Below are 144,179 nucleotides of genomic sequence, written 5' to 3' on the forward strand. Positions count from 1 at the left end.
CAGAGAACGATGGGGACGGCCATCACTGATCCTCCATCATCAGAGAACGATGGGGGCGGCCATCACTGATCCTCCTTCATCAGAGAACGATGGGGGCGGCCATCACTGATCCTCCTTCATCAGAGAACGATGGGGGCGGCCATCACTGATCCTTCATCAGAGAACGATGGGGGCGGCCATCATTGATCCTCCTTCATCAGAGAACGATGGGGGCGTCCATCACTGATCCTCCTTCATCAGAGAACGATGGGGGCGGCCATCACTGATCCTCCTTCACCAGAGAACGATGGGGGCGGCCATCACTGACCCTCCTTCATCAGAGAACGATGGGGGCGTCCATCACTGATCCTCCTCCATCAGAGAACGATGGGGGCGGCCATCACTGATCCTCCCTCATCAGAGAACGATGGGGGCGTCCATCACTGATCCTCCTTCATCAGAGAACGATGGGGGCGGCCATCACTGATCCTCCTTCATCAGAGAACGATGGGGGCGGCCATCACTGATCCTCCTTCATCAGAGAACGATGGGGGCGGCCATCACTGATCCTCCTTCATCAGAGAACGATGGGGGCGGCCATCACTGATCCTCCTTCATCAGAGAACGATGGGGGCGGCCATCACTGATCCTCCTTCATCTGAGAACGATGGGGGCGTCCATCACTGATCCTCCTTCATCAGAGAACGATGGGGGCGGCCATCACTGATCCTCCTTCACCAGAGAACGATGGGGGCGGCCATCACTGACCCTCCTTCATCAGAGAACGATGGGGGCGTCCATCACTGATCCTCCTTCATCAGAGAACGATGGGGGCGGCCATCACTGATCCTCCTCCATCAGAGAACGATGGGGGCGGCCATCACTGATCCTCCTCCATCAGAGAACGATGGGGGCGGCCATCACTGATCCTCCATCATCAGAGAACGATGGGGGCGGCCATCACTGATCCTCCTTCATCAGAGAACGATGGGGGCGGCCATCACTGATCCTCCTCCATCAGAGAACGATGGGGGCGGCCATCACTGATCCTCCTTCATCAGAGAACGATGGGGGCGGCCATCACTGATCCTCCATCATCAGAGAACGATGGGGGCGGCCATCACTGATCCTCCTTCATCAGAGAACGATGGGGGCGGCCATCACTGATCCTCCTCCATCAGAGAACGATGGGGGCGGCCATCACTGATCCTCCTTCATCAGAGAACGATGGGGGCGGCCATCACTGATCCTCCTCCATCAGAGAACGATGGAGGCGGCCATCACTGATCCTCCTTCATCAGAGAACGATGGGGGCGGCCATCACTGGTCCTCCTTCATCAGAGAACGATGGGGGCGGCCATCACTGGTCCTCCTTCATCAGAGAACGATGGGGGCGGCCATCACTGATCCTCCTTCATCAGAGAACGATGGGGGCGGCCATCACTGATCCTCCATCATCAGAGAACGATGGGGGCGGCCATCACTGATCCTCCTTCATCAGAGAACGATGGGGGCGGCCATCACTGGTCCTCCTTCATCAGAGAACGATGGGGGCGGCCATCACTGGTCCTCCTTCATCAGAGAACGATGGGGGCGGCCATCACTGGTCCTCCTTCATCAGAGAACGATGGGGGCGGCCATCACTGATCCTCCTTCATCAGAGAACGATGGGGGCGGCCATCACTGATCCTCCTTCATTAGAGAACGATGGGGGCGTCCATCACTGATCCTCCATCAGAGAACGATGGGGGCGGCCATCACTGATCCTCCATCAGAGAACGATGGGGGCGGCCATCACTGATCCTCCTCCATCAGAGAACGATGGGGGCGGCCATCACTGATCCTCCATCATCAGAGAACGATGGGGGCGGCCATCACTGATCCTCCTTCATCAGAGAACGATGGGGGCGGCCATCACTGATCCTCCTTCATCAGAGAACGATGGGGGCGGCCATCACTGATCCTCCTTCATCAGAGAACGATGGGGGCGGCCATCACTGATCCTCCATCAGAGAACGATGGGGGCGGCCATCACTGATCCTCCTTCATCAGAGAACGATGGGGGCGGCCATCACTGATCCTCCCTCAGAGAATGATGGGGGCGGCCATCACTGATCCTCCTTCATCAGAGAACGATGGGGGCGGCCATCACTGATCCTCCATCAGAGAACGATGGGGGCGGCCATCACTGATCCTCCCTCATCAGAGAACGATGGGGGCGGCCATCACTGATCCTCCCTCATCAGAGAACGATGGGGGCGGCCATCACTGATCCTCCTTCATCAGAGAACGATGGGGGCGGCCATCACTGATCCTCCCTCATCAGAGAACGATGGGGGCGGCCATCACTGATCCTCCTTCATCAGAGAACGATGGGGGCGGCCATCACTGATCCTCCCTCAGAGAACGATGGGGGCGGCCATCACTGATCCTCCTTCATCAGAGAACGATGGGGGCGGCCATCACTGATCCTCCTTCATCAGAGAACGATGGGGGCGGCCATCACTGATCCTTCATCAGAGAACGATGGGGGCGGCCATCATTGATCCTCCTTCATCAGAGAACGATGGGGGCGGCCATCACTGATCCTCCTTCATCAGAGAACGATGGGGACGGCCATCACTGATCCTCCATCATCAGAGAACGATGGGGGCGTCCATCATTGATCCTCCTTCATCAGAGAATGATGGGGGCGGCCATCACTGATCCTCCTTCATCAGAGAACGATGGGGGCGGCCATCACTGATCCTCCTTCATCAGAGAACGATGGGGGCGGCCATCACTGATCCTCCTTCATCAGAGAACGATGGGGGCGGCCATCACTGATCCTCCTTCATCAGAGAACGATGGGGGCGGCCATCACTGATCCTCCTTCATCTGAGAACGATGGGGGCGTCCATCACTGATCCTCCTTCATCAGAGAACGATGGGGGCGGCCATCACTGATCCTCCTTCACCAGAGAACGATGGGGGCGGCCATCACTGACCCTCCTTCATCAGAGAACGATGGGGGCGTCCATCACTGATCCTCCTCCATCAGAGAACGATGGGGGCGGCCATCACTGATCCTCCCTCATCAGAGAACGATGGGGGCGTCCATCACTGATCCTCCTTCATCAGAGAACGATGGGGGCGGCCATCACTGATCCTCCTTCATCAGAGAACGATGGGGGCGGCCATCACTGATCCTCCTTCATCAGAGAACGATGGGGGCGGCCATCACTGATCCTCCTTCATCAGAGAACGATGGGGGCGGCCATCACTGATCCTCCTTCATCAGAGAACGATGGGGGCGGCCATCACTGATCCTCCTTCATCTGAGAACGATGGGGGCGTCCATCACTGATCCTCCTTCATCAGAGAACGATGGGGGCGGCCATCACTGATCCTCCTTCACCAGAGAACGATGGGGGCGGCCATCACTGACCCTCCTTCATCAGAGAACGATGGGGGCGTCCATCACTGATCCTCCTTCATCAGAGAACGATGGGGGCGGCCATCACTGATCCTCCTCCATCAGAGAACGATGGGGGCGGCCATCACTGATCCTCCTCCATCAGAGAACGATGGGGGCGGCCATCACTGATCCTCCATCATCAGAGAACGATGGGGGCGGCCATCACTGATCCTCCTTCATCAGAGAACGATGGGGGCGGCCATCACTGATCCTCCTCCATCAGAGAACGATGGGGGCGGCCATCACTGATCCTCCTTCATCAGAGAACGATGGGGGCGGCCATCACTGATCCTCCATCATCAGAGAACGATGGGGGCGGCCATCACTGATCCTCCTTCATCAGAGAACGATGGGGGCGGCCATCACTGACCCTCCTTCATCAGAGAACGATGGGGGCGGCCATCACTGATCCTCCATCAGAGAACGATGGGGGCGGCCATCACTGATCCTCCTCCATCAGAGAACGATGGGGGCGGCCATCACTGATCCTCCATCATCAGAGAACGATGGGGGCGGCCATCACTGATCCTCCTTCATCAGAGAACGATGGGGGCGGCCATCACTGACCCTCCTTCATCAGAGAACGATGGGGGCGGCCATCACTGATCCTCCATCAGAGAACGATGGGGGCGGCCATCACTGATCCTCCCTCATCAGAGAATGATGGGGGCGGCCATCACTGATCCTCCTTCATCAGAGAACGATGGGGGCGGCCATCACTGATCCTCCCTCATCAGAGAACGATGGGGGCGGCCATCACTGATCCTCCTTCATCAGAGAACGATGGGGGCGGCCATCACTGATCCTCCCTCAGAGAATGATGGGGGCGGCCATCACTGATCCTCCTTCATCAGAGAACGATGGGGGCGGCCATCACTGATCCTCCATCAGAGAACGATGGGGGCGGCCATCACTGATCCTCCCTCATCAGAGAACGATGGGGGCGGCCATCACTGATCCTCCCTCATCAGAGAACGATGGGGGCGGCCATCACTGATCCTCCTTCATCAGAGAACGATGGGGGCGGCCATCACTGATCCTCCCTCATCAGAGAACGATGGGGGCGGCCATCACTGATCCTCCTTCATCAGAGAACGATGGGGGCGGCCATCACTGATCCTCCCTCAGAGAACGATGGGGGCGGCCATCACTGATCCTCCTTCATCAGAGAACGATGGGGGCGGCCATCACTGATCCTCCTTCATCAGAGAACGATGGGGGCGGCCATCACTGATCCTCCTTCATCAGAGAACGATGGGGGCGGCCATCACTGATCCTCCTTCATCAGAGAACGATGGGGGCGGCCATCACTGATCCTTCATCAGAGAACGATGGGGGCGGCCATCATTGATCCTCCTTCATCAGAGAACGATGGGGGCGGCCATCACTGATCCTCCTTCATCAGAGAACGATGGGGACGGCCATCACTGATCCTCCATCATCAGAGAACGATGGGGGCGTCCATCACTGATCCTCCTTCATCAGAGAATGATGGGGGCGGCCATCACTGATCCTCCTTCATCAGAGAACGATGGGGGCGGCCATCACTGATCCTCCTTCATCAGAGAACGATGGGGGCGGCCATCACTGATCCTCCTTCATCAGAGAACGATGGGGGCGGCCATCACTGATCCTCCTTCATCAGAGAACGATGGGGGCGGCCATCACTGATCCTCCTTCATCTGAGAACGATGGGGGCGTCCATCACTGATCCTCCTTCATCAGAGAACGATGGGGGCGGCCATCACTGATCCTCCTTCACCAGGGAACGATGGGGGCGGCCATCACTGACCCTCCTTCATCAGAGAACGATGGGGGCGTCCATCACTGATCCTCCTCCATCAGAGAACGATGGGGGCGGCCATCACTGATCCTCCCTCATCAGAGAACGATGGGGGCGTCCATCACTGATCCTCCTTCATCAGAGAACGATGGGGGCGGCCATCACTGATCCTCCTCCATCAGAGAACGATGGGGGCGGCCATCACTGATCCTCCATCATCAGAGAATGATGGGGGCGGCCATCACTGATCCTCCTTCATCAGAGAACGATGGGGGCGGCCATCACTGATCCTCCTTCATCAGAGAACGATGGGGGCGGCCATCACTGATCCTCCATCATCAGAGAACGATGGGGGCGGCCATCACTGATCCTCCTCCATCAGAGAACGATGGGGGCGGCCATCACTGATCCTCCTTCATCAGAGAACGATGGGGGCGGCCATCACTGATCCTCCTTCATCAGAGAACGATGGGGGCGTCCATCACTGATCCTCCTTCATCAGAGAACGATGGGGGCGGCCATCACTGATCCTTCATCAGAGAACGATGGGGGCGGCCATCACTGATCCTCCTTCATCAGAGAACGATGGGGGCGGCCATCACTGATCCTCCTTCATCAGAGAACGATGGGGACGGCCATCACTGATCCTCCATCATCAGAGAACGATGGGGGCGTCCATCACTGATCCTCCTTCATCAGAGAACGATGGGGGCGGCCATCACTGATCCTCCTTCATCAGAGAACGATGGGGGCGGCCATCACTGATCCTCCTTCATCAGAGAACGATGGGGGCGGCCATCACTGACCCTCCTTCATCAGAGAACGATGGGGGCGGCCATCACTGATCCTCCATCAGAGAACGATGGGGGCGGCCATCACTGATCCTCCCTCATCAGAGAATGATGGGGGCGGCCATCACTGATCCTCCTTCATCAGAGAACGATGGGGGCGGCCATCACTGGTCCTCCCTCATCAGAGAACGATGGGGGCGGCCATCACTGATCCTCCTTCATCAGAGAACGATGGGGGCGGCCATCACTGATCCTCCCTCAGAGAACGATGGGGGCGGCCATCACTGATCCTCCTTCATCAGAGAACGATGGGGGCGGCCATCACTGATCCTCCATCAGAGAACGATGGGGGCGGCCATCACTGATCCTCCCTCATCAGAGAACGATGGGGGCGGCCATCACTGATCCTCCCTCATCAGAGAACGATGGGGGCGGCCATCACTGATCCTCCCTCATCAGAGAACGATGGGGGCGGCCATCACTGATCCTCCTTCATCAGAGAACGATGGGGGCGGCCATCACTGATCCTCCTTCATCAGAGAACGATGGGGGCGGCCATCACTGATCCTCCCTCATCAGAGAACGATGGGGGCGGCCATCACTGATCCTCCTTCATCAGAGAACGATGGGGGCGGCCATCACTGATCCTCCCTCAGAGAACGATGGGGGCGGCCATCACTGATCCTCCTTCATCAGAGAACGATGGGGGCGGCCATCACTGATCCTCCTTCATCAGAGAACGATGGGGGCGGCCATCACTGATCCTCCTTCATCAGAGAACGATGGGGGCGTCCATCACTGATCCTCCTTCATCAGAGAACGATGGGGCGGCCATCACTGATCCTCCTTCATCAGAGAACGATGGGGGCGGCCATCACTGATCCTTCATCAGAGAACGATGGGGGCGGCCATCACTGATCCTCCTTCATCAGAGAACGATGGGGGCGGCCATCACTGATCCTCCTTCATCAGAGAACGATGGGGACGGCCATCACTGATCCTCCATCATCAGAGAACGATGGGGGCGTCCATCACTGATCCTCCTTCATCAGAGAACGATGGGGGCGGCCATCACTGATCCTCCTTCATCAGAGAACGATGGGGGCGGCCATCACTGATCCTCCTTCATCAGAGAACGATGGGGGCGGCCATCACTGATCCTCCTTCATCAGAGAACGATGGGGGCGGCCATCACTGATCCTCCTTCATCAGAGAACGATGGGGGCGGCCATCACTGATCCTCCTTCATCTGAGAACGATGGGGGCGTCCATCACTGATCCTCCTTCATCAGAGAACGATGGGGGCGGCCATCACTGATCCTCCTTCATCAGAGAACGATGGGGGCGGCCATCACTGACCCTCCTTCATCAGAGAACGATGGGGGCGTCCATCACTGATCCTCCTCCATTAGAGAACGATGGGGGCGGCCATCACTGATCCTCCCTCATCAGAGAACGATGGGGGCGTCCATCACTGATCCTCCTTCATCAGAGAACGATGGGGGCGGCCATCACTGATCCTCCTTCATCAGAGAACGATGGGGGCGGCCATCACTGATCCTCCTTCATCTGAGAACGATGGGGGCGTCCATCACTGATCCTCCTTCATCAGAGAACGATGGGGGCGGCCATCACTGATCCTCCTTCATCAGAGAACGATGGGGGCGGCCATCACTGACCCTCCTTCATCAGAGAACGATGGGGGCGTCCATCACTGATCCTCCTCCATCAGAGAACGATGGGGGCGGCCATCACTGATCCTCCCTCATCAGAGAACGATGGGGGCGTCCATCACTGATCCTCCTTCATCAGAGAACGATGGGGGCGGCCATCACTGATCCTCCTCCATCAGAGAACGATGGGGGCGGCCATCACTGATCCTCCATCATCAGAGAACGATGGGGGCGGCCATCACTGATCCTCCTTCATCAGAGAACGATGGGGGCGGCCATCACTGATCCTCCTTCATCAGAGAACGATGGGGGCGGCCATCACTGATCCTCCATCATCAGAGAACGATGGGGGCGGCCATCACTGATCCTCCTCCATCAGAGAACGATGGGGGCGGCCATCACTGATCCTCCTTCATCAGAGAACGATGGGGGCGGCCATCACTGATCCTCCTTCATCAGAGAACGATGGGGGCGTCCATCACTGATCCTCCTTCATCAGAGAACGATGGGGGCGGCCATCACTGATCCTCCTTCATCAGAGAACGATGGGGGCGGCCATCACTGATCCTTCATCAGAGAACGATGGGGGCGGCCATCACTGATCCTCCTTCATCAGAGAACGATGGGGGCGGCCATCACTGATCCTCCTTCATCAGAGAACGATGGGGACGGCCATCACTGATCCTCCATCATCAGAGAACGATGGGGGCGTCCATCACTGATCCTCCTTCATCAGAGAACGATGGGGGCGTCCATCACTGATCCTCCTTCATCAGAGAATGATGGGGGCGGCCATCACTGATCCTCCTTCATCAGAGAACGATGGGGGCGGCCATCACTGATCCTCCTTCATCAGAGAACGATGGGGGCGGCCATCACTGATCCTCCTTCATCAGAGAACGATGGGGGCGTCCATCACTGATCCTCCTTCATCAGAGAACGATGGGGGCGTCCATCACTGATCCTCCTTCATCAGAGAACGATGGGGGCGGCCATCACTGATCCTCCTTCATCAGAGAACGATGGGGGCGGCCATCACTGACCCTCCTTCATCAGAGAACGATGGGGGCGTCCATCACTGATCCTCCTCCATCAGAGAACGATGGGGGCGGCCATCACTGATCCTCCCTCATCAGAGAACGATGGGGGCGTCCATCACTGATCCTCCTTCATCAGAGAACGATGGGGGCGGCCATCACTGATCCTCCTTCATCAGAGAATGATGGGGGCGGCCATCACTGAATCCTCCTTCATCAGAGAACGATGGGGGCGGCCATCACTGATCCTCCTTCATCAGAGAACGATGGGGGCGTCCATCACTGATCCTCCTTCATCAGAGAACGATGGGGGCAGCCATCACTGATCCTCCTTCATCAGAGAACGATGGGGGCGGCCATCACTGATCCTCCTTCATCAGAGAACGATGGGGGTGGCCATCACTGAATCCTCCTTCATCAGAGAACGATGGGGGCGGCCATCACTGACCCTCCTTCATCAGAGAACGATGGGGGCGGCCATCACTGAATCCTCCTTCATCAGAGAACGATGGGGGCGGCCATCACTGACCCTCCTTCATCAGAGAACTATGGGGGCGGCCATCACTGATCCTCCTTCATCAGAGAACGATGGGGGCGGCCATCACTGATCCTCCTTCATCAGAGAACGATGGGGGGCGGCCATCACTGATCCTCCTTCATCAGAGAACGATGGGGGGCGGCCATCACTGATCCTCCTTCATCAGAGAACGATGGGGGCAGCCATCACTGACCCTCCTTCATCAGAGAACGATGGGGGCGGCCATCACTGATCCTCCTTCATCAGAGAACGATGGGGGCAGCCATCACTGACCCTCCTTCATCAGAGAACGATGGGGGCGGCCATCACTGACCCTCCTTCATCAGAGAACGATGGGGGCGGCCATCACTGAATCCTCCTTCATCAGAGAACGATGGGGGCGGCCATCACTGATCCTCCTTCATCAGAGAACGATGGGGGCGGCCATCACTGATCCCCCTTCATCAGAGAACGATGGGGGCGGCCATCACTGAATCCTCCTTCATCAGAGAACGATGGGGGCGGCCATCACTGATCCTCCTTCATCAGAGAACGATGGGGGCGGCCATCACTGATCCCCCTTCATCAGAGAACGATGGGGGCGGCCATCACTGAATCCTCCTTCATCAGAGAACGATGGGGGCGGCCATCACTGATCCTCCTTCATCAGAGAACGATGGGGGCGGCCATCACTGGTCCTCCTTCATCAGAGAACGATGGGGGCGGCCATCACTGATCCTCCTTCATCAGAGAACGATGGGGGCGGCCATCACTGATCCTCCTTCATCAGAGAACGATGGGGGCGGCCATCACTGGTCCTCCTTCATCAGAGAACGATGGGGGCGGCCATCACTGAATCCTCCTTCATCAGAGAACGATGGGGGCGGCCATCACTGACCCTCCTTCATCAGAGAACGATGGGGGCGGCCATCACTGAATCCTCCTTCATCAGAGAACGATGGGGGCGGCCATCACTGACCCTCCTTCATCAGAGAACGATGGGGGCGGCCATCACTGACCCTCCTTCATCAGAGAACGATGGGGGCGGCCATCACTGATCCTCCTTCATCAGAGAACGATGGGGGCGGCCATCACTGATCCTCCTTCATCAGAGAACGATGGGGGCGGCCATCACTGATCCTCCCTCATCAGAGAACGATGGGGGCGGCCATCACTGATCCTCCTTCATCAGAGAACGATGGGGGCGGCCATCACTGATCCTCCTTCATCAGAGAACGATGGGGGCGGCCATCACTGATCCCCCTTCATCAGAGAACGATGGGGGCGGCCATCACTGAATCCTCCTTCATCAGAGAACGATGGGGGCGGCCATCACTGATCCTCCTTCATCAGAGAACGATGGGGGCGTCCATCACTGATCCTCCTTCATCAGAGAACGATGGGGGCGGCCATCACTGATCCTCCTTCATCAGAGAACGATGGGGGCGGCCATCACTGATCCTCCTTCATCAGAGAACGATGGGGGCGGCCATCACTGGTCCTCCTTCATCAGAGAACGATGGGGGCGGCCATCACTGAATCCTCCTTCATCAGAGAACGATGGGGGCGGCCATCACTGACCCTCCTTCATCAGAGAACGATGGGGGCGGCCATCACTGAATCCTCCTTCATCAGAGAACGATGGGGGCGGCCATCACTGACCCTCCTTCATCAGAGAACTATGGGGGCGGCCATCACTGATCCTCCTTCATCAGAGAACGATGGGGGCGGCCATCACTGATCCTCCTTCATCAGAGAACGATGGGGGGCGGCCATCACTGATCCTCCTTCATCAGAGAACGATGGGGGCAGCCATCACTGACCCTCCTTCATCAGAGAACGATGGGGGCGGCCATCACTGATCCTCCTTCATCAGAGAACGATGGGGGCAGCCATCACTGACCCTCCTTCATCAGAGAACGATGGGGGCGGCCATCACTGACCCTCCTTCATCAGAGAACGATGGGGGCGGCCATCACTGAATCCTCCTTCATCAGAGAACGATGGGGGCGGCCATCACTGATCCTCCTTCATCAGAGAACGATGGGGGCGGCCATCACTGATCCTCCTTCATCAGAGAACGATGGGGGCGGCCATCACTGATCCTCCATCATCAGAGAACGATGGGGGCGGCCATCACTGATCCTCCTTCATCAGAGAACGATGGGGGCGGCCATCACTGACCCTCCTTCATCAGAGAACGATGGGGGCGGCCATCACTGAATCCTCCTTCATCAGAGAACGATGGGGGCGGCCATCACTGACCCTCCTTCATCAGAGAACGATGGGGGCGGCCATCACTGATCCTCCTTCATCAGAGAACGATGGGGGCGGCCATCACTGATCCTCCTTCATCAGAGAACGATGGGGGCGGCCATCACTGATCCTCCATCATCAGAGAACGATGGGGGCGGCCATCACTGACCCTCCTTCATCAGAGAACGATGGGGGCGGCCATCACTGATCCTCCCTCAGAGAACGATGGGGGCGGCCATCACTGATCCTCCTTCATCAGAGAACGATGGGGGCGGCCATCACTGATCCTCCATCAGAGAACGATGGGGGCGGCCATCACTGATCCTCCTTCATCAGAGAACGATGGGGGCGGCCATCACTGATCCTCCTTCATCAGAGAACGATGGGGGCGGCCATCACTGATCCTCCCTCAGAGAACGATGGGGGCGGCCATCACTGATCCTCCTTCATCAGAGAACGATGGGGGCGGCCATCACTGATCCTCCTTCATCAGAGAACGATGGGGGCGGCCATCACTGATCCTCCTTCATCAGAGAACGATGGGGGCGGCCATCACTGATCCTCCATCAGAGAACGATGGGGGCGGCCATCACTGATCCTCCTTCATCAGAGAACGATGGGGGCGGCCATCACTGATCCTCCTTCATCAGAGAACGATGGGGGCGGCCATCACTGATCCTCCTTCATCAGAGAACGATGGGGGCGGCCATCACTGATCCTCCTTCATCAGAGAACGATGGGGGCGGCCATCACTGATCCTCCTTCATCAGAGAACGATGGGGGCGGCCATCACTGATCCTCCCTCATCAGAGAACGATGGGGGCGGCCATCACTGATCCTCCTTCATCAGAGAACGATGGGGGCGGCCATCACTGATCCTCCTTCATCAGAGAACGATGGGGGCGGCCATCACTGATCCTCCCTCATCAGAGAACGATGGGGGCGGCCATCACTGATCCTCCTTCATCAGAGAACGATGGGGGCGGCCATCACTGATCCTCCTTCATCAGAGAACGATTGGGGCGGCCATAACTGATCCTCCTTCATCAGAGAACGATGGGGGCGGCCATCACTGATCCTCCTTCATCAGAGAACGATGGGGGCGGCCATCACTGATCCTCCTTCATCAGAGAACGATGGGGGCGGCCATCACTGATCCTCCTTCATCAGAGAACGATGGGGGCGGCCATCACTGATCCTCCTTCATCAGAGAACGATGGGGGCGGCCATCACTGGTCCTCCTTCATCAGAGAACGATGGGGGCGGCCATCACTGATCCTCCTTCATCAGAGAACGATGGGGGCGTCCATCACTGATCCTCCTTCATCAGAGAACGATGGGGGCGGCCATCACTGGTCCTCCTTCATCAGAGAACGATGGGGGCGGCCATCACTGATCCCCCTTCATCAGAGAACGATGGGGGCGGCCATCACTGAATCCTCCTTCATCAGAGAACGATGGGGGCGGCCATCACTGGTCCTCCTTCATCAGAGAACGATGGGGGCGGCCATCACTGAATCCTCCTTCATCAGAGAACGATGGGGGCGGCCATCACTGACCCTCCATCAGAGAACGATGGGGGCGGCCATTACTGAATCCTCCTTCATCAGAGAACGATGGGGGCGGCCATCACTGACCCTCCTTCATCAGAGAACGATGGGGGCAGCCATCACTGACCCTCCTTCATCAGAGAACGATGGGGGCGGCCATCACTGATCCTCCTTCATCAGAGAACGATGGGGGCGGCCATCACTGATCCTCCTTCATCAGAGAACGATGGGGGCGGCCATCACTGATCCTCCCTCATCAGAGAACGATGGGGGCGGCCATCACTGATCCTCCTTCATCAGAGAACGATGGGGGCGGCCATCACTGATCCTCCTTCATCAGAGAACGATGGGGGCGGCCATCACTGATCCCCCTTCATCAGAGAACGATGGGGGCGGCCATCACTGAATCCTCCTTCATCAGAGAACGATGGGGGCGGCCATCACTGATCCTCCTTCATCAGAGAACGATGGGGGCGTCCATCACTGATCCTCCTTCATCAGAGAACGATGGGGGCGGCCATCACTGATCCTCCTTCATCAGAGAACGATGGGGGCGGCCATCACTGGTCCTCCTTCATCAGAGAACGATGGGGGCGGCCATCACTGAATCCTCCTTCATCAGAGAACGATGGGGGCGGCCATCACTGACCCTCCTTCATCAGAGAACGATGGGGGCGGCCATCACTGAATCCTCCTTCATCAGAGAACGATGGGGGCGGCCATCACTGACCCTCCTTCATCAGAGAACTATGGGGGCGGCCATCACTGATCCTCCTTCATCAGAGAACGATGGGGGCGGCCATCACTGATCCTCCTTCATCAGAGAACGATGGGGGGCGGCCATCACTGATCCTCCTTCATCAGAGAACGATGGGGGCAGCCATCACTGACCCTCCTTCATCAGAGAACGATGGGGGCGGCCATCACTGATCCTCCTTCATCAGAGAACGATGGGGGCAGCCATCACTGACCCTCCTTCATCAGAGAACGATGGGGGCGGCCATCACTGACCCTCCTTCATCAGAGAACGATGGGGGCGGCCATCACTGAATCCTCCTTCATCAGAGAACGATGGGGGCGGCCATCACTGATCCTCCTTCATCAGAGAACGATGGGGGCGGCCATCACTGATCCTCCTTCATCAGAGAACGATGGGGGCGGCCATCACTGATCCTCCATCATCAGAGAACGATGGGGGCGGCCATCACTGATCCTCCTTCATCAGAGAACGATGGGGGCGGCCATCACTGACCCTCCTTCATCAGAGAACGATGGGGGCGGCCATCACTGAATCCTCCTTCATCAGAGAACGATGGGGGCGGCCATCACTGACCCTCCTTCATCAGAGAACGATGGGGGCGGCCATCACTGATGCCATCACTGATCCTCCTTCATCAGAGAACGATGGGGGCGGCCATCACTGATCCTCCTTCATCAGAGAACGATGGGGGCGGCCATCACTGATCCTCCATCATCAGAGAACGATGGGGGCGGCCATCACTGACCCTCCTTCATCAGAGAACGATGGGGGCGGCCATCACTGATCCTCCCTCAGAGAACGATGGGGGCGGCCATCACTGATCCTCCTTCATCAGAGAACGATGGGGGCGGCCATCACTGATCCTCCATCAGAGAACGATGGGGGCGGCCATCACTGATCCTCCTTCATCAGAGAACGATGGGGGCGGCCATCACTGATCCTCCTTCATCAGAGAACGATGGGGGCGGCCATCACTGATCCTCCCTCAGAGAACGATGGGGGCGGCCATCACTGATCCTCCTTCATCAGAGAACGATGGGGGCGGCCATCACTGATCCTCCTTCATCAGAGAACGATGGGGGCGGCCATCACTGATCCTCCTTCATCAGAGAACGATGGGGGCGGCCATCACTGATCCTCCATCAGAGAACGATGGGGGCGGCCATCACTGATCCTCCTTCATCAGAGAACGATGGGGGCGGCCATCACTGATCCTCCTTCATCAGAGAACGATGGGGGCGGCCATCACTGATCCTCCTTCATCAGAGAACGATGGGGGCGGCCATCACTGACCCTCCTTCATCAGAGAACGATGGGGGCGGCCATCACTGAATCCTCCTTCATCAGAGAACGATGGGGGCGGCCATCACTGGTCCTCCTTCATCAGAGAACGATGGGGGCGGCCATCACTGAATCCTCCTTCATCAGAGAACGATGGGGGTGGCCATCACTGACCCTCCTTCATCAGAGAACGATGGGGGCGGCCATCACTGAATCCTCCTTCATCAGAGAACGATGGGGGCGGCCATCACTGACCCTCCTTCATCAGAGAACGATGGGGGCGGCCATCACTGACCCTCCTTCATCAGAGAACGATGGGGGCGGCCATCACTGACCCTCCTTTATCAGAGAACGATGGGGGCGGCCATCACTGAATCCTCCTTCATCAGAGAACGATGGGGGCGGCCATCACTGAATCCTCCTTCATCAGAGAACGATGGGGGCGGCCATCACTGATCCTCCTTCATCAGAGAACGATGGGGGCGGCCATCACTGATCCTCCTTCATCAGAGAACGATGGGGGCGGCCATCACTGATCCTCCATCATCAGAGAACGATGGGGGCGGCCATCACTGATCCTCCTTCATCAGAGAACGATGGGGGCGGCCATCACTGACCCTCCTTCATCAGAGAACGATGGGGGCGGCCATCACTGAATCCTCCTTCATCAGAGAACAATGGGGGCGGCCATCACTGATCCTCCTTCATCAGAGAACGATGGGGGCGGCCATCACTGATCCTCCATCATCAGAGAACGATGGGGGCGGCCATCACTGATCCTCCTTCATCAGAGAACGATGGGGGCGGCCATCACTGATCCTCCTTCATCAGAGAATGATGGGGGCGGCCATCACTGATCCTCCTTCATCAGAGAACGATGGGGGGCGGCCATCGCTGATCCTCCTTCATCAGAGAACGATGGGGGCGGCCATCACTGATCCTCCTTCATCAGAGAACGATGGGGGGCGGCCATCACTGGTCCTCCTTCATCAGAGAACGATGGGGGCGGCCATCACTGATCCTTCATCAGAGAACGATGGGGGCGGCCATCACTGATCCTCCTTCATCAGAGAACGATGGGGGCGTCCATCACTGATCCCCCTTCATCAGAGAACGATGGGGGCGGCCATCACTGATCCTCCTCCATCAGAGAACGATGGGGGCGGCCATCACTGAATCCTCCTTCATCAGAGAACGATGGGGGCGGCCATCACTGATCCTCCTCCATCAGAGAACGATGGGGGCGGCCATCACTGATCCTCCTCCATCAGAGAACGATGGGGGCGGCCATCACTGACCCTCCTTCATCAGAGAACGATGGGGGCGGCCATCACTGACCCTCCTTCATCAGAGAACGATGGGGGCGGCCATCACTGATCCTCCTTCATCAGAGAACGATGGGGGCGGCCATCACTGACCCTCCTTCATCAGAGAACGATGGGGGCGGCCATCACTGATCCTCCTTCATCAGAGAACGATGGGGGCGGCCACCACTGATCCTCCTTCATCAGAGAACGATGGGGGCGGCCATCACTGATCCTCCTTCATCAGAGAACGATGGGGGCGGCCATCACTGATCCTCCTTCATCAGAGAACGATGGGGGCGGCCATCACTGATCCTCCTTCATCAGAGAACGATGGGGGCGGCCATCACTGATCCTCCCTCATCAGAGAACGATGGGGGCGGCCATCACTGACCCTCCTTCATCAGAGAACGATGGGGGTGGCCATCACTGATCCCCGTCATCAGAGAACGATGGGGGCGGCCATCACTGACCCTCCTTCATCAGAGAACGATGGGGGTGGCCATCACTGATCCTCCTTCATCAGAGAACGATGGGGGCGGCCATCACTGATCCTCCTTCATCAGAGAACGATGGGGGCGGCCATCACTGATCCCCGTCATCAGAGAACGATGGGGGCGGCCATCACTGACCCTCCTTCATCAGAGAACGATGGGGGCGGCCATCACTGATCCTCCCTCATCAGAGAACGATGGGGGCGGCCATCACTGATCCTCCTTCATCAGAGAACGATGGGGGCCGCCATCACTGATCCTCCTTCATCAGAGAACGATGGGGGCGGCCATCACTGATCCTCCCTCATCAGAGAACGATGGGGGCGGCCATCACTGATCCTCCTTCATCAGAGAACGATGGGGGCGGCCATCACTGATCCTCCATCAGAGAACGATGGGGGCGGCCATCACTGATCCTCCCTCATCAGAGAACGATGGGGGCGGCCATCACTGATCCTCCTTCATCAGAGAACGATGGGGGCGGCCATCACTGATCCTCCTTCATCAGAGAACGATGGGGGCGGCCATCACTGATCCTCCTTCATCAGAGAACGATGGGGGCGGCCATCACTGATCCTCCTTCATCAGAGAACGATGGGGGCGGCCATCACTGATCCTCCTTCATCAGAGAACGATGGGGGCGGCCATCACTGAATCCTCCTTCATCAGAGAACGATGGGGGCGTCCATCACTGATCCTCCTTCATCAGAGAACGATGGGGGCGTCCATCACTGATCCTCCTTCATCAGAGAACGATGGGGGCGTCCATCACTGATCCTCCTTCATCAGAGAACGATGGGGGCGTCCATCACTGACCCTCCTTCATCAGAGAACGATGGGGGCGTCCATCACTGATCCTCCTTCATCAGAGAACGATGGGGGCGTCCATCACTGATCCTCCTTCATCAGAGAACGATGGGGGCGGCCATCACTGATCCTCCATCAGAGAACGATGGGGGCGGCCATCACTGATCCTCCTTCATCAGAGAACGATGGGGGCGGCCATCACTGATCCTCCTTCATCAGAGAACGATGGGGGCGGCCATCACTGACCCTCCTTCATCAGAGAACGATGGGGGCGGCCATCACTGGTCCTCCTTCATCAGAGAACGATGGGGGCGGCCATCACTGATCCTCCTCCATCAGAGAACGATGGGGGCGGCCATCACTGATCCTCCTTCATCAGAGAACGATGGGGGCGGCCATCACTGATCCTCCTTCATCAGAGAACGATGGGGGCGGCCATCACTGATCCTCCTTCATCAGAGAACGATGGGGGCGGCCATCACTGATCCTCCTTCATCAGAGAACGATGGGGGCGGCCATCACTGAATCCTCCTTCATCAGAGAACGATGGGGGCGTCCATCACTGATCCTCCTTCATCAGAGAACGATGGGGGCGTCCATCACTGATCCTCCTTCATCAGAGAACGATGGGGGCGGCCATCACTGATCCTCCTTCATCAGAGAACGATGGGGGCGGCCATCACTGATCCTCCTTCATCAGAGAACGATGGGGGCGGCCATCACTGAATCCTCCTTCATCAGAGAACGATGGGGGCGTCCATCACTGATCCTCCTTCATCAGAGAACGATGGGGGCGGCCATCACTGATCCTCCTTCATCAGAGAACGATGGGGGCGGTCATCACTGACCCTCCTTCATCAGAGAACGATGGGGGCGTCCATCACTGATCCTCCTTCATCAGAGAACGATGGGGGCGGCCATCACTGATCCTCCTTCATCAGAGAACGATGGGGGCGGCCATCACTGATCCTCCTTCATCAGAGAACGATGGGGGCGGCCATCACTGAATCCTCCTTCATCAGAGAACGATGGGGGCGTCCATCACTGATCCTCCTTCATCAGAGAACGATGGGGGCGGCCATCATTGATCCTCCTTCATCAGAGAACGATGGGGGCGGCCATCACTGATCCTCCTTCATCAGAGAACGATGGGGGCGGCCATCACTGATCCTCCTCCATCAGAGAACGATGGGGGCGGCCATCACTGATCCTCCTTCATCAGAGAACGATGGGGGCGGCCATCACTGATCCTCCATCATCAGAGAACGATGGGGGCGGCCATCACTGATCCTCCTTCATCAGAGAACGATGGGGGCGGCCATCACTGAATCCTCCTTCATCAGAGAACGATGGGGGCGTCCATCACTGATCCTCCTTCATCAGAGAACGATGGGGGCGTCCATCACTGATCCTCCTTCATCAGAGAACGATGGGGGCGGCCATCACTGATCCTCCTTCATCAGAGAACGATGGGGGCGGCCATCACTGATCCTCCTTCATCAGAGAACGATGGGGGCGGCCATCACTGAATCCTCCTTCATCAGAGAACGATGGGGGCGTCCATCACTGATCCTCCTTCATCAGAGAACGATGGGGGCGGCCATCACTGATCCTCCTTCATCAGAGAACGATGGGGGCGGTCATCACTGACCCTCCTTCATCAGAGAACGATGGGGGCGTCCATCACTGATCCTCCTTCATCAGAGAACGATGGGGGCGGCCATCACTGATCCTCCTTCATCAGAGAACGATGGGGGCGGCCATCACTGATCCTCCTTCATCAGAGAACGATGGGGGCGGCCATCACTGAATCCTCCTTCATCAGAGAACGATGGGGGCGTCCATCACTGATCCTCCTTCATCAGAGAACGATGGGGGCGGCCATCACTGATCCTCCTTCATCAGAGAACGATGGGGGCGGCCATCACTGATCCTCCTTCATCAGAGAACGATGGGGGCGGCCATCACTGATCCTCCTCCATCAGAGAACGATGGGGGCGGCCATCACTGATCCTCCTTCATCAGAGAACGATGGGGGCGGCCATCACTGATCCTCCTTCATCAGAGAACGATGGGGGCGGCCATCACTGATCCTCCTTCATCAGAGAACGATGGGGGCGGCCATCACTGATCCTCCTTCATCAGATGTCCATCCCCTCCTCCCTCCATGGGAAGGAGAAACTTTCATATTGTGGTTTCACCATACAAGTTCCACTTTATTAAAGCCCCCCAATTCATGGTCCACCCTATTATTCACCCCCAGCTCTGCCCTCCCCAATATAAGATCCCCCCTCCCCCCATGCCCTGTGATATTTTGCACACTTCTAGCTATGATGGTAGCATTGCGCTCAGCAACTCCCGCAGCTGAGAGTTTCACACACAAGGATATATATATATCAGATCACTTCCAGCCATTGTCCCGCACTACGGGGGGCTTCCCTGTACCCTCCCCCCCATCCCCTCTGTAATCTTCCACCATCTTCTCCCTGTGCAGAGTCACCACATCGCTGCAGAGGAAAGAAGACTGAGCGAGGACTCCCGACTCTGCCTCCTGCACCTCTCAGCCAGGTGAGTGTAATGGGGAATTAGCAGACTCCGCCTCCTGCACCTCTCAGCCAGGTGAGTGTAATGGGGAATCTGCAGACTCCGCCTCCTGCACCTCTCAGCCAGGTGAGTGTAATGGGGAATTAGCAGACTCCGCCTCCTTCACCTCTCAGCCAGGTGAGTGTAATGGGGAATCTGCAGACTCCGCCTCCTGCACCTCTCAGCCAGGTGAGTGTAATGGGGAATTAGCAGACTCCGCCTCCTGCACCTCTCAGCCAGGTGAGTGTAATGGGGAATCTGCAGACTCCGCCTCCTGCACCTCTCAGCCAGGTGAGTGTAATGGGGAATTAGCAGACTCCGCCTCCCGCACCTCTCATCCAGGTGGGTGTAATGGGGAATTAGCAGACTCCGCCTCCTGCACCTCTCAGCCAGGTGAGTGTAATGGGGAATCTGCAGACTCCGCCTCCTGCACCTCTCATCCAGGTGGGTGTAATGGGGAATCTGCAGACTCCGCCTCCTGCACCTCTCATCCAGGTGGGTGTAATGGGGAATCTGCAGACTCCGCCTCCTGCACCTCAGCTATGTAAATGTAATGGGGTAATTGGCAGACTCCGCCTCCTGCACCCTCTCAGCCAGGTAAGTTTGATGAGGAATTTGCAGACTCCGCCTCCTGCACCTGTCAGCCTGTTAAATGTGATGAGTAATTGGCAGTGATTAGTAAAGCCAGGGGATCAGAATGACAGCCAGGCAATTAGTATGTTCAGGAGGAGGTCAGAATTCTCTGATTCTCTTGTAGTGGGTGGGGCTTAGTTTATAGAGGTCCTTGCTTGGACCCCCCTTCCCCCGAGGCAGCACAGACAAGGAATGCGCAGCATGCACATATCTGGCAGGAGATACGGCTGACCTTGTCCTTCATCCCCCCCCCCCCCCCCCATTGTCTGATATCAGCACGGGAGAGGGACGGAGGACAGTGAGGTGGGAGCCCCCCCAGCAGGGTGTGAAGACTTTGCACCTATCAGGGCGCCTCCTGCTGTCTCGTAATTTGTTTATTGTCTCATTAAACTCGCTGGCGGCTCGGCAGTAAATTCCGGAGAATTTGTTTATCTGTCAGGTAACTCTTCTAGGATACAGGTGAGCTCCCCGACATACCTGGACCCCCACTTTCCCCTCCACCCCATTATACCTGGATCCCCCTCCCCCCACCCCATTATACCTGGACCCCCCTTTCCCCTCCACCCCATTATACCTGGATCCCCCTCCCCCACCCCATTATACCTGGATCCCCCACCCCATTATACCTGGACCCCCCTTTCCCCTCCACCCCATTATACCTGGATCCCCCTCCCCCCACCCCATTATACCTGGATCCCCCTTCCCCACCCCATTATACCTGGATCCCCCTCCCCCACCCCATTATACCTGGATCCCCCACCCCATTATACCTGGACCCCCCCACTTTCCCCTCCACCCCATTATACCTGGATCCCCTCCCCACCCCATTATACCTGGATCTCCCCCCCCACCCTATTATACCTGGATCCCTCCCCCTTTCCCCTCCACCCCATTATACCTGGATCCCCCTCCCCCCACCCCATTACACCTGGATTCCTTCCCCACCCCATAATAACGGGATCCCCCACCCCATTACACCTGGATCCCCCCCCCCCCACCCCATTATACCTGTATCCCCCCCACCCCATTACACCGGGATCCCCCACCCCATTATACCTGGACCCCCCTTTCCCCTCCACCCCATTACACCTGGATCCCCCACCCCATTATACCTGGATCCCCCCCCCGACACCCCATTACACCTGGACCCCCCACCCCATTATACCTGAATCCCCCTCCCCACCCCATTATACCTGGACCCCTGTACACTGCCCGGAGGACAGAGACATGTAATTGTGGTGAGACGGGGGGGGGGGGTGATTGGGGTTGTCACTATTGGTGGAGTCTATAGCTGAGGGCTGGGGGTAAAGCTGTGACTGCGCATTGAGGATGCTGGGGGTTGTAATGACAGTGAGGATGCTAGGGGTTGCAGTCACAGTGAGGATGCTGGGGTTTGTATTGACAGTGAGAATGCTGGGGGTTGTAGTGATAGTGAGGATGCTGGAGGTTGTAGTCGCAGCAAGGATGCTGGGGGTTGTAATCATAGTGATGGGGGTTGTAGTCGCAGTGAGGATGCGGGGGGTTGTATTGACAGTAAGGATGCTGGGGGTTGTAGTCACATGAGGATGCTGGGGGTTGTTTTCGCAGTGAGGATGCTGGGGGTTGTTGTCGCAGTGAGGATGCTGGGGGTTGTTGTCGCAGTGAGGATGCTGGGGGTTGTTGTCGCAGTGAGGATGCTGGGGGTTGTAGTCACATGAGGATGCTGGGGGTTGTTGTCGCAGTGAGGATGTTGGGGGTTGTAGTTTGGTATCAGGGCTGTGTGGAAGGCGTGGAGTTAATGAGAGTGATTTGTGTAATTATGTTATCAGCTCTTTATTCTCGGTGTGAACTTTGTGTTCCTGCAGATCGCACAGCGAAGGGATGAGCGTCACCCCACCACACTGCGCCACCTGACCCAAACACCACAGGTAAGACACCCTGACCCCCCCACTTCCCATCTCTATCCATATCTGTGTCACCCTACAAATTGAGGAGCAGACCCCCCCTCTGCCCCTGTGCTTAAAGGAGCAGACCCGCCCTTTGCCCCTGTGCTGGAAGGAGCAGCTCCCCCCCCCCCCCCGTTCCTGTACTGGAGGGATCAGATCCCTCCCTCCCTCTGTTCCTGTGCTGGAAGGAGCAGACACCCCCCCTTCTCTCCCTGTGCTGGAAGGAGCAGGTCCCCCTCTATCCCTGTGCTGGAAGTAGCAGACTTCTCCCCCCCCCCCCCTCCTCTTTGTCCCTGTGCTGGAAGTAGCAGACTTCTCCCCCCCTCCTCTTTGTCCCTATGCTGGAAGGAGCAGACCCCCTCTGTCCCTGTGCTGGAGAAACAGACCCCCCCTCCCTCTGTCCCTGTGCTGGATGGAGCAGACCCTCCCTCTGTTCCTGTGCTGGAAGAAGCAGACCCCCCCCCCCTCTGTCCCTGTGCTGCAAGGAGCAGTACCCCCCTCTGTCCCTGTGCTGGATGGAGCAGACCCTCCCTCTGTTCCTGTGCTGGAAGAAGCAGACCCCCCCCTCTCTCTGTCCCTGTGCTGCAAGGAGCAGACCCTCCCTCTGTCCCTGTGCTGGAAGAAGCAGACCCCCCCCCCCCCTCTGTCCCTGTGCTGCAAGGAGCAGTACCCCCCTCTGTCCCTGTGCTGGATGGAGCAGACCCTCCCTCTGTTCCTGTGCTGGAAGAAGCAGACCCCCCCCCCTCTCTCTGTCCCTTTGCTGGATGGAGCAGACCTCCCCTCTGTCCCTGTGCTGGAAGTAGCAGACTTCTCCCCCCCTCCTCTTTGTCCCTATGCTGGAAGGAGCAGACCCCCTCTGTCCCTGTGCTGGAGAAACAGACCCCCCCTCCCTCTGTCCCTGTGCTGGATGGAGCAGACCCTCCCTCTGTTCCTGTGCTGGAAGAAGCAGACCCCCCCCCCCCTCTGTCCCTGTGCTGCAAGGAGCAGTACCCCCCTCTGTCCCTGTGCTGGATGGAGCAGACCCTCCCTCTGTTCCTGTGCTGGAAGAAGCAGACCCCCCCCCTCTCTCTGTCCCTGTGCTGGATGGAGCAGACCCTCCCTCTGTTCCTGTGCTGGAAGAAGCAGACCCCCCCCCCTCTCTCTGTCCCTGTGCTGCAAGGAGCAGACCCTCCCTCTGTCCCTGTGCTGGAAGAAGCAGACCCCCCCCCCCCTCTGTCCCTGTGCTGCAAGGAGCAGTACCCCCCTCTGTCCCTGTGCTGGATGGAGCAGACCCTCCCTCTGTTCCTGTGCTGGAAGAAGCAGACCCCCCCCCCTCTCTCTGTCCCTTTGCTGGATGGAGCAGACCTCCCCTCTGTCCCTGTGCTGGAAGAAGCAGACCCCACACACAGCCCTCTGGGGTGACCCCCTCCTCTGTCCTATCTAGGGAGGACTGTACCCTGTCCTTGTTTGAGAAGTTGATACAGAAGGAGTCTCAGTCTAGAGACATCACTCCTAAACCCAAGGACACCAGATCAGTCCATGATGACGCAGTCTGCACATGCCGAGACTTGGAGATATCACCATCAGCTGTGCCAAAGATTACCAGCTTGGGCCCATCCTCCTCCGCCCCCCCTTCCCTATAGAAAGCCCCCGGCCTGGTAAGACTGTTGTAGTTCATGGCTATGAACAGCCTGCGTTGTATAGTGACTGGCCTAAGTTGGGTAAAGTCTTTGCAATTCCCAAATGTCTTGCTCAGCAATATCCTATTGAAGAGTGGAACATTCCTGTCCTGGACCCGGCTATTTCCTGGCTATCCAGTCTCTGACTGTCCCTGTAGAGGACATCTTGGTTTTTAGGCAACCCTTGTTATCCCTTGCAGGTCCTGCATCTTGTCAATGCAGCCGTGGTAATCTACCTGACCTGTCTGTCTGGCCCAGGGATATGTCTCAAAACTTGGATCCATCTTTCCGGATCCTTCTGTCCTCCACCAACGGGAACTCTGCGGCCCTACTTTGCAGATATTATAGGCCAAATATCCAGAATCAGGTTCCTTACCGTTCACGTGTTTCAGACCCTTTGGATCTGTGGAGCATCGGTGTGACATACACCTCTTGTGTAAGCCCTTTAAAGGGGAACCCCTTTCTGGCAAATCCTTGGACAACTATAAGGGGGTAATGGGGAAAAAGTACCCTAAAAAACAAGGTAAACCCCCAACCTGGAAAGCGCTCTCCTTCAGAGACTACACAAAGTTTATTTTGTTTCTCCCAGGTCTCCAAGTTGAAGGTGAAGCTTGGAAGTCAGCTATGCTGTAGGTCCTGGACCCCCAAGACCACTAACAAGTCTTCCTTGCCATGAGGAGGCACCCTCACTTGTCACGACGCCTGTTGGCCTTTGCCGCCATCTAGTCCCAGAACAGTCCAGGTGCCTGGGTCTGGAATGATCTATCCAAAGTATACAACCTGGAATTTCGGTTTAGCTTCAAATCCTCCTCCATTTCCAGCATCACTGCGAAGATCGGAAGACCTTCACAGAGCTCCGAAGCAGCTTCTCTCTCAAGGGGTCAAAGCCTTGGTTATTTCAAGTACCGTATATACTCGAGTATAAGCCGACCCGAATATAAGCCGAGACCCATAATTTTACCACAAAAAAGTGGGAAAACTTATTGACTCAAGTATAAGCCTAGGGTGGGAAATGCAGCAGCTACTGGACCCAAAAAAAGGGGCTGTGGGCATGGTACAGGAGATGGCGCAGGTCATAGTACAGGCATTGCACAGGTCATGGTAAGGGCATGGCACAGGTGATGGTACAGGCATGGTACAGGAGATGGCGCAGGTCATAGTACAGGCATTGCACAGGTCATGGTAAGGGCATGGCACAGGTGATGGTACAGGCATGGTACAGGAGATGGCGCAGGTCATAGTACAGGCATTGCACAGGTCATGGTAAGGGCATGGCACAGGTGATGGTACAGGCATGGTACAGGAGATGGCGCAGGTCATAGTACAGGCATTGCACAGGTCATGGTAAGGGCATGGCACAGGTGATGGTACAGGCATGGTACAGGAGATGGCGCAGGTCATAGTACAGGCATTGCACAGGTCATGGTAAGGGCATGGCACAGGTGATGGTACAGGCATGGTATAGGCATGGCACAGGTGATGGTATAGGCATGGCACAGTATGTACAGGCATGGCACAGTAGGTACAGGCATGGCACAGTATTTATAGGCATGGCACAGGTGATGCAGTGCTGCTGGCATGGTACAGGAGAATGTCCTGTACCATGCCCGCAGCACTGTATGAGGAAATGCAGGGGCTGCGGAGGCGTCTCACTTACCTGTCGGTGAGGCGCCGTCTTCGATTTAAAAATTGCGTCACCCGGCGCTGCCAACACATCACCGCAAATGTGCTGCCGATGCTCGGGAAAAGCCGAACACGTTCAGCTATTCCCGGGCATGCGGCACATGCGCAGTGATATGACGGCACCGAGCGCCATTTTTAAAAAGACACTCTAGCCAATGACTCGAGTATAAGCCGAGGGGGGCATTTTCCGCATGAAAAAACATGCTGAAAAACTTGGCTTATACTCGAGTATATACGGTAAATGGAAAGATTTTGAACCTGTTCACTGTCCCCAAAGTTTCAAGGTGCTCAACACCTTTCTCATAATACAGATATTCTGTCTGGAGTCTCCCAGGTTGGTAATTTCTTCCCTCCATTTGGGAGACCTTCTGGCCTTCACAGACATCAGGGAAGTCTACTTGCATTTCGTCACCTTCCCTGTGCATCAAGGTTATCTGCGTTTTGCAGTGGCCGTGCAGCATGTAGTGGCCGTGCAGCATTACCGGTTTGTTTCTCTATCCGTTGGTCTTCCCACTGTACATCTGTTTTCACCAGGGTGCTACTCAATGTTCATGCTTTGCTCTCAGGGAATCCCCTCAATAGGATATCTGCATGGCCTTCTTTCCAAGAGAACAGTTGGCACAGCCAACGGACTGTCCAGAGCCTACGTAGCTCTGAGTAGGTCATGAATCTCCAGAAGCCAGCGCTAGAATGTCTTATCCCTTAGAGTATCTGGTCCTGGACCTTTGGGCTTGGTGGTGGCCTCCTAAATCCAAATACTCTTGTAGACTCTTGGCTGTTGCAACTCTGGACCTCCACATTCCCCAGAGTCACTAACCCAGGCTTGCCCAGGCCTGGGAGGAGGTCGTGTGTTCAGCTCTGGAGTTGGGGAAAACCTTCCGTCCACTGGTCTAGAAGGTTTTCTGTATGAATGCCAGTCTGGTAAGCTTGGGAAAAGTCGTCAGTGCCAGGAACTTGGTCAGCGGAAGAAGCTCATCTACCAGTCAGTATTGTGGAACTCAGGAATGACTCCGTTATCTCTTCCACGTTCGACCCTGTGACTGTGAGGTCATCTGACCAGGATACAGTTGAACAATGTCATGGCAGAGGCTTACATCAACCATAAGGGAAGAAATAAAAGCCTCACTGCTCATAGAGAAGCAGATGAGATTCATTCATTTCTCCACTTGTTCGTTCGATGTTACCAGATGGACATTCAGGCGTCAGTTGATGCCAGTTATGGTGACAAGTTTCTTCAAGTGACTCTAGAGTCACCCCTGGTAACCTGTTGGTTATTATGGGCCTGCTAGCTTTTTCTGTGCTCTGCTGCCCACTTCTTAGTTGGTCCACGTTTGGGCATCCACTGTACCTGAATACTCTTGTGTCCCCTGATTTTCTTGGGGTACAGTGCCTTGCGAAAGTATTCGGCCCCCTTGAACTTTTTGACCTTTTGCCACATTTCAGGCTTCAAACATAAAGATATAAAACTGTAATTTTTTGTGAAGAATCAACAACAAGTGGGACACAATCATGAAGTGGAACGAAATTTATTGGATATTTCAAACTTTTTTAACAAATAAAAAACTGAAAAATTGGGCGTGCAAAATTATTCAGCCCCCTTAAGTTAATACTTTGTAGCGCCACCTTTTGCTGTGATTACAGCTGTAAGTCGCTTGGGGTATGTCTCTATCAGTTTTGCACATCGAGAGACTGAAATTTTTGCCCATTCCTCCTTGCAAAACAGCTCGAGCTCAGTGAGGTTGGATGGAGAGCGTTTGTGAACAGCAGTTTTCAGTTCTTTCCACAGATTCTCGATTGGATTCAGGTCTGGACTTTGACTTGGCCATTCTAACACCTGGATATGTTTATTTGTGAACCATTCCATTGTAGATTTTTCTTTATGTTTTGGATCATTGTCTTTTTGGAAGACAAATCTCCGTCCCAGTCTCAGGTCTTTTGCAGACTCCATCAGGTTCTCTTCCAGAATGGTCCTGTATTTGGCTCCATCCATCTTCCCATCAATTTTAACCATCTTCCCTGTCCCTGCTGAAGAAAAGCAGGCCCAAACCATGATGCTGCCACCACCATGTTTCACAGTGGGGATGGTGTGTTCAGGGTGATGAGCTGTGTTGCTTTTACACCAAACATAACGTTTTGCATTGTTGCCAAAAAGTTTGATTTTGGTTTCATCTGAGCAGAGCTCCTTCTTCCACATGTTTGGTGTCTCCCAGGTGGCTTGTGGCAAACTTTAAACGACACTTTTTATGGATATCTTTAAGAAATGGCTTTCTTCTTGCCACTCTTCCATAAAGGCCAGATTTGTGCAGTATACGACTGATTGTTGTCCTATGGACAGAGTCTCCCACCTCAGCTGTAGATCTCTGCAGTTCATCCAGAGTGATCATGGGCCTCTTGGCTGCATCTCTGATCAGTCTTCTCCTTGTATGAGCTGAAAGTTTAGAGGGACGGCCAGGTCTTCGTAGATTTGCAGTGTTCTGATACTCCTTCCATTTCAATATTATCGCTTGCACAGTGCTCCTTGGGATGTTTAAAGCTTGGGAAATCTTTTTGTATCCAAATCCGGCTTTAAACTTCTCCACAACAGTATCTCGGACCTGCCTGGTGTGTTCCTTGTTCTTCATGATGCTCTCTGCGCTTTAAACGGACCTCTGAGACTATCACAGTGCAGGTGCATTTATACGGAGACTTGATTACACACAGGTGGATTCTATTTATCATCATTAGTCATTTAGGTCAACATTGGATCATTCAGAGATCCTCACTGAACTTCTGGAGAGAGTTTGCTGCACTGAAAGTAAAGGGGCTGAATAATTTTGCACGCCCAATTTTTCAGTTTTTTTATTTGAAAAATCCAATAAATTTCGTTCCACTTCATGATTGTGTCCCACTTGTTGTTGATTCTTCACAAAAAATTACAGTTTTATATCTTTATGTTTGGAGCCTGAAATGTGGCAAAAGGTTTAAAAGTTCAAGGGGGCCGAATACTTTCGCAAGGCACTGTATATTATTGGACCTCCACTTGTTTTCTTATGAGCCGCTCTTACTATTGCTGATTAGAAAATGGAGGTTTTCTAAGAGCGGGAAGCATTGTATCCATTTTCCTGAAGGCAGAATAATCAAATCATCTTGTATCCCTTAATGTCCCCCAGGAAAAGGATTGGATGCTCCGTAAAAAATCCAGGGTTTTTTTTTTTATTTGTTTTTTTTCCATCTTCTTATGTTGGGAAGAAATATTGTTATTCTGGAATTAAATTTTTTTGCCTTTATTCATCTTTATCCTCCTTCAGACATTGATGCCCCATCCAGTGTTCCCACCAGAGACAGACGGCCGGGAGCAGAGCATTGAATGAGAAGAGATTCCCGGGTGTTGGTGAAGAATACGAAGCCGGTGAGATGATATCTGGGTGGGGGACACTATGTGTGGACAATGGTTTATATTTTGGAGGGAGGGTATAGATGGGGAGGGGGTGTATAGATTTGGGTTGTGTTGTAGATGGGGGAGGGTCGGGGGGGTGTATAGATTTGTGTCATGTTGTAGATGTTGGAGGAGGGTCTGGGGGGTGTATAGATTTGTGTTGTAGATGGGAGAGGAGGTTTGGGGGGGTGTATAGATTTGTGTTGTGTTGTAGATAGGGGAGGAGGGTCGGGGGGTGTATAGATTTGGGTTGATTTGTAGATGTTGGGGGAGGGTCGGGGGGGGGGGGTGTATAGATTTGGGTTGTGTTGTAGATGGGGGAGGGTCGGGGGGGTGTATAGATTTGTGTTGTGTTGTAGATGGGGGAGGAGGGTCTGGGGGGTGTATAGATTGGGGTTGTATTGTAGATGGGGGAGGGTCGGGGGGTGTATAGATTGGGGTTGTATTGTAGATGTTGGAGGAGGGTCTGGGGGGGGGATGTATAGATTTGGGTTGTGTTGTAGATGGAGGAGGGTCGGGGGGATGTATAGATTGGGGTTGTATTGTAGATGTTGGAGGAGGGTCTGGGGGGGGGATGTATAGATTGGGGTGGTGTTGTAGATGGGGGAGGAGGGTCTGGGGGGGGGTGTATAGATTGGGGTGGTGTTGTAGATGGGGGAGGAGGGTCTGGGGGGGGGGTGTATAGATTGGGGTTGTGTTGTAGATGGGGGAGGAAGGTCTTGGGGGGGTGTATAGATTTGGGTGGTGTTGTAGATGGGGGAGGGTGTATAGATTTTGGTTGTGTCGTAGATGGGGGAGGAGGGTCTGGGGGGGGGGGTGTATAGATTTGGGTGGTGTTGTAGATGGAGGAGGGTCTGGGGGGGGGGTGTATAGATTTGGGTTGTGTTGTAGATGGGGGAGGAGGGTCTGGGGGGGGGGTATAGATTTGTGTTGTGTTGTAGATGGGGGAGGAGGGTCTGGGGGTGTATAGATTGGGGTCATGTTGGAAATTGGGGAGGAGGGTCGGGGGGTGTATAGATTGGGGTTGTGTTGTAGATGGGGGGAGGAGGGTCGGGGGGGTGTATAGATTGGGGTCATGTTGTAGATGGGGGAGGAAGGTCTTGGGGGGGTGTATAGATTTGGGTGGTGTTGTAGATGGAGGAGGGTCTGGGGGGGGGTGTATAGATTTGGGTTGTGTTGTAGATGGGGGAGGAGGGTCTGGGGGGGGGTATAGATTTGTGTTGTGTTGTAGATGGGGGAGGAGGGTCTGGGGGGGGGGGTATAGATTTGTGTTGTGTTGTAGATGGGGGAGGAGGGTCGGGGGGGGGTGTATAGATTTGGGTGGTGTTGTAGATGTTGGAGGAGGGTCTGGGGGGGGGGGTGTATAGATTTGGGTCATATAGTAGATTTTGGAGGGGGGGGTTGGGCAGTGTATAGATTTGTAGTTTGTGTAGCTGGTTGGAGTTTACAGGAATTGAGTCCTGGGTGCGTCCATCCCCTTTAATCCTCACCATTTGACATCTTTTATCAGAATCGGAGACATGGAGGTGACGGGCCGCTCTCTTGTCACACACGTCCTTGTGGCCTTATTCGGAATGGGGTCCTGGGTGTCGGTGAACTCCTTGTGGGTGGAGCTTCCTGTGGTTGTGAAGGAGCTTCCAGAAGGTGAGTGACAATTTCTGTATCTTAGTCCTGTCCATTAGTACAGGGGCAGGTCTAAAGTTGGGGTGCTGTCAAAGGAGGAAGTTGGGGATACATGGCTTATTGGGTAGAGGCTGAGGTACAGGAGGGTGGCATTTTGGATGGAGGTTTAGGTACAGGGGGACAGGGTTATTGGGTGGAGGTTGAGGTACAGGGGGACAGCATATTGGGTGGAGGCACAGGAGGACGGTATATTGGGCGGAGGCTGAGGTACAGGGGGGCGGTATATTGGGTGGAGGCACAGGAGAATGGTGGAGGCTGAGGTAAAGGAGAATGGCATATTGGGTGGAGGCTGAGGTACAGGGGGACGGTATATTGGGTGGAGGCTGAGGTAAAGGAAAATGGCATATTGGGTGGAGGCTGAGGTACAGGGGACAGTATATTGGGTGGAGGCTGAGGTACAGGGGACGGTATATTGGGTGGAGGCTGAGGTACAGGGGACGGTATATTGGGTGGAGGCTGAGGTACAGGGGACGGTATATTGGGTGGAGGCTGAGGTACAGGGGACGGTATATTGGGTGGAGGCTGAGGTACAGGGGACGGTATATTGGGTGGAGGCTGAGGTACAGGGGACGGTATATTGGGTGGAGGCTGAGGTACAGGGGACGGTATATTGGGTGGAGGCTGAGGTACAGGGGACGGTATATTGGGTGGAGGCTGAGGTACAGGGGACGGTATATTGGGTGGAGGCTGAGGTACAGGGGACGGTATATTGGGTGGAGGCTGAGGTACAGGGGACGGTATATTGGGTGGAGGCTGAGGTACAGGGGACGGTATATTGGGTGGAGGCTGAGGTACAGGGGACGGTATATTGGGTGGAGGCTGAGGTACAGGGGACGGTATATTGGGTGGAGGCTGAGGTACAGGGGACGGTATATTGGGTGGAGGCTGAGGTACAGGGGACGGTATATTGGGTGGAGGCTGAGGTACAGGGGACGGTATATTGGGTGGAGGCTGAGGTACAGGGGACGGTATATTGGGTGGAGGCTGAGGTACAGGGAACGGTATATTGGGTGGAGGCTGAGGTACAGGGGACGGTATATTGGGTGGAGGCTGAGGTACAGGGAACGGTATATTGGGTGGAGGCTGAGGTACAGGGGACGGTATATTGGGTGGAGGCTGAGGTACAGGGGACGGTATATTGGGTGGAGGCTGAGGTAAAGGAGAATGGCATATTGGGTGGAGGCTGAGGTACAGGGGACGGTATATTGGGTGGAGGCTGAGGTACAGGGGACGGTATATTGGGTGGAGGCTGAGGTACAGGGGACAGTATATTGGGTAGAGGCACAGGAGAATGGCATATTGGGTGGAGGCTGAGGTACAAGGGACGGTATATTGGGTGGAGGCTGAGGTACAGGGGACGGTATATTGGGTGGAGGCTGAGGTACAGGGGACGGTATATTGGGTGGAGGCTGAGGTACAGGGGACGGTATATTGGGTGGAGGCTGAGGTACAGGGGACAGTATATTGGGTAGAGGCACAGGAGGACGGTATATTGGGTGGAGGCTGAGGTACAGGGGACGGTATATTGGGTGGAGGCACAGGAGAATGGCATATTGGGTGGAGGCTGAGGTAAAGGAGAATGGCATATTGGGTGGAGGCTGAGGTACAGGGGACGGTATATTGGGTGGAGGCTGAGGTACAGGGGACGGTATATTGGGTGGAGGCTGAGGTACAGGGGACGGTATATTGGGTGGAGGCTGAGGTACAGGGGACGGTATATTGGGTGGAGGCTGAGGTACAGGGGACGGTATATTGGGTGGAGGCTGAGGTACAGGGGACGGTATATTGGGTGGAGGCTGAGGTACAGGGGACGGTATATTGGGTGGAGGCACAGGAGAATGGCATATTGGGTGGAGGCTGAGGTTAGAGTCATACACAGGAGGAGGCTGGGAGAAGGATCATATCATAGTGAAAATTTGGCAGTTAAAGTAGGAGGCCAGAGGTAGTGGAGGTTGGGGTATTGTCAGGAAGGGGGCTGTCATGTATAAGGAGAAGATAAGGATGCAGGTAAACAGGTACAACTTATATAGGAGGATTTGTTTCACCTGTGTATCACCTGAGGCAGTCACTTCATTGGGGATTTAGGAGTTTACAGCCACTTTAACCGCTTCCCACCCGGCCTATTATAATATGGCAGCTGAGCGGGGGCGTGGCCATCCTGGGTGACGTCATGTGACGTCCTTAGAAGACCAGGCCGTGCTTCAGGGCGATTTGTCACCCGCTGTGTCCAGTGCGTGACAGATCGGTGTACCAGGCCGCTGCTGGTATCCTGTGGTCGCTGTGACCAATCACCGCAGATCACATGGCAATTGAGTGGCTTCCATTCATAGCCATTTTTTGAGTCCTGTTGTGTTGATCTCTGTGATTGGTCACAGTGATCACATGGTCTCCGAGTTCTCAGATGACCGTCCAGAGTAGCACCGAGCATTACAGGCCTCCCGACGGGACTACCACTACCGACACACGATAATGACCGGCGAGAGCAGAGAGCACTGGGAGTGTGTACATTACAATTACACGCCTCCCCTCAGAGCACTGTGTGTGCATTACACGCCTCCTCTGATCACAGTCCATCCAGAGCACTGTGCATTACAGGCCTCTGAACACTGGCATCCAGAGCACTGTGCAGCATTACAGTCCTCCTCAGCCCACCTTTCAGAGCACTGTGTTCATTATAGGCCTCCCCTCAGACCCATATCCAGAGCACTGTGCAGCATTACAGGCCTCCTCAGACCACCTTTCAGAGCACTGTGTTCATTATAGGCCACCTCAGCCCACCTTTCAGAGCACTGTGCAGCATTACAGGCCTCCTCAGACCACCTTTCAGAGCACTGTGTATATTATAGGCCTCCCCTCAGACCCATATCCAGAGCACTGTGCAGCATTACAGGCCTCCTCAGACCACCTTTCAGAGCACTGTGTGCATTACAGGCCTCCCCTCAGACCCATATCCAGAGCACTGTGCAGCATTACAGGCCTCCTCAGACCACCTTTCAGAGCACTGTGTGCATTACAGGCCTCCCCTCAGACCCATATCCAGAGCACTGTGTGCATTACAGGCCTCCTCAGACCCATATCCAGAGCACTGTGCAGCATTACAGGCCTCCTCAGACCACCTTTCAGAGCACTGTGTGCATTACAGGCCTCCCCTCAGACCCATATCCAGAGCACTGTGTGCATTACAGGCCTCCTCAGACCACATTTCAGAGCACTGTGTATATTATAGGCCTTCCCTCAGACCTATATCCAGAGCACTGTGCAGCAACACGGCCCCTCATACCACCATCCACAGCACTGTGCAGCATTACAGGCCTCAGACCACTGTTAAGAGCACTGTGCAGCATTACAGGCCTCCTCAGACTATCTTCCAGAGCACTGTGTGCATTCCAAGTCTCCTCAGCATCCAGAGCGGCTAAATCTGTGGCTGTGAGTTTTATTCAAACCTTATTACCATAAATAAAACCAATATTCAATCTCTTTACTCCAGGAGTATATAATGAGTCTGCAAATAGTTGAGAAACGCTTCAATAATGCATCACAATTTAACCAAACCCATTCCCTTTTAGATAACAAAAATGAGTTTTAGTCGACTAAATAAAACGAAAACAATTCCAGATGACTAAAATGGGACTAAAACTAAAACGGCATTTTAGTCAAAAGGCTAAAACTAAATCAAAATTTGCAGCCAAAATGAACATTGGTTGCTTCTAACATTTAATTATTGGTATAAGCAATCATTGTGTGAGGTTAGATATCTATAGATAACCGTATTCCTTAACCACTTGCCGACCAGTCACATTGACTGTACTGCGGCAAAGTCTGGCGAAGTAGACCTACATTACCAGACATTCCCCTCTCTCGGCGGCGCGCAATAGGATTATACGGAACTAAACTCTCCTAACGTCTTCAGCCAAGGAAGCCGCCATCTTGGCCTCAGTTTGATCTCCATCCGCCCATGTGACCCGTTACATCACTCCCGCCATCTGATGGTTTTACAGTTTGGTTGCACTATAAACAAAAAAAAAAGCGTAAATTTTGCAAAAATAATATTTTTCACATTTTTTTTATATGAAATTCCCCCCCAAAAAATGTAAAAATCTAAATTTCTCTTACGTCCTCCGACAGTCGCCGCCTCTTCATATTCGTCACAATGGGGTATTAGACTTTGCTCCGAAGGAGTAGCTAGGCAACAGAATATGTTAACATTAAAGCTTTTAACATATCCCACCCTCAAGAGGTGGTCCCCTCAGTCAATACCCTCCTACTTCCTGCAACCATATCTCAGTTTCACAAAATTCTATAAAGTGGATGTTCAGGCATCGGCGGATGCTTCCTTTAGCCGCAAGGTTCTTAGTGCGGCAGTTCCCTAGGGTCCCATGTTGGGATCCCTGGCTGTTGGGATAAGTTTTTTATCCCCTGGTTATTTGTTTTTCCTGGGTTGTTGCTCCTGTTGAGCACGTTTTTTTTCCTATTGCCCAGCTGGTTTCCTTCCTTTGGTAAGGTTCCTTTCTTTGATGCGGAGACTGCGTTGCCTTACGGCGCGGATGCGTTTCCCACCCCTCATGTTTGCACTGCTTTGGGACGTCCCCATATGTGACGAATATGAAGAGGCGGCGACTGTCGGAGGACGTAAGAGAAAACTGAATTTTTGTAAAATCTTACCTGTAAAATTCCTTTCTCTGAGTCCTCCGACAGTCGCCGCCCCCGCCCCTCTTTTGGGGTTTTGGTTGTGTACTCTACTGCTATTCCACTGAAACTGAGATATGGATACAGGAAGTAGGAGGTTATTGACTGAGGGGACCACCCCTTGAGGGTGGGATATGTTAAAAGCTTTAATGTTAACATATTCTGTTGCCTAGCTACTCCTTCGGAGCAAAGTCTAATACCCCATTGTGACGAATATGAAGAGGCGGCGACTGTCGGAGGACTCAGAGAAAGGAATTTTACAGGTAAGATTTTACAAAAATTCCGTTTTTTTAACATTTTAGGCCAATTTGTTTTCTGCTACCTATGTTTGGTAAAAAAAAATCACAATAAGCGTATTTTGATTGGTTTGCGCAAAAGTTATCGCAGCTACTAACTACGGGAAAGATTTTTGTCATTTTTGTTCTTTTTTTTAACGAGTAATGGCGGCGATCTGTGATTTTTTTTTTTTTTTTTTTTTTTTTTGCGGTACTGCAACTTTCCGTGGACAGATCGGACCCTTGACTGACATTTCTGACACTTTTGGGGGTACCAGTGACATTACTGCAGTAATCAGTGCTATACATATGCACTGTTACTGGAAAAATGACACTGGCAGGGAAGGGGTTAACTTTATTGGAGAAGGAGGGGTTAAGTGTGTCCCTAGGGGCGTGATTCTAATTGTGCTGGGGCGTGGCTTTTGATGTAACCACAGAGACATACGATCCTACATAGCAGGACCGTATGATCTCTGCAGTTACACCAGGGAGAATGACAGGCGGCTTTGTTTACATCATCCGCCTGCCTTCCTCCCTCTCCACGGGGAGATCGCGAGTGACCGGCGGACATCGGGTCTGCTGGTCACGCGCACGGGGATCAGAGTGAGCGAGCCCCCTACTGGCTCACAGGCGAGTGACGTACCGGTACGTCACTTTGCCTTCACGGGGCTGATATGTACTTGCGGCGGTCGGAAAGCGGTTAAGGCAGTTTGTCACTTTCCGCGGCTGTAGGAAAGAAAGAAACTTCTCTTTAAAGAGCAACACCCTATTATACACAAATACGTTTTAAATTCAATAAATCTGCTAAATTAGTCTTAACCTAGACAAAACAATTTCAATTCATAAAACCGATTAATTCAGTGGGGGAAAAAAATGAACATATAGATTTGCTCTACCCAATGTAAATGATCATATATGAAATTTCAGACAGTACCATACAGTTCCTACTATCTTGGAAGCAAATGTGTTAAGGAAAAATTATGAAGTCTATCTCTCACCACTCCTTCCAAGGAAAAATATCAAAGTATGGAAGTTCGTCTTAACCGCTTGCCGACTGCCTAACGACTATTTACTGCGGCAGTCAGCCCCTCACAGGCAAAGTGACGTAGTACTACGTCGCTAGCCTGTGAGGCTCTAGGGAGCGAGTGCGCGTCGCCAGAGGCACACTCCCGCGTGGTTACAGACCCCCACGTGCGTGTGCCCGGCGGACCCGATGTCCGCCGGGCACTCGCGATCGTCCGTTACATCGGGAGAAAGGTAGGCGGCTAATGTAAACAAAGCCGCCTGTCATTCTCCCCTGTGTAACAGCACAGATCATACGATCCTGCTATGTAGGACCGTAGATCTCTGCTGTTACATCACTAGCCACATCCAATCACAGTTAGAATCACGCCCCTAGGGACACACTTAACCCCTCCCTCTCCAATAAAGTTAACCCCTTCCCTGCCAGTGTCATTTTTACAGTAACAGTGCATATGTATAGCACTGATTACTGCAGTAATGTCACCGGTAACCCCAAAAATATCAGTCAAGGGTCCGATCTGTCAGCCGCAATGTCGCAGTACCGCAAAAAAAATCGCAGATCACCGCCATTACTCGTTAAAAAAAAAAAAAACATAAAAATGACAAAAATCTTTCCCTTAGTGAACGCGATAACGTTTGCGCAAACCAATCAAAATACGCTTATTGGGAATTTTTTTTTTACCAAACATATGTAGCAGAAAACAAATTGGCCCAAAATGTTTAAAAATTTTGATTTTTACGTTTTTTTTTGGGGAATTTCATATAAAAAAATGTGAGAAATATTGTTATTTTTGCTAAATTGTCGCTCTTTTTTTGTTTATAGCGCGTGATCAAAAAATCGCACAGGTGATCAAATACCACCAAAAGAAAGCTCTGTTTGTGGGAAAAAAAGGACGTCAAATTAATTTGGGTACAGCGTCGCACGACCGCGCAATTGTCCGTTAAAGTCGCACAGTGCCGAATCCCAAAATAGGCCCTGGTCAGGAAGGGGGTAAAATCTTCCGGGGCTTAAGGGGTTAAAGAGGAAGTAAACCCACATACAAAAAATGAGAAAAATTAAAACCTGTAAAGAGAAAGGCATAATGAGCTGTGCATCACATACTAGGTTCATTATGAAATACTTACCTTCAGGGCAGCCATCAGAAATTTTGGGGCCCCTTACACAGCTTTAGGCCTGGGCCCTTCTGGGCCTGACAACCAATATTCCCAGGGCCCGCCCTCTGGCCATCCCACCGAATCTGCCCACTGGCCATCCAGCCAAGTCCTTCAGTGCACACACTTTTATTTTAACACTCTTACAACTTAATATTTAAAAATTAATCCAATCCAGCAAAGATACAGCCCCAAATATTCAGCAAAGAGCCCAATCCAGCAAAGAGACATCCCTTCAGCTGCATCGTCTTACTCTGCGGCCACCCTGCTTTAGCAATTGCTAGTTACTACAGCAGCAACAACTCAATCTGGTTTGTTGAGGCTTGGGTGGCTGGGCCCCTCAGAATCCCCGGGGCCCCCTACATGTGTATGGGCTGTACCCCCCTGATGGCAGCCCTGCTTACCTTAAAACGAAGCCCCCGCAGTGCTGGCCGACATGTCCGGCCGTCCTGCTTCCTTGTTTGCGTCCTCCAGCCATCTGATTGGCCGGGGGGCGCAATTACATCACTCCCGCGCATGCCCGCGGGAGCCGCCGTTCACGGCATAGGGCTCTGAAGGAACGGCACAACTGTCCGTTCCTTCAGAGCACATGCGCGGATGACATCATCGGCTGCATGCACTGCAAATATCTCTAAACGGTGCCGGTTTAGGAGATATTTATAGCAACTATAGGAAAGCCTTAATTATAGGCAAAAGCATTTAAAGTGGGTTTACAACCTCTTTAACAGCAAGAGATCAGCAAGGTTGGCAGTGGTCAACGGCAGCGGTCTTTTTCCTGTGTCATCCCTTAGGTGTGTTCTTCAGGTTTTGTTTTTTTTTTTTTAGTGTCCTCACTTTTTCCAGGGGTCCTCTTTTATATGATCAGAAACTATTGATTGAAATGACCACTCCCCAACCAATATTGACTGTCTCCTCAGTGGTGGTTCCAGAAGTGGGCAGTGACTGGTCATTTTTCACCTGCCCATTGGTTAACAATTCAGTTACATCATTGGAATTGGGATTGTCCTATAATGGGATGTGGGGATTTGCTGTAAACCATATATTAACCACTTGCTGACTGCCACATGACTATATACGGCGGCAGTCAGCCCCTCACAGACAAAGTGACGTATGGGTACGTCACTAGCCTGTGAGGCTCTAGGGAGCGAGCGCATGCCGCCGGAGGCGCGCTCCCGCCCGCTCATGGACCCCCCTGCGCATGTGAGCGGCGGACGCGATGTCCGCCGGTCACGCGGCGATCGTCGGTTACACCAGGAGAAAGGCAGGCGGCTAATGTAAACAAAGCCGCCCATCATTCTTCCCTGTGTAACAGCAGAAATCATACGATCCTGCTATGTAGGACCGTAGATCTCTGCTGTTACATGAAAAGCCACATCCAATCACAGTTAGAATCACACCCCTAGGGACACACTTAACCCCTCCCTCTCCAATAAAGTTAACCCCTTCCCTGCCAGTGTCCTTTTTACAGTGACAGTGCATATGTATAGCACTGATTACTGTAGTAATGTCAATGGTAACCCCAAAAGTGTCAAAAATGTCAGTCAGGGGTCCGATCTGTCCGCCGCAATGTCGCAGTCCTGCAAAAAAAAATTGCAGATCGCCGCCATTACTCGTTAAAAAAAAAATAATAAAAATTACATAAATCTTTCCCTTTGTTAGTAGACGCAATAACTTTTGCGCAAACCAATCAAAATACGCTTATTGCGATTTTTTTTTTTTTTTTACCAAAAATATGTAGCAGAAAACAAATTGGCCAAAAATGTTAAAAAATTTTGATTTTTACATTTTTTTTGGGGAATTTCATATAAAAAAATTTAAAAATATTGTTATTTTTGCAAAATTGTTGCTCTTTTTTTGTTTATAGCGCAAAAAGTAAAAATCGCACATGGTGATCAAATACCACCAAAAGAAAGCTCTATTTGTGGGGAAAAAAGGACGACAAATTTGTTTAGGTACAGCGTCGCACAACAGCGCAATTGTCCGTTAAAGTCACGCAGTGCCGAATAGCAAAATAGGCCCTGGTCAGGAAGGGGGTAAAATCTTCCGGGGCTTAAGTGGTTAATATGAATCATATTTTGGGGATCTAGCGATTTCTGCTTTTATAACATTCCAGTATCTTGTTCCAAGATGGCGTTCTCTGCTGGTGGTGTCATTATTAGTAGCTCCATTAATCTCCTGTAGGAAAACTCTTTATTCCATATTTCTATAATCTCAATGCATTCATATGAATAGATCACGCCCTTTGTAGTTCATAGCTTCTTTTGGACACTACTTATGATTTGGTGGGTGAGCCGTCTCTGTTGATAAGTTATTCCTTTTTTTAAAATGATGAGAATATCCCTTGAGGATTTATACAAATTCATCCCATGTATCACTTCTAACTGATTATTCCTGTTATACAGAATCCTTTGCATATAACATCAAAATTCAATATATAGTGACAACCGGATCATACATGTACTTACACACACATATAGACACATACCTACACACATATACACATATATATATATATATATATACACAAATACATACATACATATATATATACAGTGCCTTGCGAAACTATTCGGCCCCCTTGAACTTTGCGACCTTTTGCCACATTTCAGGCTTCAAACATAAAGATATAAAACTGTAATTTTTTGTGAAGAATCAACAACAAGTGGGACACAATCATGAAGAAGAACGAAATTTATTGGATATTTCTAACTTTTTTAACAAATAAAAAACTGAAAAATTGGACGTGCAAAATTATTCAGCCCCCTTAAGTTAATACTTTGTAGCGCCACCTTTTGCTGCGATTACAGCTGTAAGTCGCTTGGGGTATGTCTCTATCAGTTTTGCACATCGAGAGACTGAAATTTTTGCCCATTCCTCCTTGCAAAACAGCTCGAGCTCAGTGAGGTTGGATGGAGAGCGTTTGTGAACAGCAGTTTTCAGTTCTTTCCACAGATTCTCGATTGGATTCAGGTCTGGACTTTGACTTGGCCATTCTAACACCTGGATATGTTTATTTGTGAACCATTCCATTGTAGATTTTGCTTTATGTTTTGGATCATTGTCTTGTTGGAAGACAAATCTCCGTCCCAGTCTCAGGTCTTTTGCAGACTCCATCAGGTTTTCTTCCAGAATGGTCCTGTATTTGGCTCCATCCATCTTCCCATCAATTTTAACCATCTTCCCTGTCCCTGCTGAAGAAAAGCAGGCCCAAACCATGATGCTGCCACCACCATGTGTGACAGTGGGGGATGGTGTGTTCAGGGTGATGAGCTGTGTTGCTTTTACACCAAACATAAAGTTTTACATTGTTGCCAAAAAGTTTGATTTTGGTTTCATCTGAGCAGAGCCCCTTCTTCCACATGTTTGGTGTCTCCCAGGTGGCTTGTGGCAAACTTTAAACGACACTTTTTATGGATATCTTTAAGAAATGGCTTTCTTCTTGCCACTCTTCCATAAAGGGCAGATTTGTGCAGTATACGACTGATTGTTGTCCTATGGACAGAGTCTCCCACCTCAGCTGTAGATCTCTGCAGTTCATCCAGAGTGATCATGGGCCTCTTGGCTGCATCTCTGATCAGTCTTCTCCTTGTATGAGCTGAAAGTTTAGAGGGACGGCCAGGTCTTCGTAGATTTGCAGTGGTCTGATACTCCTTCCATTTCAATATTATCGCTTGCACAGTGCTCCTTGGGATGTTTAAAGCTTGGGAAATCTTTTTGTATCCAAATCCGGCTTTAAACTTCTCCACAACAGTATCTCGGACCTGCCTGGTGTGTTCCTTGTTCTTCATGATGCTCTCTGCGCTTTAAACGGACCTCTGAGACTATCACAGTGCAGGTGCATTTATACGGAGACTTGATTACACACAGGTGGATTCTATTTATCATCATTAGTCATTTAGGTCAACATTGGATCATTCAGAGATCCTCACTGAACTTCTGGAGAGAGTTTGCTGCACTGAAAGTAAAGGGGCTGAATAATTTTGCACGCCCAATTTTTCAGTTTTTTATTTGTTAACAAAGTTTGAAATATCCAATAAATTTCGTTCCACTTCATGATTGTGTCCCACTTGTTGTTGATTCTTCACAAAAAATTACAGTTTTATATCTTTATGTTTGAAGCCTGAAATGTGGCAAAAGGTGGAAAAGTTCAAGGGGGCCGAATACTTTCGCAAGGCACTGTATACATACACATCCATATATACACATTTAGTCACTAACTTTGACGAGGCTTATATGTTCAGCTGAGTCAATACCGGGTGTCTCAGGAAGAGATAATTTCACCCTAAGAACAATGAGGACGGTCTCTATCGCTTTGTTCTTTTGTTGATGAAGTTTCCTCTTTCACTTTGAGTTTCAGGTCCTTATCACATCTCTTTATGTACAAAACCTTGAAAATGGGGACGTTTTTGCATGGTCAATTGTGGCTGAACAAATACCCAGGCTGTAGTCTAATTTGCACTAGTAAGAGTTTCTCACCACTATTGTGTGTGTGGGGGGACACAGGTCAATTTACAGGTGGCAGATTTATGTTTCATCAACTTTATAATTTTATATAGAGATAACCTGACAGGGGAGAGATGACAACATCTGAGAATGTCCCCATATCCTGGTGACAACTTTTACTTTCAGTTCTGGTTATTAGAATAGGAACCGATGGGGGGGGGGGCGTCAGGGGGGGGGGTCACCCCGGGGTCACCCAAGCAGGGACACAGACAGCACAGGGTCTGACCCTTCTATAATCAAAAAAAAAAAGGCATCCTCCCTTTCTCTCCTCTTTCCCTCCCCCCACCATCTTTTCTTTGACCCCGTCTCTCCTTCTCCCTCTCAACCCCCTTCTCACTCCTTCCTCCCTCTCCCCCTCTCTCTTCCCCCTTTCTCACGCTTTCTCTGTCCTTCCCCCTTCCCCATCCTTCTTTCCATCTCCTTTTCTCCCCTTTCCTCTCTCCACCCTTCCTCCCTCTCTTTCTCTCCCCTCTCTCTAACCCCACCTCTCTCTCTGTCTCCCACCTCCAAATTCCCCCTCTCTCTTGTCCACCCTCTTTCTACCCCCTCCCTCTCATCCCCCCTCTTTCTACCCCCTCACTCCCTCTCATCCCTTCCTCTCTCTCTCTCCCCTCCCTTTCTCACTCCCCCTCCCTCCCTCTCTTTCTCTTTCTTCCATCCCCCTCCCCATCCCTTCCTCTCTCTCCCTCTCTCTGTTCCCCATCCCTCTCCCTCCCCCCTTTCTCTCTTCCACCTTCTTTCTATTTCTCCTTCCCTTTTTCTCTATGTTACCCCCCTCCACCCCCTCTCTCCTCCACCCCTACCTCTCTCTCCCCCCATCCCTCCCTCTCTCTCTGCTCCCTCCTCTTTTTTTTCTATCTTTCCCCATTCCTCCTTCCCCCTCTCCCCCCCCCCCATCTCTCTCACCTTCTCCCTCCCTTCTCACTCTTCCTACCCTCTCTCTCTCTCACATCCATCTCTCCCTCCCTCTCTCTCTCTCTCTTTCTCTCTCTTTCTCCCCCATCCCTCCCTCTTTCTCTCTCTCTTACCCCTCTTTCTCCCCCCCCCATCTCTCTCTCCCCCATTCCCCTTTCCCATCTTCTCTCTCCTTCCTTCCTCTCTACCCCCCCCCCACCCCCGGCTCCCTCCATCCCTTTCTCTCCTTGCTTTCCCCTTTCTTCCTCCTTCTCTTTTCTTCCTCCCCCTCCCCCCAACTTTTCTCTCCCTCCACTCTCTCACCCCCCTCCCTCCCCCCCTCTCCTCTCCTTTCTCACTCCTTCCTTCCCTCTTTCTCTCTTCCCCCCCCTCTCACATTTCTCACCCCTCTCCCTCCTTCCCTCTCTCCTCCCCCACCGTCTCCCTCCTTTTCCTCTCCTCCCCCTCTCACTCCTTTCTCTCTCTCTCCCCTTCTCTTTCTCCCCCCTCTCTCTTCCCCCCTTCCTGTCTCTCTCTCTCTCTCTCTCTCCCTCTCCCTCCCATCCTTCTCTCTCTCTCTCTCCCATCCCTCCCACCTCTATCCCTCTCTTTCCTGTCTCTCTCCATCCCCCATTTCTCCCCCCATTTCTCCTTTTCACCTTCTTTCTCCCCCCCCTTTTAACTTTCTTACCCCTCCACCCTCTTTCTCACCCCTCCCTATCTCTATCTCCCCCTTTTTCTCCCCCTCCCTCTTTCTCCCTTCTTCCCCTTTCCTCTCCCTTCTCTTTTCTTTCTCCTCCTCCCTCCCCCCTCTCTCTCTTCCCCCCTCTCTTCCTCTCTCCCCCCTCCTCTCTCTTTCTCCCATCCCTCTCTCTCTCTTTCTCTCTCCCCCTCTCTCTTTCTCCTCAACTGCTCCCTCTCTCTATCCCCACCCTCTCCTTCCCTCTCTCTCTCTCCCCCATCCCTTTCTCTCTCCCCCTCCCTCTCTCCCCCCCCCCTCTCTCTCTCCAACCCCCCTCTCTCTTACTCTCTCTCCCCCCTCCCTCCCTCTCTCTCTCTCTCTCTCTCTCTCTCTCTCTCCAACCCCCTCTCTCTCTCTCCCCCCCTCATCCCTCCCCCCCTTCCCCCTCTATCTCTTTCTCCCCCTGTTTTGTACATAGTATAGATCATACAGAGCACACCTTCTCCTTCCAGTGTACAATAGACATTCTTCTCCCCCCCATCCCCCATCCCTAGTATACAATGTACGTTCCCCTCTCACCTTCCTTCTCTCTCCTCCACAGGGTGGAACTTACCGGCTTACCTGACAGTGCTCATTGCTTTTGGGAACATCGGGCCTCTTGCAGTCACAGTGAGTCACCGCCTGTGCCCCCCAGGTCGGATATCGGAGCCCTGGCTAATTCGCTCCATCCATGTACTGAGTCTGCTGTCAGCGGGATTCCTGGCGGTGTTTTGGAACGGTCGGGTTGTGGTGGCCGGTGAGGAGCACAGCATGCCGTACCTTCTCCTGGCTTACCTCCTGGCTCTGGGCTGCTGTACCTCCAACGTCACCTTCTTACCCTTCATGTACAGCTTCCCCCAGCAGTATATACGCAGCTTCTTCATTGGCCAAGGGCTCAGCGCCCTCCTCCCCTGTATTCTGGCCCTGGGTCAGGGGGTGGGCCGACTCGAATGCAGGAACAACACCTTCGGCAATGCCAGCGAGCCACGTTATCTGGAGGAGAACTTCCCGGCCTCCTCCTACTTTTGGGGCCTCTTCGCATTTTTGGCGGTCTCCGCTATTGCCTTCATCATCTTGCCATTGTGGCGTAAAAGCAGTGAGAAGCAGCCTGAGCAGGAACTGGGAGCGGGGACGGTCCCTCAGGATGGTACAGACTCAGAAGATTCCTACCCCCTGCGGAACTCAGAGGACGGAAAGACAGAAGATTCCAGTAAAATGACCGAGCATCCATTCTGGACGCCCCGAAATATCTACCTGTTGGTGCTGCTCGGCTTGTCCAACGCATTGACCAATGGCGTGCTGCCATCTGTGCAGACCTACAGCTGCCTTCCCTATGGAGCCGACGCGTATCATTGGTCTGTGGTGCTGAGCAACATCGCCAACCCGGCAGCCTGCTTCATCGCCATGTGTGTCCTGTGCAGGTAAGTGACCACTTCCTTCCATCGATAGTCACTGCAGTCAGTTCCAGAATTTACAAAGCTGTCCAAACAATTTTCACATTACCGGTGTCCTCCCGCCCCCTCCCCTCCTCTCCTCTCCCCTCCCCTTTCTTCCTCTCCCCTACTCTCCCCTCCCCTCCTCTCCTCTCCTCTCCCCTCCCCTTTCTACCTCTCCCCTCCTCTCCTCTACCCCTCCCCTTTCTTCCTCTCCCCTCCCCACCTCTCCTCTCCCCTCCCCTCCTCTTGCCTCCCCACCTCTCCTCTCCCCTCTGCACTGTCACTGTACTAATGACACTGGCAGGGAAGGGAAAAGACTATGATATTGGGTCCTCTGGTGCCGACGCGTTTCGCATGTTGCTTCCTCAGGGCTTTGGAGACCACATAGTGCTTGTCTATGGGGAAAGAAACAACGTTGTTTACAATCCTATACAAACTCATTTTCAAAGTTCTGAGAACAAAAAGCATTGGAAAGGCAAGTAAACCCCCACCTGAATGAATGACCCACATACACACAAGATCTCCCTGGGTGGGTGCTGGGACCACAGAGGAGAAGCCTTGAAGACGGAACAACCAATTCTAACATAAAGACATGATTATAAATGTGTGTGTGTATATAACCCAAAAATGTATTTCTCTATCGCTCATTGACAGACGCAGCTTTATATCATCTTGACCATTGGGTTATGCTGCCCCCTACAGGAGTAGGAAACTAGGCAGGAAAAAGCTTTACCACGCCTATGGGGCAGTCCCTGCAGGAATAACCCCACACACCCTACTATAGATCTCAGTTTGTTTCTGACTAGTTTAGGAGTAGGACCGAGTTCCCTGCTGGTCTTAACTGTCTATTTTTGGGAACCTTTTTTTTATCTGGGTTGCAGGAGAAGATTGTCCAGTCCGGATACATTCGGACAATGCCACAGCCATGGCTTACATTGATCCTCAAGGGGGCACAAAAAGTGTCTTGGAGGCCCGGGAGGTGGCCTAGATCCTGGATTGGGGGGAAAAGTTTGTTCCAGCCCTCTCTGCTGTGCACATCCCAGGTGTAGAGAACTGGCAGGCGGACTACCTGAGTCGTCAAGTGTTGGATCAGGGGGAGTGGTCCCTACACCTGGAGGTGTTTCATCTCTTGTGTATCCGGTGGGGGACACCCAACGTCTACCTGTTTGCTTCTCGACTCAACAAGAAGGTTCAAACATTCGTAGCCAGGTCTCGGGATCCTCTGGCCGACGCCACAGACGCACTGGTGGCTTCTTGGAGTCATTATCAGCTGATTTATGCATTCCCACGCTCAAACTTCTACCGAGGTTTCTTCGCAGGGTAGAAGTGGAAGGTATTCTGGTGGCCCCAGATTGGCCTCGCCGGTCTTGGTACGCAGACCCGATAAAGTTGGTCACTGATGCTCCCTGGAGACTCCCTCTCAGGGAAGATCTGCTGTCTCAAGGACCGATCTTCCATCCTGCTTTACAGTCGCTGGCTTTAACGGCGTGGCTGTTGAAAGCCAGGTATTGAAGGACAGAGGTCTTTCTGATTCGGCGATTCCTACACTGCTGAAGGCCAGAAAATCTACCTCCAGGAAGATTTATCATCATACGTGGAAATCCTACATCTCATGGTGTAAATCTTTGAAGGTGCACTCTCGCTTGTTCTCGGTGGTTTTGGCTTTTCTTCAAAAAGGGGTTGAACAGCGATGGCCTTGGGCACTATCAAAGGCCAAGTGTCTGCTATGGCTGTGTTTTTCCAACTCCCCTTTAGCAACGCATGCCCTGATTTGCACTTTTCTTCAGGGGGTTTGCCACACAACTACTGAGAGTTTACCTGACAACTACTGAGTTGTTCATAAAATCAGATGCTCTCTTTGTCCTTACCTAAGGATCTCGTAAAGCATTGGCTGCATCTGCTGTGACCATATCCAGATGGATCAGGCAGACGGTGGTGGACTTATTCATTGAAGGGTCAGGTTTCTCCTTTCCCTGTGAAGGCGCATTCTACTAGAGCGCTGAGTGCTTCTTGGGCTTTTCGCCATCAGGCGTCAGTGATGCAAGTTTGCAAGGCGGTGACTTGGTCATCTGTGCATACGTTCACAAAATTCTACAAAGTTGATGTGTTGGCATCTTCTGGCCGCAGGGTTTTGCAGGCTGCTGTCTACAAGAGCATTTTTGTTCTCTTTGAGGGTGTGTGCTTTGTCTAGGTGAGCTCCAGTTGTTCCTGGTTGAGCTCCATGTTACCTGGTTGGCTACATTTAGCCTTGGGAAATTACCTTCTTCTTTGCGTTGTTTTCCCACCCCTCATGCAAATACTGCTTTGGGACGTCCCAATGGTCAAGAAGAATATGGAGCTGCGTCTGTCAATGAACAGTAGCGAAAACTGGATTTTTGACTTCCCGTAAAATCCTTTTTCTCTGAAGTTCATCGACAGACGCAGCACCCGCCCCTCTAATTATGAGTGGAATGGGGTTGTGGTCCTCTTTGATCTTTGACTGTAAGTCAAAAATCCAGTTTTCTCTATTGTTCATTGACAGATGCCGCTCCATATCTTCGACCACTGGGACGTCTCAAAGCAGTATTTGCATGAGGGGTGGGAAAACCACGCAGAAAAGAACGTAATTTTCCATGGTTAAATATAGCCAACCAGGAACAATGCTTGCAACAAAACTGAGAGCTATAGCAGAATGGGTGGGGTTATGCCTGCAGGGACTGCCCCATAGGCGTGGTAAAGCAGTATATTAGATGTAATCCATAGGTAATATAAATTTTTATTATAGAGATTATAGAGCTCCTCATCCCCCATACATACAGAGTAAGTTCCTACCCTTTGATAGTCAGTAGGTTTGGTTGTCCCGGTTTCCGGGGGGGGGGGGGGGGTAGATGTACCCTCCCAATAAATAGCCCCCCTCTGTTCAATGATCGGCGTGTCAAAAAAAAAAAAACATAATATAAACCCCAACTTTTTTGTATAATATAAAATATGATGTTACACCAAGTAAATAAATACCAAACATGTTACGCTTTAAAATTGCACACACCCGTGGAATGGCGCCAATCTACGGTACTTAACCACTTGCCGACCGCCGTAAGTACATATCCTGCGGCGGTCAGCCCCTCACAGACAAAGTGACGTACCGGTACGTTACTAGCCTGTGAGGCTCTGGGGAGCGAGCGCGCGCCGCCGGAGGCACGCTCCCGCGAGGTCACAGACCCCCCCACGCGTGTGTGAGAGCGGTGGACCCAATGTCCGCCGCTCACTCACGATCGTCCGTGACAGCGGGAGAAAGGCAGGCGGCTAATGTAAACAAGCCGCCTGTCATTCTCCCCTGTGTATGAATGATGATCATACGGTTCTACTATGTAGGATCATTGATCACTGTTCCTACACTTCAAGCCACAGCCAATCACAGTTAGAATCACGCCCCTAGGGACACACACAGCCCCTCCCTCTCAAATAAAGTTAACCCCTTCTCTACCAGTGTCATTTTACAATAACAGTGCATATATATAGCACTGATTATTGTAGTAATGTCACTGGTAACCCCAAAAGTGTCAAAAATGTCAGTCAAGGGTCCGATCTGTCCGCCGCAATGTCGCAGTCCCGCAAAAAAAATCACAGATCGCCGCCATTACTCGTTAAAAAAAAAAAACAACAAAAATGACAAAAATCTTTCCCTTGGTTAGTAAACGCGATAACTTTTGTGCAAACCAATCAAAATACGCTTTTTGCGATTTTGTTTTTTGGTTTTTTTTTTTTACCAAACATATGTAGCAGAAAACAAATTGGCCGAAAATGTTAAAAAATTTTGATTTTTACATTTTTTTGGTGGGAATTTCATATAAAAAAATGTGAAAAATATTGTTATTTTTGCAAAATTTACGCACTTTTTTTGTTTATAGCGCATGATCAAAAAATCGCACAGGTGATGAAATACCACCAAAAGAAAGCTCTGTTTGTGGGAAAAAAAGGACGTCAAATTCGTTTAGGTACAGCGTCGCACGACCGTGCAATTGTCCGTTAAAGTCAAGCAGTGCCGAATCACAAAATACCCCCTGGTCAGGAATAGGGTAAAATCTTCCGGGGCTTAAGTGGTTAAAACTCGCAATAGCCGACGCATTGAAGCTTTCTACAGGTTAAATGTTTAGAGTTACAGAGGAGGTCCAGGGCTAGAATTATTGCTCTCACTCTAACGATTGCGGTGATACCTCACATGGGTGGTGCGAACACCATTTATGTGGGCGTGACCTACATATGCGCTCACTACTGTGCACGGGGACGCACTTTTTTTTTTTTACCTTTTTTTTTTTTTATTACATTTTTTACAAACTAAACTTTTACCATTTTTTGATCACTTTTATTGCTATGACAGGGAATATAAACATCCCTTGTGATAACAATACAGCATGAGAGGTCCTCTTAATGGAGAGATCTGGAGTATAAAAGACCCCAAATCTCTCCTCTACCCTTTACTTCTGGACCGCCCACCGTATTTACGTTGCGACTTTGACATTAAATACCGGAGTTATGGCAGCAAATAGCAGCCATAACCCCGGTATTTTTTTTTACAGGGTGGATGGTCATATTTCACAATAAAGTTGTCCCAGCAGTAGATTTGCCGCGGGATTATTTTATGGGCGGTGGGAGGGGGGTGCGCCTCCCGCCGCTTCACTGGTTGTTTTTCCCGCTTACCGAAGCCGTCAGTAGCGGGGAAAACAATCTGATCCTTTCCCCTGATGGGCAAGCTGGCCCTCACTGCACTCTATGGTCTTGGAGGAACAGAGCGACATCATATGTCACTTCCTCCCAACGGCCCCTTTTTTTTTTTTTTTTTTTTTAAGCAAAAAATTACTTTTTTTTTTTTTTTTTGCTTTTTAGTGTAGATGTGAGGTGTGAGGTCTTTTTGACCCCAGATCTCACATTAAAGAGGACCTGTCCTGCTTATTTCTATTACAAGGGATGTTCCCGTTCCTTGTAATAGGAATAAAAGTGTTTTTACAGTGTAAAAATAAAAAGTGAAATAAATAAGAAATAAAAATGTAAAGCGCCCCCCCGAGTTTGTGTGCAGAAGCGAATGCATACACAAGTCCCGCCCACATATGTAAACGGTGTTCAAACCAACCAAGCGATCGGCGGTGTTTGGTCGCTCGGTTCTCAGTATAGAGGTGTCGGGGGACAGATGCATCCACCTAGGTGAGTATAAATGGGTGACCCATGCTTCTCTTTTAGTTTAGTCTTGTCTGTTTTGCAGACTTCTCTCCTTGAGCCCCTCCAAGAGATCCCTTGTCACTCTTTACGCGCAGTTCTGCTATTTTGAAAGCCATTACCTCGGCTCGCAGGATCTCGGAGTTGGCTGTTTCTTTCCTGCAAGGATCCTTCTCTGGTTCCTCACCAGGATGAGGTGGCATTGAGGTCTCGGTCTGCTTTATTTATTCCCCCTAAATCAGGAGATTGTGCTGCCATCTTTAGTCCTAATCTTAAGGAGAATTTGCTGCAGCCTTCAAATATCGTGGGAGATTTTGGCTTTTATCTGAAGTCTACAGGTTTGTTTGGACAGTCAGAGTCGGTGTTTGTCCTGCCTGAGGGTCCTCATAATGGCCAGGCTGCTTCTCATCCCACTATTTCTAGGTGGATTCACTAACTCATGGCCTATGGTACCAAGGACGAGGTTCCTCCATTCCACTGGGAGTGTCGGTGCTTCCTGGGCTCCTCGGCTTCCAGCTTCTCTCCATGTTTGTAAGGCTGCCATTGGGTCTTCTCTCTGTACGTTTACTAAGTTCTAGCGGTAGATGTTCCCCTCCTCCGAGGACGCCAGCTTGGGGTGAAAGGTTTTGCAGGTGGATTTATAATGGGGTTCCCCTCGGATCTGTTTTGGGGGGTGGTGGCCTTGTCGCTGTGTTGCCCACCCTTCATGTTCAGTCCTTTGGGATGTCCCAAGTAGTCATTCATTTTAAGTCCTTCGTGTCCTGTGATGGACACGTAAAAAATTAGGATTTTTCTTTTGTGGGAGTCCATCACAGGTCACAGAGACCCCACCCCCCTCTTCTATGACCTCATAGCTTGTTACAAGGTAAAGTGGAGCTGGGAGGGGTTATGCCTGGATGGGGGTTTTTGGGCAGTGAAGGTGGCAGCATAACCCGAGTAATAATGCTGCAGCCTTCAGATAAAAGCCAACATCTCCAACGATATTTGAAGGCTGCAGCATTATTACTCGGGTTATGCTGCCACCTTCAGGTGAATGAACACTGGCCAAAAACCCCCATCCAGGTATAACCCCTCCCAGCTCCGCTTTACCTTGTAACAAGCTATGAGGTCATAGAAGAGGGGGTGGGGTCTCTGTGACCTGTGATGGACTCCAACAAAAGAAAAATCCTAATTTTGTACTTGTCCATCACAGGACACGAAGGACTTAAAATGAATGACTACTTGGGACGTCCCAAAGGACTTAACATGAAGGGTGGGCAACCCAGTGACAAGACCACCACCCCCCAAAACAGATCAGAGGGGAACCCCATTATAAAGCCACCTGCAAGACCTTTCACCCCAAGCTGGCGTCCTAAGAGGAGGCGAACATCTACCGCAGGCATCACTAAATGGCGGACCGTGGTCCGGATCCGGACCCAGTTAATGTCTCATCCGGACCCCTGCGGTCCCACCCTTTAGAGTCGTTATGCCCACAGCCATCACCACTGCCATTCTCACAGACCTAACAGCTGGAGGCAGGACAGCTATAGACAGAGGGCGGGGGCTACTCAAGTTAACAAGCAGGTGATTGGTTGCAAGGATGCAGGGAGGTCATCGCACAAACATGCAATTCGGACCTCTGCTGGAAGAATATTTTACTGACTGGACCTTTGTAAATTTTAATTAAATACCCCTGATCTACCAGTAGAACTTAGTAAACGTACAGAGAAGACCCAATGGCAGCCTTACAAACATGGAGAGAAGCTGGAAGCCGAGGAGCCCAGGAAGCACCGACACTCCCAGTGGAATGGAGGAACCTCGTCCTTGGTACCATAGGCCTGAGAAATGAGCCAATGAATCCACCTAGAAATAGTGGGATGAGAAGCAGCCTGGCCATTATGAGGACCCTCAGGCAGGACAAACAGGGACTCTGACTGTCCAAACAAACCTTTAGACTTCAAATATCGTTGGAGATGTTGGCTTTTATCTCAAGGCTAAAGGTTTGTTTGGACAGTCAGAGTCCCTGTTTGTCCTGCCTGAGGGTCCTCATAATGGCCAGGCTGCTTCTCATCCCACTATTTCTAGGTGGATTCATTGGCTCCTTTCTCAGGCCTATGGTACCAAGGATGAGGTTCCTCCATTCCACTGGGAGCGTCGGTGCTTCCTGGGCTCCTCGGCTTCCAGCTTCTCTCCATGTTTGTAAGGCTGCCATTGGGTCTTCTCTCTGTGCGTTTACTAAGTTCTACCGGTAGATGTTCCCCTCCTCCGAGGACGCCAGCTTGGGGTGAAAGGTCTTGCAGGTGGCTTTATAATGGGGTTCCCCTCGGATCTGTTTTTGGGGGTGGTGGCCCCCTTGTCGCTGTGTTGCCCACCCTTCATATTCAGTCCTTTGGGGCGTCCCAAGTAGTCATTCATTTTAAGTCCTTCGTGTCCTGTGATGGACGAGTTAGGATTTTTCTTTTGTTGGAGTCATCACAGGTCACAGAGACCCCACCCCCTCTTCTATGACCTCATAGCTTGTTACAATGTAAAGCGGAGCTGGGAGGGGTTATGGGAGGGGTTATGCCTGGATGGGGGTTTTTGGGCAGTAAAGGTGGCAGCATAACCCGAGTAATGATGAGTATAAAGTCCTCTGTGTCCTGCGCTGGATTTCACTGGCAAATCAAAAATCCTAATAAGATACGCCCGCTATAAATAACTGAATTCTATTGGATTTCTACCAGACTATGAGGGGGAGGGGCAGCACTAGGAGCCAATCAGGTGCCAACACGGAACCTGCTGGCGGGAGGGGAGCAGAGAGATGACTTCATCATCAGTCTGTTGCTGCTTTTTCACCGTCCAATCAGAGGGCAGGGAGGTGACCAGGGTACGTTCCTCCAGTCCAATAGGGGAAGGTCAGGTCGCCGGCCCGATGGCACTGCTGGCAGAGCTGTGTAAATCGTAGGACTGGATTCCATCTGTGTGTCTGGAGTTCACCTTTAAATATAACAGAGCTGTGGGGGTGACACTAAAAATTGGGGCCATGTATGGGACCCCACCATCCCCCATTCACAGCCCCCCCCCCCCGCCACGGTTGTATCATCATAACATTGACTTTCCCTCTGAAGTTGAGTTTTCTATGATTGTCAGTGATCTCCGGCTGTGTGAATCTATAAATGGCCCCTAGGTGGGGCCCTTGGTGGGTCATGGAGACTTTAGGATGGAAGTCTCGGGGGGGGGGGGGGGGTGACATGTGATGTTGTTGTGTTGTGAATAGTTGGAGACCCCCTGGGGGTGTCGGGACCCTCATCACTGACAGAACACTTGTGGATTCATGGAGGGACCCCTGAGGGTGGGCCGCTCCCCGTGTGACCCCCCCATGTTTATACATTCCACCGACCTTGTGATCATCACACAGAGGACCTCTTCCCGAGCCCCCCCACCCCCACCCCATAATGACTTCCATTGTCTGCTGGAGGAAGCTGAATATAGAAGTGAGGAACCTCCGAACATCCAGCCTGAGCGATCCTCCGCTCTACAGACCACTGCCCCCCCCCCCCCATCTCAGGGTTATATACAGACCACTGCCCCCCCCCATCTCAGGGTTATATACAGACCACTGCCCCCCCCATCTCAGGGTTATATACAGACCACTGCCCCCCCCCCCATCTCAGGGTTATATACAGACCACTGCCCCCCCCATCTCAGGGTTATATACAGACCACTGCCCCCCCCCCATCTCAGGGTTATATACAGACCACTGCCCCCCCCCCCATCTCAGGGTTATATACAGACCACTGCCCCCCCATCTCAGGGTTATATACAGACCACTGCCCCCCCCCCATCTCAGGGTTATATACAGATCACTGCCCCCCCATCTCAGGGTTATATACAGACCACTGCCCCCCCATCTCAGGGTTATATACAGATCACTGCCCCCCCCCCCCATCTCAGGGTTATATACAGATCACTGCCCCCCCCCCCCCATCTCAGGGTTATATACAGACCACTGCCCCCCCCCCATCTCAGGGTTATATACAGATCACTGCCCCCCCATCTCAGGGTTATATACAGACCACTGCCCCCCCATCTCAGGGTTATATACAGATCACTGCCCCCCCCCCCATCTCAGGGTTATATACAGATCACTGCCCCCCCATCTCAGGGTTATATACAGACCACTGCCCCCCCCCCATCTCAGGGTTATATACAGATCACTGCCCCCCCCCCCCATCTCAGGGTTATATACAGATCACTGCCCCCCCCCCATCTCAGGGTTATATACAGACCACTGCCCCCCCCATCTCAGGGTTATATACAGACCACTGCCCCCCCCCCCATCTCAGGGTTATATACAGATCACTGCCCCCCCCCCCCATCCCAGGGTTATATACAGACCACTGCCCCCCCCCCATCTCAGGGTTATATACAGATCACTGCCCCCCCCATCTCAGGGTTATATACAGACCACTGCCCCCCCCCCCCCATCTCAGGGTTATATACAGACCACTGCCCCCCCCCCCCATCTCAGGGTTATATACAGATCACTGCCTCCCCCCCCATCTCAGGGTTATATACAGATCACTGCCCCCCCCCCCATCTCAGAGTTATATACAGACCACTGCCCCCCCCCATCTCAGGGTTATATACAGATCACTGCCCCCCCCCATCTCAGGGTTATATACAGACCACTGCCCCCCCCATCTCAGGGTTATATACAGATCACTGCCTCCCCCCCCATCTCAGGGTTATATACAGATCACTGCCCCCCCCATCTCAGGGTTATATACAGATCACTGCTGTGCCCCCCCCCATCTCAGGGTTATATACAGATCACTGCCCCCCCTCCATCTCAGGGTTATATACAGATCACTGCCCCCCCCCCCCACCTCGGGGGTTATATACAGATCACTGCCCCCCCCCCCCCCATCTCAGGGTTATATACAGACCACTACCCCCCCCCCCCCATCTCAGGGTTATATACAGACCACTGCCCCCCCCCCCCATCTCAGGGTTATATACAGATCACTGCCCCCCCATCTCAGGGTTATATACAGATCACTGCCCCCCCCCCCCCATCTCAGGGTTATATACAGATCACTGCCCCCCCCCCATCTCAGGGTTATATACAGACCACTGCCCCCCCCCATCTCAGGGTTATATACAGATCACTGCCCCCCCCCCATCTCAGGGTTATATACAGACCACTGCTGTGCCCCCCCCATCTCAGGGTTATACACAGACCACTGCTGCGCCCCCCCCCCCATCTCAGGGTTATATACAGACCACTGCCCCCCCCCCCCATCTCAGGGTTATATACAGACCACTGCCCCCCCCCATCTCAGGGTTATATACAGACCACTGCTGTGCCCCCCCCCCCATCTCAGGGTTATATACAGATCACTGCTGCGCCCCCCCCCCATCTCAGGGTTATATACTGACCACTGCCCCCCCATCTCAGGGTTATATACAGATCACTGCCCTCCCCTCCCCCATCTCAGGGTTATATACAGACCACTGCCCCCCCCCCACCTCAGGGTTATATACAGATCACTGCTGCGCCCCCCCATCTCAGGGTTATATACAGACCACTGCCCCCCCATCTCAGGATTATACACAGATCACTGCTCCCCCCCCCCATCTCAGGGTTATATACAGACCACTGCCCCCCCCCATCTAAGGGTTATATACGGATCACTGCCCCCCCCCCACCTCAGGGTTATATACAGACCACTGCCCCCCCCCCCATCTCAGGGTTATATACTGACCACTGCCCCCCCATCTCAGGGTTATATACAGATCACTGCCCTCCCCTCCCCCATCTCAGGGTTATATACAGACCACTGCCCCCCCCCCACCTCAGGGTTATATACAGATCACTGCTGCGCCCCCCCATCTCAGGGTTATATACAGACCACTGCCCCCCCATCTCAGGATTATACACAGATCACTGCCCCCCCCCCCCATCTCAGGGTTATATACAGATCACTGCCCTCCCCTCCCCCATCTCAGGGTTATATACAGATCACTGCCCCCCCCCCACCTCAGGGTTATATACAGACCACTGCCCCCCCCCCACCTCAGGGTTATATACAGATCACTGCTGCGCCCCCCCATCTCAGGGTTATATACAGACCACTGCCCCCCCCCCCCCCCATCTCAGGGTTATATACAGACCACTGCCCCCCCATCTCAGGATTATACACAGATCACTGCTCCCCCCCCCCCCCGTCTCAGGGTTATATACAGACCACTGCCCCCCCCCATCTCAGGGTTATATACAGACCACTGCCCCCCCATCTCAGGATTATACACAGATCACTGCTCCCCCCCCCCCGTCTCAGGGTTATATACAGACCACTGCCCCCCCCCATCTAAGGGTTATATACAGATCACTGCCCCCCCCCCCCATCTCAGGGTTACATACAGATCACTGCCCCCCCCCCCATCTAAGGGTTATATACAGATCACTGCCCCCCCCCCCATCTCAGGGTTATATACAGATCACTGCCCCCCCCCCCATCTCAGAGTTATATACAGATCACTGCCCCCCCCCTCCATCTCAGGGTTATATACAGATCACTGCCACCCCCCCATCTCAGGGTTATATACAGATCACTGCCCCCCCCCCCATCTCAGAGTTATATACAGATCACTGCCCCCCCCCTCCATCTCAGGGTTATATACAGATCACTGCCCCCCCCCCCCCATCTCAGGGTTATATACAGACCACAGCCACCCCCCCATCTCAGGGTTATATACAGATCACTGCCCCCCCCCCCCATCTCAGGGTTATATACAGACCACTGCTGTGCCCCCCCCCCCATCTCAGGGTTATATACAGATCACTGCTGTGCCCCCCCATCTCAGGGTTATATACAGACCACTGCCCCCCCCCCCCCATCTCAGGGTTATATACAGATCACTGCGCCCCCCCCCCCCATCTCAGGGTTATATACAGATCACTGCACCCCCCTCCCCCATCTCAGGGTTATATACAGATCACTGCCCCCCCCCCCATCTCAGGGTTATATACAGACCACTGCCCCCCCCCCCCCCATCTCAGGGTTATATACAGACCACTGCCCCCCCATCTCAGGATTATACACAGATCACTGCTCCCCCCCCCCGTCTCAGGGTTATATACAGACCACTGCCCCCCCCCCATCTCAGGGTTATATACAGACCACTGCCCCCCCATCTCAGGATTATACACAGATCACTGCTCCCCCCCCCGTCTCAGGGTTATATACAGACCACTGCCCCCCCCCATCTAAGGGTTATATACAGATCACTGCCCCCCCCCCCCATCTCAGGGTTACATACAGATCACTGCCCCCCCCCCCATCTAAGGGTTATATACAGATCACTGCCCCCCCCCCCCCATCTCAGGGTTATATACAGATCACTGCCCCCCCCCCATCTCAGAGTTATATACAGATCACTGCCCCCCCCCTCCATCTCAGGGTTATATACAGATCACTGCCCCCCCCCCATCTCAGAGTTATATACAGACCACAGCCACCCCCCCATCTCAGGGTTATATACAGACCACTGCCCCCCCCCCCCATCTCAGGGTTATATACAGACCACAGCCACCCCCCCATCTCAGGGTTATATACAGATCACTGCCCCCCCCCCCCATCTCAGGGTTATATACAGACCACTGCTGTGCCCCCCCCCCCCATCTCAGGGTTATATACAGATCACTGCTGTGCCCCCCCATCTCAGGGTTATATACAGACCACTGCCCCCCCCCCCCATCTCAGGGTTATATACAGACCACTGCCCCCCCCCCCCATCTCAGGGTTATATACAGATCACTGCCCCCCCCATCTCAGGGTTATATACAGATCACTGCGCCCCCCCCCCCCCATCTCAGGGTTATATACAGATCACTGCGCCCTCCCCCCATCTCAGGGTTATATACAGATCACTGCCCCCCCCCCCCATCTCAGGGTTATATACAGATCACTGCTGTGCCCCCCCCCCCATCTCAGGGTTATATACAGATCACTGCTGTGCCCCCCCATCTCAGGATTATATACAGATCACTGCTGTGCCCCCCCCATCTCAGGGTATATACAGATCACTGCTGTGCCCCCCCCCCCATCTCAGGGTTATATACAGATCACTGCTGTGCCCCCCCTCCCATCTCAGGGTTATATACAGATCACTGCTGTGCCCCCCCATCTCAGGGTTATATACAGACCACTGCCCCCCCCCCCCATCTCAGGGTTAAATACAGACCACTGCCCCCCCCCCATCTCAGGGTTATATACAGACCACTGCCCCCCCCCCATCTCAGGGTTATATACAATTCAGTGCTGTGCCCCCCCCCATCTAATTTCTCTCGCTCTGACGATCGCGGCGATACCTCACATGAGTGGTGTGATCACTGTTCACATATGTGGGCGGGACCTATGTGTGCGTTCGCTTCTACACGAGGGGAGGGGGCGCTTTAAAAAAAAAAAAAGTGTTATTATTTACTTTATTTTTTTTTACACTTTCTCTTCCTTTTTTTATCACTTTTATTTTTATCAGAGGAAATGTAAACATCCCTTGTGATAGAAATCGGGGTGACCGGTCCTCTGTATGGGGGGGGGGGGGGTGTACAGGAGCACCGATCTCTGGAAACAAAAAAAAAATGGCGGTGTTTACATCTGCCAGAACCGGAAGTGATGTCATGATGATGTTTCTGACCTCCCAGGATCATAGAGATGGCTGGAGACCATCCAGTCCACTGTCAGCTCTATGGTATCCCGACACGCCTCCGGATCAGATCCCGGGCTCCCCCCCTCCGATGGCATGGGAGAGCCTGGAGAGGCATCGCTGGGGGGTGGAAGGGGAGGGACGCCCCTCTCTCTACATGTAAAACCAATCCATAAAGACATGGATGAGTGAGTTTGGGGTGGAAGAACATGACTGGCCTGCACCTCAACCTGATAAAAAACCTCAGGGACAGGGGCGTTGCTAGGTGGGAAAAAGACCAGGGGCTTCAGCCCGAAGATAAATTTGATAACCCCCGCCCACATTTTAAAGTAAGCCCCGCCCAAGCTCCTCCCATATTTAAAAGTAAGTACCGCCCAAGCTCCACCCAATGGTCCCCTCAGTCAAGGGTCAGTCAAGGGGTGGTATGGAGAGGAGTACAGGGGGTGAGAAATTGGGTGGTATGGAGAAGAGAAAAGTAAAGGGGGTCAGTCATGTGGTGGTATGGAGAGGAGTACAGGAGGTCAGTCATGGGGTGGTATGGAGAGGAGAGGAGTACAGGGAGTCAGACATGGGGTGGTATGGAGAGGAGTACAGGGGGTCAGACATGGGGTGGTATGGAGAGGAGTACAGGGGGTCAGACATGGGGTGGTATGGAGAGGAGTACAGGGGGTCAGACATGGGGTGGTATGGAGAGGAGTACAGGAGGTCAGTCATGGGGTAGTATGGAGAGGAGAGGAGTACAGGGGGTCAGACATGGGGTGGTATGGAGAGGAGTACAGGGGGTCAGACATGGGGTGGTATGGAGAGGAGTACAGGGGGTCAGACATGGGGTGATATGGAGAGGAGTACAGGAGGTCAGTCATGGGGTAGTATGGAGAGGAGAGGAGTACAGGGGGTCAGACATGGGGTGGTATGGAGAGGAGTACAGGGGGTCAGACATGGGGTGGTATGGAGAGGAGTACAGGGGGTCAGACATGGGGTGATATGGAGAGGAGTACAGGAGGTCAGTCATGGGGTAGTATGGAGAGGAGAGGAGTACAGGGGGTCAGACATGGGGTGGTATGGAGAGGAGTACAGGGGGTAAGACATGGGTTGGTATGGAGAGGAGTACAGGGGGTCAGACATGGGGTGGTATGGAGAGGAGAGGAGTACAGGGGGGTCAGTCATGGGGTGGTATGGAGAGGAGAGGAGTACAGGGGGGTCAGACATGGGGTGGTATGGAGAGGAGAGGAGTACAGGGGGGTCAGTCATGGGGTGGTATGGAGAGGAGAGGAGTACAGGGGGGTCAGACATGGGGTGGTATGGAGAGGAGAGGAGTACAGGGGGTCAGTCATGGGGTGGTATGGAGAGGAGTACTGCCGGCATCAGATGGAACATAAATTAATGCAGCCTAAACTCAATCCTATTAAACTCCTTTGGCATAAATGTAAACAGCCAGGTCTTCTTGTCCAACATCAGTACCTGACCTCAAAAATGCACAAGTTCTCACAAGCTCAATACAAAATCTTGTGGAAAGCCTTCCCAGAAAAGTGGAAGCTGTTTACAGATGCAAAGGTGAGACCAACTCAATATACCACCCCATGACTGACCCCCTGTACTCCGCTCCTCTCCATACCACCCTATATCTGCCCCCCTGTACTCCTCTTCATACCACCCCATGTCTGACCCCCTGTTCTCCTCTCCTCTCCATACCACCCCATGACTGACCCCCTGTACTCCTCTCCTCTCCATACCACCCTATATCTGCCCCCCTGTACTCCTCTCCATATCACCCCATGTCTGACCCCCTGTACTTCTCTGCTCTCCATACCACCCCATGACTGACCTCCTGTACTCCTCTCCATACCACCCCATGTCTGACCCCCTGTACTTCTCTTCATACCCCCCCTTGTCTGACCCCCTGTACTCCTCTCCTCTCCATACCACCCCATGTCTGACCCCCTGTACTCCTCTCCATACCAACCCATGTCTGACCCCCTGTACTCCTCTCCATACCAACCCATGTCTGACCCCCTGTACTCCTCTCCTCTCCATACCACCCCATAACTGACCCCCTGTACTCCTCTCCATACCACCCCATGCCTGACCCCCTGTACTCCTCTTCATACCACCCCATGTCTGACCCCCTGTACTCCTCTCCATACCACCCCATGACTGACCCCCTGTACTCCTCTCCTCTCCATACCACCCCATGTCTGACCCCCTGTACTCCTCTCCATACCACCCCATGTCTGACCCCCTGTACTCCTCTCCATACCACCCCATGCCTGACCCCCTGTACTCCTCTTCATACCACCCCATGTCTGACCCCCTGTACTCCTCTCCATACCACCCCATGTCTGACCCCCTGTACTCCTCTCCGTACCACCCCATGTCTGACCATTGTCCCATCATTTTTTTTCCCTCCTCTTACATGTTATACGTGGGAACACTCACCTGCCCAACCCAACAGATCCAGCAAGCATTGTCCTGCTGTGATTTGCAGCACCTCTTCCACAGGCCTGTGAATGGAAAGCGAAGCATCCCGGTATATGTGGTGAACACATTTCAAAGTCTTAGAGACGTCATGGTACAGGAGATGGTCAGAGACTGCAGACATGGTACAGGAGATGGTCAGAGACTGCAGACATGATACAGGAGATGGTCAGAGACTGCAGACATGATACAAGAGACGGTCAGAGACTGCAGACATGATACAGGAGATGGTCAGAGACTGCAGACATGGTACAGGAGATGGTCAGAGACTACAGACATGATACAAGAGGTGGTCAAAGACTGAAGACATGATACAAGAGGTGGTCAAAGACTGCAGACATGATACAAGAGATGGTCAGAGACTGAGGACATGATACAAGAGACGGTCAGAGACTGCAGACATAGTACAGGAGACGGTCAGAGACTGCAGACATGGTACAGGAGATGGTCAGAGACTACAGACATGATACAAGAGGTGGTCAGAGACTGCAGACATGATACAAGAGATGGTCAGAGACTGCAGACATTAAACAGGAGAGGGTCAGAGACTGAGGACATGATACAGGAGATGGTCAGAGACTGAGGACATGATACAGGAGATGGTCAGAGACTGAGGACATTAAACAGAAGATGGCCAGAGACTGAGGACATGTTACAGAAGATGGTCAGAGACTGAAGACATGGTACAGGAGATGGTCAGAGACTGCAGACATGATACAAGAGGTGGTCAGAGACTGCAGACATTAAACAGGAGAGGGTCAGAGACTGAGGGCATGATACAGGAGATGGTCAGAGACTGAGGACATGATACAGGAGATGGTCAGAGACTGAGGACATGATACAGGAGATGGTCAGAGACTACAGACATGATACAAGAGACGGTCAGAGACTGCAGACATGATACAGGAGATGGTCAGAGACTGCAGACATGGTACAGGAGATGGTCAGAGACTACAGACATGGTACAGGAGATGGTCAGAGACTGCAGACATGATACAGGAGATGGTCAGAGACTGCAGACATGATACAAGAGACGGTCAGAGACTGCAGACATGATACAGGAGATGGTCAGAGACTGCAGACATGGTACAGGAGATGGTCAGAGACTACAGACATGATACAAGAGGTGGTCAAAGACTGAAGACATGATACAAGAGGTGGTCAAAGACTGCAGACATGATACAAGAGATGGTCAGAGACTGAGGACATGATACAAGAGACGGTCAGAGACTGCAGACATAGTACAGGAGACGGTCAGAGACTGCAGACATGGTACAGGAGATGGTCAGAGACTACAGACATGATACAAGAGGTGGTCAGAGACTGCAGACATGATACAAGAGATGGTCAGAGACTGCAGACATTAAACAGGAGAGGGTCAGAGACTGAGGACATGATACAGGAGATGGTCAGAGACTGAGGACATGATACAGGAGATGGTCAGAGACTGAGGACATTAAACAGAAGATGGCCAGAGACTGAGGACATGTTACAGAAGATGGTCAGAGACTGAAGACATGGTACAGGAGATGGTCAGAGACTGCAGACATGATACAAGAGGTGGTGAGAGACTGCAGACATTAAACAGGAGAGGGTCAGAGACTGAGGGCATGATACAGGAGATGGTCAGAGACTGAGGACATGATACAGGAGATGGTCAGAGACTGAGGACATGATACAGGAGATGGTCAGAGACTACAGACATGATACAAGAGACGGTCAGAGACTGCAGACATGATACAGGAGATGGTCAGAGACTGCAGACATGGTACAGGAGATGGTCAGAGACTACAGACATGGTACAGGAGATGGTCAGAGACTGCAGACATGATACAGGAGATGGTCAGAGACTGCAGACATGATACAAGAGACGGTCAGAGACTGCAGACATGATACAGGAGATGGTCAGAGACTGCAGACATGGTACAGGAGATGGTCAGAGACTACAGACATGATACAAGAGGTGGTCAAAGACTGAAGACATGATACAAGAGGTGGTCAAAGACTGCAGACATGATACAAGAGATGGTCAGAGACTGAGGACATGATACAAGAGACGGTCAGAGACTGCAGACATAGTACAGGAGACGGTCAGAGACTGCAGACATGGTACAGGAGATGGTCAGAGACTACAGACATGATACAAGAGGTGGTCAGAGACTGCAGACATGATACAAGAGATGGTCAGAGACTGCAGACATTAAACAGGAGAGGGTCAGAGACTGAGGACATGATACAGGAGATGGTCAGAGACTGAGGACATGATACAGGAGATGGTCAGAGACTGAGGACATTAAACAGAAGATGGCCAGAGACTGAGGACATGTTACAGAAGATGGTCAGAGACTGAAGACATGGTACAGGAGATGGTCAGAGACTGCAGACATGATACAAGAGGTGGTCAGAGACTGCAGACATTAAACAGGAGAGGGTCAGAGACTGAGGGCATGATACAGGAGATGGTCAGAGACTGAGGACATGATACAGGAGATGGTCAGAGACTGAGGACATGATACAGGAGATGGTCAGAGACTACAGACATGATACAAGAGGTGGTCAGAGACTGAGGACATGATACAGGAGATGGTCAGAGACTGAGGACATGATACAGGAGATGGTCAGAGACTGAGGACATGATACAAGAGGTGGTCAAAGACTGCAGACATGATACAAGAGATGGTCAGAGACTGAGGACATGATACAGGAGACGGTCAGAGACTGCAGACATGGTACAGGAGATGGTCAGAGACTACAGACATGATACAAGAGATGGTCAGAGACTGCAGACATTAAACAGGAGAGGGTCAGAGACTGAGGACATGATACAGGAGACGGTCAGAGACTGCAGACATGGTACAGGAGATGGTCAGAGACTACGGACATGATACAAGAGATGGTCAGAGACTGCAGACATGGTACAGGAGATGGTCAGAGACTACGGACATGATACAGGAGACGGTCAGAGACTGCAGACATGGTACAGGAGATGGTCAGAGACTACGGACATGATACAAGAGGTGGTCAGAGACTGCAGACATGATACAAGAGATGGTCAGAGACTGCAGACATTAAACAGGAGAGGGTCAGAGACTGAGGACATGATACAGGAGATGGTCAGAGACTGAGGACATGATAGAAGATAGAAGAGCACTAGGGGGGCTGGAGAGCACAGGCGAAGCAGAGAGCACTGGAGGAGCTGAAGGGCACGGTGGGGTGGGGGTGGGGGACTGGAGAGTATTAAGAGGGGGTTTGGAAAGCATTGCAGGGGGGTTGGAAGGCGCAGGGGGTGGAGAGCACGGGGGGGACAGGGAGCATAGGGGGGAGGGAGATGAAAAGCACCGGGGGAGGGCTAAAGAACAGGGGGCAGTCCAGTGCACTGGGTGGGGGGGGTTAAGAGCACTGAGGCGGGGATAAGAGCACTGAGGCGGGGATAAGTGCACTGAGGGTGGGGGGGGGGGGAATAAGAGCACCGAAGGGGGGGGGAATAAGAGCACCGAGGGGGGATTAGAACACTGGAGGGGGGGGGGTTAAGAGCACTGGTGAGCCAGCAAAAGAAGTTGTATAGGAGGGGGATGGGGCAGCTGCATATAGAGGAATTGATCTTCCCCTATTCTTCCTGCAGGAGGGAGAGGAGGAGAATCAGTTATTCAGCAGCTGCAGAAAGAATAGGGAAAGATGAATTCCTCTATATGCAGCTTCCCCATCCCTCTACTACCCAGCACACACACACTTGGGCAATGGGCACTCACCTTCTTCCCGCCGAGGCTCCGCCCCCTTCTTCCCGCCGAGGCCCCGCCCCCTTCCCGCCGCGGCTCCGCCCCCGCTATTCCCCGGACTGAAGGAGCTGCCACTGCCTGCCCTTTACACAGTGCCCTTTACGCCACTGCATCCAGTGATTGGTGGGCGATCTGGGGCAGCCGCAGGGCAGGAGAGTGATTGCCGCTGTCAAGTAGCATTGATTTCGGGTGTGGGCGGGACCGGTATGCGGGGCTCCACCCCATTTTTCCGTGTATAGAGAAACAGAAGCTGTCTGGGGAGGAAGGTGGGCGTGGCATACCGGCCCCGCCCACACCCGACATCAATGCTGAAACTTGACAGCTGCATTCACTCTCCTTGCGGCTGCCCTGGATTGCCCACCAATCATTGGATGTGCTTTATAAATCTTACACTGCTGAGGTATGTAGCCCCGAGTTCTCGGCCAAACCCAGGCTTTGGGACTCGGGGCTAATCATTTTAAAAAAGCAACAGGAGACTCGGGGCTTTTGGGGAGCACACTCGGGGCTATAGCCCAGGTCAGCCCCCCCCTGCCGACGCCACTGCTCAGGGATGAATTAGAGCGGAGAATGCGAGCCAGGCATCATCAGTACCTGACCTCATAAATGGAAGAATGGTGAAACATTCCCATAGACACTCCTAAACCTTGTGGAAGGCCTTCCCAGAAGAGTTAAAGCTGTTATAGCTGCAAAGGGCGGATCCAACTCAATATTGAACCCTACGGACTAAGACTGGGAGGTGATTAAAGGTCATGTGTGTGTAAAGGCAGGCGTCCCAATACTTTTGGTAATATAATGTATGTCTGAAAATCCACCAATCCTGATGTAATGACGGCCGATCCCATTTCTAGAGTCCCAAAAAAACACTGGGACAGTACAAACACCCCCCAAATTACCCCTTTTGGAGACAAGTAGACAGTCTGAGGCAGGGTGTCAAACCCCATTTAATAGCAGCCACGTTAGCAGTTTGGTTGCCCTAAAAAGACTGGTTGTATCTGGGGTGCGATACGTAAAAGGTGCCGGGTCAAAGAGGACGTTTCATACAGACCGCAGAGCTCAGGTGTGGGCTGTGCATAGAGTGCAGGGTTCGGGAGTGCAGGGTTCGGGAATGGGCTATGTATAGAGTGCAGGGTTTGGGAGTGGGCTGTGCATAGAGTGCAGAGTTCTGGAGTGGGCTGTGCATAGAGTGCAGGGTTCGGGAGTGGGCTGTGCATAGAGTGCAGGGTTCAGGGGTGGGCTGTGCATAGAGTGCAGGGTTCGGGAGTGGGCTGTGTACAGAGTGCAGGGTTCGGGAGTGGGCTGTGCATAGAGTTCAGGGGTGGGCTGTGCATAGATTGCAGGGTTCAGGAGTGGGCTGTGCATAGAGTGTAGGGTTAGGGAGTGGGCTGTGCATAGGGTGCAGGGTTCAGGAGTGGGCTGTGTACAGAGTGCAGGGTTCGGGAGTGGGCTGTGCATAGAGTTCAGGGGTGGGCTGTGCATAGAGTACAGGGTTCGGGAGTAGGCTGTGCATAGAGTGCAGGGTTTGGGAGTGGGCTGTGTACAGAGTGCAGGGTTCAGGAGTGGGCTGTGCATAGAGTGCAGGGTTCGGGAGTGGGCTGTGCATAGAGTGCAGGGTTCGGGAGTGGGCTGTGCATAGAGTGCAGGGTTCAGGAGTGGGCTATGCATAGAGTGCTGGGTTCGGGAATGGGCTGTGCATAGAGTTCAGGGGTGGGCTGTGCATAGAGTGCAGGGTTCGGGAGTGGGCTGTGCATAGAGTGCAGGGTTCAGGAGTGGGCTATGCATAGAGTGCAGGGTTCGGGAGTGGGCTGTGCATAGAGTGCAGGGTTCGGGAGTGGGCTGTGCATAGAGTGCAGGGTTCGGGAGTGGGCTGTGCATAGAGTGCAGGGTTCGGGAGTGGGCTGTGCATAGAGTGCAGTGTTCGGGAGTGGGCTGTGCATAGAGTGCAGGGTTCGGGAGTGGGCTGTGCATAGAGTGCAGGGTTCAGGGGTGGGCTGTGCATAGAGGGCAGGGTTCAGGGGTGGGCTGTGCATAGGGTGCAGGGTTCAGGAGTGGGCTGTGCATAGAGTGCAGGGTTTGGGAGTGGGCTGTGTATAGAGTGCAGGGTTCGGGAGTGGGCTGTGCATAGAGTGCAGGGTTCGGGAGTGGGCTGTGCATAGAGTGCAGGGTTCAGGGGTGGGCTGTGCATAGAGTGCAGGGTTCGGGAGTGGGCTGTGCATAGAGTGCAGGGTTCGGGAGTGGGCTGTGCATAGAGTGCAGGGTTCGGGAGTGGGCTGTGCATAGAGTGCAGGGTTCGGGAGTGGGCTGTGCATAGAGTGCAGGGTTCAGGAGTGGGCTATGCATAGAGTGCAGGGTTCGGGAGTGGGCTGTGCATAGAGTTCAGGGGTGGGCTGTGCATAGAGTGCAGGGTTCGGGAGTAGGCTGTGCATAGAGTGCAGGGTTTGGGAGTGGGCTGTGTACAGAGTGCAGGGTTCAGGAGTGGGCTGTGCATAGAGTGCAGGGTTCGGGAGTGGGCTGTGCATAGAGTGCAGGGTTCGGGAGTGGGCTGTGCATAGAGTGCAGGGTTCGGGAGTGGGCTGTGCATAGAGTGCAGGGTTCAGGAGTGGGCTATGCATAGAGTGCAGGGTTCGGGAATGGGCTGTGCATAGAGTTCAGGGGTGGGCTGTGCATAGAGTGCAGGGTTCGGGAGTGGGCTGTGCATAGAGTGCAGGGTTCAGGAGTGGGCTATGCATAGAGTGCAGGGTTCGGGAGTGGGCTGTGCATAGAGTTCAGGGGTGGGCTGTGCATAGAGTGCAGGGTTCGGGAGTAGGCTGTGCATAGAGTGCAGGGTTTGGGAGTGGGCTGTGTACAGAGTGCAGGGTTCAGGAGTGGGCTGTGCATAGAGTGCAGGGTTCGGGAGTGGGCTGTGCATAGGGTGCAGGGTTCAGGAGTGGGCTGTGCATAGAGTGCAGGGTTCGGGAGTGGGCTGTGCATAGAGTGCAGTGTTCGGGAGTGGGCTGTGCATAGAGTGCACGGTTCGGGAGTGGGCTGTGCATAGGGTGCAGGGTTCAGGGGTGGGCTGTGCATAGAGTGCAGGGTTCAGGAGTGGGCTATGCATAGAGTGCAGGGTTCGGGAATGGGCTGTGTACAGAGTGCAGGGTTCGGGAGTGGGCTGTGCATAGAGTTCAGGGGTGGGCTGTGCATAGAGTGCAGGGTTTGGGAGTGGGCTATGCATAGAGTGCAGGGTTCGGGAGTGGGCTATGCATAGAGTGCAGGGTTCAGGAGTGGGCTGTGCATAGAGTGCAGGGTTCAGGAGTGGGCTGTGCATAGAGTGCAGGGTTCAGGAGTGGGCTGTGTATAGAGTGCAGGGTTCGGGAGTGGGCTGTGCATAGAGTGCAGGGTTCAGGAGTGGGCTGTCCATAGAGTGCAGGGTTCAGGAGTGGGCTGTGCATAGAGTGCAGGGTTCAGGAGTGGGCTGTGCATAGAGTGCAGGGTTCGGGAGTGGGCTGTGCATAGAGTGCAGGGTTCGGGAGTGGGCTGTGCATAGAGTGCAGGGTTCGGGAGTGGGCTGTGCATAGAGTGCAGGGTTCGGGAGTCGGCTATGCATAGAGTGCAGGGTTCGGGAGTCGGCTATGCATAGAGTGCAGGGTTCGGGAGTCGGCTATGCATAGAGTGCAGGGTTCGGGAGTGGGCTATGCATAGAGTGCAGGGTTCGGGAGTGGGCTATGCATAGAGTGCAGGGTTCGGGAGTGGGCTATGCATAGAGTGCAGGGTTCGGGAGTGGGCTATGCATAGAGTGCAGGGTTCGGGAGTGGGCTATGCATAGAGTGCAGGGTTCGGGAGTGGGCTATGCATAGAGTGCAGGGTTCGGGAGTGGGCTGTGCATAGAGTGCAGGGTTCGGGGGTGTTTTAAGGGTGCACTATGCACAATGCGCAACCCCCTCCATGAAGCTTCCTTGCGTCTCTCCCCTACCTTGCCTGGCTCTAGTACCTCCCTTTGTAGATGGCTTTGCCTCACCTTGCTGACAGCGGAGGGGGAAAGTTGAAGGTGTAAGAATGGAGTCCCCCACATTCCGGCTGCAAAGCTGGGTGCCAGGGTCACATGACAGGACCTGGAGAGCCGGGTTCGGCCCCGGGTCTTGTGTTTGACATATGTGGTCGGAGGTATGTAGTGAGAGACATGGCGAGGTTTTTGAAGTTGTAATTTTTTGTCACGAATATTTGGAGAATGAAGAAATTAAATCAAATTTTGGGGTTTTTTTTCCCACATTTTTTTTTTTATTTTACATCGTGTCACCAGTGCGTTACAGCGTCATAATTTAACTGGGGTCACTGACTGGTGACTGGGGTCACTGACTGGTGACAGTATGTAAAAGAAAAAAAATAATAACATTTTTTTATTACATTTTTAAACTTTTATTTTTCTTTTTTTAAGAATGTTTCTCATTTTAGCTCATTTTTTTTTTTTTCTACATACTCTGATCAGAATCGCTGTGTCACCATAGTAACAATGTACTTCCCTGGGGAGGGGTGATCAGGGATTTATTTCTTTTTTTTTTGTTTTTTTTACACTATTACAGGAATTCTTTGGCCTTTTATGAATGGATTACATTTACAGAGAATCCGGAAAGTATTCACAGCGCTTCACTTCTTCCACATTTTATATTACAGCCTTATTCCAACATGGATTCCATTCATTATTTTCCTCAGAATTCTACAAACCCCTCCCCCATAATGACAACATGAGAGAAGTTTGTGTGAAATCTTTGCAAATTTATTAAAAATAAAAAATGATAAAATCCCATGTACATAAGTATTTACACCCTTTGCCTGGACACTCAAACGTGACCTCAGGTGCATCCGGTTTCCACTGATCATCCTTGAGATGTTTCTACAACTTGATTGGAGTCCACCTGTGGTAAATTCAGTTGATTGGACATGATTTGGAAAGGCACACACCTGTCTATATAAGGTCCCACAGGTAACAGTACATGTCAGAGCACAAACCAAGCCATGAAGTCCAAGGAATTGTCTGTAGACCTCGGAGACAGGATTGTATGGAGGCACAGATCGGGGGAAGGGTACAGAAACATTTCTACAGCATTGAAGGTCCCAATGAGCACAGTGGCCTCCATCATCTGTAAATGGAAGAAGTTTGGAACCACCAGGACTCTTCCTAGAGCGGTCGCCCGGCCAAACTGAGCGATCGGGGGAGGGGGGCCTTAGTCAGGGAGGTGACCAATGAACCCGATGGTCACTCTGACAGAGCTCCAGCATTTCTCTGTGGAGAGAGGAGAACCTTCCAGAAGAACAACCATCTCTGCAGCACTCCACCAATCAGGCCTGTATGGGTGTGGCCAGAAGGAAGCCACTCCTCAGTAAAAGTCACATGACAGCCCGCCTGGAGTTTACCAAAAGTCCCCTGAAGGACTCTCAGACCATGAGAAACAAAATTCTCTGCTCTGAGGAAACAAAGATTGAACTCTTTGGCCTGAATGGCAAGCGTCATGTCTGGAGGAAACCAGGCACCGCCCATCACCTGGCCAATACCATCCCTACTGTGAAGCATGGTGATGGCAGCATCCTGCTGTGGGGATGTATTTCAGCGGCAGGAACTGGGAGACTAGTCAGGATGGAGGGAAAGATGAATGCAGCAATGTACAGAGACATCCTTGATGAAAATCTCCTCCAGAGCGCTCTGGACCTCAGACTGGGGCGAAGGTTCATCTTCCAACAGGACAACGACCCTAAGCCCACAGCCAAGATATCAAAGGAGTGGCTACAGGAGAACTCTGTGAATGTCCTTGAGTGGCCCAGCCAGAGCCCAGACTTGAACCCGATTGGACATCTCTGGAGAGATCTGAAAATGGCTGTGCACCAACCCTCCCCCCATCCAACCTGATGGAGCTTGAGAAGTTCTGCAAAGAAGAATGGGAGAAACTGCCCAAAAATAGGAGTGCCAAGCTTGTAGCATCATACTCAGAAATACTGGAGGCTGGAATTGGTGCCAAAGGAGCTTCACCAAAGTATTGAGCAAAGGGGGTGAATACTTATGTACATGGCAAAGGGGGTGAATACTTATGTACATGGCAAAGGGGGTGAATACTTATGTACATGGGATTTTTCCTTTTTTATTTTTAATAAATTTACAAAGATTTCATACAAACTTCTCTCACGTTGTCATTATGGGGGATTGTTTGTAGAATTTTGAGGAAAATAATGAATGGAATCCATTTTGGAATAAGGCTGTAACATAACAAAATGTGGAAAAAGTGAAGCTCTGTGACTAGTTTCTGGATGCTCTGTATAACAGATGGGCTTATTGTTCACATCCTGTGATTGGCTACAGCTAATCACATGGTACAGGGTGCTGTGTTTGGCCCAGGTACCATGTAATAGCTGTGGGCCAATCATAGCATAGAAAACACAGCTGATTTCATTCATAACCGCTTTGGCATGGCAGTCACATGATCTGCGGGGGTTTCCCGGGAACCGTAATCACAGCGCTTCCTCCTGCCTGCAGAAGACTGATGACATCATCTGAGCCTAGGCACTGAGTGATGATAAAAGGTGTATGGGGAGATGTCTGGGATCATTCATGTAACCTCACTGACAGGTCCTCTGAATGCCGGCCTCTGAGTGGGTTTGTTTTCTCTCCTCAGGTCTTCTCTGGGTCTCGGAATAATCATGGCAGCCGGCGTAATACTCGGGAGTTATCTGATGGCGTTGGCGGCGCTCAGTCCTTGTCCTCCATTGGTTGGGAGCACAGCGGGGATTGTGCTGGTGGTGAGTACCTGGCCTCCAGGGAGGGGGCATCATCGTCCTCCCATGGCTGACAACCCCTCCACTTAGCGCACTCCTGACATCCAAGCACTTCCTGTACCTAGGCACTCCTGACATCTGAGCACTTCCCATACCTAGGCACTCCTGACATCCGAGCACTTCCCGTACCTAGGCACTCCTGACATCTGAGCGCTTCCTGTGCCTAGGCACTCCTGACATCCGAGCACTTCCCGTACCTAGGCACTCCTGATATCTGAGCACTTCCCGTACCTAGGCACTCCTGACATCTGAGCACTTCCTGTACCTAGGCACTCCTGACATCTGAGCACTTCCCGTACCATCTGAGCACTTCCCGTACCTAGCCTCTCCTGACATCTGAGCACTTCCCGTACCATCGGAGCACTTCCCGTACCTAGGCACTCCTGATATCTGAGCACTTCCCGTACCTAGACACTCTTGACATCTGACCGCTTCCCGTACCTAGGCACTCCTGACATCCAAGCACTTCCCGTACCTAGGCACTCCTGACATCCAAGCACTTCCCCTACCTAGGCACTCCTGATATCTGAGCGCTTCCCGTACCTAGGCACTCCTGACATCCAAGCACTTCCCCTACCTAGACACTCCTGATATCTGAGCACTTCCCGTACCTAGACACTCCTGATATCTGACCGCTTCCCGTACCTAGGCACTCCTGACATCCAAGCATTTCCCGTACCTAGGCACTCCTGATATCTGAGCGCTTCCCGTACCTAGACACTCCTGACATCTGAGCGCTTCCCGTACCTAGACACTCCTGATATCTGACCGCTTCCCGTACCTAGGCACTCCTGACATCCAAGCATTTCCCGTACCTAGGCACTCCTGATATCTGAGCGCTTCCCGTACCTAGACACTCCTGACATCTGAGCGCTTCCCGTACCTAGACACTCCTGACATCTGAGCGCTTCCCGTACCTAGCCTCTCCTGACATCCAAGCACTTCCCGTATCTAGGCACTCCTGACATCCAAGCACTTCCCGTACCTAGACACTCCTGACATCTGAGCGCTTCCCGTACCTAGACACTCCTGACATCTGAGCGCTTCCCGTACCTAGCCTCTCCTGACATCCAAGCACTTCCCGTATCTAGGCACTCCTGACATCTGAGCACTTCCCGTACCTAGGTACTCCTGACATCCAAGCACTTCCCGTATCTAGGCACTCCTGACATCTGAGCACTTCCCGTATCTAGGCACTCCTGACATCTGAGCACTTCCCGTACCTAGCCTCTCCTGACATCTGAGCACTTCCCGTACCATCGGAGCACTTCCCGTACCTAAGCACTCCTGACATCCAAGCACTTCCCGTATCTAGGCACTCCTGATATCTGAGCACTTCCCGTATCTAGGCACTCCTGACATCTGAGCACTTCCCGTACCTAGCCTCTCCTGACATCTGAGCACTTCCCGTACCATCGGAGCACTTCCCGTACCTAGGCACTCCTGATATCTGAGCACTTCCCGTACCATCGGAGCACTTCCCGTACCTAGGCACTCCTGATATCTGAGCACTTCCCGTACCTAGGCACTCCTGATATCTGAGCACTTCCCGTACCTAGGCACTCCTGACATCCAAGCACTTCCCGTACCATCGGAGCACTTCCCGTACCTAGGCACTCCTGATATCTGAGCACTTCCCGCACCTAAGCACTCCTGACATCCAAGCACTTCCCGTACCTAGGCACTCCTGATATCTGAGCACTTCCTGTACCTAGCCACTCCTGACATCCAAGCACTTCCCGTACCTAGCCTCTCCTGACATCTGAGCGCTTCCCGTACCTAGGCACTCCTGACATCCAAGCACTTCCCGTACCATCGGAGCACTTCCCGTACCTAGGCACTCCTGATATCTGAGCACTTCCCGCACCTAAGCACTCCTGACATCCAAGCACTTTCCGTACCTAGGCACTCCTGACATCTGAGCGCTTCCCGTACCTAGGCACTGCTGATATCCAAGCACTTCCCGTACCATCGGAGCACTTCCCGTACCTAGGTACTCCTGATATCTGAGCACTTCCTGTGCCTAGGCACTCCTGACATTGGAGTGCTTCCTTTGCCTAGTACAGGCACTGAGTACAGGATACCATGGACTGAGGGGGCGCTGAGTACAGGATTCCCTGGATGGTCCTGAGGTGGCGCTGAGTACAGGATTCCCAGGATGGTCCTGAAGGGGGGCTGAGTACAGGATTCCCAGGATGGTCTTGAGGGGGCACTGAGTACAGGATTCCCAGGATGGACCTGAGGGGGCAGTGAGTACAGGATACCCTGGATGGTCCTGAGGGGGCGCTGAGTACAGGATACCCTGGATGGACCTGAGGGGGCGCTGAGTACAGGATTCCCAGGATGGACCTGAGGGGGCACTGAGTACAGGATACCCTGGATGGTCCTGAGGGGGCGCTGAGTACAGGATTCCCAGGATGGACCTGAGGGGGCGCTGAGTACAGGATACCCTGGATGGTCCTGAGGGGGCGCTGAGTACAGGATACCCTGGATGGTCCTGAGGGGGCGCTGAGTACAGGATTCCCAGGATGATCCTGAGGGGATGCTGAGTACAGGATTCCCAGGATGGACCTGAGGGGGCACTGAGTACAGGATTCCCAGGATGGTCCTGAGGGGGCACTGAGTACAGGATTCCCAGGATGGACCTGAGGGGGCACTGAGTACAGGATTCCCAGGATGGACCTGAGGGGGCACTGAGTACAGGATTCCCAGAATGGACCTGAGGGGGCACTGAGTACAGGATACCCTGGATGGTCCTGAGGGGGCGCTGAGTACAGGATACCCTGGATGGTCCTGAGGGGGCGCTGAGTACAGGATTCCCAGGATGATCCTGAGGGGATGCTGAGTACAGGATTCCCAGGATGGACCTGAGGGGGCACTGAGTACAGGATTCCCAGGATGGTCCTGAGGGGGCACTGAGTACAGGATTCCCAGGATGGACCTGAGGGGGCGCTGAGTACAGGATTCCCAGGATGGTCCTGAGGGGGCGCTGAGTACAGGATACCCTGGATGGACCTGAGGGGGCGCCGAGTACAGGATTCCCAGGATGGACCTGAGGGGGCAGTGAGTACAGGATACCCTGGATGGACCTGAGGGGGCGCTGTGTACAGGATTCCCAGGATGGACCTGAGGGGGCACTGAGTACAGGATTCCCAGGATGGTCCTGAGGGAACGCTGAGTACAGGATACCCTGGATGGACATGAGGGGGCGCTGAGTACAGGATTCCCAGGATGGACCTGAGGGGGCAGTGAGTACAGGATACCCTGGATGGTCCTGAGGGGGCGCTGAGTACAGGATACCCTGGATGGTCCTGAGGGGGCGCTGAGTACAGGATTCCCAGGATGGTCCTGAGGGGGCGCTGAGTACAGGATTCCCAGGATGGTCCTGAGGGGGCGCTGAGTACAGGATACCCTGGATGGACCTGAGGGGGCACTGAGTACAGGATACCCTGGATGGTCCTGAGGGGGCGCTGAGTACAGGATTCCCAGGATGGTCCTGAGGGGGCACTGAGTACAGGATACCCTGGATGGTCCTGAGGGGGCGCTGAGTACAGGATTCCCAGGATGGACCTGAGGGGGCACTGAGTACAGGATTCCCAGGATGGACCTGAGGGGGCACTGAGTACAGGATACCCTGGATGGTCCTGAGGGGGCGCTGAGTACAGGATACCCTGGATGGACCTGAGGGGGCGCTGTGTACAGGATTCCCAGGATGATCCTGAGGGGATGCTGAGTACAGGATTCCCAGGATGGTCCTGAGGGGGCGCCGAGTACAGGATTCCCAGGATGGTCCTGAGGGGACGCTGAGTACAGGATTCCCAGGATGGACCTGAGGGGGCACTGAGTACAGGATTCCCAGGATGGACCTGAGGGGGCACTGAGTACAGGATACCCTGGATGGACCTGAAGGGGGGCTGAGTACAGGATTCCCAGGATGGTCCTGAGGGGGGGCTGAGTACAGGATTCCCAGGATGGTCCTGAGGGGGCAATGAGTACAGGATTCCCAGGATGGTCCTGAGGGGGCGCTGAGTACAGGATTCCCAGGATGGTCCTGAGGGGGCGCTGAGTACAGGATACCCAGGATGGTCCTGAGGGGGCGCTGAGTACAGGATTCCCAGGATGGTCCTGAGGGGGCGCTGAGTACAGGATTCCCAGGATGGTCCTGAGGGGGCGCTGAGTACAGGATTCCCAGTATGGTCCTGAGGGGGCGCTGAGTACAGGATACCCAGGATGGTCCTGAGGGGGCGCAGAGTACAGGATACCCTGGATGGTCCTGAGGGGGCAATGAGTACAGGATTCCCAGGATGGTCCTGAGGGGGCAATGAGTACAGGATACCCTGGATGGTCCTGAGGGGGCGCTGAGTACAGGATTCCCAGGATGGTCCTGAGGGGGCGCTGAGTACAGGATTCCCAGGATGGTCCTGAGGGGCGCTGAGTACAGGATTCCCAGGATGGTCCTGAGGGGCGCTGAGTACAGGATTCCCAGGATGGACCTGAGGGGGCGCTGAGTACAGGATTCCCAGGATGGTCCTGAGGGGGCGCTGAGTACAGGATTCCCAGGATGGTCCTGAGGGGCGCTGAGTACAGGATTCCCAGGATGGTCCTGAGGGGCGCTGAGTACAGGATTCCCAGGATGGACCTGAGGGGGCGCTGAGTACAGGATTCCAAGGATGGTCCTGAGGGGCGCTGAGTACAGGATTCCCAGGATGGACCTGAGTGGGCACTGAGTACAGGATACCCTGGATGGTCTTGAGGGGGCGCTGTGTACAGGATTCCCAGGGTAGAACCTAGCAGCTGAGAAGTGAGTCCAGGGATGAAGATGTAGAATTCCTGGCTGGTTGCTCTTTATGGTGTCCGGGCCAAGGTGATCTAAACCCACCATACATTACCGGGGGGGGGGGGGGCGGGGTAAGGGTGGATCCGGGTGGACACATCCAGAATATTATTTATTAACCTTCTTCAGGTTATTCGGAGTGTCAGTTGAAGCAGAGCCAGCGGAGTCAGAGGTGAGGGTGGTGAGAGCTCCACCTTAGGAAATGTTCCGCATCAGCGGGTGCCCGGGACGTGTGAGGACACCTAAGAGGGGGGGGGGGATGGGGAATGAGACAAAACGCACCGCCGATCCTTCTTCACAGGCAACTGCCGGCTACGTGTGCAGAACGTCTGAAGATGACACATTACAGATATATATATATATATAGAGATCAGAGGAACCATGATACCTCCACAAGCTTTATCTTCTGGTACTGGGCGATGGTCCTATAGGCAGGTCCATTTTTGTTAGTCAGACCTGGGTGATGGGCACAGGGAGGTCCATTTGTTGTTTATAGGTCCTAGGAGATGGTCCAATGTCAAGTCTGTTTCGTTTATCAGTCCTTGGCCATGGTCCCACATCAGGTCCATTTGTTGCTGGTCAGTGCTGGTAGATGCTCCCATGTCAGGTCTGTTTTTTTCATCAGTCCAGGGTGATGGTCCTACATCAGGCCCATTTGTTATTGGTCAGTCCAAGGCCACGGTCCCATATCATTTCTGTTTGTTGTTGGTCAGTCCTGGGTAAGGGTCACAAGTCGCGTCCATTTATTGTTGGTCATTACTGGGGGATGGTCCGACATCAAGTTCATGTGGTCAGTCATACGTGATCACCCCAAGTCAGATTTATTTGTTGTTAGTCCTGGGTTAAGGTCCACTGCTTGTTAGTCAGTCCTGGGCGATGGTTCCATGTCAGGTCCACTTGTTGTTTTTGGTCACTTCTGGGCCATGGTCCCATATCAGATGTACTTGTTGTTGGTCATTCCTGGGCAGGGGCAGGGGCAGTGGTCACATGTCTAGTCCATATATTGTTGGTCCTTACTGGGAGATGGTCCCACATCAGCACATCAGGTTCATTTGTTGTTGGTCAGTCCTAGGTGATGGCCACAAGGCAGGTCCATTTGTTGTTTATAGGTCCTGGGTGATGGGTCCCATGTGGGGTCCCATGTGTTGTTGGTCAGTTTTTGGCGATGGTTTATTTGTTGTTTATAGGTCCTGGGTGATGGGTCCCATGTGTTGTTGGTCAGTTTTTGGCGATGGTCCATTTGTTGTTTTATAGGTCCTGGGTGATGGGTCCCATGTGGGGTCCAGTTGTTGTTGGTCAGTTTTTGGCGATGGTTCATTTGATGTTTGTCACTCCTGGGCAGGGGCAGTGTTCTCAAGTCAAGTCCATTTTTTAGTTGGTCAGTCCTGGGTAATGGTCCATTTATTGTTGGTTTGCGGCCACCCCCAAATATCAGTATCATGGACGATGTGACCTTTATTGTCAGCACATGCAAATCGGTCCCCATTCTCAGTCCCCCCATCCCCCCACTTCCCTAATGCTCTCACAGCTCCTTCCTCCTCCATAGCCGGTGGTGTTCTTTTTCCTCTATGACTCTTTGCTTCTATAAGATCGGCTGAGTTGGCAATCCTGGAGGAGCGGTGACATCACTATCTTGGGTCATGTGACTGTTCTTAGGCTTAGTGATTGGCAGCCTTATGGGGAAATGGGTCACATGCTCTGCCATACCTTAAGTTCTGGTTATCCCCTCCATCTGCAGAGGAAAAGGAGCTTCAAAGGGAGCCCAAGTATTGGGGGTTGGAGGACTCCATCACACACGGTGCCTCAGTCAGCTCATGGTAACGTGCGTTGTGCTATGGCGGCTCATTCATGTCACAGATGTGAATGTTGTGAACCCACCAATGAGCAGGTGACACAGGATCCCCAGAGTAGGGAATCTAAGGACTAGCCAGTGTTCCACCAAGGACCCCTTCATGGAGGTTTGGACTTCTTCCTTCATCTGGAGGGGGTTTTATTCCTTTTTTGATGCTCGGAATTTTGGGTTACCAAATATTTATTTTCTGTAATATAAACTGTGTTGTGTTCATGTGATAACAAATTCCTGTCTTCTGTCTGCAGGTCCTGGCCTGGTCCCTGTTCCTGGGACTTCTTTCCTACCTGAAGGTGATGATAGGAAGCCTCCTACATGAAGCCGGCCATAGCGCCCTCCTGTGGTGTGGAGCAGTCATCCAGGCAGGCTCTCTGATTGGTGCCTTATTGATGTTCCCCATGGTCAGCATCTATCACCTGTTCCAGAGTGGGAGGGACTGTCGGGACAACTGCGCCCTCTGAGGACGAAAATTCCTCGCTGCGTCTTCATTCCTTGTGTCTGTCCCTGGATCTTTTATACTAATAAATCTCAGCCTTTTCCAAAACCCGTCTGATCTCTCTTTGTATTGTATGTAATATACAGGGGTGTGATGTACAGGATATGTATGCAATATATAGGGGTGTGGTATACAGGACATGTATGTAAAATATATATTGTAACAGAACCATGACCCACACTGTGCTTGTGGGCTTCGGTCAGTATACGGCTTCCTACAGTCTTGAACATAAATATCAGATTTTCCAGCCGCCCCCCATACAAAACTTAGCTTGTATGTATCTGAAAAAAACGAACTCCTTTATTTAACAAGAAACAGACTTTTTATACACCTGAGAAGTATGTCAGTCACTACATGAACAATGAGCTGAATATTTACCCAAAACATCACACAATGGTTAGATAACGAGGTACAGCTGACTCATGGCTAATCCCATCTAGACAAGGTTATCATTCACATGCTAATTAACTCAGCGCACTTAAACCAGACTGGAGGACCAGACTGCCGGCACCAAGGCTAAAACAAAATACAATCCACATTATTATAAGTGTAAACACAGAGTAAATCAGCATAATTACGATGTGTGGAAGACAGGTGGTTGAGCTGATGATATTCGCATCTGCTGGGAGTCTGACTGTGTGAAGCCTTATTGGTAATAGACAGCTAGGCCTAGAGTCCCAGAGTCTTCATATATTCTTTGAGATATATTGTTGATAAATATTACTGTGCCATTTGAGTAATCCAAACCATATTCTCAGTGTCCATTAAGTCCATCATTTTCTTGGCCACCCTGTGCCCATAATAGACACAGGGTGACTTACACATAAGAGGGTCCTGGGGAGCTGAGACAGGGATTTCCTTACCTCTCAAAGGTAAGCTGGGTTCCATGGGACCCCCAACCAAAGTGACTGCCGTCACATCTCTCCCCTTTCCAAAGGAGACTAACGCAGGAGGAGACCCCAAACGGGTTGACTTCGAAGTTAGTCCATAGTTCCTGTCCCCCAATGTCTGTACTCACACAGTACCCCAAACAAATTGTCCGGAACACAGCGTTACTCACCCAGCCAACGTCTGCCTCTTTCGTAGAACGTACCCGCCGCTGGGGAGAATCGTGGACTGGTCCTTCTCCCGGGAGCCCTTTCAGCCGCTGGAGAGAAGACAGGATGATGGGGCTCACTTCGTCAGGCTATTGGGGATCTGGGTTGACTGCCCATCATCCCTGGGGTATTCAAGTGAAGACTGTAGTCCCATCCACTTTCTCAGGAAATCATCCCATCCTTTGTTAGTTGAGGGCAGAGCCCAGTGATGTTAGGCCCTGATGCCCGCTGTTCCGCAGGGAAGTAAACTGAAAAGTCAGTGGCCTTGCACACATCTTCCTGGGTCACCAATTGTTGAAGGCAGAGGTTAGCAGCGCTATGCCTGGATGATCTCTGTTCTGCTGTGAGCTCACTGGGCGGTTCCTCCTCAGCAGAAAAGTCTATTAAATCCCCAGTCTCTGGAATTGCTGAAAGTCCAGGGCACGGGCTGGTGGCACTCGGGCCCAGTGCCAACACTTTGGCAGGTGATTTATCATCCATTTCATTCTCCGTTGAAAAGTCAATTTAATCTGTAATCTGGGGCTGGGTAGGGGGACCGATCATCTCCACCGCCAGTGCTGTTGGCTGCTGCAGGGATGAGGGACGTACAATCTCCTCTCCCGGTAACGCTGGCTGGTGCTGGGTAGTGGGACTGACCTTCTCCACTCCCAGTGCTGTTGGCTGCTGCTGGGATGAGGGATCTACAATCTTCTCTCCCGGTAACACTGGCTGGTGCTGGGTAGTGGGACCGACCATCTCCACCCCCAGTGCTGTTTAGTGCTGCTGGGACGAGGGACCTACAATCTCATTTCCTGGTAAGGCTGGCTGGTGCTGGGTAGTGGGACCGACCTTCTCCACCCCCAGTGCTGTTGGCTGCTGCAGGGATGAGGGACGTACAATCTCCTCTCCCGGTAAGGCTGGCTGGTGCTGGGTAGTAGGACTGACCGTCTCCACTCCTAGTGCTGTTGAGTTCTGCTGGGATGAGGGACCTACAATCTCCTCTCCCAGTAAGGCTGGCTGGTGCTGAGCAGAGTCTAGCAGCCATCTGTAGGCGATCTCCAGCTCCCATTCCTGAATGGCCAGAAACTCCATATCTTCCAGTGCCCAGAGCACTCCCGAGATGTTCAGGATCTTTTCTCTGGAATCCATAATTTCCTCTAACCGCCACTCCAAATCGCTCCTAAAGTTAGGGTCCTCTGACCACTTCTCTAATGACAGTCCCAGGCCGCCGTAGCCAAAGCCTTCCGTTGGGCTGTCGTCCGCTGTCCATGGGCACACTTGGGTTACATACCAGCGGAGAGCTCTGTAGCTCTCGTCCAATCGTATCTCCTTCTGGACAAGCCTGCTTAACTCAGCTTTCCAGTCCTTGTGCGGTTTATCTCCCAAAACCTGGACCCACAATCCATACTGCGACCAGTACCTTTCCTGGATGGAGGGGAGGATTTTTCCCTGGTGTCGCTGCTCACGGGCTAGGGGTGTTACATAGATACACAGTTTGTGAGGTTGAAAAAAGAACCCCCCCACCATAACAGGCCCTTTTGGGTCTGGTATGGATTTTAAGGGGAACCCCATGAAAAAAAAAAAATCCTCCCTGACTTTGGGAAATTTTTGCATTTCATTTGGAAATGAAGGTTCCAGAGTCTGAAGGAGAAGTAGAGAGGCACAGAATCCAAGTTACATGAGGTCCAGTGTGAAGTTTCCACAGTCAGTGATGATTTGGGGAGCCGTGTCTTCTGTTGGTGTTGGCCCACTGTGTTTTAACAAGTCCAAAGTCAGCACAAAGTCAGATGCTGATTTCATTTTCCAGCAGGACTTGGCACTGCCCACACTGGCAAAACTACCAATACTGGTCACATGATCATGGGATCACTGTGCTTGATTGGCCAGCAAACTCGCCTGACCTAAACCCCATAGAGAATCTGTGGGGGATTGTCAAGAGGAAGATGAGAGACATCAGACCCAACAATGCAGAGGAGCTGAAGGCCGCTATCAAAGCAATCTGGGCTTCCATAACACCTCAGCAGTGCCACAGGCTGATCACCTCCATGCCACGCCTCCATGCCATGCCGTATTGATGCAGTAATTCTTGCAAAAGGAGCCCCAACCAAGTATTGAGTGCATTCTATACTGTACATGGACAGACTTCTCACTAAGACAACATTTCTGTATTAAAAACCCTTTTTTTTTATTGGTCTTATGTAATATTCTAATTTTCTCCAGTCATCTGTCCAGGACAGCATAGGAGAGACAGGCTCCACCTCCGGAGACAGGAAACACATACCATCAGGTGAATAAAGGGCGGTCACCATCCCACTTCCCCAGTCTTTTGCGTTTCCTCCACCAGAGGAGGAGCAGGTGTGGAGCTTTGGGCATGTGGTTATGAGTAAGCGACCCCTTGTGTCATGAAACGCGTCAACCTTTTTGTCCCATGTCTCACCAGTTTGATCTTTGATGTATTTGATGAAGAATAAAATTACTCCTTTTGATTTGAATCTTCGGAGTTCAGTCACTTTTTTCTATACTTGATCAGCTTTGGGCTGGTACCTGTATCAGCAGAGAGGCCCCCGGCAAGGATAATGAAGCTCAGAGCTGCGCTTTTCCTCCTTGCAGTTCGGAGAGGGCTGATCGTCTGCTGCCCAGCTCTCCCAGCAGAGGAGCCATCTCTCTGCCGATTCAGATGGTTTCTGATAGAGCCGGGCGGGGGGGACGCGTGCGCAGGCCTTAATTTACAGCCTTTGGAACACAGGAGGAAGACAGGGCTTCCGGCGCATCACTTCCGGTTCCAGGTCTTGCAGCGGCGAGGACGCCGGAACCCTGGCGGTTTGTTTGCTTGGTTGGTTTGTTTCCGCTTGTAGCTGATGGTCCTGCTCTTGCACTATCGCAACAGCGCAATGATACAGGAGGATAAGGGACCCTTCGAGCCAGCAGTACCAAGTGGCAGTGGCGCCGGCCCGGCTCAGGTAGGAATCATAGTGGTGGATTAACATATAGAGCTGGGTGAGGGAGAAGAACCCATCAGCAGTCTGTTGGTGTGTTTTCTTCTTTCTGGCCCTCTCTCCCTCGGGAGGCTGGATCCAGGATAAAGAGCCAGGGAATCCGGCACCTTGTTCCACTGGTGGTGTTGGTGATGATGCACCTTTTTTATCATAAGGTGTCTTGACAGTTTTTTTGCCTTCTTTCTCTCTTTGTTTCAGGCTCTGCCCAAAGAAACAGAGAAATTCGGGAGGGAGGAAGAGATGTCCAGCCCGTGCTTCTAAACTAAAGGAGAGACTGGTTTAGGCGCTCAGAGGTCAAAGAGTTCATATAGATATAAGCTGAAACAATGGCAGATAAAAGTGTTGATGAACACAGGTGGGGCAAAAACAGTTCACATGTGGGGGGGGGGGGGGAATTAAGAGTCCATGTGCAAATTTCTGACAGTTCTTTGAGGCAATCCAAGGGTGATCCGCAGCTCAGGGTCAGCTCATTCAAACAGAGTGAAGTCAACTCTAAACGTATAAAGGAGGAGGGAAGAGCGCCACTTGAGTGCAAGATTATGATTTATTATGACATAAATACGTAGTAACATACATTAAAGTAAGGATAAAAGCGTCTGTCAGGTCCAAAAGTGTTCCACGATGGTGAGAGGGGTCCACACAATCCAGGGGGCCTCAGGTACAGAGCGCCAGACCAGCTGGCTATGTGCGTCCGGGCAATCAGAAAGATGCGGCCGTGGAAGGAATCGGAAGGCGTCTGACGTCAGCAGCAGGAAACTGGCAAGATGGCTGAGGGAGCTTCAAGACTTCGGAGTCTGAGCGAGGGCCTGGGCAGGGCATGCGCACTCCTTCAGTTGAAGTGGGACCTGACAGACGCTTTTATCCTTACTTTAATGTAAGTTACTACATATTTATGTCATAATAAATCATAATCTTGCACTCAAGTGGCGCTCCTCCCTCCTCCTTTATCTAAACTAAAGGAGGGCTGGAATAAACCACTTTGTAAACCTTGTATAGACATGTTGGTTTATAAAGAGGCGACGGGGGCATGTAAAGACTTAATTGCCGGAGTTAAAAAAGAGATGAAGGCAATTAAGTCTATGTTGTCAAACATCGAGACCCCCAAACAGCCAGTGGAAGTTCCCCTCATTTCAGCCCCAGAGGAGGGTAGGGAAATGGGGGGAGGAGGATTCAGATTCCCTGGAGGAGCTGAGTGAAGCTTCATCCAGGGATGTCCTTGAGTATGGGGCTAAATCACCTAGATACAAGCTTTCACTTGAAGAGGTGGAGGCCTTGCTATGGGTGATTTATGAAACTCTGGATATCAAGGAGGAACAGGTTTCCTTGTCCCTGCATGACCAAATGTACCAAACCCTGAAGGAAGGTCAAACTAGGGCTTTCCCGGTACATAGTGCTTTATCAGACTCCATCAAAAAAGAGTGGGTGGAGCCTGAGAAAAAAACAATTTTTTCCAAAAAGTTTTAAAAGGAGGTTCCTCTTTAATGAAGATCCCTCCTGCGTTTGGAATAAAGTTCCGAGGTTGGACGCAGCCTTCTTGCAATGCACCAAAGCTACGGATCTTGCTTTCGAGGACATGGGGATCCTTAGAGAACCCATGGACAAAAGAATGGAGGGTCATGGGAATTAGTCATGGCTAGTATAAAACCCGCAATGGCTACAACAGTAGTGGCCCGTAATTTAGAAGTCTGATTGGACCAACTTCAAGCCCATTTGGAAGGGGGGACTTCTCGAAAGGAACTCTTGGATTCTCTACCAATGCTTAATAAGGCAGCAGGGTATATGGCAGATGCCTCAGCGGAATCTGTTAAACTTTCAGCAATAGCTGCAGCCTTGGTAAACTCTTCCCCCCGGGCCCTGTGGTTGAAATCCTGGTAAGGAGAGTCAGCCTCAAAATCAAGACTTTGCGGCATTCCTTTTGATGGGGATCTTCTGTTTGGGCCAGACTTAGAGAAAGTCTTGGACCCAACAGCGGATAAAAAGAAAGCTTTCCCAATGAAGGCTAAGAAGGTTCCGGAAAGACGTATTTTTTTCTCCCCAAAAACCGCAGGGACAGACTTCTAAAGTACCAACCACTAAGAAACCGTGGGGAATGGGAACACAGAAGGGGGGGGGGCGTCCTTTTTTTCCTCTCCTAAAAAAAAAAAACCTAAATCCCAGTGACGGGGTCCCAGTGGGAGGAAGATTGGGGCAGTTCTTCCCACAGTGGGAAAAAGTTACCCCAAATGGGTTTATTCGGAGTATCATCAGGGAGGGCTATCGGATCCGGTTCAAGGGCACTCCGCCCACAAGGAGGTTCATGACCTCTCCTCCCAGAGATCCTCAGAAGGCGTCTTTTGTCTCAGATTGGCAACCTGATGGATCAGCGGTGCGTGGTTCTGGTGCCTCAACAGGAGACAAATCAAGGTTTCTATTCACACGTTTTCGTGGTGAAGAAACCATTGGGCAAGTTTCGTCTTATTTTGAACCTAAAGTCTCTGAACAAGTGGGTAACCTACAGGAGGTTTCCAATGGAAACCATCTTTACGGTAAGAGCGGTACTCCCCCAAGATTGCTATATGGCTTCCCTCGACTTGAGGGATGCTTATTTGCACATTCCGATTCACGAGGAATCGCAAAGATTTTTGAGAGTAGCAATCAAGTGGGGGAGGGAGGTCCGCCATCTTCAGTTCAGGGCTCTTTCATTCGAAGGTCATCGCAGAGGCACTGTCCTAGACGACTCCTAGAAACCCAGTTACCGGTAAGTAGAACTCTGGTTTTCCTGAGATGCTGAATGTTGGGGTGTCACTCGCTGGAAGCCATAATCATCAAAATGAAAAGAAAAAAGAAAAGACAGAAATATGTGAAATCTCTCACTCTGTATAACATCTATAGAAAATATAGGAGGAGTGTATGCAGCCAGTATATATATAGAGTGTATACAGTCAGTGTATAGAGTGTATACGGTCAGTATATAGAGTGTATACAGTCAGTATATAGAGTGTATACGGTCAGTATATAGAGTGTATACGGTCAGTATATAGAGTGTATAAGGTCAGTATATAGAGTGTATACGGCCAGTATATAGCGTGTATACGGTCAGTATATAGAGTGTATATAGCCAGTATATAGAGTGTATACGGTCAGTATATAGAGTGTATATAGCCAGTATATAGAGTGTATACAGTCAGTATATAGAGTGTATATGGCCAGTATATAGAGTGTATAAGGTCAGTATATAGAGTGTATACAGTCAGTATATAGAGTGTATAAGGTCAGTATATAGAATGTATGCAGCAGCCAGTATATAGAGTGTATACAGTCAGTATATAGTGTATACAGTCAGTATATAGAGTGTATACGGTCAGTATATAGAGTGTATACAGCCAGTATATAGAGTGTATACGACCAGTATATAGAGTGTATACAGTCAGTATATAGTGTATACAGTCAGTATATAGTGTATACAGTCAGTATATAGAGTGTATACGGTCAGTATATAGAGTGTATACGGTCAGTATATAGAGTGTATACGGTCAGTATATAGAGTGTATACAGCCAGTATATACAGTGTATACGGTCAGTATATAGAGTGTATATGGTCAGTATATAGAGTGTATACGGTCAGTATATAGAGTGTATACAGTCAGTATATAGAGTGTATACGGTCAGTATATAGAGTGTATACGGTCAGTATATAGAGTGTATACAGTCAGTATATAGAGTGTATACGACCAGTATATAGAGTGTATACGGTCAGTATATAGAGTGTATACGGTCAGTATATAGAGTGTATACGGTCAGTATATAGAGTGTATACAGCCAGTATATAGAGTGTATACGGTCAGTATATAGAGTGTATATGGTCAGTATATAGAGTGTATACAGTCAGTATATAGAGTGTATACGGTCAGTATATAGAGTGTATACGGTCAGTATATAGAGTGTATACGGCCAGTATATAGAGTGTATACGGTCAGTATATAGAGTGTATACGGTCAGTATATAGAGTGTATATGGTCAGTATATAGAGTGTATACGACCAGTATATAGAGTGTATAAGGTCAGTATATAGAGAGTATACAGCCAGCATATAGAGAGTATACAGCCAGCATATAGAGAGTATACAGTCAGTATATAGAGTGTATACAGTCAGTATATAGAGTGTATACAGTCAGTATATAGAGAGTATACAGTCAGTATATAGAGTGTATACAGTCAGTATATAGAGAGTATACAGCCAGCATATAGAGAGTATACAGTCAGTATATAGAGTGTATACAGTCAGTATATAGAGTGTATACGGTCAGTATATAGAGTGTACAGGGAGGGGTGTGTTATTTTGCAGCCTCATGGTGATCTGTCCTCTGCTAAGACGCGATGCTGATTGCACTATGTATGTACACTCCCTGCATTGTGTAAATTGTGCCGAGTCATCCTAGCTGGTCTGACAACCGAACTCTACAAACACCTGGGGGCTCCCCCCTCCCCCTCCTACATATGGGTACAATACACCCTCCATGTATGATGAAGGTGAGTGCTCTCCATCCCCTCCACACAGAGCTCCCCCCCCCCCCGCTCACCCCTCCTCCAGTCACTCCTCCATCAGCGGAGACATAACTCACACTTTCCTCTCATCCCATCCCAGAACAGAGACCGACCTCCAGCACAACACATGGGTGAGTGACCCCTTACAGAGGGTAAGTGGGGGGGGGGGGAGGGGAGGGTCCTGGGGGCCTTCTCAAATGATTTCCCCCAGAGGAGGACTGACCTGTGTTAGCCAAGATCACCTACCTCTCATCCTGCGTCACCCGAGGCCACCTACCTCCCATCCTGTGTCACCCGAGGCCACCCACCTACCTCTCATCCTGCGTCACCCGAGGCCACCTACCTCCCATCCTGTGTCACCCGAGGCCACCCACCTACCTCCCATCCTGTGTCACCCGAGGCCACCTACCTCCCATCCTGTGTTACCCGAGGCCACCTACCTCCCATCCTGTGTCACCCGAGGCCACCCACCTACCTCCCATCCTGTGTCACCCGAGGCCACCCACCTACCTCTCATCCTGTGTCACCCAAGGCCACCCACCTCCCATCCTGTGTCACCTGAGACAACCTACCTCCCATCCAGTGTCACCCGAGGCCACCCACCTACCCATTCTGTTTCACCCAAGGCCACCTACCTACCCATCCTGTGTCACCCGAGGCCACCCACCTACCTCCCATCCTGTGTCACCCGAGGGCCACCTACCTCCCATCCTGCGTCACCCGAGGCCACCTACCTACCCATCCTGTGTCACCCAAGGCCACCTACCCATCCTGTGTCACCCGAGGCCACCTACCTACCTATCCTGTGTCACCCGAGGCCACCTACCTACCCATCCTGTGTCACCCGAGGCCACTTACCTACCCATCCTGTGTCACCCGAGGCCACCTACCTACCTCTCATCCTGCGTCACCCGAGGCCACCTACCTCCCATCCTGTGTCACCCGAGGCCACCCACCTACCTCCCATCCTGTGTCACCCGAGGCCACCTACCTCCCATCCTGTGTTACCCGAGGCCACCTACCTCCCATCCTGTGTCACCCGAGGCCACCCACCTACCTCCCATCCTGTGTCACCCGAGGCCACCCACCTACCTCTCATCCTGTGTCACCCGAGGCCACCTACCTCCCATCCTGTGTCACCCGAGGCCACCCACCTACCTCCCATCCTGTGTCACCCGAGGCCACCTACCTCCCATCCTGTGTTACCCGAGGCCACCTACCTCCCATCCTGTGTCACCCGAGGCCACCCACCTACCTCCCATCCTGTGTCACCCGAGGCCACCCACCTACCTCCCATCCTGTGTCACCCGAGGCCACCTACCTCCCATCCTGTGTTACCCGAGGCCACCTACCTCCCATCCTGTGTCACCCGAGGCCACCCACCTACCTCCCATCCTGTGTCACCCGAGGCCACCCACCTACCTCTCATCCTGCGTCACCCGAGGCCACCTACCTCCCATCCTGTGTCACCCGAGGCCACCCACCTACCTCCCATCCTGTGTCACCCGAGGCCACCTACCTCCCATCCTGTGTTACCCGAGGCCACCTACCTCCCATCCTGTGTCACCCGAGGCCACCCACCTACCTCCCATCCTGTGTCACCCGAGGCCACCCACCTACCTCTCATCCTGTGTCACCCAAGGCCACCCACCTCCCATCCTGTGTCACCTGAGACAACCTACCTCCCATCCAGTGTCACCCGAGGCCACCCACCTACCCATTCTGTTTCACCCAAGGCCACCTACCTACCCATCCTGTGTCACCCGAGGCCACCCACCTACCTCCCATCCTGTGTCACCCGAGGGCCACCTACCTCCCATCCTGCGTCACCCGAGGCCACCTACCTACCCATCCTGTGTCACCCAAGGCCACCTACCCATCCTGTGTCACCCGAGGCCACCTACCTACCTATCCTGTGTCACCCGAGGCCACCTACCTACCCATCCTGTGTCACCCGAGGCCACTTACCTACCCATCCTGTGTCACCCGAGGCCACCTACCTACCTATCCTGTGTCATCTGAGGCCACCCAACTACCCATCCTGCATCAACTGAGACAAACTACCTCCCATCCTGTGTCACCCGAGGCCACCCACCTACACATCCTGCATCAACTGAGACAACCTACATTCCTATTCTGTGTCACCTGGACCACCTACCTACCCCTGCTGTATTATCTGAGAACACCTACCTACCCATTCTCTGTCAGCTGAGATCACCTACCCACTCTTCATACCATGAAATCACCTATCTATTTGCCCCATGTGCACCAGAGACTACCTACCTACCAGCCCTGTATCGCCTGAGACCACCTACCTTCTTGTCCTGTGTCACTAGAGAACACCTAGCTGTCCTGTATAACCTGAGATTACCTACCTACCACCTCTGAACCACATGAGAATACCCACTCACACATCCTGTATCACCTGAGACCACCTACCTAGCCATCCTGTATTTCCTGAGACCACCTACCTAGCCATCCTGTATTTCCTGAGACCACTACCTACTAGCTCTGCATCACCAGACCTACAGTACTTCCCACTTCTGAATCACTTAAGGCCACCTACCTGCCTGTGCTGTATCACCAGAAACCACCGACCTACAGCTTCTGAATCTCCTTACACTACCTACCTGTCCTGTATCACCTGAGACCTATCTTTCTACTAGTTCTGAAGCACCTGAGACTACCTACCTGAGACTACCTACCTGTCTTCTGTTTCTGAAAACCCCTTACCTGTCCTGTATCACCCCTGACCTCCTCCCTACTCATTCTGTCTCCACCTACCTGTCTTTTGTTACATGAGACCACTTACCTATTTGTAATGTTTAATATGAGACCACCTATTCTGTGTCACCTGATATGCCTTCCCTATTTGTTCTGTGTCACCTGAGAGCACCTACCTACTGGTGCTGAGATTTCTGGGGGCACTGACTTACCTTTTCTATGACTGGTGGAGCTCGGTGTACTCTGGGACAGGAGGAAGGTAGGTGGTTATAAGGTTCTGTGATCAGAAGTAGGTTGGTGGTATGATGTGTTCTCTGTGCAAGGAGGTAATGTGAAGTGTGAGGGGTGGTGGGTAGTATGGGGTGTTCAGGCAGGAGGTAAGTAGATGCTGTGACTTACCTTCTTTGTCAGATAAGTTAGTAATGTGCTGTGTTCTTTATCAGAACAGTTTTCTATGACAGGAGGTAAGTAGTTATGTAGTAGATGTGGAGTAGGACACCGTTATGGAGGAGATACCCCTCTATGGAGGAGGTAAGTAGTATGAGGACCTTTCTATGACAGGAGGTAAGTAGTTATGTAGTAGATGTGGAGTAGGACACCGTTATGGAGGAGATACCCCTCTATGGAGGAGGTAAGTAGTATGAGGACCTCTCTATGACAGGAGGTAAGTAGTTATGTAGTAGGAGTGTGACACAGTTATGGAGGAGATACCCCTCTCTGGAGGAGGTAAGTAGTATGAGGACCTCTCTATGACAGGAGGTAAGTAGTTATGTAGTAAGTGTGGAGTAGGACACCGTTATGGAGAAGATACCCCTCTATGGGGGAGGTAGGGGGTATGAGGACCTTTCTATGATAGGAGGTAAGTAGTTATGTAGTAAGAGTGGAGTAGGACACCGTTATGGAGAAGATACCCCTCTATGGAGGAGGTAGGGGGTATGAGGACCTCTCTATGACAGGAGGTAAGTAGTTATATAATAGGTGTGGAGTGTTATGGAGATTACCCCCCCCAGATGTGTCAGTCTGGTGGAAGAAACATTCATATCACGCGATGTGCTGCAGACTTGGGTGGTATGGAGGTACTTCTGTACTTTATTAATCCCTCCTGGAATGTCAGCTGGCAGCTCAGCCACCCTCTGCTCAGGAATAAATCACTAACCGGCAGCTTCATCCGCCCCTCTCTGAGGAAAATATCACTAACTGACAAAAATCAGTAATTGCCCCGTCCTGGGGGGTCAATCAGAGTCCATAAATAGTGAATTTCTCTACAGCTCACTGCACCCAATATGAAGTACCCGGGAATTTTCTATCAGTCTGCAGATTGTGCTGTTCAGTATGAGATGTGAAGGTTAACCAGCCATTGTCCATTCTCCTCCATCTTCCATCCCTCCATCTCCCCAGGGCCACCTTCCATCCCTCCATCTCCCCAGGGCCACCTTCCATCCCTCCATCTCCCCAGGGCCACCTTCCATCCCTCCATCACCTTCAAGTATCACCTTCCATCCCTCCATCTCCTCCAAGTACCACCTTCCATCCCTCCATCTCCCCAGGGCCACCTTCCATCCCTCCATCACCTCTAAGTACCACCTTCCATCCCACCATCTCTTCCAAGTTCCACCTTCTATCCCTCCATCACCTCCAAGTACCACCTTCCATCCCTCCTTCTCCTACATGTACCACCTTGCATCTCTCCATCTCCTACAAATACCACCTTCCATCCCTCCATTTTCCCAGGACCACCTTCCACCCCTCCATTGCCTCCAAGTACCACCTTGTATCCCTCCATCTCCCCAGGGCTACACCTTCCATCCCTCCAACGCCTCCAAGTACCACCTTCTATCCCTCCATCTCCTCCTGGTACTACCTTCCATTCCTCCATCACCTTCAACTACTACCTTTCATTCCTCCATCATCTTCAACTACCAACTTCTATCCCTCCATCACCTCCAAGTACCACCTTCCATCCCTCCATCCCCCAGTACCACCTTGTATCTCTCCATCTCCTACAAGTACCACCTTCTATCCCTCCATCACCTCCCAAGTACCACCTTCCATCCCTCCATCCCCCAGTACCACCTTGTATCTCTCCATCTCCTACAAGTACCACCTTCTATCCCTCCATCACCTCCAAGTACCACCTTCCATCCGTCCATCCCCCAGTACCACCTTGTATCTCTCCATCTCCTACAAGTACCACCTTCTATCCCTCCATCACCTCCAAGTACCACCTTCCATCCCTCCATCCCCCAGTACCACCCTGTATCTCTCCATCTCCTACAAGTACCACCTTCCATCCCTTCATTGCCTCCAAGTACCACCTTGTATCCCTCCATCTCCCCAGGACCACCTTCTTTACCTCCATTGCCTCAAAGTACCACCTTCTATCTCTCCATCTCCTCCAAGTACCACCTTCTATCTCTCCATTGCCTCTAAGTACCAACTTGTATCCCTCTATCTCCTTCAAGTACCACCTTCTATCCTTCCATTTCCTCCCAGTACCATTATTTACTGTCTACTTTCTATCCACCAATCTGCTCTCAGTAAAACCTTCCATCCTCCCATTTCCCTTTGCTCACCTTCCATCCCTCGGTCTCTTCTCAATAACACCTTCCAACTGCCCCCTTCCCACCTTTAATTCTTCCACCTCCTGTCTTCAGTCATCCACCTTTCATCCTTCTGCCTCCATTCTCCTTCTGTCCATTCCTCTGTCTCCTCATCGTACCTCCTTCCATCCTCACTGTCTCCTTTACCCCACCTTTATTCCTTCCATCCCACTGTCTCCTTTACCCCACCTTTATTCCTTTCATCCCACTGTCTCCTTTACCCCACCTTTATTCCTTCCATCCTCACTGTCTCCTTTACCCCACCTTTATTCCTTCCATCCCACTGTCTCCTTTACCCCACCTTTATTCCTTTCATCCCACTGTCTCCTTTACCCCACCTTTATTCCTTCCATCCCCACTGTCTCCTTTCTCCCTATTTCATCCCTCCATCTTCTCTCAGTACCACCTTCCATGCTTCTTTCTTCTCTCGCTCATCCCTCCATCTCCTTTTATCCACCTACATCTTCTCTAATCCCTCCATTCCTCTACCTGCTCATTTTCTAGCCCTCCATCTCCTCTTCCATCTTCTCTCACCCATCATCCATACCTTGGTCTCCCTTTGCTCAACGTTCATTCCTCCATCTCCTCTCATCCACCTTCCATCTCCTCTTATCCACCTTCCATCCTTCCATCACCTCTTATCCACCTTCCATCCTTCCATTTCCTTTCATCTACCTATCATCCAGATGTCTCTTCTCACCCAGGTATCTTGGCTGGGTTCCACCAGCTTAATGTCATCATAAAGGAGAGGACAATGGGCTGTCTATATGAATGTTCTCCATCAAATCTCCCATTGAGATAAACCCTAACATTGCTCTTCTCTTCGTTACTTCCTTTTGGTCTGATAAATATCCCATTGAAACATTTTGTTTTTCTTGGGTGCAAAAAAAAACCTGTTGGTCCTGCCAGTAATCCAGTGAGCTAATAACTTCCTGTACTGTCTGTCTATGCAGCCAACATGGTGTAAAGAGAGAACAATTATATCTACTGAGCTGTACAATGCATCTAAGACAGGGTTTCTAATCTTGGGTTCTTTGGAACCCTAAGGTTCCTCCAGAGGTTGTTAGGGGTTCCTTGGGCAATTACCAATTTCTGCCCCCCAGATAAGTTCTCACTGACCACCAATGTAAGGATCATTCTTCCCACTGACCACCAATGTAAGGGACATTCTTCCCACTGACCACCGATGTAAGGAACATTCTTCCCACTGACCACCAATGTAAGGATCATTCTTCCCACTGACCACCGATGTAAGGGACATTCTTCCCACTGACCACCAATGTAAGGGACATTCTTCCCACTGACCACCAATGTAAGGGACATTCCTCCCACTGACCACCAATGTAAGGAGAATTCTTCTCACTGACCACCAATGTAAGGGACATTCTTCCCACTGACCACCAATGTAAGGAGCATTCTTCCCACACTAATGTACTATCATAAATTGTAGATATAATAATTTTTCCCTGAGACCAGAAAGTTATTTCAGGGGTCCCTCTGCATTTAAAGTGTTGAGAAGGGCTGAACTAGGAGGTCATGCAGTGCCTTGCGAAAGTATTTGGCCCCCTTGAACTTTTCAACCTTTTGCCACATTTCAGGCTTCAAACATAAAGATATAAAACTGTAATTTTTTGTGAAGAATCAACAATGAGTGGGACACAATCATGAAGTGGAACGAAATTTATTGGATATTTCAAACTTTTTTAACAAATAAAAAAACTGAAAAATTGGGCGTGCAAAATTATTCAGCCCCTTTACTTTCAGTGCAGCAAACTCTCTCCAGAAGTTCAGTGAGGATCTCTGAATGATCCAATGTTGACCTAAATGACTAATGATGATAAATAGAATCCACCTGTGTGTAATCAAGTCTCCGTATAAATGCACCTGCACTGTGATAGTCTCAGAGGTCCGTTTAAAGTGCAGAGAGCATCATGAAGAACAAGGAACACACCAGGCAGGTCCGAGATACTGTTGTGGAGAAGTTTAAAGCCGGATTTGGATACAAAAAGATTTCCCAAGCTTTAAACATCCCAAGGAGCACTGTGCAAGCGATAATATTGAAATGGAAGGAGTATCAGACCACTGCAAATCTACGAAGACCTGGCCGTCCCTCTAAACTTTCAGCTCATACAAGGAGAAGACTGATCAGAGATGCAGCCAAGAGGCCCATGATCACTCTGGATAAACTGCAGAGATCTACAGCTGAGGTGGGAGACTCTGTCCATAGGACAACAATCAGTCGTATACTGCACAAATCTGCCCTTTATGGAAGAGTGGCAAGAAGAAAGCCATTTCTTAAAGATATCCATAAAAAGTGTCCATTAAAGTTTCCCACAAGCCACCTGGGAGACACCAAACATGTGGAAGAAGGGGCTCTGGTCAGATGAAACCAAAATCAAACTTTTTGGCAACAATGCAAAACGTTATGTTTGGCGTAAAAGCAACACAGCTCATCACCCTGAACACACCATCCCCACTGTGAAACATGGTGGTGGCAAGCATCATGGTTTGGGCCTGCTTTTCTTCAGCAGGGACAGGGAAGATGGTTAAAATTGATGGGAAGATGGATGGAGCCAAATACAGGACCATTCTGGAAGAAAACCTGATGGAGTCTGCAAAACACCTGAGACTGGGACGGAGATTTGTCTTCCAACAAGACAATGATCCAAAACATAAAGCAAAATCTACAATGGAATGGTTCACAAATAAACATATCCAGGTGTTAGAATGGCCAAGTCAAAGTCCAGACCTGAATCCAATCGAGAATCTGTGGAAAGAACTGAAAACTGCTGTTCACAAACGCTCTCCATCCAACCTCACTGAGCTCCAGCTGTTTTGCAAGGAGGAATGGGCAAAAATTTCTGTCTCTCGATGTGCAAAACTGATAGAGACATACCCCAAGCCACTTACAGCTGTAATCACAGCAAAAGGTGGCGCTACAAAGTATTAACTTAAGGGGGCCGAATAATTTTGCACGCTCAATTTTTCAGTTTTTTTTATTAGTTAAAAAAGTTTGAAATATCCAATAAATTTCCACTTCATGATTGTGTCCCACTTGTTGTTGATTCTTCACAAAAAATTACAGTTTTATATCTTTATGTTTGAAGCCTGAAATGTGGCAAAAGGTCGCAAAGTTCAAGGGGGCCGAATACTTTTGCAAGGCACTGTATCTGTCCTCTGAATTCAGTCATTCCTCTGGATTTCTCTTCTCTCTCTCAGTGATTAATTCTTTATTATTTGATTTCCTCTTCGCAGGCTGTGGAATTTTTCATTTCCCTGATAAAGAGCAGCGTTTGGAATTCCAGCTCTTGTCTTTGGTTTGTGGATTTATCTTCAGGAAGGTAGAAAACCCGGCCACCTCCGGACGTTATGGATGAGGATTCTTTTCAGCTGTAATAGTTGTTCATCATTTGTCCTTCCCCTCTCCGGTGATCTGGATGAGAGAAGATCTTCATTAATAGATCCCAGATCCTCGTTAGTAGATCCAAGGCCTTGGGCTCCCTCATTGGTTGTTCTGCTGCAGATGAAGATTTACTCCGATGAGACATTAAAGTGATTATTCCACGGAAACCCCAATTCTTAGTGAACTTCCGTAGTCATGGCTCTTGTTCTGCACATCCTCTCCTGCTTGCTTGGTTTGGGCTCCTGGGTTGCCATCAATGGAGTATGGGTGGAGTTGCCTTTGTTAGTGCCTCAGGCACCGGAAGGTTGGGAGTTGCCTTCTTACTTGTCTCTTCTTATTCAGTTTGCCAATATTGGGCCCCTGGTGGTCACATTGACTCATAAGTTTCGTCCAGGGCGCCTCCGGGAGGGTCCTGTCATAATTATCCTTTTAGGGGTGGGGGTTGTGTCCTGTGTGCTCCTGGCATTTCTGTGGCAGAGGACCAGCTGGGTCGGAGGCACACGGAGGAGTACGGCCCTGCTCTCCCTCATCTTCTTCCTATCCTTGGTGGACTGCACCTCTTCCGTCACCTTCCTTCCATACATGACCCGTCTCCGGCCTGACTACCTCGTCTCATATTTCATTGGAGAGGGACTAAGTGGGTTGATGCCGGCACTGCTGGCCTTGGCTCAAGGCGTTGGGGTATTGAGCTGTGAACCAGTGAACATCACCGAGGCCAATGGGTCCTTTGTCCTGGGAAATCTCACAGCTGTTTACCAGCCGGCCAGGTTTCCAGCCTGGGGCTTCTTCTTGTTTCTAGCCGGTATGATGGGCATCTGTCTGATAGCCTTTATCATCCTTCACACCATGCCCAGCATTTGCAACCACAAGCACCAGGAGGTGCTAAAGAACCGGAAAAGAGATCAGGAGGAGTCCTGGGGAAAGGGAGTGGAGCAACGACCGATGATGGGAGAAGAGGTCACCGGAGTGAAGACGGAAAGTCAAAGATATTCCCTGTGTGAAAAGATCTTCATCTTCCTGGTCCTGGCCTGGGTCAACGCATTGACCAACGCCGTACTGCCTGCGGTCCAGACTTACTCCTGCATGCCATATGGAGGGCGCATCTACCATCTGGCAGCCACTCTTGCCTCCATGGCCAACCCACTGGCCTGTGGCATAGCCATGTATCTGCCCAACAGGTACTGGGAATGGGGGGACTATAACTGGACAATCTGGGGTTGATTTACTGAAACTGGACAGTGCAAAATTTGGTGCAACTCAGCATAGAAACCAATCAGCTTCCAGGTTTTATTGTCAAAGCTTAATGAAACAAGCTGAAGTTAGAAGCTGATTGGCTAGCATGCACAGCCGCAACAATGTCATCACACTTACCGGGAGACCCAGGGAACTGCAGACACTCCTTTCTTAGACATACTCCTGACCACTGCACTCTGTACAATAGCCTGTATGTAAAATACTCCTGACCACTGCACTCTGTACAATGGCCTGTATGTAAAATACTCCTGGCCACTGCACTCTGTACAATGACCTGTATGTAAAATACTCCAGACCACAGCACTCTGTACAATGGCCTGTATGTAAAATACTCCTGACCACTGCACTCTGTACAATGACCTGTATGTTACATACTCCTGACCACTGTACTATGTACAATGACCTGCAAGTTACATACTCCTGACCACTGCACTCTATACAATGACCTGTATGTTACATACTCCTGACCACTGCACTCTGTACAATGACCTGTATGTTACATACTCCTGACCACTGCACTCTGTACAATGACCTGTATGTTACATACTCCTGACCGCTGCACTCTATACAATGACCTGTATGTTACATTTTCCTTACCACTGCACTCTGTACAATGACCTGCATGTTACATACGCCTGACCACTGCACTCTGTACAATGGCCTATGTGTTACATACTCCTGACCACTGCATTCTGTACAGTGACCTGTATGTTACATACTCCTGACCACTGCACTCTGTACAATGCCCTGTATGTTACATACTCCTGACCACTGCACTCTGTGCAATGGCCTGTATGTTACATACTCCTGACCACTGTACTCTATACAATGACCTGTATGTTACATACTCCTGACTACTGAATTCTATACAATGACCTGTGTGTTACATACTCCTGACCACTGCACCCTGTACAATGGCCTGTATGTTACATACTCCTGACCACTGCACTCTATACAATGACCTGTATGTTACATACTCCTGACCACTGCATTCTGTACAATGACCTGCATGTTACATACTCCTGACCACTGCATTCTGTACAATGGCCTGTATGTTACATACTCCTGACCACTGCATTCTGTACAGTGACCTGTATGTTACATACTCCTGACCATTGCATTCTGTACAGTGACCTGTATGTTACATACTCCTGACCACTGCATTCTGTACAATGGCCTGTATGTTACATACTCCTGACCACTGCACTCTGTAAAATGACCTGTATGTTACATACTCCTGACCACTGCACTCTATACAATGACCTGTATGTAAAATACTCCTGACCACTGCACTCTGTGCAATGGCCTGTATGTTACATACTCCTGACCACTGAATTCTGTACAATGCCCTGTATGTTACATACTCCTGACCACTGCACTCTGTGCAATGGCCTGTATGTTACATACTCCTGACCACTGTACTCTATACAATGACCTGTATGTTACATACTCCTGACTACTGAATTCTATACAATGACCTGTGTGTTACATACTCCTGACCACTGCACCCTGTACAATGGCCTGTATGTTACATACTCCTGACCACTGCACTCTATACAATGACCTGTATGTTACATACTCCTGACCACTGCATTCTGTACAATGACCTGCATGTTACATACTCCTGACCACTGCATTCTGTACAATGGCCTGTATGTTACATACTCCTGACCACTGCATTCTGTACAGTGACCTGTATGTTACATACTCCTGACCATTGCATTCTGTACAGTGACCTGTATGTTACATACTCCTGACCACTGCATTCTGTACAATGGCCTGTATGTTACATACTCCTGACCACTGCACTCTGTAAAATGACCTGTATGTTACATACTCCTGACCACTGCACTCTATACAATGACCTGTATGTAAAATACTCCTGACCACTGCACTCTGTGCAATGGCCTGTATGTTACATACTCCTGACCACTGCACTCTGTGCAATGGCCTGTATGTTACATACTCCTGACCACTGCACTCTGTACAATGGCCTGTATGTTACATACTCCTGACCACTGCACTCTGTACAATGGCCTGTATGTTACATACTCCTGACCACTGAATTCTGTACAATGGCCTGTATGTTACATACGCCTGACCACTGAATTCTGTACAATGGCCTGTATGTAAAATACTCCTGACCACTGCACTCTATAAAAAAATGTATAATAATAATAGTGTGTGACTGAGGGGGAGGGGACATTAGAGTGTAAGCTCCTTTGGTACAGAATATGATGTGACTGTGGGGGGGGGGGGAGGGGACATTAGAGTGTAAGCTCCTCTGGTACAGAGACTGATGTGACTGTGGGGGAGGGGACATTAGCGTGTAAGCTCCTCTGGTACAGAGACTGATGTGACTGTGGGGGAGGGGACATTAGAGTGTAAGCTGCTTTGGTACAGAGACTGATGTGACTGTGGGGGGAGGGGACATTAGAGTGTAAGCTCCTCTGGTACAGAGACTGATGTGACTGTGGGGGGAGGGGACATTAGAGTGTAAGCTCCTTTGGTACAGAATATGATGTGACTGTGGGGGGGGGGGAGGGGACATTAGAGTGTAAGCTCCTCTGGTACAGAGACTGATGTGACTGTGGGGGAGGGGACATTAGCGTGTAAGCTCCTTTGGTACAGAGACTGATGTGACTGTGGGGGGAGGGGACATTAGAGTGTAAGCTCTTCTGGTACAGAGACTGATGTGACTGTGGGGGAGGGGACATTAGAGTGTAAGCTCCTTTGGTACAGGGACTGATGGGACTGTGGGGGAGGGGACAGTAGAGTGTAAGCTCTTCTGGTACAGAGACTGATGTGACTGTGGGGGAGGGGACATTAGAGTGTAAGCTCTTCTGGTACAGAGACTGGTGTGACTGTGGGGGAGGGGACATTAGAGTGTAAGCTCCTCTGGTACAGAGACTGATGTGACTGTGGGGGAGGGGACATTAGAGTGTAAGCTCCTTTGGTACAGGGACTGATGGGACTGTGGGGGAGGGGACAGTAGAGTGTAAGCTCTTCTGGTACAGAGACTGATGTGACTGTGGGGGAGGGGACATTAGAGTGTAAGCTCTTCTGGTACAGAGACTGATGTGACTGTGGGGGAGGGGACATTAGAGTGTAAGCTCTTCTGGTACAGAGACTGATGTGACTGTGGGGGAGGGGATATTAGAGTGTAAGCTCCTCTGGTACAGAGACTGATGTGACTGTGGGGGAGGGGACATTAGAGTGTAAGCTCCTCTGGTACAGAGACTGATGTGACTGTGGGGGAGGGGACATTAGAGTGTAAGCTCCTTTGGTACAGGGACTGATGGGACTGTGGGGGAGGGGACATTAGAGTGTAAGCTCCTCTGGTACAGAGACTGATGTGACTTTGGGGGAGGGGACAGTAGAGTGTAGGTGCTGTAGTCGAGGAGCTGACACTCTAAGGGTCCCCCAGTTATGGGGTCACAGTATGGAGGGTTCAGGTCCCCCTTCACCAGTAACCCCCGATGTGTCTCTCCTGCAGGTCTTTGGTGGTTGTCGGTGCGCTCTCATTGGTCGGTTCCATGATTGGCGGTTACATTATGGGAATAGCATTGCTGAGTCCCTGTCCACCTCTTCTACACAGCGCCATCGGGGGAGCACTCATGGTAGGTACCCCGATAGGGAGAAAACCCCCTCCCCCGCCCGGGCCCCATCTTTTATCCTCGGACAGTTGGGAGTCTCTCCATGTTAGCAGCCCCTCCCCCTCCTTCCAGGACTTGTTGTCGGTGGGGACACAGGGGAACACATTTCCACCACTTCCCGCACTGACGGGGTGCGGAGTGTGCTGAAGGGTCCAATGAAGCTAGCTATTGGGGGATCTCTTGTCACTGGGAGATCTATTGTTGCAGGGGATCTATCATTTGCCTAATAGGTCTATTGTTTCTATTGGGGTAGTGGAGGATCTAGTGTTTCTGGGGGAGGGGTTAATTGTGGTTCTGAAGGATCTACCATTGATGGAGGGGGTCTATTGATGCTGGGAGTTCTGTTGTTGCTGGCAGAAGTCTGTTGTTGCTGGGAGGGGGGGGGGTATTTGTAGCCGAGGGTCTAATGTAGCTGGGGGGTCTATTTTGGTTGGTGGGGTCTATTGTTTCAGGGGATTTATCGTTTGCCTAATAGGTCTATTGTCACTAGTGGGGATGTGGGGGATCTACTGTTGCTGGGGTGGGGGTATAATTGCGGTTCTGAGGAATCTACTATTGAGGGAGGGGGTCTATTGATGTTGGGAGTTCTGTTGTTGCTGTTGTGGATTTATTGTTGCTGGGGGGGGTGGGGTATTTGTGGCAGAGGGTCTATTGTAGCTGGGGGGAATCTATGGTTCCTGGCTGCAGGGAATGTCATTTACAGTTTACCTTTCTTACTATCAGTAGAAAATTATAACAAAACTGTGTAGCCTAAGAAAATGATAGCTCTGAATATGTATTCTCCAAAGGGGGCGGTATTGGGAGGTGGGTAGGGGGCGGTATTGGGAGGTGGATGGGTAGGGGGGCGGTATTGGGAGGTAGGTGGTAGGGGGCGGTTTTGGGAGGTGGATGGGTAGGGGGGCGGTATCGGGAGGTGGGTGGGTAGGGGGCGGTATTGGAAGGTGGGTAGGGGGCGGTATTGGGAGGTGGATGGGTAGGGGGCGGTATTGTGAGGTTGGTAGGTAGGGGGCGGTTTTGGGAGGTTGGTAGGTAGGGGGTGGTATCGGGAGGTGGGTGGGTATGGGGCGGTATCGGGAAGTGGGTGGGTAGGGGGCGGTATCAGGAAGTGGGTGGGTAGGGGGCGGTATCGGGAGGTGGGTGGGTAGGGGGCAGTTTCGGCAGGTGGGTGAGTAGGGGGCGGTATCGGGAGATGGGTGGTAGAGGGCGGTATCGGGAGGTGGGTGGGTAGGGGGCGATATCGGGAGGTGGGTGGGTAGGGGGGTGGTAATGGGAGATGGGTGGGAAGGGGGCGGTATTGGGAGGTGGGTAGGGGGTGGTATTGGGGGGTGGGTGGGAAGGGGGCTTTATTGGGAGGTGGGTGGGTAGGGGGCGGTATTGGGGGGTGGGTAAGGGACAGTATTGGGAGGTGGGTGGGTAGGGGTGGTATCGGGAGGTGGGTGGGTAGATGGCTGTATCGGGAGGTGGGTGGGTAGATGGCCGTATCGGGAGGTGGGTAGGTAGGAGTGGTATCGGGAGGTGGGTGGGTAGAGGGCGGTATCGGGAGGTGGGTGGGTAGGGGACGGTATTGGGAGGTGGGTAGGGGGCGGTATTGGGAGGTGGGTGGGTAGGGGGCGGTATCGGGAGGTGGGTGGGTAGGGATTTCGGTATCGGGAGGTGGGTGGATAGAGGGCGGTATCGGGAGGTGGGTGGGTAGATGGCCATATCGGGAGGTGGGTGGGTAGAGGGCAGTATCGGGAGGTGGGTGGGTAGATGGCCATATCGGGAGGCGGGTGGGTAGAGGGCGGTATCGGGAGGTGGGTGGGGGGGCGGTATCGGGAGGTGGGTGGGTAGATGGCCATATCGGGAGGTGGGTGGGTAGAGGGCGGTATCGGGAGGTGGGTGGGGGGGCGGTATCGGGAGATGGGTGGGTAGGGGATGGTATTGGGAGGTGGGTAGGGGGCGGTATTGGGGGTTGGGTGGGAATGGGGGCGGTATTGGGAGGTGGGTGGGTAGGGATTTCGGTATCGGGAGATTGTTGGGTAGGGGGCGGTATTGGGAGGTGGGTAGGGGGTGGTATTGGGGGGGTGGGTGGGAAGGAGGCTTTATTGGGAGGTGGGTGGGTAGGGGGCGGTATCAGGAGGTGGGTGGGTAGGAGTGGTATCGGGAGGTGGGTGGGTAGAGGGCGGTATTGGGAGGTGGGTGGGTAGGGGGAGGTATTGGGAGGTGGGTAGGGAGCAGTATTGGGGGTTGGGTGGGAAGGGGGCTTTATTGGGAGATGGGTGGGTAGGGGGTGGTATTGGGAGGTGGGTAGGGGCAGTATTGGGAGATGGGTGGATAGGGGGCGGTATTGAGAGGTGGGTAAGGGGCAGTATTGGGAGGTGGGTGGGTAGGGGGCAGTATTGGGGGGTGGGTAGGGGCAGTATTGGGAGGTGGGTGGGTAGAGGGTGGTATTGGGAGGTGGGTAGGGGGTGGTATTGGGGGGTGGGTGGGAAGGGGGGTGGTATTGGGAGGTGGGTGGGTAGGGGGCGGTATTGGGGGGTGGGTAAGGGGCAGTATTGGGAGGTAGGTGGGTAGAGGGTGGTATTGGGAGGTGGGTAAGGGGCAGTATTGGGGGGTGGGTGGGAAGGGGGCTTTATTGGGAGGTGGGTGGGTAGGGGGCGGTATTGGGAGGTGGATAGGGGGTGGTATTGGGAGGTGGGTGGGTAGGGGGCGGTATTGGGGGTTGGGTGGGAATGGGGGCGGTATTGGGAGGTGGGTGGGTAGGGGGCGGTATCGGGAGGTGGGTGGGTAGGGATTTCGGTATCGGGAGATGGGTTGGTAGGGGGCGGTATTGGGAGGTGGGTAGGGGGTGGTATTGGGGGGGGGGGTGGGTGGGAAGGAGGCTTTATTGGGAGGTGGGTGGGTAGGAGTGGTATCGGGAGGTGGGTGGGTAGAGGGCGGTATAGGGAGGTGGGTGGGTAGGGGGAGGTATTGGGAGGTGGGTGGGTAGGGGGAGGTATTGGGAGGTGGGTAGGGGGCGGTATTGGGGGCTGGGTGGGAAGGGGGCTTTATTGGGAGATGGGTGGGTAGGGGGTGGTATTGGGAGGTGGGTAGGGGGTGGTATTGGGAGGTGGGTAGGGGGTGGTATTGGAGGGGGTGTTATTGGGAGGTGGTGGGTAGAGGGTGGTATTGGGAGGTGGGTAAGGGGCAGTATTGGGGGGTGGGAAGGGGGCTTCATTGGGAGGTGGGTGGGTAGGGGGCGGTATTGGGAGGTGGGTGGGTAGGGGACGATATTGGGAGGTGGGTAGGGGGCGGTATTGGGGGGTTGGGTGGTAATGGGGGCGGTATTGGGAGGTGGGTAGGGGCAGTATTGGGAGGTGGGTAGGGGCGGTATTGGGAGATGGGTGGGTAGGGGGCGGTATTGGGAGGTTGGTAGGGGCAGTATTGGGAGGTGGGTGGGTAGGGGGCGGTATTGGGGGGTGGGTAGGGGCAGTATTGGGAGGTGGGTGGGTAGGGGGCGGTATTGGGGGGTGGGTAGGGGCAGTATTGGGAGGTGGGTGGGTAGGGGGCGGTATTGGGAGGTGGGTAGGGGGTGGTATTGGGGGGTGGGTGGGTAGGGGGCGGTATTGGGGGGTGGGTAAGGGGCAGTATTGGGAGGTAGGTGTGTAGGGGGCGGTATTGGGAGGTGGGTAGGGGGTGGTATTGGGGGGTGGGTGGGAAGGGGGTGGTATTGGGAGGTGGGTGGGTAGGGGCGGTATTGGGAGGTGGGTAAGGGGCAGTATTATAAGGGGGCTTTATTGGGAGGTGGGTGGGGACTAAGGGGCCCAAAGTGTGCCAAGAAAATATCCCCCCACACCACCAGCCTGAACCGTTACCCCCCCTCCTCCCCCCAACCATTACACCCCCACCACCAGGCCAAACCATTACCCCCTCCTCCCCCACACCATTACACCCCCACCACCAGGCCAAACCATTACCCCCCCTCCCCCACACCATTACACCACCACCACCAGCCTGATCCGGTGATAGAAGGCAGGATGGATCCATGCACCAAATTCTGACCCTCCCCCATCTGAATGTCACAGCTGAAATCCAGACTCATCAGACCAGGCAATGTTTTTCCAATCTTCTATTCTCCAATGTTGGTGATTCTGTGCCAATTGTAGTCTCAGTTTCCTGTTCTTAGCTGACAGGAGTGGCACCCGGTGTGGTCGTCTGCTGCTGTAGCCCATCTGTTTCAAGGTTAGATGTGTTGTGCATTCCGGAGATGGTATTCTGCATACCTTGGATGTAACGAGTGATTATTTGAGTTACTGTTGTCTTTCTATCATCTGGAATCAGTCTGCCCATTCTCCTCTGACCTCAACAAGGCATTTTCCTCCACACAACTGCCGCTCACTGGATATTTTCTCTTTCCCCCACCATTCTCTGTAACCCGAGAGATCCCAGAAATACTCAGACCGGCCCGTCTGCCACCAGCAACCATGACACGTTCAGTCACTTCAATCCCCTTTCTTCCCCATTGCTGCCCTGTGATTGGCTGATTAGCCATTGAAGGGGTGTACCTCATACAGCGGCCGGTGAGTGTATGTACAGGAGAGCCGACCAATCACATGGGGGTCCAGGAAGAGGGCAGAGAAGGGTCACTAAATGAATGCTGGGAGGAAAACGTACCTGCATGGATCGTACCATTCCATAGGGATGGGGTCACCTCGGCCATATATCTGTATAAGGAATAAGAAGGACGATTATTGATCCAGGGATTATCCAATCACGTCTGCGGATCAGGAAGGAATTTTTTCTTCTTTCAGAGTAGATTGGATGACTTTATGGAGGTTTCGTCTTCCTTTGGATCAGAAGTCTCCAAACTTTCCAAACAAACCTTCAGACTTTAGGGGGCCGCACTGTAGGGGTAGGAAATGTCCCAGGCAAGCAATGCCATCATTGGTGTCAGTGGGAGGAGTAGTGTCCCATCATTGGTGTCAGTGGGAGGAATAGTGTCCCATCATTGGTGTCAGTGGGAGGAATAGTGCCCCATCATTGGTGTCAGTGGGAGGAGTAGTGTCCCATCATTGGTGTCAGTGGGAGGAGTAGTGTCCCATCATTGGTGTCAGTGGGAGGAATAGTGCCCCATCATTGGTGTCAGTGGGAGGAATAGTATCCCATCATTGGTATCAGTGGGGGAAATAGTGTCCCATCATTGGTGTCAGTTGGAGGAATAGTGCCCCATCATTGGGCTCAGTGGGAGGAATAGTGCCCCATCATTGGTGTCAGTGGGGGAAATAGTGTCCCATCATTGGTGTCAGTGGGAGGAATAGTGTCCCATCATTGGTGTCAGTGGGAGGAATAGTGTCCCATCATTGGTGTCAGTTGGAGGAATAGTGCCCCATCATTGGGGTCAGTGGGAGGAATAGTGCCCCATCATTGGTGTCAGTGGGGGGAATAGTGCCCCATCATTGGTATCAGTGGGAGGAATAGTACCCCATCATTGGTATCAGTGGGAGGAATAGTGCCCCATCATTGGTGTCAGTGGGAGGAATAGTGTCCCATCATTGGTGTCAGTGGGAGGAATAGTGTCCCATCATTGGTGTCAGTGGGGAGTAGTGTCCCATCATTGGTGTCAGTTGAAGGAATAGTGCCCCATCATTGGTGTCAGTGGGAGGAATAGTGCCCCATCATTGGTGTCAGTGGGAGGAATAGTATCCCATCATAGGTGTCAGTTGGAGGAATAGTGCCCCATCATTGGGGTCAGTGGGAGGAATAGTGCCCCATCATTGGTGTCAGTGGGGGGAATAGTGTCCCATCATTGGTGTCAGTTGGAGGAATAGTGCCCCATCATTGCTGTCAGTGGGAGGAGTAGTTTCCCATCATTCAGCTTCGGGTGTGGCTGCAGGAAGGTTCTCTGGCTGTGTGTCTGGAGCTGCTCCAGGTGATCTGTTTGAGAGGGGAGTCTGGTAAAATCTCTCCCAGCTCTGCTGGCCCCTATCTGGGGAGGCCATGCAGGCCAGCAGGGCCTCTCCTGCTGGAAGCTCTCAGCCATCCCCTGGGCAGAAGGATGACATACCTGCTCCTGGACAAGCCATGGCTGGGGATCTCTCTGCCCCTGGTGAGGATGAGGATACCGAGTCCATTCGGGAGCGAGTGGTGGCCGGGATCAAGGTCCTGAATAGGGAGAGAGACCAGCTCTACAAACTGAGAGCGGAGTTAAAGCGTCTGCGAAAGCAACGTGAAGGTTTGTACAGCCGCAACCGTGGATCTATGGATCCGGAAATCCAGTTGGCAAAGGTCCGGGTTCAACACCAGGAAACCATTGTGGCCATGATGGAAGGTAAAGAGGGGCCCTTTAAGGAAAAGTTTTGCAATGACCGCAGATTTGCAAGGATGGCAAAGATGGAGGTGGACGAGGAGACCCCCAGTTCTGACCCCCTGACCCCCCAAGGTGAGGTAAGCAACCCGTTGCCTTCTCAGGGCTCAGGAGGTATGCTGACAGTGATCCAGGCAGTGGAGTCTCCATTACGGGCGGATCAGCTGGTGTTTGGTGAGGAGAACTTTCCTGATAATGTGCCTGATAAGGTAAAACCTAGCAAGTCCCAAGTGACTGATAAAACTATTTTTGTGCCATTTAACACCTTGGCTAATACTGATGTTTTGCCCAATGACACCCAGGCTGGTAATATTATATCCAGCAATACTTCAGCTGCTGATGTTTCCACTGAGGAAAAATTGCGTTTAAAAAATGACATTGCAGCAAAGGAACTACAAGAGCCAGAACAACCCGTTAACCCCCCTTTTGCTGAGTCAAAGGCTGTTTGTCCAGTCACAGCTGCTGTCTCTATACTGCAGCATCAGGACACCTGTGGTACTACAGCAGAAACTGTGATAGTGAATACTGATTGTTCTGACATTTCTTCCAACACAGCTGTTCCTAATAATAATACTAATGTGTGTTTAATAGACAATCCTGCTGGCTCAGTACAAGCAGTTAATAATAAGGATAATAATAATGTACCAGCTAAAGTTACATCGGTGTGGGGTCTTGGCCCTGATAAGCCCTCTTTTGCTCAGGTGGTACGCTCTGCGCCTGGTAATGTTATTAAGCCAGGGCTGCAGCCAATGAGGAACCCTGCTTCCAGGCAGAGATTTACACCACAAACTGCCACTTTGAGCACCCCTGGTTCCGGTCTTGGGTCTCTGGCTTCTGCTGGGGGTCCAAGACGTAATGTCGTTATACTTAAATGGGAAGGTGGTGCAGTCTCTCCAGCACGGCGTGTGGTGGTGGATATGATTTTGGAGATGGGCTTTGGGGCGAATGACCTTTATGCCCTAATACACGTAGCTGGGAGCCGGGAGTACACAATCAGCTTCACCAGGCCGGAGGGTCTTGACCTGTTCTGGGAACGATATGAAGCTCGGTGCAGGTCAAGACCCGAATGGGAAGATCTGGCACCAGTTGCTGTTTCGCAGAGATCAACGGTTAAAAAAATAACCATCATCCTCAATAATGAGAGTGTTCCTGCTCGGGACCTAGAGGTCTGGTTAAGGAACTATGGTGAGGTTTTGACAAGGCTAGAAAAAATCCTTGATGAACGTGACATCTGGACCGGGGGTTGGTCAGTAACGGTCAGGTTGGCCAGGGATGGGAATGTTGTCCGTCACCTGCCCTCCTCGGCTTTCATAGGGAGGGATAGGATGACTATTTTTTATCCTGGTCAGCCAAAGCTATGTCACCGCTGTGGAGAAAAGGGGCATTTTAGCTCCTCCTGTTCAGCCTTAATATGTTCAGTATGTCGGGGACAGGGTCATGTGGCCAGGGACTGTACCCAGGCGATAAGGTGCAACCTGTGCCTGCGCCTTGGCCACCCCTACAGCCGATGTCCGGAGGCCTGGCACAACATGGAGAAGGAGGTAGTAGATGAACTGTTGAGGCTGGACGGGATGGAGGATGAGGCCCCTGGTGTACCATCCTCCTCAGCGGTGACTGACCCCCCAGGTCCTGTTCAGGATCCCTCCCCAGTTTCTGTGGCCAACCCTCCTGTGTCTGTAGGTATTCCTTCTGTGACTGTCTCTGTGTCCCCCCAGCCTAATGTACCCGCTCCTCTTGTGTCAGAACCTTCTAAGTCTGTGCCCCCCGAGTCAGTCTTGCCCCATGAGTCATCCCCTCCTAGGTCTGACTTAAGGGAAGGTCCCCCCCCACCAGGAGTGGTAGAGGGTACCAAAAAGGGTGCTGCGGTTTCCTCTGTAAAGAAGTCTTCTGTGAAGACTTCAAAAAAGAAGAAAACAAGAGATAACATCTCTGAATCTGACCTGCAGTACCTGGAGGAGAGAAGGAGGGTTATGAGGCGAAAGAGACAGGCGGTGAGGACGGGACAGGGACAGGATGCCCCAGTGTCTGTCCCCAACCGTTCTAGGGCTTCTGCATGGGATATCTCCACATCTGGAGCTTCTTCTGAGCAAAATTCTGATTCAGAAATGGAATTGGAGGAGGCCTCAAGAAAGAGAGAGGCTTCTGGTGATGAGCAGCAGAGGGGAGCTAAGAAGCAATCCACCCAATAACCCAAATGGCGGTTCCCCCTCCGTTAAAAGTGGTGACAATAAATGTTGCCAGCATTAAGTCGGTAAGAGCTCGTTCTATGGCCTTCTTTTTGTTCAGCCAATTAGATGCTGAAATTTTATTTTTGCAGGAGACTAGGCTCACCTCCTTGGCAGATATTCATATGGCCAAGAGAGAGTGGAGGTATGGTCCATCTTACTGGTCTCTTGCGGCCGAGCCTTACGGCGGGGTGGCGGTGTTGTTTAAAACCGGCATGGTAACTGTCCGGCGGGTTATTGAGGTGGAGATTGGGAGATGTATGGTCTTAGACGTTCTTGTGGGAGGGCAGGACCTGCGCCTAATTAATATTTATGGGCCACACACAAAGTGGGACAGGAAATGCCTTTTTACAAGGATCAAGCCATTTCTTTTTACATCCCGGCAAGTGGTTTTTGGAGGTGACTTTAATACTGTGACTAGGCCCAAGGACAGGAAGGACTTCAATGACAGGCTGGGATATGATAGCGTTTTTTTAAATAGTATGGTTAGGGATGCTGGTCTTGTGGATGTGCACATTAAGCACCTTCCGGATGACACAGGGTTCACATTTCATCGAGGTAATAGTCAGAGTAGAATAGATAGGTTTTTTTTGAAGGAGGCCTCTGCTTTCTCACCCCCAGTGGTGCAGGCAGTGGAGTTCTCTGATCACTGTATGCTATCTGTGGTCTTGAATGCTTCAGACTTCCCTCAGAGGGGCAAAGGCATCTGGAGATTAAATTCGACTCTCCTTGAGGAAGAACATGTTAGACAATCCTTTGAGGAATTCTTTCAGGCACAGGTGACCATCCTGGACTTTTGTAGCAGCAAGGCTGAGTGGTGGGAGCTGACCAAAAAGAGGATTGCTGGATTCTTCAGGGGCCTAGCCAATAAAAAACAGTTTAATAGATACATGACCTACCAACGTTTGCGGAGGAAGCTGGATATTCTTGTCTCAAGAGGAGGAGATCCTGGGGCAATCTCTGAAGTGAAAATCCTCCTCAGGAAGTGTCAATATGACCGGCATACCTCTTTGGTTCTGGAGAGGGACTATGGGAAATACCACTCGCCTGACCCTTACCAGAACTGCAAACAGGGTGTAGCTGTTAAGATGGTCGTTGGCCTTAAGGATAGTACAGGTTCCTTGACAAAGTCCAGGTCAGGGATCCTGGAGGTCGTGAGGTCTTTTTATGCTGAACTTCTTGGGAGGAAAGAGCTTGACCGAGACAAGATGGAAAGCTTTTTGGACTCTACTCCAGGTCTAAATTGTGGAGATGTCCTCTTGATGAATTTGACAGAAGAGATCACAGTTGAAGAGGTGACGAGGGCAATTGAACAGCTTGCCATCAAAAAGTCACCTGGACCGGATGGTCTGACGGCTGAGTTTTACAAAGCCTTTAAGTCTATTCTGGCCCCACATTTGGTAGAGATTTTTAACAGTTGTCTTACTGAGGGGGTGCTTCCCCCTTCCATGAGACTCTCAGCTGTGATTCTTCTTTCAAAAGGTAAAGATCCTTCGATGATTGAGAATTGGCGCCCCATCAGCCTTCTCAATGTCGATAGAAAGGTGCTGGCGAAGATACTTTTCTGGCGCCTATCGGCAGTAGCAGAGTCTTTGCTTTCTCGCCATCAGCACTGTTCGATCCAGGGTAGGAGCACCTTCACAGCGGTTTTAGCTGTCCGGGAGGCCTTGGAGCAGTGCAGGGCTGCAGGCTGGGGAAAGTATTTACTGGCATTGGATCAGGCAAAGGCTTTTGATCGTGTCAACCATGAGTACCTGTGGTTGCTCTTTAGTAAGTACGGTCTGCCGGGTGGTTTTGTCGATTGGTTAAAAGTCTTGTATAAGGGGGCAGAAAGCTTCCCTCTTGTTAATGGTTGGGTTGGACAGTCCTTTGAGGTTGGTTCTGGGGTGCGCCAGGGTTGTCCCCTGAGTCCCCTGCTCTATGTGTTTGCAATCGACCCCTTCATCAGGAGGCTAGAGAGCAGCATGTTGTGTGGGGTACCAGTGGGAATCCCGGGTGAGCCGCCTTTGAGGGTTGTTGCCTATGCGGATGATGTGTCAGTGATTGTCACTGGGACAGATGAAGCGGAGGAGGTGGTCTCTCTGACATCACGGTACTCTGAAGCATCAGGCTCCAAGATCAATCAGGAAAAGAGTGAAGTTTTTTGGATGGGAAAGGAAGGTGAGGGGTTTGATCTCCCGGACACCTTTCCAGTGCCCCAGGAAAATATTAAGATATTAGGCATTGAATTTGGACCTGGCGATTATGGCCTCAAAAACTGGGAAGGCAGGCTGGAAGTTGCCAATACTAAGGTGGTCAACTGGAAGAGATGGAAGTTATCTCTGAGGGAAAGGGTTGATCTGATTAAGACTTACCTGATACCGATCTTCTTGTATGTCAGCCCTGTCTGCATCTTGCCAGTGTCTCTCTATGCTAGGATCTATAGTGTGTTCTTCCAGATGCTGTGGGGGAACAGACTGAACCCCATCAAGAGGAATGTCACCTATCTATCCAGGAGGGAGGGTGGCTTAGGTATGGTCAACCCCGTTCTTTTCTTTTCACTGCTATTTCTCAAGTTTAACATTGGTAGTATGCTTACAGTGGAACCTCCTGGATGGGCAGGCATGTTTATATCTTGGTTTAGGCCTTTTCTGCGACTTTGGGAAGAAGGTGGCCAAGTGAAGAATCTCAGGGGTCATCGTGGTCAGCTCCCAGCCTATGTCGCTCCGTGTCTGAAGTTACTGCGGCAGTGGCGACTGTCGGCTGAAGATCTCAGATCCGCTCCGAGGAAAGTCCTTATGAGCCGAGTCTTGAGCGAAGTCTTTCATGACCCACTGGCCTTAAGGGATTGCCCAGGCCCAATTTTGAGGGAAGGGTTAAGACTGATTAATTTGGCTAGAGTCCCCCTTAAATTCAGGGATCTGGCCTGGTTGTGCTTCCACGGGAGGCTCTATGTTCGGGGCAATTTGAAATTCCGCAGTGGGATGGATCGTGGTTGTCCTCGGGAGGAATGTACAGGTGAGGAGGAGACTATGGACCATTTTTTGCTTCGTTGCCCTTTTAACATAGAGGTATACAAACAGGTTGGGCGGGCCCTCGGTGTTCCTTTCCTCTCCAGGCTGGGTTATGCTGAGTGGGTGTACGGAGCATTCAATACTGGTGGGGGCTTTTGTTTAGATACACTTTTTTTAGTTAGTTTAGTAGTCCGTTATTACACCTGGAACGCACGGTGTCAGGTCACCCTTCGGCGTAAAATCCTTCCTGTTCAGGTGGTGGTGTGTGACATTCTGCATGAGGTGGGGAAGATTCGGGCGCTTGAGAGAGACAAGTGGGGTCAGAGGGCTTGGCTGAAGGCGTGGAGGGGTTTCAAGCCTCCCTGACTGCCAGGAGTCTCTTTCCCGGGTGTGGCTTTCTGTCTCTTATCACCCTAGATTTTTTCTTAATGCTCAGTTTTTGATAAATGGCTGCATACATAGGTGATGGGTTGTGCCTCTTAGGCCCTCTCTGCTGCTTTATGTAAATAGTTTTCTAAAAATGTTGGAAGTGGATTATGTATATATTGTATATATTCTGCACATGGATGTGAATTCCTTTGTTTTCTGTTGGAATATTGTACTATAGTTATGTTTTTTACTTTTGTATAAAATATGTTGCTTGATTCTTTTCAATAAAAGATCAATAGTATCCCATCATTGGTATCAGTGGGGGAAATAGTGTCCCATCATTGGTGTCAGTTGGAGGAATAGTGCCCCATCATTGGGGTCAGTGGGAGGAATAGTGCCCCATCATTGGTGTCAGTGGGGGAAATAGTGTCCCATCATTGGTGTCAGTGGGAGGAATAGTGTCCCATCATTGGTGTCAGTGGGAGGAATAGTGTCCCATCATTGGTGTCAGTTGGAGGAATAGTGCCCCATCATTGGGGTCAGTGGGAGGAATAGTGCCCCATCATTGGTGTCAGTGGGGGGAATAGTGCCCCATCATTGGTATCAGTGGGAGGAATAGTACCCCATCATTGGTATCAGTGGGAGGAATAGTGCCCCATCATTGGTGTCAGTGGGAGGAATAGTGTCCCATCATTGGTGTCAGTGGGAGGAATAGTGTCCCATCATTGGTGTCAGTGGGGAGTAGTGTCCCATCATTGGTGTCAGTTGAAGGAATAGTGCCCCATCATTGGTGTCAGTGGGAGGAATAGTGCCCCATCATTGGTGTCAGTGGGAGGAATAGTATCCCATCATAGGTGTCAGTTGGAGGAATAGTGCCCCATCATTGGGGTCAGTGGGAGGAATAGTGCCCCATCATTGGTGTCAGTGGGGGGAATAGTGTCCCATCATTGGTGTCAGTTGGAGGAATAGTGCCCCATCATTGGGGTCAGTGTGAGGAATAGTGCCCCATCATTGGTGTCAGTGGGAGGAATAGTGCCCCATCATTGGTGTCAGTGGGAGGAATAGTGCCCCATCATTGGGGTCAGTGGGAGGAATAGTGTCCCATCATTGGTATCAGTGGGGGAAATAGTGTCCCATCATTGGTATCAGTGGGGGAAATAGTGTCCCATCATTGGTGTCAGTGGGAGGAATAGTGTCCCATCATTGGTGTCAGTGGGAGGAATAGTGTCCCATCATTGGTGTCAGTTGGAGGAATAGTGCCCCATCATTGGGGTCAGTGGGAGGAATAGTGCCCCATCATTGGTGTCAGTGGGAGGAATAGTGCCCCATCATTGGTATCAGTGGGAGGAATAGTGCCCCATCATTGGGGTCAGTGGGAGGAATAGTGCCCCATCATTGGTGTCAGTGGGAGGAATAGTGCCCCATCATTGGTATCAGTGGGAGGAATAGTACCCCATCATTGGTATCAGTGGGAGGAATAGTGCCCCATCATTGGTGTCAGTGGGAGGAATAGTGCCCCATCATTGGTGTCAGTGGGAGGAATAGTACCCCATCATTGGTATCAGTGGGAGGAATAGTGCCCCATCATTGGTGTCAGTGGGAGGAATAGTGCCCCAGGGGCCGGATAAAAGCTAGCAAAGGGCCGCAGTTTGGAGACGGCTGCTCTGGATTATTGGTGGGTTTAGGGCTCTGAGGATGGAAGATGGACTTCGTTCTTCATCTGAGCACGATGGAAACATTGGTTTTGGTATGGATCAGTTTGTTCGGTTAGAATGATTCATTTTCGGAATTCATTTGATATATTCATTATTTTCCAATCGAATTTCAGAAGACGATTATATTCCTTCTTTGTTATTCTATAAAGCCACCTAAAGAGTAATCCTCATCACATTTCACTTTTATACAGCACTGAATTTATTGATATACAGTGCCTTGAAAAAGTATTCACACCCCTTGATATTTTCCCCATTTTCTCATGTTACAACCAAAAACGTAAATGGATTTTATTGGGATTTTATGTGATAGACCGACACAAAGTGGCCATAATTGTGAAGTGGAAGGAAAATGATAAATGATACAAATAAATCTGTGAAAGGTGTGGCTGCATTTGTATTCACCCCCCTTTACTCTGATACCCCGAACTAAAATCTAGTGGAACCAACTGCCTTCAGAAGTCACCTAATTAGTAAATAGAGTCCTATTTCAACCACCACCAAGTGTCACACAGTAGAAGTGGCAACTCACCAGATATAGTGGCTCAGGTGTTCTCACACAAGAGCACAAAAAGCAGGAATCAAAGGTATTAATGATGGGTGTCAGAAACAGCCTTGATCAATCCTTGCTGTATACACTAGATCCGATGTCCCTTCCACAAACTCCACTCAGTATAATGGCCACATGCAAGGTAAAATGACTACAATAGTGAAGTACTGTAAAACTCAACTTTATTATAAAAGGAGAATTGCACTCACATATGTAGGAAAAGATAAGGCTTCCATATAACAATCAACAGCGGTCAGGCAGGAATCCTCACACGAATAGCCTCCCGGGTTGACTCCACGCCAACCCCGATACTTCTGGGTGGGTCCTCTACCGTACCACGTGGTGTCGGATGCGTCGTCTGGTCACGCCCCGACGCGTTTCGTCATTTCCGACTTCAACTGGGGGCGTGACCAGACGTCGCCATCCTCCATCTATATACCTCCGCTGGAGCGCACCGCAACCAATCAGCATAGCGGTGAGCCGGCCGGAAGAGAACCAGCGCTTCCGGAAGCGGAAGTAATCAGACACATCTGAAATTACGTATGTCCTCTGAAAATAAACAAAGGCCATGACACTGCAGAGAACTTTTAGCAGCGCCGGAAGTGCCCGGCTTGATAAGCAATGGGCCCACGGATGCTCAAATAAAAATGGAGCTAGCTGATGCCAATTGCCATATTTAAGGCAATATATTAAGGGTCTCCCCTATGCTGATATAGAGTCTGCAGGGCGCCCTCAGCCATACATATAATTCAATGTCAACATATGTGCACATGACTCTAAAATCATAAAGGACATAGCTAAATTACATGAAATATACTAAAAATAAAATAGACATAAATAAAAATTACTACAAAGTCACACCCATATACATTGTAGTATGTCAACCATAAAATACAAAAGAAAATGTAAAAAGATGGTAAATTATTAGTATTATTCATCCACAACCAGATAATCTCATGGGGTACTAAAACATAAGGAATAACCCCAAAAATAGGCAGACTATAAGTATCACGAATTACTAATATAGCAATTCAAGTCCAACTCTATATTTAACCCCGTCGGGGCGAGGGCCTGGGTGAGAAAAATCCACTTAGTCTCACGTTTGGATAATTCTCTCACCCAATTGGCGCCCCGCCACGACGGGGTCACACGCTCTATGCCCCAAAAGTGAAGACTCCTAGGATCTCTCTGATGGAATTTACGAAAGTGTGCGGACACATTGTGTTCGCGCAAACCTTTCAAAATATTGGTGATATGTTCACCTATTCTCACCTTCAATCCCCTCTTAGTGCGACCTATATATATTAGGTTGCAGGGGCACATCAATCCATAGACCACATGTGTGGTATCACATGTGATCAAATTTTTTATTTTGAAAGTTTTAGCAATAGCCGGAACTGTGAAGGATTCTCTTCTCCTGAAATTGGTCGGTGTAAAGGAACAAGCCCTACACCTACCACAGGTGAAGGAACCCCTCATGTCCGGAAAGAAGGAGACGTTTGGGGGATCTAATACCTTCTTAACGACCTGATCTCCGAAATTCGGGGCTCGTCGATAAATGAACGATGGTTTGGCTGGAAGAACTGGACCTAGTGTTCTATCCATTTGTAAAATGGGCCAATGCTGTCTGAAGATCTCCTCTAGCTTTTTATAGTCATTGGAGAAATCCGACAGGAAGCTCCATTGTTTGGGATCATCGTTGGTATGCATAGATTTTATTGAGGGTCTGAGAGGTCTGGGAGCATTCTTGATTTTAATAATCTCCCTATCAAGACAAGATTCGTCATAACCCTTGGCGACGAATCTGTCCTTCAAGACCTCTGCCTGTTCCACATAGTCAGTCACAGAGGTACAGTTTCGCCTGACGCGGACAAATTGGCCTCTAGGAATATTCCTAAGCCAGTTAGGATGGTGTCCGCTCTGGATCGCCAAGTAACTGTTCCTGTCCGTGGTTTTGAAAAAAACTTTAGTTGTCAGTCTCTCACCTTCTCTTTTGATTATAACATCCAAAAAGTTGATTTCCTTCAAACTATGGTGGAAATCTAACTTTATGTTATTCCGATTGGAATTAAGATGTTCCATAAAGACAATCAGGCCATCTTCAGATCCCTGCCAGATAAAGACGATATCGTCTATAAAGCGCCTATATAGTAGTAGCTCCTGCCGATCTTGGTTGAACACAAACTTGTCCTCCCACTCCGCCATGAACAAGTTTGCTAGGCTAGGAGCAAACTTTGCGCCCATGGCTACACCTGTTTTCTGGCTAAAGAAATCCCCCTGATGCCAAAAATAATTATGGCTCAGGCAGAAGTCCAGAGCCCTGCCAATGAACACTTTCTGTTCCCTGGGTAGATCGTCCCTTTGACACAATGCCCAATTTAAGGATAATAAAGCATCCTCGTGCTGGATGATGGTGTACAGGGACGACACGTCGGCCGTAACAAGAAAGACCGGCGAGCCATCCCCCAGCACAACACCATCCAGCACGAGGAGGAGATCAGCAGTGTCTTTCAAAAAAGCCTTGGTCTTAACCACACTCTTTTGTAGAAACTGGTCCAAGTACTGGCCCAAACGTGCACTTACTGATCCAATCCCATTAACAATTGGGCGAGGAGGTGGGTTGGTGGCGTCCTTATGGACTTTTGGTAATGTGTACAGGATAGGGATGCGACACGCACTTGGTGTTAGATAATTACGTTCTTTTTTAGTTAGAACACCATCCCTAAAACCTGTATCCACCAAACATTTTAGATCTGCCACAAAGTTATTCGTGGGATCTCGAGCTAATCTCGTATATGTAGAAGTGTCACTTAGCATGGTTTTAATTTGGTCATGGTAGAAGGTTTTATCCATGACTACCACTCCGCCCCCCTTATCGGCAGGGCGGATAATGATCTCTTTGCGAGATTCCAACGAGTCGAGTCCCTCATGTATATGCTTATACTTTTTGTTAACCTCGTACCCGGGTTCCAGAGCTTGTAGATCACGCAAAACTAAGCTCTTAAACACTTCCACATAATGGTTGTTACTCACTGGTGGATTAAAAGTGGATTTATTACGCAATCCACTATTAACCATCCCTCCACTAGTTATGTTGCTAATAGATGTAATGGGATTGTTTAAAAAATACTACAATGTATATGGGTGTGACTTTGTAGTAATTTTTATTTATGTCTATTTTATTTTTAGTATATTTCATGTAATTTAGCTATGTCCTTTATGATTTTAGAGTCATGTGCACATATGTTGACATTGAATTATATGTATGGCTGAGGGCGCCCTGCAGACTCTATATCAGCATAGGGGAGACCCTTAATATATTGCCTTAAATATGGCAATTGGCATCAGCTAGCTCCATTTTTATTTGAGCATCCGTGGGCCCATTGCTTATCAAGCCGGGCACTTCCGGCGCTGCTAAAAGTTCTCTGCAGTGTCATGGCCTTTGTTTATTTTCAGAGGACATACGTAATTTCAGATGTGTCTGATTACTTCCGCTTCCGGAAGCGCTGGTTCTCTTCCGGCCGGCTCACCGCTATGCTGATTGGTTGCGGTGCGCTCCAGCGGAGGTATATAGATGGAGGATGGCGACGTCTGGTCACGCCCCCAGTTGAAGTCGGAAATGACAAAACGCGTCGGGGCGTGACCAGACGACGCATCCGACACCACGTGGTAAGGTAGAGGACCCACCCGGAAGTATCGGGGTTGGCGTGGAGTCAACCCGGGAGGCTATTCGTGTGAGGATTCCTGCCTGACCGCTGTTGATTGTTATATGGAAGCCTTATCTTTTCCTACATATGTGAGTGCAATTCTCCTTTTATAATAAAGTTGAGTTTTACAGTACTTCACTATTGTAGTCATTTTACCTTGCATGTGGCCATTATACTGAGTGGAGTTTGTGGAAGGGACATCGGATCTAGTGTATACAGCAAGGATTGATCAAGCTGTTTCTGACACCCATCATTAATACCTTTGATTCCTGCTTTTTGTGCTCTTGTGTGAGAACACCTGAGCCACTATATCTGGTGAGTTGCCACTTCTACTGTGTGACACTTGGTGGTGGTTGAAATAGGTGATCCATTAACAACATCACTCTATCCTGGACGGTCTATGGACTTTAAAGGACTTTTTATCCTATATTGAAGTGTTTTAAAACACCCCTTATTTTATGGTTGTATTTTATGCAATTTGTGAGTTACATCATAAGTGACTTTTTGCGCTACTATTATTCTTCATTCATGTTTTTCCAAGTTATACGATATTTGGTGAAGTAGCAGCAGTTTGTTTGTTTTTAGCAGTTAACCAGCTGACTCCTCCAGCAAGCGCAGAGATATCCTGCTTGACATACGTGTGTCCAGATATATATTTATTAGTAAATAGAGTCCACCTGTGTGTCATTTAATCTCAGTATAAATACAGCTGTTCTGTGAAGCCCTCAGAGGTTTGTTAGAGAACCGCAGTGAACAAACAGCATCATGAAGGCCAAGGAACACACCAGACAGGTCAGGGATAAAGTTGTGGAGAAGTGTAAAGCAGGGTTAGGTTATAAAAAATCTCCCAAGCTTTGACCATCTCACGGAGCGCTGTTCAATCCATCATGGGAAAATGGAAAGAGTATGGCACAACTGCAACCCTACCAAGACATGGCCGTCCACCTAAACTGACCGGCCGGGCCCCTGCCAAGACATGGCCGTCCACCTAAACTGACCGGCCAGGCAAGGAGAGCATTCATCAGAGAAGCAGCCAAGAGGCCCATGGGAACTCTGGAGGAGCTGCAGAGATCCACAGCTCAGGTGGGAGAATCTGTCCACAGGACAACTATTAGTCGTGCGCTCCACAAATCTGCCCTTCATGGAAGAGTGAGAAGAAGAAAGCCATTGGTGGAAGAAAGCCATAAGAAGTCCTGATTGCAGTTTGGGAGGAGCCATGTGGAGAACACAGCAAACATGTGGGGGAGGAGCTCTGCTCAGATGAGACCAAAATTCAACCAAAACGCTATGTGTGGGGGAAAACTAACACTGCCCATCACCCTGAACACACCATCCCCACCGTGAAACATGGTGGTGGCAGCCTCATGGTGTGGGGATGCTTTTCTTAAGCAGGGAGAGGGAAGCTGGTCAGAGTTGATGGGAAGATGGGTGTTAGAAGAAAAGACTTGAGACTGGGGCGGAGCTTCACCTTCCAGCAGGACAACAACCCGAAAAATCCAGCCAGAGCTACAATGGAATGGTTTCATGTGTTAGAATGGCCCAGTCACAGTCCAGACCTAAATCACATTGAGAATCTGTGGCAAGACTTGAAAATTGCTGTTCACAGACGCTCTCCATGCAATCTGACAGAGATGAGATATTCTGCAGAGAAGAATGGGCAGAAATGTCCTCTCTAGATGTGCAAAGCTGGTAGAGACATCCCCAAAAAGACTTGCAGCTGTAATTGCAGGGAAAGGCGCTTCTACAAAGTATTGACTCCGGGGGGTGAATACAAATGCAGCCACACTTTTCACAGATTTATTTGTATCATTTATCATTTTCCTTCCACTTCACAATTATGGCCACTTTGTGTCGGTCTATCACATAAAATCCCAATAAAATACATTTACGTTTTTTGGTTGTAACATGAGAAAATGTGGGAAATTTCAAGGGGTGTGAATACTTTTTCATGGCTCTGTATGTTTTCATTTCAAATTCGGATAATTAATTTTTTGTTTCATTTACAATTATTGTGGATTTGTTGAATTTCGTTACTATTGTGATTTGGGAAATTTGGATACAAATGAATCACTAAAATGTTGTCCGAATTTTGATTAGTTATGAAACGCGTCGCACATGCCTATGTGTGACCAGCTGGGTGGAGAGTCATGTTTGGGGTTTAATGTAGGACTGGCATAACACACGGAGGGATGAGGATATCACCATATAATACCCATGTGACGCTGATGATCTCTCTGTCTCCGCAGGTGGCGTCATGGGTCCTGTTTGTCGGGATCCTCTCCTATGTGAAGGTGGTTATCGGAATGATTCTACGGGATGAAGGACACAGCGCCCTCGTCTGGTGTGGTGCGGTGGTGCAGCTGGGCTCCATGGTGGGGGCACTGACCATGTTCCCTGTGGTCAATGTGTACTCCTTCTTCCAGTCTGGTGACCCCTGCGCGGACAACTGCCCCCAATAGCATTCCAGGAGGATCCCCAATGCCTGCAGATAATACTGAGAGATACAATGATGGGTGGAGTCAGAGTAAATGATGGAGGGAGTCAAAGATGAAAAAGGGGAGGGGCCAAAAAATAACGATAGCAGTGAGAGAGAGTAATGGGAAGCAACAAATGAAATAATGGGAGGATTCAGGGAGAATGATGGGAGGAGTCATAGAGAATAATGATAGGGATCAGGAAGAATGATGGAAGGAGTTATAGAGAATATTGATAAAGGTCAGGAAGAACGATGGGAGGAGTCATAGAGAATAATAGTAGGGATCAGGAAAAATGATGGGAGGAGTCATAGAGAATATTGATAGAGGTCAGGAAATATGATGGGAGGAGTTATAGAGAATATTGATGGAGGTCAGGAAGAATGATGGGAGGAGTCAAAGAATAATGGGAGGAGTTTTATGGAGCAATAGGAGATGTTCTGTCGTGTATTTAGGAAGTTACATGGGATAATAGAATGTGTAATATGGCGCAATGGGAGGACTTATGTATATTAATGCAGGTAATAATGGGAGGAATTATTGATGTATTAGGAGAGGCTTTGTAGTTGGTAGTGGGAGGGGCTATGCAGGGTGATGGGAGGAGTTACACACAACTTTTTTGTCTTTAGTAAGAAGTCGTCAGTGTTCTTCCACAACCACCAATCGGATTTGACTCTGCCCTGGAAAAATTACAATTTGAGAAAAAGTTGGAATCCTGATTGGTGGATATGAGCTACCACAAACACTTTTTAGGAGAGCCGTGTGATAGGTGAAGGTGGCAAGGACTAGTATGAGCTCTGCTGTAATGAGTAGATAGCATATATAGTAATATGGAATTAGAAGGTTTATTAAGGCCGTTGGAAGTGCGAAATCATGGAAAACGGTTTCTGGCGGACTTTGCCTCTGCGCTACAGATGTGTGGAAAGACCCAGACTCGGTGTGAGATGGGAGGTGTGGTACACAGCATGGAATAAACACACAGGGTCTGGAGGTTCTGGGGCATAGAGAAGGGGGGAGTTGGTGGTTTGGGGGTTCTGGGGCTTGGGGAAGGAGGTTTGGTGATCTTAACGCTCTGGGGTCTACAGAGGAGTTGGTATTCTAGGACCTTAGGAAGAGAGGGGTTGGTCTGGGGGTTCTGAGGCCTGGGAAAGAGGGATTGATGTCTAAAGGGGCCCTTGGGCTTTGGGAAGGGGGGTGGTCTGGGGGTTTCTGGGGAAGAGGGGTTGATGGTCTGGGGCCTGGGAAGGGGGATTGGTGGTCTGAGTGCTCTAGGGCCCAGAGAAGGAAGGGTGGTGTTCTGAGGGTTGTGGAACCCTTTGTAAGGGGGGTTGTTGGTCCGAGGACATTGCAGCCTGAGGAAGGGAAAGTAGTGGTCTGGGGGCTTTGGGACTTGGGGAAATGGGGATTGTTCTGGGGTTCTAAAGAGGGGTTGGTTGTCTGGGTACTCTGGGAAAGTGAGGGTGGTGGTCTGGGGGTTCTGGGGCCTGGGAAGAGGGGTTGGTGGTCTAGAGAGTCTGGGGAAGTGAGGGTGGTGGTTTGGGGGTTCTGGAGCCTGGGTAAGGGAGGGTGGGGGTCTGAGGGTTGTGGGGCTTGGTGGTAGGGGGATTGTTCCGGAGGTTCTAAAAGCTGGGTAGAGGGGTTGGTTTTCTGGGAGCTCTGGTAAAGTGAGAGTGGTGGTCTGGGGGTTCTGGGGCCCATTAGAAGGAAGGGTGGTGTTCTGAGGGTTGTGGAACCCTTTGTAGGGGGGGTTGTTGGTCTGAGGACATTGCAGCCTGAGGAAGGGAAAGTAGTGGTCTGGGGGCTTTGGGACTTGGGGAAATGGGGATTGTTCTGGGGTTCTAAAGGCTGGAAAGAGGAGTTGGTTGTCTGGGTGCCCTGGGAAAGTGAGGGTGGTGGTCTGGGGGTTCTGGGGCCTGGGAAGAGGGGTCGGTGGTCTGGAGGCTCTGGGGAAGTGAGGATGGTGGTCTGGGGGTTCTGGGGAAGTGAGGATGGTGGTCTGGGGGTTCTGGAGCCTGAGGAAGGGAAGATGGTGGTCTGGGATCTTTGGGGCCTGGGGAAGGGGAATTGGTCTGGGGGTTCTAAGGCCTAAGAAGAGGGGATGGTGGTCTGGGTGTTCTGGGGAAGAGGGGGGGGGTGGTGGTCTGGGGGTTCTGGAGCCTGAAGAAGGGGGAGGGGGGTCTGGAGGCCCTGGGGCCTTTGCAATCCACTAGTTGCCTCTAATTCCAGGAATGGTCCCCTTTGTATATGTTTCTCAGCCCTTGGTCCCCTGTTCTCTGTCTGTTACAGATCTGTATAAGAGGACATCTTTGTACAAATATATAGTTGACTTTTGGCTGCCATAACAATCATCAATATAAAAACAAAAAAACAAACAATGTGTCTTCAGTATACAATAAAAGAGATTTTATGCTGATGTGCGGTGCAGTTTTTCCCTGTTGATGTCATTGTATATATAAGGCAAAGGTCACAGGTCAGGGGCCGTGCTCACTGTGTATGTTCGGTGAATCTCTCCCCCTCAAGATCTGGTTATTATGGCAGTGGACCCATACTCTGCACATGACACGTCATTAAAGGTTCTGGTGAGATTGGGAAATGGCACCATGGTTCTGATCCATACTCACCAACCTGCTCTGGCTATCCTGGAAATCCTAACACTCCCCCCCCCACCCATCAAAAACACCTCTGTGGGAAGGCTTCAGGTGAGTTTTGCATCTTCATACAAGTCTACAGATCCCGTACAAGTCTACAGATCCCGTACAAGTCTACCGACCCCATACAAGACTACAGATCCCATACAAGACTACAGATCCCATACAAGTCTACAGATCCCATACAAGTCTACAGATCCCACACAAGTCTACAGATCCCAAACAAGTCTACAGACCCCATACAAGTCTACCGACCCCATACAAGTCTACAGATCCCACACAAGTCTACAGACCCCACACAAGTCTACAGACCCCACACAAGTCTACAGATCCCACACAAGTCTACAGACCCCATACAAGTCTACAGACCCCATACAAGTCTACCGACCCCACACAAGTCTACCGACCCCACACAAGTCTACAGATCCCATACAAGTCTACAGATTCCATACAAGTCTACAGACCCCATACAAGTCTACCGACCCCATACAAGTCTACCGATCCCACACAAGTCTACAGACCCCACACAAGTCTACCGCCCCCATACAAGTCTACAGATCCCATACAAGTCTACAGACCCCATACAAGTCTACAGACCCCACACAAGTCTACCGGCCCCATACAAGTCTACAGATCCCACACAAGTCTACAGACCCCACACAAGTCTACCGACCCCACACAAGTCTACAGATCCCATACAAGTCTACAGATCCCATACAAGTCTACAGACCCCATACAAGTCTACAGACCCCATACAAGTCTACCGACCCCATACAAGTCTACAGATCCCACACAAGTCTACAGACCCCACACAAGTCTACCGACCCCATACAAGTCTACAGATCCCATACAAGTCTACAGATCCCATACAAGTCTACAGACCCCATACAAGTCTACAGACCCCACACGAGTCTACCGACCCCATACAAGTCAAGTCTACAGATCCCATACAAGTCTACCGACCCCATACAAGTCTACAGATCCCACACAAGTCTACAGACCCCACACAAGTCTACCGACCCCATACAAGTCTACAGATCCCACACAAGTCTACAGACCCCACACAAGTCTACCGACCCCATACAAGTCTACAGATCCCATACAAGTCTACAGATCCCACACAAGTCTACAGACCCCACACAAGTCTACCGACCCCATACAAGTCTACAGACCCCATACAAGTCTACCGACCCCACACAAGTCTACAGACCCCATACAATTCTACAGACCCCACACAAGTCTACCGACCCCACACAAGTCTACAGACCCCATACAAGTCTACAGATCCCATACAAGTCTACAGACCCCATACAATTCTACAGACCCCATACAAGTCTACCGACCCCACACAAGTCTACAGACCCCACACAAGTCTACCGACCCCATACAAGTCTACAGATCCCATACAAGTCTACAGATCCCATACAAGTCTACAGACCCCATACAAGTCTACCGACCCCATACAAGTCTACCGACCCCGTACAAGTCTACAGATCCCGTACAAGTCTACAGATCCCGTACAAGTCTACAGATCCCATACAAGTCTACAGATCCCATACAAGCCTTTAGCTACTATACAAATCTATGGCTTTCAAGTTTTTAGCTTGCTTACAAGTCTATGGTTCCCATAGAAGTCTACAGTTCCCATAGAAGTCTATCTACAGACCCCACACAAGTCTACCGACCCCATACAAGTCTACAGATCCCCATACAAGTCTAAATATCCCATACAAGTCTACAGATCCCATACAAGTCTACAGATCCCATACAAGTCTACAGACCCCATACAAGTCTACCGACCCCATACAAGTCTACAGATCTCACACAAGTCTACCGACCCCGTACAAGTCTACAGATCCCGTACAAGTCTACAGACCCCATACAAGCCTTTAGCTACTATACAAATCTATGGCTTTCAAGTTTTTAGCTTGCTTACAAGTCTATGGTTCCCATAAAAGTCTACAGTTCCCATAGAAGTCTATGGTTCTTTTAAAGGTCTGCTGTCTCCATACAAGTCTACACTTCCCATAAAACTCTACGTTTCCTATACAAGCCTTAAGCTTCTATACAAGGCTGTGGTTTTATACATGTTTTTAGCTCGTTACAAGTCTATGATTCCCATACAAGTCTACAAATCCCAGTTCCTACACATGTCTACAGGTCTTATACAGGTCTACAGTTCCTATAGAAGTCTACAGATCCCACACAAGTCTACAGATCCCATACAAGTCTACAGATCCCATACAAGTCTACAGATCCCATACAAGTCTACAGACCCCATGCAAGTCTACAGATCCCATACAAGTCTACCGACCCAATACAAGTCTACAGATCCCATACAAGTCTACATATCCCATACAACTCTACAGACCCCATGCAAGTCTACAGATCCCATACAAGTCTACAGACCCCATACAAGTCTACAGACCCCATACAAGTCTACACTTCCTATACAAGTCTACAGATCCCACACAAGTCTACAGATCCCACACAAGTCTACAGATCCCACACAAGTCTACAGACCCCATACAAGTCTACCGACCCCATACAAGTCTACCGACCCCATACAAGTCTACAGATCCCATACAAGTCTACAGACCCCATACAAGTCTACAGACCCCATACAAGTCTACACTTCCTATACAAGTCTACAGATCCCACACAAGTCTACAGATCCCACACAAGTCTACAGATCCCACACAAGTCTACCGATCCCACACAAGTCTACAGATCCCATACAAGTCTACAGATCCCACACAAGTCTACAGATCCCATACAAGTCTACAGATCCCACACAAGTCTACAGATCCCACACAAGTCTACAGATCCCACACAAGTCTACAGATCCCATACAAGTCTACAGATCCCATACAAGTCTACATATCCCATACAAGTCTACATATCCCATACAAGTCTACAGACCCCATGCAAGTCTACAGACCCCATACAAGTCTACAGACCCCATACAAGTCTACAGACCCCATACAAGTCTACACTTCCTATACAAGTCTACAGATCCCACACAAGTCTACAGATCCCACACAAGTCTACAGACCCCATACAAGTCTACCGACCCCATACAAGTCTACCGACCCCATACAAGTCTACAGATCCCATACAAGTCTACAGATCCCATACAAGTCTACAGATCCCATACAAGTCTACAGACCCCATACAAGTCTACAGACCCCATACAAGTCTACAGACCCCATACAAGTCTACACTTCCTATACAAGTCTACAGATCCCACACAAGTCTACAGATCCCACACAAGTCTACAGATCCCACACAAGTCTACCGATCCCACACAAGTCTACAGATCCCATACAAGTCTACAGATCCCACACAAGTCTACAGATCCCACACAAGTCTACAGATCCCATACAAGTCTACAGACCCCATACAAGTCTACCGACCCCACACAAGTATACAGATCCCATACAAGTCTACAGACCCCATATAAGTCTACAGATCCCATACAAGTCTACAGACCCCACACAAGTCTACACTTCCCATACAAGTCTACAGATCCCATACAAGTCTACAGACCCCATACAAGTCTACAGATCCCATACAAGTCTACAGACCCCATACAAGTCTACAGACCCCATACAAGTCTACAGACCCCATACAAGTATACAGATCCCATACAAGTCTACAGACCCCATACAAGTCTACAGACCCCATACAAGTCTACAGATCCCATACAAGTCTACAGACCCCATACAAGTCTACAGATCCCATACAAGTCTACAGATCCCATACAAGTCTACACTTCCCATACAAGTCTACAGATCCCATACAAGTCTACAGATCCCATAAAAGTCTACACTTCTCATACAAGACTACAGATCCCATACAAGACTACAGATCCCATACAAGACTACAGATCCCATACAAGTCTACAGATCCCATACAAGTCTACAGATCCCATAAAAGTGTACAGATCCCATACAAGACTACAGATCCCTCTACAGATCCCATACAAGTCTACAGATCCCATACAAGTCTACAGACCCCATACAAGTCTACAGACCCCATACAAGTCTACAGATCCCATACAAGTCTACAGACCCCATACAAGTCTACAGATCCCATACAAGTCTACAGATCCTGTACAAGTCTACAGATCCCATACAAGTCTACAGATCCCGTACAAGTCTACAGATCCCATACAAGTCTACAGATCCCATACAAGTCTACAGACCCCATACAAGTCTACAGATCCCATACAAGTCTACAGATCCCATACAAGTCTACAGACCCCATACAAGTCTACACTTCCCATACAAGTCTACAGATCCCATACAAGTCTACAGATCCCATACAAGTCTACAGATCCCACACAAGACTACAGACCCCATACAAGTCAATGGTTCCCTCCTATTTAGGAACACGGGTCTCTGTGTTGATCCAATAAGTGCATCCCCCACACAGATAGAAAGCACCCCCTAGGCATACATTTAACCTTTTCATTGCCCCTTCTCTACCAGTGTCATTATTACATACAGTACATATATATAGCACTGATTACTGTAGTAATGTCACTGGTCCCCCCAAAAGTGTCATAAATGTCAGTTAGGGGTCCGATCTGTCCGCCGCAATGTCGCAGTCCCGCAAAAAAATCACAGATCGCCGCTATTACTAGTAAAAAAAAAAAAAAACAATAAAAATGACAGAAATCTTTCCCGTAGTTTGTAGACGCAATAACTTTTGTACAAGCCAATCAAAATACGCTTATTGGGATTTTATTTACCAAAAATTTGTAGCAGAAAACAAATTGGCCAAAAATGATGAAAAAATGTGATTTTAAAATGTTTTTATTGGGAATATAAAATTATATAATTTATATCAGAATGTGACAAATATAGTTTTTATTTTTCAGAATTGTCGCTCTTTTTTGTTTATAGCGCAAAAAAAATAAAAATCGCCGTGGTGATGAAGTTGTGGTATAATGGGGGGAGGTGACACCCCTAGGGGGTACATGGAACAGTCCGGGGGTTCCTATGTGTGGAATGGGGAGAGGTGACACCCCTAGGGGGTACATGGAACAGTCCGGGGGTTCCTATGTGTGGAATGGGGTGAGGTGACACCCCTAGGGGGTACATGGAACAGTCCGGGGGTTCCTATGTGTGGAATGGGGTGAGGTGACACCCCTAGGGGGTACATGGAACAGTCCGGGGGTTCCTATGTGTGGAATGGGGGGGAGGTGACACCCCTAGGGGGTACATGGAACAGTCCGGGGGTTTCTATGTGTAGAATGGGGTGAGGTGACACCCCTAGGGGGTACATGGAACAGTCCGGGGGTTTCTATGTGTGGAATGGGGGGAGGTGACACCCCTAGGGGGTACATGGAACAGTCCGGGGGTTTCTATGTGTGGAATGGGTGGCAGGTGACACCCCTAGGGGGTACATGGAACAGTCCGGGGGTTTCTATGTGTGGAATGGGGGGGAGGTGACACCCCTAGGGGGTACATGGAACAGTCCGGGGGTTTCTATGTGTGGAATGGGGGGGAGGTGACACCCCTAGGGGGTACATGGAACAGTCCGGGGGTTCCTATGTGTGGAATGGGGGGGAGGTGACACCCCTAGGGGGTACATGGAACAGTCCGGGGGTTCCTATGTGTGGAATGGGGTGAGGTGACACCCCTAGGGGGTACATGGAACAGTCCGGGGGTTCCTATGTGTGGAATGGGGGGGAGGTGACACCCCTAGGGGTACATGGAACAGTCCGGGGGTTCCTATGTATGGAATGGGGGGGGGAGGTGACACCCCTGGGGGTTACATGGAACAGTCCTGGGGTTTCTATGTGTGGAATGGGGTGAGGTGACACCCCTAGGGGGTACATGGAACAGTCTGGGGGTTTCTATGTGTAGAATGGGGTGAGGTGACACCCCTAGGGGGTACATGGAACAGTCCGGGGGTTTCTATGTGTGGAATGGGGGGGAGGTGACACCCCTAGGGGGTACATGGAACAGTCCGGGGGTTCCTATGTGTGGAATGGGGTGAGGTGACACCCCTAGGGGGTACATGGAACAGTCCGGGGGTTCCTATGTGTGGAATGGGGGGGAGGTGACACCCCTAGGGGGTACATGGAACAGTCTGGGGGTTCCTATGTGTGGAATGGGGTGAGGTGACACCCCTAGGGGGTACATGGAACAGTCCGGGGGTTTCTATGTGTGGAATGGGGGGGAGGTGACACCCCTAGGGGGTACATGGAACAGTCCAGGGGTTCCTATGTGTGGAATGGGGTGAGGTGACACCCCTAGGGGGTACATGGAACAGTCCGGGGGTTCCTATGTGTGGAATGGGGGGGAGGTGACACCCCTAGGGGGTACATGGAACAGTCCGGGGGTTCCTATGTGTGGAATGGGGTGAGGTGACACCCCTAGGGGGTACATGGAACAGTCCGGGGGTTCCTATGTGTGGAATGGGGGGGAGGTGGTGACACCCCTAGGGGTACATGGAACAGTCCGGGGGTTCCTATGTGTGCAATGGGGGGGGAGGTGACACCCCTGGGGGTTACATGGAACAGTCCTGGGGTTTCTATGTGTGGAATGGGGTGAGGTGACACCCCTAGGGGGTACATGGAACAGTCCGGGGGTTTCTATGTGTAGAATGGGGTGAGGTGACACCCCTAGGGGGTACATGGAACAGTTCGGGGGTTTCTATGTGTGGAATGGGGTGAGGTGACACCCCTAGGGGGTACATGGAACAGTCCGGGGGTTCCTATGTGTGGAATGGGGGGGAGGTGACACCCCTAGGGAGTACATGGAACAGTCCGGGGGTTCCTATGTGTGGAATGGGGTGAGGTGACACCCCTAGGGGGTACATGGAACAGTCCAGGGGTTTCTATGTGTGGAATGGGGGGGGTGAGGTGACACCCCTGGGGGTACATGGAACAGTCCGGGGGTTCCTATGTGTGGAATGGGGGGGGGGGAGGTGACACCCCTAGGGGGTACATGGAACAGTCCTGGGGTTTCTATGTGTGGAATGGGGGGGTGAGGTGACACCCCTGGGGGTTACATGGAACAGTCCTGGGGTTCCTATGTGTGGAATGGGGTGAGGTGACACCCCTAGGGGGTACATGGAACAGTCCGGGGGTTCCTATGTGTGGAATGGGGGGGAGGTGACACCCCTAGGGGTACATGGAACAGTCCGGGGGTTCCTATGTGTGGAATGGGGGGGGGGAGGTGACACCCCTGGGGGTTGCATGGAACAGTCCTGGGGTTTCTATGTGTGGAATGGGGTGAGGTGACACCCCTAGGGGGTACATGGAACAGTCCGGGGGTTTCTATGTGTAGAATGGGGTGAGGTGACACCCCTAGGGGGTACATGGAACAGTCCGGGGGTTTCTATGTGTGGAATGGGGGGGAGGTGACACCCCTAGGGGGTACATGGAACAGTCCGGGGTTCCTATGTGTGGAATGGGGTGAGGTGACACCCCTAGGGGGTACATGGAACAGTCCGGGGGTTCCTATGTGTGGAATGGGGGGGGGGTGAGGTGACACCCCTAGGGGGTACATGGAACAGTCCGGGGGTTCCTATGTGTGGAATGGGGTGAGGTGACACCCCTAGGGGGTACATGGAACAGTCCGGGGGTTTCTATGTGTGGAATGGGGGGGGAGGTGACACCCCTAGGGGGTACATGGAACAGTCCGGGGGTTCCTATGTGTGGAATGGGGTGAGGTGACACCCCTAGGGGGTACATGGAACAGTCCGGGGGTTCCTATGTGTGGAATGGGGGGGAGGTGACACCCCTAGGGGGTACATGGAACAGTCCGGGGGTTCCTATGTGTGGAATGGGGTGAGGTGACACCCCTAGGGGGTACATGGAACAGTCCGGGGGTTCCTATGTGTGGAATGGGGGGGAGGTGACACCCCTAGGGGTACATGGAACAGTCCGGGGGTTCCTATGTGTGGAATGGGGGGGGAGGTGACAACCCTGGGGGTTACATGGAACAGTCCTGGGGTTTCTATGTGTGGAATGGGGTGAGGTGACACCCCTAGGGGGTACATGGAACAGTCCGGGGGTTTCTATGTGTAGAATGGGGTGAGGTGACACCCCTAGGGGGTACATGGAACAGTCCGGGGGTTTCTATGTGTGGAATGGGGTGAGGTGACACCCCTAGGGGGTACATGGAACAGTCCGGGGGTTCCTATGTGTGGAATGAGGGGGAGGTGACACCCCTAGGGGGTACATGGAACAGTCCGGGGGTTCCTATGTGTGGAATGGGGTGAGGTGACACCCCTAGGGGGTACATGGAACAGTCCAGGGGTTTCTATGTGTGGAATGGGGGGGGGGTGAGGTGACACCCCTGGGGGTTACATGGAACAGTCCTGGGGTTTCTATGTGTGGAATGGGGGGAGGTGACATCCCCAGGGGGTACATGGAACAGTCCTGGGGTTTCTATGTGTGGAATGGGGGGGGGGTGAGGTGACACCCCTGGGGGTTACATGGAACAGTCCTGGGGTTCCTATGTGTGGAATGGGGGGGAGGTGACACCCCTAGGGGGTACATGGAACAGTCCGGGGGTCTCTATGTGTGGAATGGGGTGAGGTGACACCCCTAGGGGGTACATGGAACAGTCCGGGGGTTTCTATGTGTGGAATGGGGTGAGGTGACACCCCTAGGGGGTACATGGAACAGTCCGGGGGTTTCTATGTGTGGAATGGGGGGGAGGTGACACCCCTAGGGGGTACATGGAACAGTCCGGGGGTTCCTATGTGTGGAATGGGGTGAGGTGACACCCCTAGGGGGTACATGGAACAGTCCAGGGGTTTCTATGTGTGGAATGGGGGGGAGGGTGAGGTGACACCCCTGGGGGTTACATGGAACAGTCCTGGGGTTTCTATGTGTGGAATGGGGGGAGGTGACATCCCCAGGGGGTACATGGAACAGTCCTGGGGTTTCTATGTGTGGAATGGGGGGGGGGTGAGGTGACACCCCTGGGGGTTACATGGAACAGTCCTGGGGTTCCCATGTGTGGAATGGGGGGGAGGTGACACCCCTAGGGGGTACATGGAACAGTCCGGGGGTCTCTATGTGTGGAATGGGGTGAGGTGACACCCCTAGGGGGTACATGGAACAGTCCGGGGGTTTCTATGTGTGGAATGGGGTGAGGTGACACCCCTAGGGGGTACATGGAACAGTCCGGGGGTTTCTATGTGTGGAATGGGGGGGAGGTGACATCCCTAGGGGGTACATGGAACAGTCCGGGGGTTCCTATGTGTGGAATGGGGTGAGGTGACATCCCTAGGGGGTACATGGAACAGTCCAGGGGTTTCTATGTGTGGAATGGGGGGGAGGGTGAGGTGACACCCCTGGGGGTTACATGGAACAGTCCTGGGGTTTCTATGTGTGGAATGGGGGGAGGTGACACCCCTAGGGGGTACATGGAACAGTCCTGGGGTTTCTATGTTTAGAATGGGGTGAGGTGACACCCCTAGGGGGTACATGGAACAGTCCGGGGGTTTCTATGTGTGGAATGGGGGGAGGTGACATCCCTAGGGGGTACATGGAACAGTCCGGGGGTTTCTATGTGTGGAATGGGGGGGAGGTGACACCCCTAGGGGGTACATGGAACAGTCCGGGGGTTCCTATGTGTGGAATGGGGTGAGGTGACACCCCTAGGGGGTACATGGAACAGTCCAGGGGTTTCTATGTGTGGAATGGGGGGGAGGGTGAGGTGACACCCCTGGGGGTTACATGGAACAGTCCTGGGGTTTCTATGTGTGGAATGGGGGGAGGTGACACCCCTAGGGGGTACATGGAACAGTCCTGGGGTTTCTATGTTTAGAATGGGGTGAGGTGACACCCCTAGGGGGTACATGGAACAGTCCGGGGGTTTCTATGTGTGGAATGGGGTGAGGTGACACCCCTAGGGGGTACATGGAACAGTCCGGGGGTTCCTATGTGTGGAATGGGGTGAGGTGACACCCCTAGGGGGTACATGGAACAGTCCAGGGGTTTCTATGTGTGGAATGGGGGGGGGGTGAGGTGACACCCCTGGGGGTTACATGGAACAGTCCTGGGGTTTCTATGTGTGGAATGGGGGGAGGTGACACCCCTAGGGGGTACATGGAACAGTCCTGGGGTTTCTATGTGTGGAATGGGGGGGGGTGAGGTGACACCCCTGGGGGTTACATGGAACAGTCCTGGGGTTTCTATGTGTGGAATGGGGGGAGGTGACACCCCTAGGGGGTACATGGAACAGTCCTGGGGTTTCTATGTGTGGAATGGGGGGGTGAGGTGACACCCCTGGGGGTTACATGGAACAGTCCGGGGGTTTCTATGTGTGGAATGGGGTGAGGTGACACCCCTAGGGGGTACATGGAACAGTCCGGGGGTTTCTATGTGTGGAATGGGGTGAGGTGACACCCCTAGGGGGTTACATGGAACAGTCCGGGGGTTTCTATGTGTGGAATGGGGGGGGAGGTGACACCCCTAGGGGGTACATGGAACAGTCCGGGGGTTTCTATGTGTGGAATGGGGTGAGGTGACACCCCTAGGGGGTTACATGGAACAGTCCGGGGGTTTCTATGTGTGGAATGGGGGGGGGAGGTGACACCCCTAGGGGGTACATGGAACAGTCCGGGGGTTCCTATGTGTGGAATGGGGGGAGGTGACACCCCTAGGGGGTTACATGGAACAGTCCGGGGGTTTCTATGTGTGGAATGGGGTGAGGTGACACCCCTAGGGGGTACATGGAACAGTCCGGGGGTTCCTATGTGTGGAATGGGGTGAGGTGACACCCCTAGGGGGTACATGGAACAGTCCTGGGGTTTCTATGTGTGGAATGGGGGGGAGGTGACACCCCTAGGGGGTACATGGAACAGTCCAGGGGTTCCTATGTGTGGAATGGGGGGGAGGTGACACCCCTAAGGGGTACATGGAACAGTCCTGGGGTTTCTATGTGTGGAATGGGGGGGAGGTGACACCCCTAGGGGGTAAATGGAACAGTCCGGGGGTTCCTATGTGTGGAATGGGGGGGAGGTGACACCCCTAGGGGGTACATGGAACAGTCCGGGGGTTTCTATGTGTGGAATGGGGGGGGAGGTGACACCCCTAGGGGGTACATGGAACAGTCCGGGGGTTCCTATGTGTGGAATGGGGGGGAGGTGACACCCCTAGGGGGTACATGGAACAGTCCAGGGGTTCCTATGTGTGGAATGGGGTGAGGTGACACCCCTAGGGGGTACATGGAACAGTCCGGGGGTTCCTATGTGTGGAATGGGGTGAGGTGACATCCCTAGGGGGTACATGGAACAGTCCGGGGGTTTCTATGTGTGGAATGGGGGGGGAGGTGACACCCCTAGGGGGTACATGGAACAGTCCGGGGGTTCCTATGTGTGGAATGGGGGGGAGGTGGTGACACCCCTGGGGGTTACATGGAACAGTCCGGGGGTTTCTATGTGTGGAATGGGGTGAGGTGACACCCCTAGGGGGTTACATGGAACAGTCCGGGGGTTTCTATGTGTGGAATGGGGGGGGAGGTGACACCCCTAGGGGGTACATGGAACAGTCCGGGGGTTCCTATGTGTGGAATGGGGGGAGGTGACACCCCTAGGGGGTTACATGGAACAGTCCGGGGGTTTCTATGTGTGGAATGGGGTGAGGTGACACCCCTAGGGGGTACATGGAACAGTCCTGGGGTTTCTATGTGTGGAATGGGGGGGAGGTGACACCCCTAGGGGGTACATGGAACAGTCCGGGGGTTCCTATGTGTGGAATGGGGGAGAGGTGACACCCCTAGGGGGTACATGGAACAGTCCTGGGGTTTCTATGTGTGGAATGGGGGGGAGGTGACACCCCTAGGGGGTACATGGAACAGTCCTGGGGTTTCTATGTGTGGAATGGGGGGGAGGTGACACCCCTAGGGGTTACATGGAACAGTCCGGGGGTTTCTATGTGTGGAATAGGGGGGGAGGTGACACCCCTAGGGGGTACATGGAACAGTCCGGGGGTTCCTATGTGTGGAATGGGGGGGAGGTGACACCCCTAGGGGGTACATGGAACAGTCCAGGGGTTCCTATGTGTGGAATGGGGTGAGGTGACACCCCTAGGGGGTACATGGAACAGTCCGGGGGTTCCTATGTGTGGAATGGGGGGAGGTGACACCCCTAGGGGGTACATGGAACAGTCCTGGGGTTTCTATTTGTGGAATGGGGGGGAGGTGACACCCCTGGGGGGTACATGGAACAGTCCTGGGGTTTCTATGTGTGGAATGGGGGGGAGGTGACACCCCTAGGGGGTACATGGAACAGTCCGGGGGTTTCTATGTGTGGAATGGGGGGGGAGGTGACACCCCTAGGGGGTACATGGAACAGTCCGGGGGTTCCTATGTGTGGAATGGGGGGGAGGTGACACCCCTAGGGGGTACATGGAACAGTCCAGGGGTTCCTATGTGTGGAATGGGGTGAGGTGACATCCCTAGGGGGTACATGGAACAGTCCGGGGGTTCCTATGTGTGGAATGGGGGGGAGGTGACACCCCTAGGGGGTACATGGAACAGTCCAGGGGTTCCTATGTGTGGAATGGGGTGAGGTGACACCCCTAGGGGGTACATGGAACAGTCCGGGGGTTCCTATGTGTGGAATGGGGTGAGGTGACACCCCTAGGGGGTACATGGAACAGTCCGGGGGTTCCTATGTGTGGAATGGGGGAGGTGACACCCCTAGGGGGTACATGGAACAGTCCGGGGGTTTCTATGTGTGGAATGGGGTGAGGTGACACCCCTAGGGGGTACATGGAACAGTCCGGGGGTTTCTATGTGTGGAATGGGGGGGGTGAGGTGACACCCCTAGGGGGTACATGGAACAGTCCGGGGGTTTCTATGTGTGGAATGGGGGGGGTGAGGTGACACCCCTAGGGGGTACATGGAACAGTCCGGGGGTTTCTATGTGTGGAATGGGGGGGGAGGTGACACCCCTAGGGGGTACATGGAACAGTCCGGGGGTTTCTATGTGTGGAATGGGGGGGGAGGTGACACCCCTAGGGGGTACATGGAACAGTCCGGGGGTTTCTATGTGTGGAATGGGGGGGGGGGAGGTGACACCCCTGGGGGGTACATGGAACATTCCGGGGGTTCCTATGTGTGGAATGGGGGGGAGGTGACACCCCTAGGGGGTACATGGAACAGTCCAGGGGTTTCTATGTGTGGAATGGGGGGGGGGTGAGGTGACACCCCTAGGGGGTTACATGGAACAGTCCGGGGGTTCCTATGTGTGGAATGGGGTGAGGTGACACCCCTAGGGGGTACATGGAACAGTCCGGGGGTGCCTATGTGTGGAATGGGGTGAGGTGACACCCCTAGGGGGTACATGGAACAGTCCTGGGGTTTCTATGTGTGGAATGGGGGGGAGGTGACACCCCTAGGGGGTACATGGAACAGTCCGGGGGTTCCTATGTGTGGAATGGGGGGGAGGTGACACCCCTAAGGGGTACATGGAACAGTCCTGGGGTTTCTATGTGTGGAATGGGGGGGAGGTGACACCCCTAGGGGGTATATGGAACAGTCCGGGGGTTCCTATGTGTGGAATGGGGGGGAGGTGACACCCCTAGGGGGTACATGGAACAGTCCGGGGGTTCCTATGTGTGGAATGGGGTGAGGTGACACCCCTAGGGGGTACATGGAACAGTCCAGGGGTTCCTATGTGTGGAATGGGGTGAGGTGACACCCCTAGGGGGTACATGGAACAGTCCGGGGGTTTCTATGTGTGGAATGGGGGGGGAGGTGACACCCCTAGGGGGTACATGGAACAGTCCTGGGGTCTCTATGTGTGGAATGGGGTGAGGTGACACCCCTAGGGGGTACATGGAACAGTCCGGGGGTTCCTATGTGTGGAATGGGGTGAGGTGACACCCCTAGGGGGTACATGGAACAGTCCGGGGGTTCCTATGTGTGGAATGGGGGGGAGGTGACACCCCTAGGGGGTACATGGAACAGTCCAGGGGTTCCTATGTGTGGAATGGGGTGAGGTGACACCCCTAGGGGGTACATGGAACAGTCCGGGGGTTCCTATGTGTGGAATGGGGTGAGGTGACATCCCTAGGGGGTACATGGAACAGTCCTGGGGTTTCTATGTGTGGAATGGGGGGGAGGTGACACCCCTAGGGGGTACATGGAACAGTCCGGGGGTTTCTATGTGTGGAATGGGGGGGGGAGGTGACACCCCTAGGGGGTTACATGGAACAGTCCGGGGGTTCCTATGTGTGGAATGGGGGGGAGGTGGTGACACCCCTGGGGGTTACATGGAACAGTCCGGGGGTTTCTATGTGTGGAATGGGGTGAGGTGACACCCCTAGGGGGTTACATGGAACAGTCCGGGGGTTTCTATGTGTGGAATGGGGGGGGAGGTGACACCCCTAGGGGGTACATGGAACAGTCCGGGGGTTCCTATGTGTGGAATGGGGGGAGGTGACACCCCTAGGGGGTTACATGGAACAGTCCGGGGGTTTCTATGTGTGGAATGGGGTGAGGTGACACCCCTAGGGGGTACATGGAACAGTCCTGGGGTTTCTATGTGTGGAATGGGGGGGAGGTGACACCCCTAGGGGGTACATGGAACAGTCCGGGGGTTCCTATGTGTGGAATGGGGGGGAGGTGACACCCCTAGGGGGTACATGGAACAGTCCTGGGGTTTCTATGTGTGGAATGGGGGGGAGGTGACACCCCTAGGGGGTACATGGAACAGTCCTGGGGTTTCTATGTGTGGAATGGGGGGGAGGTGACACCCCTAGGGGGTACATGGAACAGTCCAGGGGTTCCTATGTGTGGAATGGGGTGAGGTGACACCCCTAGGGGGTACATGGAACAGTCCGGGGGTTCCTATGTGTGGAATGGGGGGAGGTGACACCCCTAGGGGGTACATGGAACAGTCCTGGGGTTTCTATGTGTGGAATGGGGGGAGGTGACACCCCTAGGGGGTACATGGAACAGTCCGGGGGTTTCTATGTGTGGAATGGGGGGAGGTGACACCCCTAGGGGTTACATGGAACAGTCCGGGGGTTTCTATGTGTGGAATGGGGGGGAGGTGACATCCCTAGGGGGTACATGGAACAGTCCGGGGGTTCCTATGTGTGGAATGGGGGTGAGGTGACACCCCTAGGGGGTACATGGAACAGTCCGGGGGTTCCTATGTGTTGAATGGGGGGGAGGTGACACCCCTAGGGGGTACATGGAACAGTCCGGGGGTTTCTATGTGTGGAATGGGGGGGGTGAGGTGACACCCCTAGGGGGTACATGGAACAGTCCGGGGGTTTCTATGTGTGGAATGGGGGGGGAGGTGACACCCCTAGGGGGTACATGGAACAGTCCGGGGGTTTCTATGTGTGGAATGGGGGGGGGGGAGGTGACACCCCTGGGGGGTACATGGAACAGTCCGGGGGTTTCTATGTGTGGAATGGGGGGAGGTGACACCCCTAGGGGGTACATGGAACAGTCCGGGGGTTTCTATGTGTGGAATGGGGGGGAGGTGACACCCCTAGGGGGTACATGGAACAGTCCGGGGGTTTCTATGTGTGGAATGGGGGGGGTGACACCCCTAGGGGGTACATGGAACAGTCCGGGGGTTTCTATGTGTGGAATGGGGTGAGGTGACACCCCTAGGGGGTACATGGAACAGTCTGGGGGTTTCTATGTGTAGAATGGGGGGGAGGTGACACCCCTAGGGGGTACATGGAACAGTCCGGGGGTTTCTATGTGTGGAATGGGGTGAGGTGACACCCCTAGGGGGTACATGGAACAGTCCTGGGGTTTCTATGTGTGGAATGGGGGGGAGGTGACACCCCTAGGGGGTACATGGAACAGTCCGGGGGTTCCTATGTGTGGAATGGGGGAGAGGTGACACCCCTAGGGGGTACATGGAACAGTCCTGGGGTTTCTATGTGTGGAATGGGGGGGAGGTGACACCCCTAGGGGGTACATGGAACAGTCCTGGGGTTTCTATGTGTGGAATGGGGGGGAGGTGACACCCCTAGGGGTTACATGGAACAGTCCGGGGGTTTCTATGTGTGGAATAGGGGGGGAGGTGACACCCCTAGGGGGTACATGGAACAGTCCGGGGGTTCCTATGTGTGGAATGGGGGGGAGGTGACACCCCTAGGGGGTACATGGAACAGTCCAGGGGTTCCTATGTGTGGAATGGGGTGAGGTGACACCCCTAGGGGGTACATGGAACAGTCCGGGGGTTCCTATGTGTGGAATGGGGGGAGGTGACACCCCTAGGGGGTACATGGAACAGTCCTGGGGTTTCTATTTGTGGAATGGGGGGGAGGTGACACCCCTGGGGGGTACATGGAACAGTCCTGGGGTTTCTATGTGTGGAATGGGGGGGAGGTGACACCCCTAGGGGGTACATGGAACAGTCCGGGGGTTTCTATGTGTGGAATGGGGGGGGAGGTGACACCCCTAGGGGGTACATGGAACAGTCCGGGGGTTCCTATGTGTGGAATGGGGGGGAGGTGACACCCCTAGGGGGTACATGGAACAGTCCAGGGGTTCCTATGTGTGGAATGGGGTGAGGTGACATCCCTAGGGGGTACATGGAACAGTCCGGGGGTTCCTATGTGTGGAATGGGGGGGAGGTGACACCCCTAGGGGGTACATGGAACAGTCCAGGGGTTCCTATGTGTGGAATGGGGTGAGGTGACACCCCTAGGGGGTACATGGAACAGTCCGGGGGTTCCTATGTGTGGAATGGGGTGAGGTGACACCCCTAGGGGGTACATGGAACAGTCCGGGGGTTCCTATGTGTGGAATGGGGGAGGTGACACCCCTAGGGGGTACATGGAACAGTCCGGGGGTTTCTATGTGTGGAATGGGGTGAGGTGACACCCCTAGGGGGTACATGGAACAGTCCGGGGGTTTCTATGTGTGGAATGGGGGGGGTGAGGTGACACCCCTAGGGGGTACATGGAACAGTCCGGGGGTTTCTATGTGTGGAATGGGGGGGGTGAGGTGACACCCCTAGGGGGTACATGGAACAGTCCGGGGGTTTCTATGTGTGGAATGGGGGGGGAGGTGACACCCCTAGGGGGTACATGGAACAGTCCGGGGGTTTCTATGTGTGGAATGGGGGGGGAGGTGACACCCCTAGGGGGTACATGGAACAGTCCGGGGGTTTCTATGTGTGGAATGGGGGGGAGGTGACACCCCTAGGGGGTACATGGAACAGTCCGGGGGTTCCTATGTGTGGAATGGGGGGGAGGTGACACCCCTAGGGGGTACATGGAACAGTCCAGGGGTTCCTATGTGTGGAATGGGGTGAGGTGACACCCCTAGGGGGTACATGGAACAGTCCGGGGGTTCCTATGTGTGGAATGGGGGGAGGTGACACCCCTAGGGGGTACATGGAACAGTCCTGGGGTTTCTATGTGTGGAATGGGGGGAGGTGACACCCCTAGGGGGTACATGGAACAGTCCGGGGGTTTCTATGTGTGGAATGGGGGGGAGGTGACACCCCTAGGGGTTACATGGAACAGTCCGGGGGTTTCTATGTGTGGAATGGGGGGGAGGTGACACCCCTAGGGGGTACATGGAACAGTCCAGGGGTTCCTATGTGTGGAATGGGGTGAGGTGACACCCCTAGGGGGTACATGGAACAGTCCGGGGGTTCCTATGTGTGGAATGGGGGGAGGTGACACCCCTAGGGGGTACATGGAACAGTCCTGGGGTTTCTATTTGTGGAATGGGGGGGAGGTGACACCCCTGGGGGGTACATGGAACAGTCCTGGGGTTTCTATGTGTGGAATGGGGGGGAGGTGACACCCCTAGGGGGTACATGGAACAGTCCGGGGGTTTCTATGTGTGGAATGGGGGGGGGAGGTGACACCCCTAGGGGGTACATGGAACAGTCCGGGGGTTTCTATGTGTGGAATGGGGGGGGGAGGTGACACCCCTGGGGGGTACATGGAACAGTCCGGGGGTTTCTATGTGTGGAATGGGGGGAGGTGACACCCCTAGGGGGTACATGGAACAGTCCGGGGGTTTCTATGTGTGGAATGGGGGGTAGGTGACACCCCTACGGGGTACATGGAACAGTCCGGGGGTTTCTATGTGTGGAATGGGGGGGGGTGACACCCCTAGGGGGTACATGGAACAGTCCGGGGGTTTCTATGTGTGGAATGGGGTGAGGTGACACCCCTAGGGGGTACATGGAACAGTCCGGGGGTTTCTATGTGTGGAATGGGGAGAGGTGACACCCCTAGGGGGTACATGGAACAGTCCTGGGGTTCCCATGTGTGGAATGGGGGGGAGGTGACACCCCTAGGGGGTATATGGAACAGTCCGGGGGTTTCTATGTGTGGAATGGGGGTGAGGTGACACCCCTAGGGGGTACATGGAACAGTCCGGGGGTTCCTATATGTGGAATGGGGGGGAGGTGACACCCCTAGGGGGTACATGGAACAGTCCGGGGGTTCCTATGTGTGGAATGGGGGGGAGGTGACACCCCTAGGGGGTACATGGAACAGTCCGGGGGTTCCTATGTGTGGAATGGGGTGAGGTGACACCCCTAGGGGGTACATGGAACAGTCCTGGGGTCTCTATGTGTGGAATGGGGGTGAGGTGACACCCCTAGGGGGTACATGGAACAGTCCGGGGGTTTCTATGTGTGGAATGGGGGGAGGTGACACCCCTAGGGGGTACATGGAACAGTCCGGGGGTTTCTATGTGTATAATGGGGGGGAGGTGACACCCCTAGGGGGTACATGGAACAGTCCGGGGGTTTCTATGTGTGGAATAGGGGGGAGGTGACACCCCTAGGGGGTACATGGAACAGTCCGGGGGTTTCTATGTGTGGAATGGGGGGAGGTGACACCCCTAGGGGGTACATGGAACAGTCCGGGGGTTCCTATGTGTGGAATGGGGGGGGAGGTGACACCCCTAGGGGGTACATGG

General features: G+C 52.0%; 2 protein-coding genes across 3 annotated transcripts; both read left to right on the forward strand.

The window, feature by feature from the left end:
• The first annotated feature begins 29,537 nt into the window (after positions 1–29,537).
• On the forward strand, positions 29,538–80,086 carry SLC52A2 (solute carrier family 52 member 2). The gene is made up of 5 exons (XM_082259779.1): positions 29,538–29,559; positions 31,097–31,230; positions 45,086–45,944; positions 72,706–72,829; positions 79,797–80,086. Exons 2-5 carry the CDS (start codon positions 31,107–31,109, stop codon positions 80,007–80,009), a joined length of 1,320 nt encoding a protein of 439 aa, XP_082115905.1. The 5' UTR covers positions 29,538–29,559; positions 31,097–31,106; the 3' UTR covers positions 80,010–80,086.
• A 17,296-nt stretch (positions 80,087–97,382) lies between these two features.
• Positions 97,383–123,480, forward strand: LOC309555669 (solute carrier family 52, riboflavin transporter, member 3-B-like). 2 transcript variants are annotated; one of them, XR_014225275.1, is made up of 4 exons: positions 97,383–98,545; positions 102,118–102,241; positions 122,402–122,848; positions 123,023–123,480. XR_014225275.1 is itself a non-coding variant. In XM_082257701.1 (3 exons), exons 1-3 carry the CDS (start codon positions 97,563–97,565, stop codon positions 122,612–122,614), a joined length of 1,320 nt encoding a protein of 439 aa, XP_082113827.1. In that variant the 5' UTR covers positions 97,383–97,562; the 3' UTR covers positions 122,615–122,859. The 2 variants fall into 2 exon arrangements, 1 of the variants encoding a protein (XP_082113827.1); XM_082257701.1 differs by lacking the exon at positions 123,023–123,480 and having other exon boundaries at positions 122,402–122,859.
• Positions 123,481–144,179: the final 20,699 nt, after the last annotated feature.

Source organism: Pelophylax lessonae (genome assembly GCF_965119305.1).
Source record: "Pelophylax lessonae genome assembly, chromosome: 5".
Taxonomy (NCBI): Eukaryota; Metazoa; Chordata; class Amphibia; order Anura; family Ranidae; genus Pelophylax; species Pelophylax lessonae.

Excerpts from the sequence above, each read along its gene's own strand:
- SLC52A2 (XM_082259779.1), top strand. The coding sequence starts at position 31,107 with ATGGAGGTGACGGGCCGCTCTCTTGTCACACACGTCCTTGTGGCCTTA. Across the intron at positions 31,231-45,085 it reads TGTGAAGGAGCTTCCAGAAG|GGTGGAACTTACCGGCTTAC; the intron begins GTGAGTGACAAT and ends TCTCCTCCACAG. Across the intron at positions 45,945-72,705 it reads GCCATGTGTGTCCTGTGCAG|GTCTTCTCTGGGTCTCGGAA; the intron begins GTAAGTGACCAC and ends TTCTCTCCTCAG.
- LOC309555669 (XM_082257701.1), top strand. The coding sequence starts at position 97,563 with ATGGCTCTTGTTCTGCACATCCTCTCCTGCTTGCTTGGTTTGGGCTCC. Across the intron at positions 98,546-102,117 it reads GCCATGTATCTGCCCAACAG|GTCTTTGGTGGTTGTCGGTG; the intron begins GTACTGGGAATG and ends TCTCTCCTGCAG. Across the intron at positions 102,242-122,401 it reads CCATCGGGGGAGCACTCATG|GTGGCGTCATGGGTCCTGTT; the intron begins GTAGGTACCCCG and ends CTGTCTCCGCAG.